Raw genomic sequence first — 143492 nt, 5'->3', positions numbered from 1 at the left:
ATAACCAGTGGAGTTTGTGACGGCTAGACTCTTCAGGCTACGTTCCAGGTCAATTGCTCAAAACACATACGAATATCCCGACAGAGCAAGGCAGCTCTGGATGGAGACATACGTGGCATTGCTGTGAGGGGCTACCAACCGCCTCAGTGGGTCGTTCCTTAGCCAACCATGGCTGAGGTGCACGTGCCTTCTGATCATGTGGGTGCTTGAGCAGGCTGTTTACAGTGCATGATGCCGTGATTTTATTACCCTCCCTCTGCCCTATCCTTCTTTTCTTCTGTCCTTCCTTCTCTTCCTCTTCTCCCCACCCTCACCCAACCCCCTAAAAGGAAATCTTACTGGCAACGACATTCACGGAACTGTCACCTCCTGTCATGACAATGTGAGACCCTGTCTCAAAGGAGGTGGATGGCATTTTGGAAGATGGTGTTACACACACACACACACACACACACACACACACACACACACACACACACGCATGCACACATGTACACACAAATACACACATGCACACACATACATAAACACTCATTAAAATAAAGAAAAAGGGGGGAGGGGAAATACACTGTTACATGTTGTGGGATAGTGCTTTTGTACACTGGTTTAATAAAACGCTGATTGACCAGTAGCCAGGCAGAAAGTATAGGCGAGATAAGCAGACAAGGAGAATTCTGGGAACAGGAAGGCTGAGTCAGGAGACACCAGCCCGCAATCCAGGGAGCAGCATGTAATAGCACACAGGTAAAGCCATGGAAAACATGGCGACATATAGATGAACAGAAATGGGCTGAGTTTAAGTGTAAGAGCTAGTCAGTGGTAGGCTTGAGCTAATGGCTGGACAGTTTTAATTAATATAAGCCTGTGGGTGTTTATTTGGGTCTGAGCGGCTGCGGACCCGGCAGGACACAGGAAAACTTCCAGATACAGTTACATGATTTCTTCTTATGTAAACACTATAGAACATCCTTACACTGACCCAGACTGTACAGCCCAGCACATGCTGATGGGTGATGCCGTTCTGTACGCTGTGAATATGCGTTGCTCTGACTGGTTGATAAATAAAGCTGTTTGGCCAATGGTGAGGCAGAATAAGGTTAGGCAGGACATTCTAACTAGAGAGGAGGTAGGAGAAAGGTAGAGCTGAGGAGATGCTGCCAGTCACTGCCATGAGAAGCAATAAGTAAAGATACCCAGTAAGCCACAAGCCATGTGGCAAAGTATACATTTATAGAAATAGGTTAATTTAAGATATAAGAGCTAGCTAGCAAGAAGCCAGCCATGGCCATAGATTAACAATAATGTAAGCCTGTGTGTGTTTATTTGGGTCTGAGAGGCTGTGGGACCAGCTACACATGCTTGCCTGTATGGTGTAGGCTGTTGCAGGCTTACAGTCCTAGAAGTTGTTAGAGGTGATTAATGGCCATGAAGGCCCAGGACATCACTACAGAACAGCTATAGACTTCGTATACACTACACACTTAGCTTGCGTGTGATTTAGATTTTTCTTCTTGCTGATTGTGGTGGCATAAATGTAGGTTTCTATGAATTTGAGGCCAGCCTGGTCTACATAGTACGTTCCAGGACAGCCAGGGCTACCTAGTGAGACCTTGACTCAAAAATTTGTTTTTTTCTTCTTTCTTCAATAATAAAATTTATATAAATTGGCTGTAAGTCTTTTACTTTATGAACTTTAAAAAGTTCATATGCTTGACTGTCTTACCATCAATACTTAGCCTAAATCCCAAACATGTTACAGAACTGCACAAAAAATATTTTATCTTTTTATATCCTTATTGTGTAATTCTTTTTCTGTTGGACTATTGTCAATATTATTTTACTTATTAAGCTTCTTAATTTATAACAGACCCAGCCAGATGTGGTGGTACACACCTGTATTTCCCAGCACTCAGAAGAAGAGGCAGGAGAGTTACAGCAAGTTCAGAGTCAGCCTGGGATGCATAGCAAGCTTCCGGCCAGCCAGGGGCACAGAAGAGTCTCTTTCTCAAACAAGGAAATAAAGATAATAACCTAAAACTGTACTCAGGTTAGCCTTGGGCTCTACAGAGCTGGGACTGTCTGCATCACTGTGTCTTATCTTCACACTTCGTGATGCTGAGAGGCCTTCAGGACAATGACAGGCACGGGTGTAGATGTAACCATCTTGTTAAATCAGAAACACAGAGTCAATTGCAGTGTTAAAAGCCCAAGAGGTCAGAGCAATAGCTAAGAGCTAAAAACCTTACCCTTCACTGCCGCTGCTGTCCTCCTCAGCAAGAGACCTACTTCCTGTGTGTTTGTCTTTTTGTAGACTTTCTATTCTGCCTCCTCATTGGTTGTAAACCCAACCACATGACCTCCTGATCACTGCCTGTCTGTACAGACCTCCAGGTCTTCTATGGTTGGTATTGAGATTAAAGGCGTGTGTCTCCATGCTGGCTGTATCCTTGAACACACAGAGATCTGCCTGTCATGTGATCCGGGATTAAGGGCGTGTGCTACCACTGCCAGACTTCTTCTATGGCTTGCTATTAGCTCTGACCCCCAGGCAACTTTATTTATTAACATACAAATAAAATCACATTTCAGTACAAATAAAATATCACCATACACGGGGCTGTCATCTTCTGTCATGATAGTGGCTTCTTGGAGAATTCCTCCTGGAGGACTTGCCTGAAGAGCTGTTTTACAGTTGATATATATATATATATATATATATATATATATATATATATATATATATATATATATATATATCCCTTAGAATAATGACAAATCCACAGGAAGTAAACACATAAGCCAAGGGCACGACGTTTATTGTCATTATCGTGTAAGAGACACTGAATGTAATGGTGTGAGCCGTACTCTCCTGGGACTGGCAGTGTGGTAGGTTGGCATCCACAGTCGCAGGGCACTCGCGGATGGCAGGTGTTAGACGTGACAGCGGCTATAACAACACCTGGTTAGCAGGAGCTGCTCCACACTATCACCAGCCTACGAGAACCATCGTTCGGTGCTGCTTACCGGCTTGCTCTCCGGCTCAGGCTCCGCTAGCTTCCTTGGCTAGGGCTAGGTGCTGCCCGCAGTGAGTTGGGCCCTTCTCCATTAACCACTAACCAATCAGGACACTCTCTTACAGACGAACCCTGGGCCAATGTGAGCCGAGCAACCCCTCGGGTGAGGTTCCCCCTTTCCTGGTGACTCTAGGCTGTGTCAAGTTGATAAGAACTTAGCAACACAGAGGGTACGCTTGAGGGTTTGCGCGGTATCAGGGTAGAGGCCGCAGTTTCAAACACAGACCGAGACAGGCTCGGTCTTATCAGTGCAGTATGAGCATTGTTGGTGGTGTTTTTCTCCAGTGCTCGGGAGCTTTTGGTAAATTTCAAAACAAAACCAATCTCAATCTCCCCTCAATTTGCGTGACAGGGGAGTCTACAAGTATCCAAATGAAGTTAAAATAGACACGTTTTGTTGTTGTTGTTGTTGTTGCTTTTTTGAGACAGGGTTTCTCTGTGTAGTTTTGGTGCCTGTCCTGGATCTCGCTCTGTAGACCAGTAGCCCAGGCTGGCCTCGAACTCACAGAGATCCGCCCAGCTCTGCCTCCCAAGTGCTGGGATTAAAGGCATGCACCACTGCCACCCAGCCTAGACATCTATTTTTAAGGAAACAAAACAGAAATAGACCTCCTTACAAGGGAGTCACAGAGATGGCCCTTAGCGTCTTGTGTGAAGACGTGGGTCCTCACTAAAAACCACTGCCTACGTCATCAGCTCCCTTCACAGGTCCCATATTTCATTTGCTGTCTGCTCAACTGTGAAGTAGCTTCAGAGTCTACGTGCTCGTGGAAAAGAAGGAAGTCGGCACTGTCTCCGGCCCACTCACTGTTGCCAGGAAAAGGGAGATACGTTTGCTATTTCCTGACCCACGTTATCACTGTACTTTATAGCAATTGAATCTATCCTTAATTTAACCTCTAAGCACACAAAAGCCGATGTAAAATGCTGGCAAAAGGCAAGACATCATGGGAAGAGACAAGTGGCTCTCTGGAGCGTGCTGAGCCTAGACAAATTGGGGAGCTGCAGGTTCAGTCAGAAATCCTGTCTCGAAAGATAAGGCGGAGAAAGGAAGTGATGGAGGAAGACACCTGACGTACTCCACCGGCCTCCCCGCACATATGCATGGGCTTGTGTAGCCACACGTACATATATGCATCACACACATGCAGAGAGAGAGAGAGAGAGAGAGAGAGAGAGAGAGAGAGAGAGAGAGAGGAAAAACATTTCTACCATCTTATCTTCACGGTCTAGCCGTTCAGTGAGTTCCCAACATGCCCTAGGCATGAAGGAGACATGAGTGAATAGACAAGAATTTCTGCCCCCATGGGCTTGCCTGTTTCTCAGAACTCATGTCAGAGAAACCAAGGGCAGCAAAGGAAATGCTCACACACACATACCTTGAATGTAAAGACAGAGGCCTGCCATGTCACACACACCCCTATTAAGAATAAAATAGGCTATGAGACTCTTGGTGTGTGGAAACCGGAAGGGAGCAAAAGCCTCTACTGGAATCTTTTGGTCAAAAATCTCTTCCTCAAAGACGTTCACTTTGAGGAAAAACAAAAACAAAGTTAAGACTAGACCAGAGTTCGGCTGGCTGCTTCAACTCCTCAGCAGGTTCAGAGAGGTTTTCAAATGACACTGTTCACCTGACTGCTTCATACTCTCCCAGGGGGAAAGGGAGGAGCCTGCCATTTTCTTTCTGGCCAGGGCATGCTTGCCTGTAGTCGCCTCAGCTTTTGAGGCGTTACTGGTCTGATCGGGCTCTCTCTTTCTTCATATTTGACAATGTGAGTTCTGTGCCAGTGCTCACTCCACAGGTCAGGGCTGATAGGCTGGCCTACCTAATTTCTCATAAGGTTGGGCAGCCCAATGCCACTTGGTTCTGTCTCCACCACCCCAGTGCCGAGGAGTGACTGTGGCATTAGGAATGACTCTGTGGAATGCATGGACCCCAAAATAAACCTTGACGTCAGGAGCCCAGGGTTCAGTGCCAAGACCCTGCCTGAGTCTATTTCATATGGGGCCTGGGGTAAACATTTTGTTTTGTTTTTCCTGAGGCTCAAGGGCCTCCAATTTGAAAGAAGGATTTTAATAACCTTGTCCATAGCTTTTCTGTAAAGATCTCTAACAAATTAAGCCTGCTGCAATCAATGTAAGCCACACAGCACCACACACACTATACATTGCAACCGTGATAAGCACTAAGGAGGGCCAGTGGCCATGTGGAAAGACTCCCAAGCCTGGGAAGGAAGTTTACAGCCAGCTGGCTTCAACATCTCAGAGCTATGTGTGGGTTTGGTTGCTTTGTCTGACCAGACGATAGAAAGCTTTTGCTTTCCCAACTATTTCCAATTTCTGTTGCCCTGTGGAAATATCGTCTTGCTTCCTGTCTGGTCCATGTAGGATTTAGTTTGGTGCACAAGAAACAGTCAAGTGGGTACAGGGTGCCCAGCTTCTCTTCATGAGCGTGGGAGTGCCAGCCTGGGGTGACTTCCTTCTCTGAGGGGGGGGAAGTCCCCTGGGTGGCTGTTTCAAACCGACTGAGCTGAAGGAGGCCTACACATACTTGTGAATTATTTACCTTGCAGTCCCCAGGGCTCAGAAGGCATGCCTGCTCCTGTGATCTATGGGCCAGTAAAAGATGATTAGGGCTCTCCTTGCTGTGTGGGTGTTGATGATGGGATGATTTCCTCCTTGACAGATGGCAGGCATGTGTGCCTGGGCTGATCATTTATTTGCTGGTTCATGAAAACGGCCCCTCCCCCATCTTTGGTCTACCTTTGGAGAACCTCATTCCTTCATTTGAGGCTTCAGACTCTGCATTACATCACCAATCTGACTTCTCTCCCCATGGGACGGTGTGAGGAAGTACTTCTCCAGGAAACCATCCAAAGCCTGCTGACTTTACCTTTCCGCTGCAACCCTTCTCGTGGCTCCCAGCAGTTTCTCACGGACACTAAGTATGCATCTTGGGATAATTGGTCTAAACTGGTTCGTCAGATCTATTTACAAGCTCCTTTCAGTTTACTTATTTACTTAGAGCTCCAACGTTGCATGGGCCGTCTTAAATATTTTCATTAAGACAAAAAGTATACAAGTCACACTGTTTCTGCCACGTGACTAGTCTGATCCTAGTCCATATGAGTCCGTCTTTATGTTTGTGATCTTGTTTAATCTTCATAAAACTTTGAAGTTGCCACCATGACCCCCTCAGACAGATGAGGTCAGGGGGTGAAGTAGTTTCTTTAAAACCAAGTATCAATCACAATAGCTAGAATAGCCAGGCAGTGGTGGTGCATGTCTTTAATCCCAGCACAGGAGGTAGAGGCAGGGGGATCTCTGAGTCTGAGGCCACTCTGGGCTATAGAATGAGTTCCAGAACAATCAGGGCCACACAGTGAAACCCTGTCTTGAAAACAACAACAACAATAAGCTGGAATGGAGCAGCCAGGGTAGACTTAGGTATACACATAGGATTTTTTCCACTCTCGCTTAATCTTCAGGGACTCCTGCGCACAGCCCTGGGAGGCAATACTGTGCAAAGCTTCAGGGTGGCTCTCTTCAGCTTTTCCCTGCAGGCTTAGAACAGATGGTACAGGTGGCTCTAATTTTTCCAAACCAACATGCTTCTAGAAAGCATGCCAGGGAGCAGATTGCCATGAAGCTCTCTGAGCAGCCAAGGCTGGGTAGGGTTATTGACAGTGAGAGGTAAAGTGTAAAGCGCTGGGTAATGTCAGAAGGCAGCAGGGAATTACACTTGGACCCTTCTCAGTTCTCCACAGAGTCCGCAGTGATGATCTGAACACACAAAGCCAAGAATGCCTGTCCACAACTTATAAATTTATTGTCATTTTATGACTCCTTTAAAATTAAACTCTGTGTGTGTGTGTGTGTGTGTGTGTGTGTGTGTGTGTGTGTGTGTTATGTGTAGTGCTGGCTAGTTTTATGTCAACTTGACAGAGGCTAGCAATGTTTTGGAAGGGGGAGCCTCACTTGGAAAAAATGCCCCCACCAGACTGGCCTTCAGGCAAGCCTGTGGTACCTTTTCTTGATTGATGAAAGATGTGAGAAGGCCCAGCTCACTTGGGCCTCTGGGATGGTGCCTATCTGGGCTAGCACATATGTGTATACATGCATATGGAGCCCAGAAAGCAATGTCAAGTGTCATTCTCTAGGCATCATAGACCTTATGTTTTGAGACAATGTTACTCCCTGGCCTGGAGTCCATAAATTAGGCAAGGCTTCCTGGCCAGTGAGCCCCAGGAATCCCCCTGGCTCTACCTCCCCAGTGCTGCGAATATAAGCACATGGCAGCATGCCTGGCCTTTCCCGTGGCTCCTGGGACTCGAACCGTGTCCTCACACTTGGGCAGGGAGCCCTTCACGACAGCTCTCTCTCCATCCAGTGTGTGCTTCCTTCTGTAAGCTAGTTGTCCTCTCTCTCAGTAGACCCCCAATCTCTACAAAGGCCAAGGGCTTTCTCTCTCATCTGCTGCTGGGTCTCTGTGCTCAGTCCAGGATCTGGCCCTGATCCTGCAGCACAGCAGGCCTCTCCCTGACTCCAGATTGTTGGGCTGACCTTTTCCTTCTGTCTAGAAAGCCACCCTGCCCCACCACATGGATGGCCCGAGTCCTGCTTTGTTGCCTCCGAAGAGAGTCTGCTTGCAGGGTTTGGTTTGGTTTGTGAGGCCCTCCCTAACTGTACTGTCTAAAACCCTACTCCTTGTACCTACCACAGACTCATCACCTTGTAAACCTTTGTTGTTGTTTTCCTTGAAACCATGTTCAACCCAGAGCAGCATCAGTATAAATATAATCTGTCTCCTTCCACTAGAATGTAAGCTTATCGAGGGCAAGGACTCTACTGTTATATTCTTAGCATTTACAATGGTGCCTGGAATTAATATAGACTCAGAAAATATCTGATGAGTTAATGACTTAATGAATAAATAAGCTAAGCTAGTAAACAATTCTTAACCTCCTCCTCCCAGGTGGTCTGGAGCAGATGCCCATGGAGGACTGAGCTGTACATTCTCAGCCCACTTCTGCTTCAGCCGTGGCTGTGTAGACAGTTTCAATGCTGTTGACGTCAGCTCGCTCACAGGCAAGGACAGCGTGCCCTGCTTTTCAGCTTTCGGCTTTCTTGGCAGTAGCCTGGGACGTTGCCTTCACTGCCTGGCATTGCTGGGGAGTTATTACCTGAGGAGAAAGGGTCAGTGGATGACGATGCCGGGTTCCCTGTGTGTGGGCTTCCTCTAGAGTTCCCACACTCTTCAGCATGATGACAGGGTGACAAGCGACTGTCGTGATCACACTTCATGGTCTTCCCTCCTTCCAGATCAATCTGTCTTCTCTGGCCTTTCCTTCCCTTCTTCCTTTACCTCCTCACCCTCCCTCCTTCTCCTGACAGGGTCTCTTGTAGCCTAGCTGTGCCTCCAATATCTAGTGTAGCCTAGGATGACCTTGAATTTCAAGTCCTTTCTGTGCCCACTTCTTGCGCACTGTAATTAAAGGCCTGGGCTCCAGCACTTGGTTTTATGTGGTGCTGAGAATCAAACCCAGAGCTTTTGATGTGCTGGGCAAGCATTCGACCCTACTGAGCTACCACATATCCTATGCTCTCGCCCCTTAAACATCTGTCTCCAAGGCCGGCCACTGAGGGAACCCAAACCAAGACACTGTGCTTTTCAGCTCCAGTATCAGTGACCCAGAGGAGGACATTGGAGGCATCCTTCCCAAGACTTTCAGGAAGATACCAGCAATAGTTTGGCCAGCTTATTTAGATCATCAGTTGCATTTGTTCATCATTTTTAATACCACACATAACAGAATCATGATTTGAATATGGTATTAAAAATATCTAGAAAAAAATCTACAAAGCCAAATTGAATGTAAGAATTAAAAACCAGGAGAAGAACTGATAAAATCCAAGGCTAAAGGTTTTCTAAAGAGAAAACCATGAATCTAGAATAGAAAGAAATGACCCACTCTTAAGGTAGTGATTTTTTCTCCAGTAGGCAGACTTGGTCATCCAACTCCAGTTCCTGGAGACTCCTCCATCCCAGGGGCCTCCCAATTCTTTGTACACCACTCTGCCAGAAAGGAACGAAGTCCCAGCCCAGATCTGGACTGTCAAACAGCCTCACGTGCCAACATGCTTACAAGGACAAAGTCTCACTACCATGAGAGATGTGAGTGTTCAGTACTCATCCGACCGGGAAAAATCAAGATCCAATGTGCAGCTTATACCTATTGCCATGATGTAAATCTTCCCACCTCGTTTCAAGCTTCCAGTAGGGTAACGCTGTGAAGCCACATACACCACTGGCCCTTGAGAGTCTGTCGGGCCCAGCACCAGCATGCCACTGCTAGAAACATGATTTTAACAGTGAAAGGGGATATTTTACTTCTGTATCAAGTATTGCTCCAATATGTTATTAGGTTTGGAGACCATATTTCATTTTTGATCAATCAGTTTACTGAAGACCTAATGACATATATAGATATTTAAAAATATAGTGATTGTTAATCCATATTTAGGAACAATTGACTTCTGTCTTTGGGAATGTGCCCCTTTTCTAGGTTTTCTTTTATCTGAAATCTGTGGCTTCTCTGAGATGTGACAGAACTTAAGAAGCAGAAGTTTAGAATTTTTTTTTCAGCCATAAAGGAGAATGAAATTATCTTCTTTACTGGAAACTGATGCAAGTAGAGATAATTATATTAAGCAAACCCAGTTAGTCCCAGAAAGACAAAAATCACGTTTCCTCTCCTTTGTGGCTCCCTGATTTTTATGAGTACATAAAATCATGTATGTGTCTATGACACGGAGCTAGAAGCCAACCTGTCTGGGGGAAGAAAGGGATCAGCAGGAAGGGTGGAGGTCCATGAAAGGGGCAGGGAAAAGGGCACAGGGAAATATGTTCAAAGTGCATTCTAGACTTGCAAGCCAAAGTCCTTATGTAACCCAGTGTGGAAAAAACGAAGACAGCGGAGGATTTCACTTGCAAATGGGCCATGGGAAGGCCAGGGCTTCATGAGTGAGACAGAAGGCATCTATTATCCTGATTCTTACACGTGTGTCCCATGAAAATGCAAGATGTTCCTGGAAAGTTAATACTCCGAGTAACCAGAACTTCCCAGAGGGCCTGAGCCCACTGTTAACAAAGGCGCTCAGTGTTAGAGTGCCTCCTAAGTGTTGACGACTCAATCCCAGCAGCAAGCTTGAACCATTCAGTGAGGGGCACTTTCTGAGGGACAGTAGGCACATTTCTACCTTGATCACACCTTTGTATGTTCTCTGCCAGTGAGCGCACGAGCGTCCACCTGGCATTTGGTTCCAGATGTCAGGTGAACGTGTGTGTGTGTGTGTGTGTGTGTGTGTGTGTGTGTGTGTGTGTGTGTGTGTGTGATTCCCTGTGCCAGTTATCTCTGCACCCAGGCATGCCATGCCGTGCAGTAAGTGGCCTCATGGTGACAAAACCCCCAAAGACAGATGTTTCCTACTGAACAGAGCGTACCACAGAAAGTGCCATGAGAAATGTAAATAAGCAGATTTTGAAACAGTGTTCAGCTGGTGAGAGATTTGTCTAGAAGAATGGTGCTTCTTTATTAAAACCAGAACACGAAGGACCAACTGGCAGAGCAGAGGTTCAAGTTGAGGAGTTTCTCCTGTTACTCCCGGATTGCAAAAGAGAGGGGTCAACGGACCGCAAAAGCAGCTCATCCCAAGGCCAGCCAGTCCCAGCCTATGTGAGTAAGCAGGGCCACAGGGGGAAACCTGTGAGTGAACTCAGTAGCTGGTCTTCAGGCCTTCATGCGCTGCTATGGAAACTGACTGAGACACACGCTCTCTTGACAAAGCTCACATTGGTTTTCCTCCCCTCGAGATGGTTCAGTGAATGACGGGGGTCTGTTGCTAAGCCTGAGGATGTGAGTTCGAGCCCCAAGCCCCCCATCGTGGAAGGTGAGAGCTGACTCCAGACAAAAACCATCATCTGATCTCCACCCCGGACACTGTGGTGTTCTTGCTACATGAAGTAAATAAATAAATGTTTTCATTTTTTACAAACAAATCAGTACAAAGGCCTCTGGAACCACAATTTTCTCCCAACACCCTATTTGTTTTTTTTTTTCCTCCCTAAGGAATGTGTGTCTACAAAAGTTATGTGTCAAATAAAAAACAATATTTTAGTGATTCTTAACACATATTGAGTACCTGTCTTATATGTTATTTGTTATCTAATATTTGCACACATCTCTAGGAGGGACCTTGTTATTTGTGAACCAATGCACAAGACATTCAGATGATAAGTGAGAGAATGTATTTGAAGGCATCAGCATTTTCAACTGCTACACAGTGTCTTCATGAGCGAGCCAAGGAAATCCCCCCTCCCGTCCCCCCAGCCCGGTTATGCTGTGAGGGATTGCCCTTGCTTCTGCCTGTCACATCTGTCTTACTTACTTTTCTATCGCTGTTATAAGACACACAACCAAGGTAACTTATATTAAAGAAAAAAACAGCATTTAATTTTGGGCTCCCAGTTTTAGAGGGTTAGGATCTATGACTATCATGGTGGGGAGCAGGGTAGCAGGCAGGCTGCTGGACCAGTAGCTGAGAACTCACACATTTTGAGACAAGAACCACAAGACACAGAGAGAGAGACAGAGATAGAGGGACAGAGAGGTGAACAGAGAGACAGAGAGACTGACCCTGGAAATGGTGTAAGCTTTTGAAACACCAAAAGCCTGGATCCAGGGACACACCTCCTCAACAAGGTCAGACCTCCTAATCTTTCCTAAACAGTTCTACTAACCAGGCCAAGTATTCAAGCATATGAGCCAGTAGGGGGCCATTTTTTATTTAAACCACCACCACATCTTACCCTGGTGAAATCTTGTTTACATCAAGCAGCAGTCATGAGGGAAGGAAGCAGGGGGGAGGTGCCGGATGAGTTGAGTTGAGATAAGAAGAGTTAGTACTCAGAGATCTCTGTTATCTATACATTGCATTCCGATTTCAATGCATTCTCTGGTCTCCTTTTGCATCACTTTGGCGGCAGGTTCTCCCAGTAGGGCATGGTTTCTTTAGCCTTCCGCTACCCCCACCCCAACACATGGTGACCTCCTTGATCATCTGTGTCCCAGGGGACAACTTGGTCACTAACCATCGGTAGCATAAACAGCTTCCACTCAGCTCCTGCCCAGATCCGGAGCATCATTTCTCTACTCTCTAGCTTTCTCAAAGCCCCAGTTACAATAACGAAATAATTCCACCACTGCCGAAGGCATCAGGGTTCAGAAGCCAAAAGACAAGTGAGAACTGAACATCACGGCTGGTGGGCTACCATCGCCACTGACAATGCAAATGGCTTCTGGGTCCCTGTAACATTTAAGATCAGTTCTGAAGAGGCTAGCCTGGTCTACATGGCCAGTTCCAGGACAGACAAGGCTCCATAGAGACTCTGTCCCGACAAACAAAAGAAATCAGTTCTCAAGTATGTATTAGTCAGACTTTTTATTGCTATGGCAAATAAGTGGGTAGAGACAGTGTAAAGGAGGAAAAGCTTGTCTTGGCTCGTGGTTTCGGAGGTCTGAGCTCCTCATGACAGAAGGGCATGTGGAGCAGAGCAGCTCACATAAGGGAGCCAGGAAGCAGAGCAAGAGATGGAGAGCATGTCTGTGGTGGTTGTCTTCCTCCTGTTCTGTCTGGTCCCCAGATCACTGGATGCCACCCCTGCCCCCCATACATGGAAGGTGGTTCTTCCATTCCCAGGTGCTGTGCCACCTGCCAATCATTCCTGGACACACCTTCACAGGACACACTCAGAAGAGTCTGCATCTAATTTCCCAGGCATCTCTCAAGCCAATCAAGTTGGCAACCGAGGCTATTGGTCGCAAGCACCCAATTTGAAATCGGGGAGCCCTGTCTCCTAGACCCATGTGTCTCTGTATTTGATGGTTCCATCTGCTGTGCGAGGCATCCCAAAACTAGATGGATAAAATGATTCTCCACTGTGTTTTCTGTACATTGACTCCATTGTGTTGTGGCTGAATTTTCTCTAAAGGGCTGCTAGCTCTCTCTCTCTCTCTCTCTCTCTCTCTCTCTCTCTCTCTCTCTCTCTCTCTCGTGTGTGAGAGAGACTACAGAGACAGAGAGAGACTGTGGGAGAGTTAATATTGATAGATCTCTCTTATGGAAACTGGGAATCAGGAGAGTTTTCCTAGGGACTGGAGAGAGAGCTTAGTCTTGTTGTGTTAGCATGGGGACCCAAGTTCAAGCCACAGAACCTGTGTAAAAATCCAGGCACTGATGCACTTGCAACCCCAGCACTAGGGAAAGAGGAAAGGTGGATCTTCAAGGCTTGCTAGTAAGCCACAGCACATTAATTTGCCAGCCTCACTTTTGAGTAGAAGACTCTTGTCAAAAAAACCAGGTGGATAGCTCGTGAGGAATGACACCGGAAGTTGACCTCTGACCTCCACACACATGCGTACACATGGGAATAGTCACGTGCATAAACATGCACAGAGACACACATGTACACAGTGAGTCTTCCTAGTATATATTGTCCGACTGTGCCTCTGACTGCGCAGTTGTTGGAGGTGGAGGTGAGAATTTCCTTTATCTGGCAGACCTCACTGTTCCTCTCCTCTGTATTCCTTTAGTTGAAAAACCGTATGCATAGATGCTCCTGCTTTGCCGTTTGCCCTCATCCTGTGAAGCAGAAGAGGCTGGTACGATTAGACCCATTTGAAAACTGACAAGGACCAAAGGCCTAAGATCTTGGGACCGGACTAAGTTCACATACACAGCTAATGTGCTCCCAGCTGGAGAACCGGTCACGTGAGTTCACCTCGGTGAGATTTCCGCTGAATGAGAAGCCATCTGGTCAGCTAATTGTGGGCTTTGAGGGTTCTTTTGCTTGTTTTTGTGTCTTGGAGGGGATGAGGTTTTGGTCTGTGGTGTAAGAGCATAGCATCATCTGATCACAAAAACACAAAGAAATAAATATTACTTCCCAGGATGGTAAGAGACAAATGTGAGCCCCCATGCAGGACAGGACGGACTGCCATTTCCAACTTCGTTTGGCCCTTAAGTGGCAACGTATTTTTAAAAAATGATGTCATCACCTTGTGACAGAAATGCTGACCAGGTCTGCAGCAGTACAGTTGGATGACTCCGGATGTTGTTTCAGTGGCTCATTTCCCCTCATTGTCGCCACAAAGTCACTGAGACAAAAGTTTCAGGTACCTGGTTGAAATTGGCCTGGATGTCCTGTACTTCCTGACAAGCTATCTAGTTGATTCAAAAATGCGAGGGAAAAATTGGTTTAGACATGTCCCCAAATTGCAAGATATTCTCCCTTTAACCCTGACAGCTGGCATGGACAGAAAGATCTGAAAATATCACTCCATAAAGCTTGTTTGCAAAAAGCCCCACCGCAAAAATGCTCCCTGGACAGCTGTTTAAGACAGGAGCAGCCAGAGTGAAGTTACTTAAGCTCCTTCATTTTCTATTTTTCTTTTGTGCGTGTGGTGTACTCGTATGTGTGCACATGTGGGTGTGGAGGCAAAGGTCAGAGGTCGACAAAGTTGTCTTCTAGGATTGTCCACTTTATTCTTGAGTTGGGGGGGTCTTTCTCACTCAACTAGGGCCTTGTGATTTCTGTTAGACTAGCTGGCTAGTCAGCTCCAGGGATCTTCCTTGTGTCCACCCTGCCCCAGCTCTGGGCTCACACACCACAGTTGGCTTTTATGTGGTTGCTGGGGGCGAGGGTTCTGGACTCAAGTCCTCTACCCACCAAGCTCTCTCCCCGGCCCTTCATTTTATGTTTTTTTTTTTTTTTTTTTTTTTAAACTGATGGATTGTATGAAATAGGTTATCTAATTAGATTTGCTGTTTATGAGTTCATACTTTCAAACCTAAATGTCTTGAATTATACCATGAAAGGATAGAAATGATTGATTATGCTTTCCTGAGAGTTAGGATGAATTTCACTAGATTTTTTTTTTTTAATTCTTGCTTTTCTTCCAGGTTCAATAATCTTCTCATTCATGATTGGTTCCTGAAACTAACTCATAAAGTGTAAGACTTTAACTTCATGCACAGTTTTAAAAAAAAATATAACCTTATTGAAGTGAAACTTATATACCATTTAATTCACCTGTATAAATATACAGTTCAGTGGCTTTTAGAATATCATTAGAGTTTTTTTTTTATATACATAAGTTGAATATATCTAAAATCCAAACTCCCTGATTTGCTGTGTGATCTAGACGCCGTAAGAATAAAGGGAGAGCAGAAGAGAAAAACGAATGGAAAAATCCTGTCTCTTCTCCAGGAAATAAATAATGATCATTTCGGGAAAATTTCCAGTTTCATCTCTAAGGACTTCTTAGATAGCTGACCGTTCTCTCGGCATTTAGAAAAATGCTGTGGCTGTATTGGCAGGCACAGGGTTGAACTGGGCTTCCCAGGGAGCTCTTGCTAGAGCTGAAGAATCTGGGAGTGTTACATATTCTCATAACCAAAGCATCAACCTGTTTCCTCTGCCCCTTCTGATGGGTCCATGCCTAAGCTCTGCAGTTCTTCCTGACTCACCTCCCCCTCGCTAATAAAGCAGAGTTCACATTTTCCGTAGTTGTTTGCTGTTCTTTGGGATTACACATTAATCCGTCCTGAATAATCGCCTTGAAGCAACTTAGTTCTCTTAATTGTGTTCAGGCATCTAAGGAATTTTACAGGGTTGACGGTAAAGTTGGCATTGAATTATACCAACAACACACGCTATTAACACACTTAAGCTTAACGCATCAGAAATGTCATAGTTCAAAAATGAAATCATATCACCAAGCATATCTTAGTCCTAGTACAAGGCTGTGATTTTTATAATGAGTGAAAAGAGTCATTCCCCTTGGGCTAGGGCATGGTGAACTTGGATATAGGGATGATATCATCCTAACCTTGCTAGGTTATTTGACCCGTGTGTAATGTATTGTTACATCCTTAATGATGGACTTACCTTGTGTCTTTTGCCACGATGGGGAAAAGATAAAGGGGTTAATTGAATAAAATTATGAAAATGCTAAAAATAATTTTGAAACCTTTAAAACTATAGCTTATAGAATTGGAATGAAGGACAGAATAGCCCACCCCAGAATAGGTAGAGCCATGATGTGAGGTTGTCCGGTTTTCCCCATTAGTTCCAACAATACTGCGTGGATCACCGGTTATGAGACTTTCATGACAGAGGAGGAGGCAGAAGCTCCACATAGACTGCCATGCTAGGCCAGTGCAGCAATGCAAGGATTCCAGGAAGCTCTTACACGTATACATGGAATGGCACAATTAAATGTGGAGCCGCCATGGGCCACAGACACACCGGCTCACTGGTTCCCAGATCATTAGACCCTAAGTAAGAGGCTGAGGCATGGAAAGAAACCGGAAGGTGAACTAGAGCCTTGGATCTAACCTTGGCTCTCTGGTCGCTAGCTCTATGACTTTGGAAATGAAATGGAACCATTGGGGGAAGCTCTAGAACACACATGGACTTGTGACTTTGGAAAATAAATGTGGAATCCTCTCTTCCCAGGGATGGGAGTATCTTCCAGAACAACTGGCCCTGGGAAACAGAGGTCAGCATCTGAACTCCCTTCTCTGACTGAATTTCAGAGTTTCCCAGGCAAGATCCTCACATCTTAGGGATTCCATTCCCTCACTTTTAGATCTTGGCAGCCGCCACCTACTTTTCTTCAAGTTAATGAGATGCTATTTGGAGTCTAACTGGATGGTTGCTTGGCACTTTAGGCTGCTTGGGCTGTGATCACAAATGCCGTAGACATGGTGGGTAAACAATATACTTATTTCTCACTGTTCTAGAGACTGGGGTTTAGATGACAGTTTTGGATCAGGGTGCAAGGAGATGCAGCTTCCTGGTTTGTAGGTGGCTGCCTTCTTTCTGTCCTCACATGACCTTTCTTTGATCTGTATATATATATATATATATATATATATATATATATATATATATAGAGAGAGAGAGAGAGAGAGAGAGAGAGAGAGTTGGTTTTGCTTACTTGTATATTCTACCTTCTTTTCTTTTCCTCTCTTCTCTCCTCTCCTCTCCCCTCCTCTTCCCTCCCCTCTCCTCCTTTCTCTTCTCTCTCTCTTCTTTTTTTTTTTTCTTTTTCTTTTTTTGAGATAGGGTCTCTCTATGTAGTCCTGGCTGTTCTGGAACTCCCCTATGTAGACCGGGCTGATCTCAAACTCAAAGAATTCTACCTGCCTCTGACTCCTAAATGCTGGTGTGCACCATCACGCTGGGATCAAAGGTGTGCATCACCATGCCTGGATTCTTGTTTCATTTTTAGTTAAGAAAACGTAAAAACCAATTTCCCTTTCAGTGCTAGGGGTCAAAGCCGGGGCCTTGTGCATGCTAGGCAGGTGCTCTTCCACTGAACTGCACCCCCCACCCTACCTTCCTATTCCTATAAGGATGCTGATCCCACCACTGGGGCCTCATACCCTTGACTTCAGCTAAAACTAATTACTTTTCACAGCTCCCGCCTCAAGATTCCATTATATGCGAAGTTAGAACCTCAACATATAAATATTTTTGGCAGGGGCGGCGGGGGCGCGGGGAAGGGCGCACAACCAGATTTTAAATTCTAACAAATGCAAAAAAGTCAGTGAAGAGAAAGGATTGACATGGCCTCTCCATTCTTTTCTTAGGAAACTCCTCTAAACAATGTCATCAGCAGCCCCTGTGCTCCCTTCTGCTCTTTCCGACTTCAAACTTTGTGGGAACATCACCCTTCCCTCCACTGCTGTGGGAGCGCCTTCACGCATCAGCGCCGCCCCTTCATCCAACTGTCCAGTCAAACCACACGTCCTGCCGTTGTTTAATGGGCATCTGCTCTGTTGCCATTCCGCTGCTGTGACAAACATCATGACCAGAGGTAATTTAGGAGCTGAAATAGCTTATTTCAGTTTACAGGGTCTAGTCCATCCTTGAGGGAAGTCAGGACAAGAACTCGGAGCAGGAGCCTAAAGGAGAAACCCCACGAAGAATGGTACTCGCGGGCTTGCTTACCGATCTGTGCGTAGCTCACTTTTGGTGGTACAGCTCAGGACCATCCGCCCAGGGAATGATGCTGCTCAAAGTAGACTTAGCTCTTCTACATCAACTAACAATGAAGACAACTCTCTACAGACATTCCCACAGGCCAATCTGAGCTGGGTAATCCCTCAACTGAGACTCCCTTCTTGGGTAACTGTCTGTGCCAAGTTGACAGTTAAAAGTAACTACGGCAGGGTCCTCCGAATCCACTCATTTCTCCCCATAGTTTTAGCTAGAAGTAGAAACTAATGTTTGGACAGTCATCACCCTTTGTATGAGTCTTTGCAATTGTGTCTCAACTAGCTTTCTGCCTTCCAGATTTCTGTTTCTTCCATCCCTGCATCATGCCATAGAATATTAGCATTTCCCATTAGTGTTGTGGATGCAGAATCTAGGAAGCATCGTGTCTAATTGACTTTTGACACTTCAGCCAATGGGATCTTTCAAAGTAACTAGAATCATGTTTGTAACAGTCAATGGCTCTTCCTGTTGCTCTAAGGCTCAACCAAAATTACTTAACCCGGTGTGTAGAGCTCACCTTATTGGTCTTAACTTATATCAAGTGCACGCAGCTGTGATGGGAAAACTTTCCCCAATTCCTCATACTGTTCTTTTAGCATGCCACCACCTTAGCTTAGAGAAGTGAGCTTATGGAATTCTACCCCATTGGAGAGGAGGCCCTTCAATACACATGGAGCAGAAAAAAGAGAAGGATAGGAAGGAGAAGAAACGTGTAGCCCGCCTCCCCCATTTTAGTGGCAGTAAAGATTGTGAGGAGGAAAAGAGAGGAAGAAGCTGTTGGTTAGAAAGGGAAGGAAAGCCAGCAGTCAGTCCCAGGCTCCTGGGAGCGCAGGGTCGTGCTCAGCAAGTGAGTGACATTGCGATGATGAGGGAGGAAGCTAATGCCACACCCTTCCCAGGGTAAAGCCCTAGAGATATGGGGTATGGAGGAAATCTGGAGTTTATCTTCAGTTCCTGGGTGGGACAGAGGTGGTGTCAACGGAGGCACAGCAGGGACACTACGACCGAGAAAACATCCAGGAGAGGCCGGTGTGAGGTGAGGAGTCAGCTGTGGAGACTTTCTGGTCTTGACCGAGAGCCCAAGGGAGCAGATCCTAAGTTCCATCGACAGCTGACATGACGAGGGACTCCAGAGCCACACTGTGGGATCAGAGAGCATGTGTCTCCCCTTGACCGCAGACGCATCAATCACAGCCCTTCCTCCCACACACCTGGACCTCTCCAGAAAACAGCAGGGGAGGGGGGGCTTCCTCAGAGGCCCAGTTATTTTTCCAAGGGAGACTTGGCATTCCTCAAATGGTCTCTTTAAACGATTAGACTGTATCATGCTTTGAACAGACTTGAACAGTCCCTTAATGTGTTTTTCCTATTAATAAGCAGCCAGAGACTTAGGAAAAAGACCAAAATAAAGAAAAAGCAGGTTTCTGCACATCTCAGTTGGAGTGTGTGAGACGGTTTTTTTTTTGCAAGCCGGCTACGTTTGCAGAACTCAGAAAGGAGCAGCAGCAGTGCGGAGCTCGTGCATAACACTCTCGGTTCCCCTTTCCCATCCCACCCCCTTCTGTTTCTGCTAATGCTTTGGAAAGCCAGTGGGGGAATGGAAGGCAAAGTGCAGACATTCGAAAACCTGGCAACAGATTAGACAACACTCTGTTGATGCATAGTAGACCAGGGTGGCTTCGAACCGGGTCAAGTGCAGCTTGCCGTAAGGACGCATCATCCACCTAAGAGGCATCTTGGAGGAGGAGGGTGGGTAGACCTATGTGGAACCTAAACAAGAGGTCAGAACGGGATTTGCAGCTCAGGGGTCCTCAGCCAACCGATGGTAAGTGAAGATACTGACTTGGACAGGCTCTCCTCTGGCGAATAGCAGGAGGACCGTACAAGGTTGGTGGTGACCAAGGACCCGCGTAGACGAGGTAGGAAGAAGATGGTTGGTAAAATGGCCGGCTGGGGGAAAGGCCAGGCTGTGTTAGGGAATGGCAAAAGAAGAGAGAGAGAGTTTCAGAAGAGAGGGAGGTGGAGTGTCGTCCTAGATTTTGCACTCAGAACTTAAAAAGACTAGAGAGTGTGATGGCTCGTGCCTCTAGATACAGCACTGTAGAGGAGCAGGCAGGAGGGTCAAGAGTTCAGGATCACCCTCAGCTACATAGTGAGTCTGAGGCCAGCCTGAGCGACATGATGTCCTGTCTCCTAAACAAAACGAAACAAAACAAAACAAAACAAAACAAAACAAAACAAAACAAAACAAAACAAAACAAAACAAAACAAAAGGTATATAACAGTCTGGTTAGCTGGGTTAGCTACTTTTAATTTATTCAAAAATATGAAGTACTCACCGTATATCCTATACGACAGCAAGCTCTGTGGAAACAGAGATGAAAAGCTTAAAGCAGCCAAACAGTTGGGTAGGAAGCCACGAGGAAGGGCCCACGGTGGCTTTGTCCACAGCCGCAGCAGTTAAAGTGGCAGTGGTTGGGGAGGGCTGGGAGGGGGGTTCTTTGAAGCAAGACTGTGGAAGTAAGAATCCATAGCGGGAAGAGAAAACGGCTTTTGAGAGATGAGTGTGAGAGGAATGAGGGTCCACAGCTCTCTCAGTAAGCACATGTGGACTAGCTCTTCCGGGTTTGACTGTCAATGGAGGGGACAGCTTTACTAGGCCAGCTCTTAGGGTACTGCCATCCTAACGAGGGAGCTGGGCGTATAGCATCCTGAGAACACATTTACAGGAGAATGCAGCTCAGCACTGGGTGATGGCAGGAAGGGACCTACTCTTCCTAGAGAGCAGGTCTTCTCTGCGCTGGACACTTGAGTTGGGCTCCAGGGAAGGGGTGGGGACAGCTGCCTACACACGTGGATGGACAGGCTGAAGGAAGGTTAGTTTGTGGACTGCAGGAGAGGAGAGGCTCCGAGGAAGACTGTAAGAGAGGAGGTGCGCGAGGTGGACAGAGGATGGGATGAGCTGGTGAGCTCTTGCCTGTGAAAAACCCTGTCTTAAAAGATGGCGTCTTCTGGCTTGCACCTGGACACAAGTGCCCATGCATCTGTTCACACACGTACACATTTTAAAATTTTCTTTCTTTCTAGGTGGCTGCCTTTGCTCATACACAGTAGCTTCACTGAAATACTACGCTTTTGTTTTCGCAATGTCCGCTCCCTTTAGATGCTTTCCTCAAACAAATTAAACTTGTTCAAACTCCTTTGTGTCTTTATGTAAGAGGTATATAAGCATTCCCATGTGCTCCTTAACAAAGGCAGCTAATTTGATCCTCAGTGATAGTGATTTCACAGTTTTTCTTTTCCATAAATTGCTGTAGCTTATTTTAGCGAAGCCACTTGTGAAGTTCACTCAAGTTCTGTTATTTTTTTTTTCCTTCCCTTCCCTTTTATCACATGTTTTCAGATTTAATTTGGAGGCTTGAGACATCCTTATTTCTGTATGTGTTAAGGTATCCTTAGAAAAGCTTCCTGCCAAAGAAATCAAAGATTGAGAATGAATTTAGGACTTCAGACTTCAGCTTAATTTAGGAAGCAATGCCTATTGTTGATGGGTATAGAAAAGAGATTGTTCACAGCGCAGGTCTTTTTGGCCTCTCCTGAAAAGTGATTTTTTTTGTTAACGGTAATGATTAGGAGGTTCCTTAGATGAGAAGGGAGAGTGCTCTGGGAGATTTGATGGTACTGTGTTCCTGCTGTAACGCACAAGAGCGCAGCTGTGTCTGGATGTCAATGTCCTGTTCACATCCTTGGCTTGAAAACGTGACCAGAGAACAATGGGATCCGAGTCCTGAGAATGCCGTTCTCTCGGACAGCTTTGCCTCGGCTCCCTTTAGCATCCCTTCCTGGTTTCCTTTGCTTTCTGAACTATTCTTGTCCTATTAAAGTGCAGTTGTATGTTATTGATGTATATGTAAAAGCACCCACGAACATAGGTGTATATGTCTATTCAAACACGTGATGTCATGAGAACAAACCAAGTCTGTCAATGGCTGGTGTGTCTTAGCCTACATTGTAACACTGTTGGAAACAACTTGAAATTTATTCTTGCTGTTTGGTGGAACATGACCAAATCTACAGTGTAAACCATGGGGATATTAATTCAGATAGAATTTCCGGACGTATTACAGTTTTCTCCTGGAAAAGTTGAAATCTACAGGAAAATTGACAGATGTGGGAAATATATTAATCCAAACGTGCATATTCTGTCTTAAATGTGTACCCTAGCTTTAAATGTGTGTGTGTGTGTGTGTGTGTGTGTGTGTGTGTGTGTGTGTGTGTGTGTTTTGGTCTAGGTCATGTAACCAGAAATGGGAGAACAAGAGGGGGATGGGGGTTGAAGGTGGGTGGGTAATAGAACACGTGACAACAAAGGACTGTAAATGGGGGAGGGGCTGTGGACGAAAAGGAGGACAGAGAACCAATGGAAACAAAATAATGTTGAAAAGGTCATGGTGGGGGTTAGGAATTCAGCTCAGTGGTAGAGTGCTTGCCTAGCAAGCACAAGGTCCTGGGTTCGGGTCCTCAGCTCTGAAAAAAAAAAAAAAAAAGGTCATGGTGAAACCAAATGCTCTGTAGGCTAATTTAAAAAAAAATTTTTTTTTTGAAGTTTGCTTTCTGATCCAAACCAAATCCTAGTTTAACACGCAAATGGCAGTCTAGTAACCACGGTAAAGGGCATAGACATGGCAAGAGAGGAAAGGGGTGAATAAAAATCCTGGGAATGTAGACTTCTGGCCAGCAGGAAATGGATTTATTCTGTCTGGCGGGGTGACAGTGAGAAAGTTTATGCAGAAGTCAGGGAATCATGAAATATCTGTGTTTTGGAGAGTCTCAAGTTCTAATGTGACCAAAGATACATCTCCCGTGGGTGATACACACAGAGAAGAGAAGGGAGATGGCGCCTGGAAGCCAGTTCGCGCCATCCGGACTCAACGTGAACGCTGCAGTGTTGGCCAGCTGGAAATACTCCTCACTACCCAGCAGCCGCGCAGGGCGAGGCCAAGGGAAGGAAAGGGACTGGGAAAGAGTTTGCAAATATCGTCTAGCTCTCTTTGCAGACCCCAGCCTTGTTTAAAGCCGGGGGACACTGAGACAGCCACAGTAAAGTCAGTCAGGACGAGGAGGAGGAGGGTGAGGAGGGTGAGGAGGAGGGTGAGGAGGAGGGTGAGGGTGAGGAGGGTGAGGAGGAGGGGGACGAGGGGGACGAAGGGGAGGAGGAGGAGAAGGAGGAAGAAGAGGAAGAAGAGGAAGAAGAGGAAGAAGAGGAAGAAGAAGAAGAAGAAGAAGAAGAAGAAGAAGAAGAAGAAGAAGAAGAAGAAGAAGAAGAAGAAGAAGAAAAAACAAAAACAAAAAAAACCCCAAAAACAAAACAAAACAACAACAAAAATGGTCGAGGTTTTCCTCGTCTGTGCTTGAAGTGGAGAGATATGGAATCTAATTCCGTTTCTGACCCTAACAATTTCGGGTAAATCATTAACCTGCCAGTGGCTCAGATGCTCGTTGTAAAATGAGATGGTTGACCCGAATCAGTGACTCCCAAATGTTAGCATCAGAATCACTCGGGGCTGGGGTGGGGGTGGGGTGGGGCGTGGGGGGGGGGTGAGTGGGGGTGGGGTGGGGTGAGTGGGTGGATGGGTAGTGGCAGTCTCTAATGCTCTCTCTGGCCTGGCTGGTCCAGGTGGGCCTGAGAATTTGCATGTCTCAGCATGCCCATTGTTTGAGAATCACATTTGAGATCGAGTGACCCGGAGATGTCTTTTCCTGTGCAAAAAAGTCCTAATCTTCTTACCTTAATCTTCTCAGCTGAGGGAAGTTTCCTTCTCCTGGCACTGGGAGAGGCTGGGCCAATGGGATGTGTGTTCATGAAACCAAGCTTCCTGAGGTCTTCAGGCCGAGGCATGGCTCAAGTATTGCTTTAATACACTAATAGGTGGACGGCTCTAAAGTTGTAAGAGGAATGTGAGAAATTTAACTCTTTTGGCCCACCAAAATGTGGGGCTGTGTTGGAGGTGTCCCGGTCATGTCTTCTGATGGAAGGCTGTGTCCATGTAGACCTTTTAGTTTAAATTAGGGTCGGCGGGAAACGACAACAACAGGAAGATAAAGCACTAGATGAGAAAACATGAAAAAAGAATTTCAGAGAGCCGTCGCCTAAAGAATCCTTGGGGCAGAGTTTTTAGGGGCATTAAATTTTTTAAAAATAATTTTTAATAAAAAAAAGTTGCAAATAACTAAAAAAAAAAAACATCACACACCAAAATTAACCAGACCCCAAATCTTTGCAACGGAATCAACTTGCATTTGAATGGCATTATTAGCACTGGGTGTACTAGTTTCTCAGTTTAGATGATATGAAGCTCTAGTTTTAATTCAACTTCTTCATTTTTGCTACAACACATTATTATATTCAAAGCAAGCCAGTAATCAAATGGGGGGAATTCCAAACAAGTTATTTCCTCCTCGTTCTGATTAGAGATCAGTTTTGCCTATGGCATTCTTTCTTTGGAAACATGTACTGGACAAGATAGGCTGCCTTGGGGGTTCTGATAGTGTAGTTACATTATGGATTATGTCACTTAATTGCTGAAAGTCTATGCCACTGTGTTTTTAATCGCTGTCTACTTTCAGCCAAGGTTTAAAAATCAGTATCCCTTAGAGATAGAATAGGCTTTTTGTTTATTTCTAAAAGAAGTGCATTTTAGTTGCAAAATATGTTCCCGATATGTAATGAATGTATTATTTTCTATTTCTTTAATTTAAAAAACAAGCTTAAATTTGATTAAGCCACTTAAAAAGAGATGACTTGATCCTGTTATAAGTGTCTAATATATTGGAAATCTGCTCCTTTCTCAGTGACCTATGACCCCTGTAAAATGCAAATTTTTCACAGAAAGAAGCAAGTGAAGGCATACATCAGGACTGGCTTTCCCTTGGCTGAAAACAAGAACAAAGTATTTTACCTTGTTTTTCACCCAATACAGGGGACAGGAGGTTGGCCTTTCCAGAAAACAAAAAAAAGCCTGCTAGATTACTTAAAGGCCATCTGGGAAACTTGTTATTGACAGATAGCTGGTGAATGTCCTGGGCCCCCAGAGGCCAGCAGGGCACACCATTGTCTGCATGGTGCCATAAAGGGACCTCCACAGCTGGTGTCCAGGTCACAGGGCTCTGAAACTAAGGCTAATTTCTTCCTTTTTTCCCCCTCGACTTTGGGTTGATTTGTGACATCATCTGGTGGTTTTGTTTTTGGAAGAAATTCTTTCACAAATAGAAATTATAAACAAACTCAACATGGCCTCCACAATAAAAATGTAGGCCACCACGAGCAGTGGTGAGGACGCCGAGAGATTGGAACCCAAAGTGGAGCAGCTGGCTTTATCAAGCCTGGCTGTTTCTTGCATGGTTAACCACAGAGTTACCAGAAAGTCAACTGAGAAGCTGTATAGTTCTCGATCTCTCCCATATGCTTTCAGACCCTTTACACTAGTATAAGTTCCACAGTCCAGGCTTGGTCTGTCTGGCATGCTCTGTGTGGAAACATCTGGAACAGAGTGTGGCCTGCAGACGTTGCTTGACACATGTTAAATAAAACCAACGAAGCACAGGTGAACAGTGGAGTCATTGCATGTGGGCTCTGGAGTTATCCTTCCCCGGTGGGAATTCTGGCTTACCAGAATTCAAACCCAACCCCCCCCCCCCCCCGCCCCAGGAACCTTGCATTAGACCCTAAGCTTCTTTGAGCCTCATTCTATCCATCTGTGAAATGGGATAGCAGTAGACCTTATAAGAATTTTGAGCAATAAGCAAAAGGCTTATTGAAAGCAAAGAAATCCCACTTAATTTTTTTTTTAAGTAAGCATGGACTGCACAATACTTAGTGCCATAGAATATGACTGTGTTAAATATAGATTTTTAAATATTTCAAGCTGGTACATTTTGGCCATCTTCTTGATTAACCTGGGGTATCTTCAAACTCAAGAGACTCCTGCCTCAGCCGCCCAAGTGACGGGATGACACACATGTAACAGCACATACATGTGCCATGCCTCTAGACTTAAATTTCTCTAACACTTAGGTTTTAGACAACACTCTAGTTAAAAATATTTAATGCCTTCTGGTAGAATGAGCTAGAGCTCGGGAGGTCGGTTACGATTCAATGTATTCTATCCTTAGACTTACTAATGCTAACTAACGTCCGTTTATTTGGGAGCTGGGTGGCAGGCCCCCCAAAGGAGCAAAATAAACAACAACACAAGACCAGCCAACTTCAGCAAGAGTTGCAAGGCCACTTCCCTTTGACTCACTCTAGCGAGAGGACTTTGCGAAGTCTCTCGGAAGGTTATGATATCGTAGAGATAGATGCTTGTGAATGTGGTACCAAATAAAATCAGCACAGACTCTGCCAGGGAGGGTGTTTCTAAATGCCCATCAAACTACAGAGGAAGTGTATGAATCACCAATAGCTCCCAGAGGAACATAAATCTTGTTCGAGGAAAGGCTAGAGGTCCAGGGGCCAGAAGACCGATGTTAATCATGAAATGGTTGGGGTTTTGTCTGCAAATTTAAAAAAATCTGTTGTAGAAAATAGCTAAAGCTAAGGGTTGCTGTTGTGAGGCAAATCATTATAACTATAGAACGTTTAGATAATTATTTACTGGTTGCTCCGTGTACATGTATGTTTCTCTCTTTTTGTAGTCTAATGCTGGGATAAGGCACCAAATGTCAATATTCTCCTTTTAACATAAAAATAGACGTGGTATTTTTATCACTTTTCTATCAAATCCCAAATTTCAACGCTTGCTGTCTGTATGTGAAGGGCTAAGAAATCTCTTGTAGGCATAAAAAAGGATTAATTCTAGGCAAGGCAGACAAAGAACCAGTTCAGTGACAGCCTCTTCATAATAAAATGTATTCAGCATTTACAGAGTCCCTTATGGGTATTTTTACATTTAGTAAAGAAAATGAGTACTTCAAATAAAAATATTTGGGGGGAGGGGATCTTATATATGTTAGGCTTAGCAACCAGTCAGTCCTTGTCATGTTGTGTAGAACGAGAAGTTCTTTCCTCTTTCTCTAAAATCATAAGAAAATTCATCTTACTTTAAAAAAACAGATGCTAGAGTTATTGTCAGCCTCCTCCCCATGTTCATTTAGTGTACCAACCTGAGCTGTAAGCGATGCTCTCCAAGTTTCTAACATCTTTTGGGGAGGTGCAGGTCAGAATGCCTGAGGTAGGAGAAGCTCAGAGAAACCTGGTCTTGCTACCCAACACGGTGAAGGCTTTCTACAACCCAATCAAGACTATTCAGCTGCAGCCTCAACTGTGCCATGGTGATACCCAGCCAATAGCTCCCTAGCTGGTCCAGGCTCCTGTCCTCCCAGGAAGGAGGAAGCTAGCTTGGAGACCAGCTTTTCACATTCTCCAGCATTCCCTCTAGGATCTGCACAGATCTTTATTACAAAACCCTCAGCTTTTTTTTTTTTTTTTTTAAACTTGACTTGTCTTCCCTACTTCCAACTCATTGTGCTTACTTTTCTAATTATTCACTAAGAATGTCTTATAACTCATGGGTGTTGTAACCCACACCCCCTTTCTTTGTTATTATATGAGGGTAAATCTACTGTTCTAGAAGTGGGTGTAGAAGAACTTGTGGTTGGAAAAGAACTTCAGTATTTAAAAAATGAAAAGCAAAGAAATGCACAGAACAGCTCTTATTTTAATTAACTTCTTAATATAGGATTTGCTACTTCAAACTGATTGTTGTTAAATCTGTTCAGCAGATGCTAATAACACACTGTAACATAAGCAGTCTGTGTTGGCTAGTTTTATGTCAACTTGACACAAACTAGAGTCATCTGAAAGGAGGGAACCTAAATAAAGAAAATGAGTCCATGAGATCCTCTGTATGGCATTTTCTTAATTAGTGATTGATGTGGAAGGGCCCAGCCCATTGTAAGTGATGCCATCTCTGGGCTGGTGGTCCTGGGTTCTATAAGAAAGCAGGCTGAGCAAACAGTGAGAAGCAACCAGTAAGCAGCACCCCTCCATGACCTCTGCATCAGCTCCTGCCTTCAGGTTCTGTTTGACTTTGAGTTTCTGTCCTGGCTTCCTTCAATGATGGGCAACAGTATGAAAGTGCAAGCCAAATAAACCCTTTCCTCCCCAACTTTCTTTTGATTATGGTGTTTCATTACAGCAAGAGTCACCCTAAGTAGGACAGAAATTGGCACCAGGAGCCAGGTACTGCTGTAATAGACCTGATCGTACTGGTTTGGGAAGGATTGTGGAAGGACTTTGGAACTTTGGGCTAGAAAAGCCATTGACTGTTCAAAAGTTGGTGATGTTCTATGGGACATTGGAAGATGAGAATATTGAGAGACATGAGATGATGGAGGCCTGAGCTGTGAACTTCCGGAGGGAGGTTTGAAAGTCACTTAAAGACTCTACCAGGGCTGTTGAATAGTTTGAGTTCAATTGAATCAATCTGTGGTTCTGGTTGGCTAGGCCTGAAGAATCACTCAAATAGAACCTTCACTTCACTGGGACACTTGATGCTGGCCGGCTGGCGCTAAGAAATTAGCGGTGATTAAGAAGAGACCAGCATCACTGTGGTGAAGTCTTCTGGGAGGTTATTTCAAGAGAGTCAGCACGCAGAACCTGTGTTTAAGAGGTGGCCAAGGTTGTACCTTGTGCTACCACCTGAACTTGGTGGTGTAAGAGTCACTCAGATGGCACTGGTTTTGAAGGCATGAAGAACAGCTGAGGCTTGGCACCGCGAGAAGCCGGGGAAGGCACAGTGGAGGAGGTGTAGCCTCAGCAGCAGCTGAAGCCTCAAAATTGAAGGAATCATGGAGAGAGGTTGAGTCTTGGCACCGTGAAGAGGGCCCAGGAGCAGCTATTGGTGAAAGTGCAGCCCTGTTGCAACATAGACCCCAGCAATGTGGAGACACCAGTACCATGGAATGACCACCAAAAACAGCAACAGTGGCGGAATGGAGCCAACTGGAGCCTAGAAGAAGAGCTGTGTGGGCTGCAGAGGGAGGAGGCAGAGAAGTGACCCAAGCCCTCTAGAGGAGCCCAAGGATCAAGAGTGGATCCCAGACATTGGACATTGAGTTATTTGCACAGTTGGAGTTTGGTTTTGCTTTGATTTGATTGTGAATGTGCCCTGGTTCTTCCCTTTTGGAGTAAGCAAGTATTTAACTTATTGTTGATTTTAGAGAAGCCCACAGCTAAGAGACTTGGAATTTTTAAAGAGATTTTGAATTTTACAAAGAGACTTTGGATTTTAATAGAGACTGACTTTTTAAGTGGTTTTTTTTTAAGTTTATGAGACTTTTAAAATTTGGAAAGTTTGTATTGTTATGTTGATATTCCTGTGTGATTTGGGGGATGAGCAAAAAGGAAAGGTTATGGCTTAACCTTTTTGTGTGTGTGTCAAGTTGACAAAAGGTAAGTTGTTCCTTGTCCCTTCTCTTCTTAACCTCAGACTTTTTAATGAAAACACAAATGTAAAACCCTTTGTTCTGTAGGCTTCGAGTGCATGGGGAACTGGGTGAAGGCCTGGCGACCCCTTATATCAGACCTATAGTGCTCATGCCACAGGCTCCTTGCACTGTGCTGTGACGCCTTTGTAATCAGGGTTGGGCTTTATTTACTTTTGAATTCCTCCTAGTTTTTAACATGCCACATGAATGATTAGGGAGAAAAATCTCTCTCATCACTGTTCTGTTTACTCATCCATTAGAGGGTAGTTTTTAAAATTTTGTTCAGATTACTGTCAGCCGACACTCATCCAGATTCCATCAACGTGAACAAGCATCGAAAACGATCGGTCTTTGTTCCTCTCTCATCCAATACAGCTTCACCAAAGATGGTGGGTACTGAGGAGAATGGACACACACACACACACACACACACACACACACATACACACACACACACACACACACACACAGATACATATAGACAGACACATATAGACACACACTCATATAGACACACGGAGACACAGGCCCACACCTACATATAGACAGACACACAGACACATAGACACAGACACGCACAGAGACACAGACTTACATACATATGCATACATATAGATGCATAGACACATATAGTACACATACACGCACATGTATACATACATACATATGCACACGTACACACACACACTCACAGCCTTGCAGACTCAGTGGATATGTCATGTGGTATTAGTATTGCTTCGGACTGGGAGCTGAAGGTCAATGGGGCAGTAGGTGACCTGAGCACCAGGTGGAGGTGTTAGCTCGTGTCAAAGAAAAGGGCAAGCGTGCGCTCACACCATCTACCAAGCGGAACGGCTGCTGCAGAGGGGGCACAGTGGTTAGGCACAGGTGGTTAGCATTTTATGTAAATGACCATAGCTATTACGTTTTTATAAGAAAGACCCGCAGGTTATCCCTTATTCCTGTGCTCAGCGTATTTCGAACCAGACCAGAATGTTCCCTCTGAAAGTTGCCATTCCCTTCGGTCACTGCCTTCAACTCCAATCCCATCACCTCCTACTGATCTCATTTCCTTAACGGAGCATTTGACATCCTTCCCATACACAAGCCAAGCCTGGACTCTGCTCGCGACGCCCACTAGCTCGCTCACTACAACCGTCTCCTCTGTCTTCCCGCATTGCTCCCCTGAACCACACGTTGCTGGACCTCGGCGTCAGCCCCAGAGCCGTGGGCTGTAGAGAGTCTCAGACTTAGACCGTGGAGCCCAACCCAGTCAGGGTAGAAGCTACCAATGCTGCAAAGGGAAGAAGGTCCGAGTTCAGGGGTGGCTGGGTGTGCTGGTGAATGAGAGCGGAGAAGGGGACGGCTGGTCACAGACACCAAACAGACCTCAGCCCGGCACTTCAACCACTGACCCAAAGCTGGGTCCCTCACCTGGCTCGCTGTGAACAAACCGAGTCAGGGGCCTCTGACCCCTACTAGTATATGCTCAGCCTCCTGCGCATACGCCACATTGGTGGAGATTGCAGACTGAATTTTTGCCCGGAGCTGTAAAAATTGCAGAGAACTAACTCCTTTGTGTGGTCAGTACATTGTCAACCCCACTTATGAAAGAGTGACTTCGGGACCAGTAAGAGGTTGTGTGTGGTACAGATCAGATCTAGGGCTAACAAGGGGTTAAGCCAGACTCACCATGCAGAAAGAAGGCCGGGGGCGTGGGAAAGCAGGAGCTCAGGACAAGAAGAGGCTGGAAGGGAGGGAAAGAACAGGGAAGAGGGGCGACCAGGCCCACAAGCTGAGTCTTTCCTCACTTCGGTACACGCGCTCCATTTACCTCTGCACAGTCCGTCACAACTTCAGCCGGCCTCTGGGCTCGTGAAGGGGGTGTAGGGCTGTTTTTCATCTCCAGAACTGCTAACTACAAGTTGGAAAACTTGAGAAAAATTCTATCCAATTTTCCGGCCTCCCTTCTAGTCATGTCTTCCAGCTCTGTCTATAAGGAATGTGGAGGGCTGCAAAACCCTTCAGCTGGGCCACATCTGGCATCCAGCGCCACTTTCTCTAAGAAAGCCTGCTTGGCTCTCCTTCACTTTGAATAGCCGGGTCCTAAATTCTGCTGATTTTATCTTCATGTTGCCTGTGAAATATTCTACTATAAATGATTAAGTATTGAACAGCTTCCATGTTAATTCTGTTCTTTAAGCCCCCAAAGCACTTTTAGGAAAATGGGATAAAAAAAATTTTTGTTGTTTTAGCTGGGTGGTGGTGACAGCAGCGGCGGTGGCGGCGCGTAAGCTTTTAATCCCAGCACTCTGGAGGCAGAGGGAGGTGGATGTCTGTGAGTTCCAGGCCAGCCTGGTCTATAGAGCGAATTCTAGCCCAGCCAAGGATACTCGGTGAGGCCCTGTCTTGAAAAAACAAAACAAAACAAAACAAACCAAAACAAAACAAAACAAAACAAAACAAAACAAAACCTGTTGTGTTTAGAGCAACAGAAGTCACAGGGCAGCTGTTATTTGGAAAACCTCCCTCCCCACGTTGCCTTTTGCTCTTGCTATGTGGTTTCCAGCTTGAGATTATTTTTCTGGGCGGGCGATGGAATCTCAGAGTCATTTTGATTTGCATTTCCCTGATGGCTAAAAATGTTGATCATTTCTTTAAGTGTTTCCTGGCCATTTGGGATTTCTCTGTTGAGAATTCTCTGTTTAGATCTGTACCTTGTTTTTATTTTTATTTTTAATTAATTAGTTAATTTTTTGAGACAGGGTTTCTCTGTATAGCTTGGGCACCTTTCCTGGAACTCACTCTGTAGCCCAGGCTGGGCTCGAACTCACAGAGATCCGCCTGGCTCTGCTTCCTGAGTGCTGGCTGGGACTGAAGGTGTGCATGCGCAACCACCGCCTGGATTGTACCCGGTTTTTAAAAGTAGATTGTTTGGTTTGTTGATGTCAAGTTTCTTGAGTTCTTTATATATTCTGGATATTGGCCTTCTGTCAGAAGTGGGGTTGGATTCAGGCTCCCTTGGCTGTGTAGTCTATTTTTGGAGTTAGCAGCCCTAAGCTCAGAATTGCCTGCCCTGTTTATCTTCATCCCTGGTGCCATGCCATGCTTGGAGGACTTTGACGGAAGCATGTAGACACTCGCTTGAACTATTTTCTGCTCCACAGCCACATTTTGAAACTCAGAGTTCTCCTTGTCTGTCGGAGGAGAAACCTGGGAAGAGCCCCATCCAGGCACTGGATACAAACCTGGGCTATTCCACAGGGAATTCTTCGGCTAAATCTGTCAAGACAAAGTAACTCAAATTGAGCGGATTTAAAAAAACAGGCAGTGGGGTTGGGGATTTAGCACAGTGGTAGATCGTTTGCCTAGCAAGTGCAAGGCTCTGGGTCCAAGCCTCAGCTCCGGGGGGAAAAAAAAAAAAAAAAAAGAGAGTAATTACTGTGTGGTGGTTCTGAAGGCTGAGTGGTCAAATTAGGATGTCTGCAAGCGCAGCTTCTTCTTGGGGTCCGAAGGATGCTCTTCTTGGCTTGTAGATGGCCATTTTCTTTCTGGCTCTTCCTACGATCTCCCTTTTCCCACTGTCTGCTTCTTTGTCCAGATTTACTTTTTTAAACATTAGGACACTGTTCGTTTTGAATCAGGGCTCACCCTGATCTCATTTTCACCCGATTGTATTTACGCTATTTCCAAATAAGGTCACCTGCTGAGGCACTGACCCCGAGGAGGTCAGGACTTCAGCCTATCTTTTAATTGAGGTGTTCTGAGGTTTCAGCTACTTGGCACAGAATCTAGAAGGCTTGCTTGGGTTCCAAGTGAGCCTTTCCTGTTAGGTCCATAGATGCCTCACCCCCCCCCCCAAACGAGGGTCAGAGCCAGAGAAGGAAGGGCCTTGAGGGCTCCACACTGGTGTGTCGGTCAGGTATCTGTGTACTCTATAACACGGCATATGTAATTAGGAACTGTGGTAAACACTGCCCTTTCTCTTTCCTCAGCCTTACTGTCTCATTGGGAGCCAGCTCCGTGACCTCCTGCCAGTAGCAACCTCTGTCCATCTGACAGCTTTCTTTGGCTGCTGTAGCCTGCTTCACGCCAAGGAATGAATTCTCCCTGGAAAGTTCAGTCACTGACCGACCAACCGAGCAGGGCTGGAGTGTAAGCACCTCTGTTCCCTCACCCTTGGAGGGCTAATTCTGAGGAAAGGAAAACATGTGGGCTGAAGTCAGATTTTCCTCCCTCATTTTAAAGTTTTTTTTTTTCTTCCCCGGAGACAGGGTTTCTTTGTATAGCCCTGGCTGTCCTGGAACTCACTCTGTAGACCAGGCTGGCCCCCAACTCACAGAGATCCACCTCCACCTGCCTCCTGACTGCTGGGATTAAAGGTGCACACCCCCCCCCCAGCATTTTAAAGTTTTAATAAAAGGTACTTGTTTAATGTGAAAATTAATATTATATATGTATATCTAGGTAATTCCTGCATAAATATCTATTATCTACATCTATCTATATCTACTTATCATCTATCTGTTTGTCTGTCTATCTTCTGTGTTTTATCATTTAACTACCAATCATCCACCTATTTTCTGTCTGTCTGTCTATCTATCATCTACCATTTATCATCTATCTATCTATCTATCTATCTATCTATCTATCTATCTATCTATCTATCTGTCTATCATCTACCTAGCCATTGTATATGTCCATGAGCAACACCTATCAAGAATATTTACTCCAGAGAGTAGAGAATGAATGTTTTCTTGGGCTAGGGGAAGGTTAGGTGTCAAAGACAACTTACAAGACTATATTTTATCAAGTTGTGTTCTTTCTCAAATGACTTTCTTCTCACCAGTGTTATGTTTTTTTTTTTTTGTTTTTTTTTTTTTAGGGTTTTTTGAGGGATTTTTCTGAACCTGGTTCATGATTTTTTTTCCTGTATTTTAATTTTTGGAAATTACTGACCAAAGGACAAATGTGCCTGTTTCTTGACAAATCCCATCACACCACATACATACCTGTGGCCTCTCCCCCGCTCCCCACCCTCGCCCCCGCTGCCACCTCTTCCAAACATAACGCTCATTCTTTATCGCCACAGGCGGCCACAGTTCCTGAGGAACTTAATTGTCATTTTCAAGATTGGAACCCACCCCTGTGATTGGTTCTTAATTTTCAAGTCACTCATGCACCCTCATATCCTCAGATCACTCTCTCTCTTTTTGTAAATTTATTTTTATATCTTTCTATCTATCTATCTATCTATCTATCTATCTATCTATCTATCTATCTATCTTATTTATTATTTTCTGGAGCTGAGGACCGAACCCAGGGCCTTGTGCTTGCTAGGCAAGCGCGCTACCACTGAGCTAAATCCCCAACCCCGGATCACTCTCTTTTGCTTGTTTACTTTCTTAGGGATATGTCAGCCAATCTGGTTGTAGCTCAACCAGCCCACAGGAGACCTGGCATTACCTCTTCTCCTCCTGAAGGACTTACCAGAGCTTGTACAGTTTGCTTCTCTCTGACACAATCCAGCCCCGAATCTGTATATTCACACATAATCTCTTCAGTCCCATATGAGACTAGGGTAAAGACCCAGTTTACTAAAGTCACATCTTTTGAGCAGGTTACATTTTATTTTAGGGAAAAACAAAACCCCCATAAAGTCTCTACATGCTATCTATATTCCATAAATGTTTTTTCATTGATACCTCTTGTACAATAGGGGAGGGTGGCAGACATTCAGCTCTTTGTTGGACGGATAATGAGATAACCACGGGCTTCTAAAAGCTACTTTGGGCCTGACTGACAAAATACACTGGACGCACTTACTGCTGAAGTGTTTAGTGTCCCGTGAACGCAAAGAAAGCAGAAGACACAATCGTGGCCACAGACAGACACAGAGGAAATTATATTACTGAATAAAGAACCAATTTAGCGGGGAAGGTATTCAGCTGGGCATGGTGGAAAATAATTAGACCCATTAAGTGGGTCCTTAGATGCAAATAAGAAGGCCTCCGAGACAAAGGAGACTCACTGCCCCGTCTCTGCAGCCTCGACAGGGTTGAAGGGTCACTGCGCGGCTTATTTTGGCCACTCGAAGATTGACCACGCTGTGCTCGTGGTGGCGCCTCTGCATCTTCCAGGTATCCGTACAGTTAATTATACGGAGAGATCCTTTGGTCCATCTTCCCATACCAGACTGTTGTTGTGGAGTTTTGCTTGCATGTGTGTGTGTGTGTGTGTGTGTGTGTGTGTGTGCGCGCATGTTTGAGATAGGATCTTGCTAGATAGCCTGGCTAGTCTAGAATTTTAGATTCTCCTCTCTCAGGATCTTGCTAGATAGCCTGGCTAGTCTAGAATTTTAGATTCTCCTCTCTCAGGATCTTGCTAGATAGCCTGGCTAGTCTAGAATTTTAGATTCTCCTCTCTCAGGATCTTGCTAGATAGCCTGGCTAGTCTAGAATTTTAGATTCTCCTCTCTCAGCCTACTGAGTGCTGGGATTTTAGAAGTACAGCAGCACACCCAACAATGAACATATTTATATATCTTAGAATTACTTTAATTACCCTGATATGCTTAAAGATAAATTAAAAGCTCTGCTTTGGCAAGCTCAGAGTGAGCTCTGTCTTCTAGTTATCTTTAGTTGTCAGCTTGACACAGCTTAGAGACAGCTGAGAGAACATCCTGGATCGAAGAATTGCCTGGATCAGATTGGCTTGTGGGCATGTCTCTGTCTCTGTCTCTGTCTCTCTGATGTCTTGATTGCTAATTGATGTAACAGGGTCTGTGTGTGTGTGTGTGTGTGTGTGTGTGTGTGTGTGTGTGTGTGATGTCTTGATTGCTAATTGATGTAGCAAGGCCCAGTCCACCATGGGTGGCACCATCCCTAGGCAGGTGGTCTTGGGCTGTATAACAAAGCTGGCAGAGCCTGGGCCTGAGCTCTTCTCTTCTTTTTACATTGGTTGCTAGTAGACAACCTATTAAGAGTTCCTTAATGAAACTACTTGAGATTTTCTTCTTCAATTCTGAGAGAGTTTTCTGAGAATATCTTTCTGTATGCTGTGAATGTGTTGCTCTGGTTGATTGATAAATAAAACGCTGATTGGCCAGTAGCCAGGCAGGGAGTATAGGATAGATGGGATAAACAGAGAGGAGAATGCTGGGAAGTGGAAGGCTGAGTCAGGAGATGCTGCCAGCCACCGCAGTGAGAAACAAGATGTAAAGTACCAGTAAGCCACGAGCCACGTGGCAAGGTATAGATTTATAAAGATGGTTTAATTTAAGATATAAGAACTAGATAGCAAGAAGCCTGAGCCATTAGGCCTTACAGCTTATAAGTAATATACATCTCTGTGTGTTTACTTGGGTTTGAGTGGCTACAGGAGCCAGATGGACACAAAAAAACTCCAGCAACAAGAGTTGGTAAATATAAGCTTACACATCATTAATTCACATTTGTATTGAACTGGATTCATTTTTCTGGAATTACATGATCTATGGCTAAAACAAAATCCTTACATACTTTCTTTGACTTAGCGATTGCACCATTCTAACATATCAAGAGAGTACGTTGAATAGGATAAACATACACAATTTTTACTAATTCATTAAAAAAAAAAAGTCTCCTGTGGTTTCCAAACCAGTGCATTTGGGTGGTGTCTCTTCTGAGGTCCTTAGAAGTGTGGCTCCTATGTGGAACTTCACTGTGCAACTTTTCCTAGAGAGACATGGACAAATTATTCACCCTTCATAGGACACCAATGACAGAACAAAGATCCCTAGTGTATTTTGGGGGACCAGTGAGGTCACCTTCATGAGAATGGAGACTCAAAGGAAGCTGTGTCATCAAAAGGTCCCCCACAGCATGGATGACAGTTTGTGAAATCCCTGCTCAGCTTGAAAGCAGTTCAACCTCACCGTCTCCACTCCTCCAGCCATCATTTACTACTTCCTTCATGTTGGGGAGGGGGCTTGTGAATATTTTCACTTTCTGAGCTCCCTTCCTGAGTTTAATGAGCCTCCTGAGACCTGCAGGTTTTCTCAGCTTCCTGAGTTCTCTCCATCCTTCTTCGCCTTTCAGGAGGCAATGTTTCAGTTAAGAGGAAATAGACACACACACACACACACACACACACACACACACACACACACACACTAAAAAAACCACTTAGGACTGTTGGCACATAAATGCTGTAAAATGTGCTAAAAATCTAAAATTGTGGTCGGCTACATTTTAGCTCAGAATGTAAGCCTGAGAGAATGCACAGTTCTTCAGAAGAAAAAGTAAGATGAAGAGATGAGGGGAAAGGAGCATTGTCAAGTGGCTGGGCTGAGACACTTGTATGCTTGAATGGAAAAGTAGAGAGGCCTTGACTCTGTGGCCCCATATGTGTCAACAGTGACAGGGCTTACCTCTTAATAAATGAAATGGTCAATTTGGAGTTAATCAAGGTCAACTTGTCTCCATGACTGGATTCCCCATTGGGCAGTCTTCCATGGAAGGCATTAGGGACCCTGTAAAAGCAGGGCAGCTTGGCTCAGGATTGACCAGGACTTCCCCTCTGGACTTTTAAAGATAATGGGCATTGGCCAACAATGAAAGGAGTTCTTTTCTCAGGAGGGAGTGCTTTTAAGTTTCTTAGTCTATTAATTAGTTTCTGAAGGTAACATCATTCTTTGAATTATTCCAATTTTTCAAAAGTAACTGTAAAACTCAGTAGTACAGAAATGTCCCAGCTAGGGTTTCCATTGCTGTGAAGAGACACCATGACTACAGCGACTCCTGTAAAGGAAAACATTCAACTGGGGTGGTTCACTTACAGTTTCAGAGGTTCAATCTGCCACCATCATGCTGGGGAGCATGGTGACCTGCAGGCAGACATGGTGCCAGAGAAGTAGCTGAGAGTCCTACATCTCGCAGGCAACAGGAAGTTGACTGAGACACTGGGTGGTATCCTGAGCATAGAAAACCTTAAAACCTGCCCCGACAGGGACGCATTTCCTCCAACAAGTCCATACCCAGTCCAACAAAGGCACATCAAATAGTGCCACTGTCCATGAGATTACGGGGGTCCAATGACATTCAAACCACTACAAGAAAGAAATGAGCAAAGTGTATACATCAGCTAAACTTCAGACTGTGCCAGCTATGTGGAGAATATATCCTTTCTCCTAAGTTCACTCTAAATAGAACAAGATTCTCTTATAACAAATAAACACACACATGAGAAGAAGGACACCTGGTGTCCTCTGATCTCCATAAGCATGCACACATATGCACACGAACACACAAGAATGTGTACACACACACACACACACACACACACACACACACACACACGTCTTCCCTTATCACTGCAGCTTTTCATTTTCAAAGCCAATGCATCCCAAATTGACTTAGCAAGTGAGTTTATATGACCCTGCTAAGCCATGTAGATGCACAGCAACAGGAAGAAATGACTGCAGACTTTTGTTTGAAAATCTGCCCTCCCCCCCGGCTGCCCTCAGCAACTGCTTTCTCACTGCTAGAACTAAGAGATTTAAGGTGAAAGGATCTCTTTCTTTTTTTGAGACAGGGTCTCTCTACATACCTCTGGCCATCCTACAACTCACTATGTCAACTAGGCTGGCCTTGAAGTCACAAAGATTTGCTTGCCTCTGCCTCCTTTCTTTTTTCCCCTTTCTCTTCCTTCCTTCCTTCCTTCCTTCCTTCCTTCCTTCCTTCCTTCCTTCCTTCCTTCCTTCCTTCCTTCCTTCCTTTCTCCCTCCCTCCTTCCCTCCCTCCCTCCCTCCCTCTGTCCCTCCCTCCCTTCCTTCTTTCCTTCTTTTTTTCTTTTTCAAGATAAGGGTTCTCTGTGTAGCTCTGGCTGTCCTGGAACTTGATTTGTAGACCAGGCTGACTCTGAATTCACAGAGATCCGCCTGCCTCTGCCTCCTGAGTGCTAGGATTTAAAGTATATGCTACCACACTTGGCTGCAAAAGGAATTCTTAGTATCCCTTAGGACCCCAATCCTAACTTTCTCGGGGTTGCACAGCTGGCTATAGATTGGCTGAGACGGTGGATGTGAAAGTCAGTTGGAATCTCAAACAGTTCCTTCCCAAAGTGAGTTTTCACAGGAAAGGGACCTTTTAGGCCTGCACCTTACAGATGATGCTAATGGAAAGACATGGACGGGAAGAGGGAGGAAGCCATCGGACCAAATGGACTTTGCAGTTGGCTTGCCTGGGTCCCCCCTGGTGAGGCCAGCCCTGCTGTTACCCTTGTTCTTACTCTGTTTTGGCTGGCAGGTCTGTGACATTTACAGGGGATGTAATTTGGAGCTGGCAGAAGTGAAGCCCTCGCTGTTTGGGTCCAATGTTTGCTTCTCTCCACCCTAGAGAGCAAGATTTCACGGCGCTCAGGACCTCTGCCTTCATCTCTAATGGACTTTCCACTGGCTTGTAAACTGACGCTCCCCCAGGTCAGCTTCCCTTCTCCCGCCTGGCCTCAGTGACTTCTTAGTGACTAAGTCCTGGAAAGGGGGAAGAAAATGGACCAAGAACGCCTATACCTCCACACCTCAGCCACTAGAAGCAGAGCTTACATGGAATCTATATGGAAAAAAGAGTGGACCCTGGGGTCCATTTTCTAGAATGAAATATCACAGCTGTTACTGTGACTGTCGGTGATTTACGGTACCATCATTTGTGAGCTGGCTGTGGAGTTCAGCCACCATTTTGCTGAGTTCGCAGGGGCAAATGCAAGACCTCCCGTTCAATGAGACCTTTGGAACAATCTCAGATGCCTGCAAAGTCAACCTGACTCCCACAGGAAAACACTGGTGCTAACCTTCACCCTTTGCCTACGAATTCTACTGACACTTGCCGGGTTTCCAATACGTCCTATTTTTTTTTTTTTTATCTCCACCTCTCCCTCACCCTAAACACTTATCATGTTCCCAGTTGGGTGGGGTTAATTTGGAAAGTTAAAGGAACATTGTCCTGTTCTGACTCATACCTCTATGGATCAATAAGGAGAAGCATGCGGGGCGGTGGTGGCACACGCCTTTACTCCCAGTGCTTGGGAGGCAGAGGCAGGCGGATCTCTGTGAGTTCAAGCCCAGCCTGGTCTACAAAGCCAGTTCCAGGACAGCCAGGGCTGTTACACAGAGAAACCCTGTCTCAACAACCCCCCACCCCAAAGAAGCATGAATGAATGTTTTAGCCAGAATCTACATGGGTTGGTCACAAATGACTATAGCATTTAAATACACTCACTTGAGACTGGCAGAAGTTGGTCTCCTTTTTTAGGTACTAATGGAAGAGCGGATAGCTTAAGACTGAACTCACTCTTCATAAAAAGCATTTCATTATAAGTCTGAGTATTTGAATACATATATTTCTATTTGATTTGTTTTTTTTTTTTTTGTTTGTTTTTCAAGACATGGTCTCTCTATATAGCCCTGGCTGTCCTGGAACTCACTTTGTAGGCCAAACTCACAGAGATCTGCCTGCTTCTGCCTCCCAAGTGCTGGAATCAAAGGCGTGTGCCACCATGCCCGGGCTTATATTTGACTTGAAATAGCCTTATAAATTACTTCTGTTAAACCAAACCAAATAAGAAACACATGAAGCCGTATAGAAACCGTTATCTTTGCCTGTCTTGTTCATACTGGAGAATTATGATAGTCAAATCTGTGTTTCATTTCTAATGCTCAGGATTTGCTTGGAAGAATTTGATTTTTCAAAAGGTCTTAGCACGGTCTCCACCCTTTCCCCACTCTATGCCTTTGTCTGTCACTGTCGACATGGAACTTGTGTTGGGAACAAGGATCCTTGAGTCTAACACTGATGCTGTCATGTTTACTCGTCCAGAGGTTCTGAGTCCCGCAGAAGTCACATGGAGCTGTAAGAACACTGGTGGGAATGACATTCTGTTCTGTTTAGACACTCCGCAACCTAATAGCGGTGACAGAAAGTACCATGCGTCCAAGGGGTGGGAAACAGGACTCATTGTTCCTTGTCTATGCAGTACACTCCCTGTTAGCTACTTTAGCACCGGAGGGTAAAAGGATTAATTATTTGTGAGCATCGCTTCATACAGCAGCTCTTCCAAAATATGCCTCTAGATCAGTGGTTCTCAACCCGTGGGGCGTGACCCCTTTGGGGGACGCATATCAGATATCTTGCATATCCAATATTTACATTACAATTCATAGCAGTACAACATCAGTTATGAAGTAGCAATGAAATAATTTTATGATTGGGGGGTCACCACAACATGATGGACTGTTTTAAAAGGTTGCAGCATTAGGGATGTTGAAAACCTTGAAATTCAATTATAGTGGTCAGTGTTTCTTATTAGAATCAGCTCTTCTGAACACGATTTAGAGTAGTGGAGGCAGGGGATGAACACTTGCCTGACATGGGCAAGGCCTCGGGCTCCTTCCTAAGCACTGGGAAATAAATCAGTGAAAGCAAGGCTGGTGGTCTACACTGGTAATAGCTGCTAGTTTGGAGTCCGAGGCCAAGGGTCACAAATTCATGGCTTAAGTCGGCTGCAAACCAAGTTCAAGGTTAGCCTGGTACAACTTAATCAGACCCAGCCTAGAAATAAAAAAAGCCAAAAGACAGTTGGAGATACAGATCAATGGTGATTTGCTAGCATGTACGAGGCCTTAAATTCAATCCCCAGTACCACAAAATAAATAAGTAAAAATAAAATAATAATAAGAACCAATAAACAACACGAGGCTTTTGAATCTCTATGCACTTGACCTTGGTCCGTGGGATAGAGAAGAGAGTCAGTGAGAGGAAGCCCAGCATCAGCTCTCATGCTGTCTGCGGGGTGACGTCATTAGGGTTCCCGAACGATCAAAAGACTTCAAGCAAGTGCGGCTGCATTTATTTCAATGAAAAAAAAAAATGTTTGAGAACTCCACCACCTGGATTATCTGATGGGACGCTTGTGTATTTAGGGAGATAATTTCATTACTGTGGTGTGAAGCATCCAAACCCATTGTAACTGAGTGGGAGACAAGCTCATCAGCGGCCAGGGTAATTGAGTTAACTGATGACTTTGTAGCCAGGTGATGTCATAGATAAGAACACTTGTCTGTCTCCCCCCCACCCCATCCCCGCCACTGTAGGATATTTCTCAGGGGGAAATTTGCAGAATTACTTGCTGTCTTTCAAGCTAAGAGATAAGCAACAGGAGACAATTTATAGGTGGGGAAAAAAATTAAGTGATTTTTAAATGCTCTGAGAATAGTATGGAAAAGAAACATGATCGAATCACCACGAAGGGAGGGAACCTCAGCTGAGAGGAAATGCGTTTGGAGCAGCTGGCATTTGAACACCCTCACCTTTCTTTCATTATGGGAAGTGTTTTGAACTGGGGAAGGGTCCGGGGTCTTTTCCTCCTGCGTTCATCCAGTAGTTATGGTAATAGCTGTATCTCCAGAATGCTTAGCTCTTCTCGAGTCAAGATAACAACACATTTTGAAGAGACCCAAATCGTTAATGTGAAATTGGTTCCCAAACTCCCTTGTCCGGGTCCCTCTGTGTCCCCCGGGCCTTGTCTTCTGATTAAAGGCGAGAGAAAGAAACCCTCCCTGGGAAAGTCCCACGGTGTCCAAGAGCGGCGGGCGAGCGGTGTGTTTTTTAATCTTCCTCGCTCTCAGTTCAGTATGTTACAAGTAGTCAGAACCTATTTTGTTGATTGAATAACTGACCTAAATATGCAAGGAGGTTCACAGAGGGGAGAGGAGAGAGAATCACGGGAGGATGGGTCCTCGTATCAGCACTGGAACACAGATTCAACCAAAAGAAGGTTTGTTCAGTTTCCTTGGCATGTGGGAGGAACCCGGAGATTATCTAGGTGGGTAGGACAGAGGGTGCTCCTGCTGGAGAGGGTGGGTACAAAGCAACAGGGCCCTGGGGACAAGCAGAAAGAAAAGTGGCAAATGTGTAAACGATCGTGGTGTTTTTTTTTTTTTTTTTGTATACACATCTGTTTCTGTGGCTGCTTATCTAAAATCCCCCCCTCTTGGATGCGCCAGACCTATGTCAAGTTTGCATTCGGGCAGGCTGTCAGCACACCCCAAAACTTTCACATGCCAACAGCTGTAATTAAGGTAGGAGGCCCGATTTACATAGTCATTAGCCTGCAGGACTGGAAGGGTGAATGGATCGCTAACTCATTTAGATAGTTAATTGGCCTTCCAGGTTGGAGATCTTTAACGTGGCTTCCTTCTTCGCATGTTCTGTTTAGGGATGCGCTGAGTGTATGTAGATTGTGTTGACCGGGGGTGGAGATTCTGCAGATCGGGCTCTGGAATTCCAGGGTCGAAATTCTGCAGACCGGACTCTGGGATTCCAGCTCTTAAAGTTCCAATGGATGCAAAGGAACCGGAGAACACCGTCAAAACATCAAGTAAAATTCTACAGCAAAATCATCAGCCCTTGATTCTCTTTGTGATTCTCTTGGTTCTAGTTACGTCGCGCCCCCTTCCTCTGGCAGCACTGTTTCGTACATGAATCACTAGCTTGGTCATCAGGATCATACAGTGATTGTCGAAACTGTCTTAACAGTTCCCACTGAGCAAAGGTTACGATAGTTCACTCTTGTGGCCATAAAGATGGTTTAGGAAAGAGACAGCTCAAAGATCATTTCTAAAAACGGGGCAACTATTCTACCAGGAATCTTTTCATGGCCTTTGCCAAGTTTCTGGGTTGCCTAACTACTTTTGGTTAAAAAAAAATTGCTATTTTTGATAGTTGCACCTTTCTATTGTATAAATGAATTGCATACTAGGAGGGCGAAGGTAGTTTACACACTATACAACTATACAACACACACACAGAGCTGGGTATTGGCCGTGATTCTCGTGTGTACTAAACAGCATCTATCCCAATACGACAAATACTGAAGGAACGCAGTGGCTGGAACAGAGGATGCATCTGCGGGTGTTTATTGAATGAATAAGCACCAACCACTCCCTCAGAACATGAGCTAGATAGTAGGAAGTGGATCCAGCTCAGCCTACCCAATACCAAGCAGCCTCTGTCCTGGATAGGGTTAATAGTCGCCAAGGGGAAGATGGAAATCAATAACTATAATTGAAAGACGACTCACTAGGGGCCAAAAGAGTGTCTGTGCATGTGTGTGGGAGGCTGAGGAGGGAGGGCCGCAGGGAGGTAAACACCGGTTATAGGGTTTTCCCCGGACCCAGGCTCTGCGTCCAAATTGAGGCTTGTAGTGTAGAAAGGGCTCTCCTCCCCTCGTCAGAGGCGGAAACTGGGTATTTTTTTCTCTCTCTCTTTTTTCTTTTTGGCTCGCTGACACATTTCGCCTCAGGGTTAATGAGTAATCCGAACCGAGCGTTAGGTCATTTTGAAAATATGAGCATTACATTATGGCAAAACACAACCCGAAGAACTGCCATTCTGCTGTTACTAAAACCAAAGAGAGAGCCGACACACACGGCCGACAGCCTTGAGAGCAAGTGGTACATCGTCACCCTCTTGTCCAAAACAACACATCCTTGGTCTACACTTCAGGAAACGTAAAATGAAGACGACTGGGTGGCTGAGCAAGACCTTGATTGGAAACTTTTAAAACGGGGAACACACGCATCTCACTTAAAAAAAAAATCTGTTCACCAAGAAGATTCGGACTGTTCGGGCTCCCACTAGGCTGGGGCACTCACTAATCGGCTCTCCGGGACTCTGGAAAGGAAAAGTAGAGCCTTGGCGTCCGGAGGAGCCGGGATGCAGGGGAGAAAGTAAGCAGAGTCCCCGTCGCGGCGGCCCCGCCCCCTCCCACGTGTTGCTTCCCCCTCTCGGCCCCGCCCCCTCCCACGTGTTGCTCCCGCTCGGCCCCGCCCTCTCTTTTATTCCCCCGGAGCTCGGCGCAGAGCTGAAACTTTGCAACTCGAGCGCGCACGCTCTTGCGTTCTTCCCCGCCCGGGCGGCCTGCGACGGTGGCGCAGGAGGTGGGACCGGCTGGCGGGAAGGCTCGGGGCGCCGGCGCACGCGGAGTGGGGGACCTCGGGGGGTGGTCGGACGCCGCTCGCTGGGAGCCGCGGAGGGCCAGCCGAGCTCGAAGTTCCTAGCCTGGAGAGTCCCATGCCTGGACGGCCCCGGCCTGGAGTCTGAGGTCGCAGCCGTGCTCCCGCAGCTGCGGTGCTCACGGAGAAGCAGCTGGATCCCTGAGCGGCGTGTGGGAACTGCAGCTGGACGGCGGTAGCCGGAGGAGCAGCCACACCGGACACAGCTGTCCCGTGCTCACGGGGCCCGGGACCGCGCTCCCCTGGCTGAGCCGCAGCGCGATGGCCCGCTTGACCGCGGCCATGCAGGCTTGAGCGGACGCCCAGGGCGCGCAGGGGACAACCGCGGGCTCAGGCTGCAGCACTCCGCCGCTGACTTCCCAGCCCAGCGGGCAGCGAAGCCGCTTGCCATGGAGCCGGTGACCAAGTGGAGCCCCAAACAAGTGGTGGACTGGACTAGAGGTGAGCGGGCCGTGGAGGACCTCCCCGCGTCCCGCAGCCCGGGAGATGGGGCGGGCCAGGAGTTGGGCACTGGGGGTGCTTGCCCCCCTCCTGCGGGCGACAAAGCAAACTTCTGCCGAGCGGCCTGTGCGCCCCTATGTGGTGCGCCTGCTCCGTGCGGTTCCTTTCGGTGGGGGTGCGCGTTCTGTGCAGCGGATCGGACACCCATATTTAAGCCAGGGAACAACAGTAGGATGGCCTTTCCGTGAAAGATGGGCTGGGCATGCGGGACTAGGGGATTTGGCGCCAGGGCACCCTCTCTGCCCTGCTCGGGTACCGTGCCGCGACTTGCTGCCTGTCGCCAAGCGCAGAGACAGAGACAAGGCGTCTTTGTGTGGGTGATTGCCGCTGGATTTAGTAAAGGCTGCGGGCCCGGAGCAGTCCGCGGGCGTGACCGGGCGGTTGGGCAGGTAGACGGAGACTCCTGCGGCCAGTCCAGCCTGTCTGTTTGGGTTGGAGAGGGCGAGCTGGCTTTCAGTGCCCGAGAGACTCCCAAGCGCCAGGACTCCCGCAGAGGCAGGGACTCCAGCTCTGGAGGCGCCAAGACCCCCCGGGGGCGCAGCATTTTGAGGCCAGTTAAGCCCCGAGAGGGAGCGGAGTGTCTGGAACTACAGTCCAGTTCTGTACAGCGTTCGCGAAGAGGACACCCAGTGGGTGCTGGGCGGTCCGGGGGGAGTGGAAGGCTTTCTGTTACTTTATCGTTTCTCTCGTGATTGCTAGGGACAGTTGCCAGAGGAGGCTCAACTCTCTTTGTCCTCTTCCAACAGAACAGAGTCCACTGAAACCAACCAGTGGGTTCTGGCGGGGGGTCGGGGGTGGGGGTGGTCCCACCTCCTTACTTCAACTTTTGCTTCAAGTTTCTTACCCCCCCCCCCGCCGCGGTCCCCCTACTTCCATTTGGTGTTGCAGGTGAGGAGTGGCACCCTGTCTCAGGAGTAATTACTGGAGTTGTGGAGTGTTTTACCCTTGGCTAAGTGCGCTGTCTTTTGCTTTTGTTCATCCCGGTAGACGTGGGAAGTAGGTGATGCTGAGGTGTTCAGGTCTTCTTTCAAATGGCTGGGGCACAGGGGAAACTCCTCCTGTGGCTTCTCAAGCGAATGTCTCATATAGGCCACTGGGAGGGGATGTCCCAGGAGTGAAGTGTCTGGTGTGTGTCTGGTCATTCCCGTCTTCTCTGGAGGAGGGCACGGCATACTTTCTTAGGATCAGCAAGCAGATGGCCTGTTCCACTGTACTGGCTGATCCGGAATTGCCATGTGCTGGGTATGCACCGCAGTGGGTGTATGAAGACTTGGTGTGAAGAAGGAATAGAGAATACTAACAACTTTCATATTTATTACGTATTGACATGGTAGTATTTTGAATAAAACTGACTACTAAAATGAACTCCAGCCGTTCACTTTTCTATTTTCTTAACTATGGGCTCTATCGTGTTTTTGCAGTGACGTGGCTCATGCTTGTGGCTCACGTTCTATCTCTGTTGTACGGTACTGTTCTAGTCTCATGAACCTGCGACAGAGGATCGCTCTGGCTTTCCTGTGCCTCTGCCAGCCTACTTGATAATGTACAACCAGAAAAATGGTAACAGGCAAACAGGAGGGTGATGACGTGAGATCTCCACACCCTCTGTATAGATAGATAGATAGACCTCTCCCCCCTTCTTTATATTTCCCTTTCATCCTTTCTTAAGATGGGGAGAAAAAAAATGTTAGTTTGCATCTTATTATTATTATTATTATTATTATTATTATTGATTTTAAAGGAAGAAAGGTTAAAACATATTTTGGGGTATCTTTGGCCTTTGGCCTTAGGGCTTGGTTGAGATTGCTTTCATCTCGAAAAGTTTTCTGCTGCCCTGTATGAGCCGCTGTGTGTGGCTCAGGACCCTTGATGATACTGCTTATCAGATTACATACCTGTGCTGGTACTTGGTGGCATCCTACCAATTCTGTGCCCTTTTTGACCTCATAGGAAGACCTAGATACTTTCTGTGTTAGAATCTTAAAAAATAAAAGGTGGAAATACTCGCCTCACTCTTGAGCGGCAAGAGGCCGTGTTCCTCCCGATTGCACGCCCTAATAAGTGAAGATTTTTTTTTTTTGCTATAATGTCTCACATGTATTGGCTTTTTAGTAAACAATGGACATATGCCATTTGTTTGCTTAGGGGCTGTTTTTAGCTGTCTTGGCCAGTCTCTCTGCCCAGCTCCCGCTTTATAAATACATCCCCGTGACAAGCGGCTTGTCACGGGGACGCCGTCACTCTTGATGTTGTGTGACCATGAATGTGGCAGCTATGAGCACTGTGAAAAGAGCACTGTCCACACTCAGCCACATCCACAGCTCGGGCTTATGTCAACACTGCAGATTCATGTTAAGAAAGAATGCAGGGTGCTGGGTAAACACGCCCATCTGGCTTGTATTACTGACTTTTGGCTACACCATTACCAGTTTCACCGTGATAGGAATAGATGCCAGGTAAATATTAACAGTCCCAGGCACAGGGTTGGGTAGGTATCGTAGAAGTATCAGCTCATTTTAATAGGCACAACCACCTTGGAGGCAGGAACTGTCATTTCCTTGGGCACCCGGTGTCGCGCCTGGTGTGGGTTGGTGTGCAGTGTTTGACCTCAGTGGTTCGATGCTGTTTCATCGCGTTGTCTCAGGGTTTTCTTCCCAGGGCAGTGCAGAGAGTACACTGAGACTCTGGACACACTGAGGAGTAGGCCACAGCCTTCTCATGATGTAATAATGTCTTACTATCGTGTGTTGGTGGCAAGAACCCTCTAGCATACACACACACACACACACACACACACACACACACACACACACGTATATATATTATTTTACATGGTCTGTGTGTGTCAGAAAGTTGTGCAGACATGGGATGAATTCTTAGTTCGTGGCATGTGACCAACCAAACAATTTGGTTAAAAGGCTTTTTTTTTTTTTTTTTTTTTTTTTGCAAATTTTACAACATGTCGAGGCAGCCACACAACAGAAGAACCATTGCGTTAAGCAAGTGTGAGTTTTAGTGTTCTCTTGTACAAGACTCTGAGGTTGGGCAGCCCAGGGGCTTCTGTCACCCTGGTCTCCTGTGATGTCTGTGTGGCACAGCCTGTGGTCTCACCCCTCAGCGTAGATGGCTGTTCTGTCTCAGGTCCTGTTCCCGTGTCAGCAGGGGGAGGGGGGAGGGGGGAAGGGGGGGGGAGAAAGACACTCGTATCCATACCCAGTGACAGCCAAGGCACCCCTTTAAAAAGCTCCCCGTGAAACCCATTCACGTCACATGGTCGCCATCTCCATTGTCAGAATGGCGATGTGACCACTTTAGGCTGGAGAGGGAGCCAGCCGGTCACTGAAGATCGCTTTTTGTGTATGTGTGGTGCTGGGGATTGAACTTAGGGACTCACATGTAGGCAAGCACTCTACCACTGTTCCACACGTTCAGCCTCTAGTTGGGTACATTGTGGCCTTAAAACAGTTGGAATATGGTCAGGAAGGAAGGAAGGAACGAAGGAACGAAGGAAGGAAGCCGAGGTATTGACAGGCAGTCTGAGTGTCTACCATATGGCACTGGACGTGGAGTGTGGGCCTGTGATCATAGCTGTACTTCACGTAGGGCACAAGCCAGTTTCTCTCTGACTGGCCACAGACCTGCTCTGCTGTAGAAACAGTGGTGTTTTCATTGCTCTTGAGTATCCCCAGGTCAGAACCTTAAAATAGATGAGGTCTTTGTCCCTGAGCCTCATTTACATACTAGTTTGGTGACAGACTTCTGCCCCCCCTCCCCCGAGCTGCATTTCTGCTTTCACACTCCTGGGCCACGGGTTCGAGAAGGCAGACTCTGCTTTGCCCGGTGTCCCTCCCCTTCTCTTGGCCATGATCAGCCGGAACGGGCGGCTCTCGGTCAGTGTGATACAGAGCGAGGACGCCTGGCAAGCTCCGCGCTCCTCCTGCCAGAAGCCTTCCGCTGGCCCGCGGACGGGCCACCCGTGTTAGCGTCAGTCACTGTCGCCGTCTCCGTCGGACATGGACGGGGACTTTTCCCTTCTGCGGTCGAGCAGGTGGCACTGGAGGCCCTTGACCGTCCTTTTCCCTGATCGTACAGCGCATCCGCAACCATGAAGGGCCTCACTGTGCGCTCGTGGAGGGGCTGGTGGGTTTCAGAGTGCAGGCCAGCTAGACGGTGCCACCTCACACTGCTGGGCACGGTCGCTCCTCCCTACAGTACATGGGGGTCAGGTTTTTGCCGTACTGGCTCCAGCTGAGGGCAGACCTTTCCTTTTTTGCCTCTGTGATCACTGGAAAGGGGAGGTCTCAGGAGATGGGGGTCATCATTTTACCGTAGGTCCAGAAACTTCTGCCCGTCGACTCCCTCTCTGGCTCCGTTCTGTTTCCTGAACTTCAGCAATTAAAAGTTTCCTTAATCACCATATCGGAAAAACATTAAGCGAAGCACTTATTATGTGGTAGATGCTGTTTCGAGAGCACGCTGTAGACACACTCCTTTGAATCCTCAGAAAACCCAAGCAGAGAGGTAGGTACCATTGTTAGCCCATATTTAAAGGAACCAGAGGCAGGAAGAAGGGTTTGCTCAGGGTCATGGATTTACAAGCAGTGTGTGCTTTGAAGCGCTTTTCCATCTCTTCTTCTCTGTGATGCCTCATGCCAGTCAGAGGAGCTGAATGGCTGGCTGGGAGCGTGGGCACCTCAGTCAGCTCGGTCGGCATCCTGGTTATGCCTCTGACTGTGATCTTATGTAAGTGCTCCATAAATTGCTATGCTGTGTATTTTTTATTGCTTCCTTCCCTTTATCCTATAGCTCCAGGTCATGAACTGTTTTTCCGAGCAGTGAGGTCTCTCTCATAAGGCAGATTATGGCCAGAGGGAAGCGCCAGTCTCTGCTGGGGGTGGGGGGCGATCTTCTCTGCCATTTGTCAACCAGCCAGAGAATGGGAGTGGCACCTGTAGCCCATCGGGAAGTTTCCCTGTGCACCTCTTGTTAATACGGGGCGAACAATCAATCCACATTTCCCATTTGCTCTGTGTGTGTATGTGAATGCGTGCGTGTGCATGTGTATGTGGAATGGGAAGTCAACCTCAGATGCCATTCCCCGGGTGCTTGTCTGTCTTGTGTTTTGAGGCAAGGTCACTTGCTAGTATCCGGGGCTCACATTATTAGCAAAGCTGGCTGGCCAGCAAGCTCCAGAGACCCTCCCGTCTCAGCCTCCCTAGTTTAGTTTTATAAGTGTACACTGCTGCGCCTGGCTTTTTCACTTGGTTTTCTGGGGAATGGAACTTAGCTCATCACATTTGATTGGCAAGCACTTTCACCTACTGAGGCACGCCTCCGGACCCCTTGGCATCCGCTCTAAGAGTCATTCCACTTCCCAGCTAGCATGTCGTTAAAATGACCCTTCCTGCCACCACCCATACCCACCTGGCGTCTGGTCCGTGAACACTGGCATTGGCCTCCTCTGACGTTTTCAGGCCTGCCACACCAGATTCTATTTTGATGTGATCCCGTGATCACCACACACCTTTTACAGATGGGGACGCCCTCTTGTAGCACACAGCTGAAAACATGTTTTCAAAGTTAGCTGGTAGGTTCCTGCCTCTCCTTTATCACTGGGCCGCTGGTCTTTCACATGTGATCAGTGCTTGAGTTCCGAAGTAACTCACCCTTAGTTTGAGGATGCTTGACCTGGCCACTCCTTAAGACGGAAAAGGCAACCTTAAGGCTTGTGCTTCTATTTATAGGCATCACCTAGCAACAACACATGCAGTGCTTAGCAGAGTAAATGAGCCTTTGCCCCTGTGAATCTTTAGCTATCCTCTGGGACTTTTCGGAGTGCTCATAACAACTTTGGATTTTATTTATTATTTGTTATTCTTTAAGATGAGCGTTGGAGAGGTGTTGTGAGGGTCAGTGCTCACCATGACTGATGCTTGTTCCCTGTGGCTCAGCTGTCCTGAGGACGACACGAGGGGCCTTTGCCCTGTCATATCTTCTGGGCTGGGACCACGTGGAGCTTACTGCTCCCAGCCGATTTTGAGATTTGTGTGTGTGTGTATATATATTGCTGCTGGTGGAAAGAGACACTAAATGCCATGTCAGGGATAAATAACCACAGCAGTTTTCAAAATTTAGAAGTTCATGTTGTGCCAAGCTTGGCTGTCCTGGGTCCCGTATCCTGGGAGATGGGGAGGGGACCTCTTCTTGTCCTGCCTCGGCCATCGGAGACTCACTTGTTAAGCTCACCTCAGTGGGTGCAGCTGTGAGCCTTCTCTGGCCGGCCTCACCGGTGGTCTGTGCTGCCTCTTTTCTCTGTGTCCGCCGAAGCTAGCCATGCTTGGGAACGTCTGTGGTCTCGTCTCCCTTTCCTTTTTCTGTTTTTCTCCCGTTTCTGCTTTCTCTGGAGTTTTATCCCTGGCTTAGCCGTTTTCTGGGCTTGACAGGAGCAAGTGCGGCTTTATTTCCATGAGCTCTCCGGAGCCCTCCCAGGTTCCCCTCCCAGGTTCCCCTTCCTTGAACCATTTTCCCAGGCTGCTCACAGCTCACATCGCTGGGGGGTGCTGAGTTGAGGCTTTCCGAGTTGGGTGAATTGTCCCAGATCAGGAGGCCAGGAGCTGAGACTCACAGGCCCTGGTTCCTTCCTCCAGTCCTGGTGGGACTGAATGTCTGGCTCCTTCTAACCCGCACCGGTGGGAAGGATTGTGTGACTCCAGGGGGCTGGAATTGCTCTTCTAGCTCCGGCTGCAGCTCCTGCAGAATCCTTGCTATTAGGAACTTCTCTTTCTAGCAGTTGGGACATTAGCTCGGCAAGAGAATAAGCCATTTCTCCTCTGGCTTTCTTAACTCTGTGTGTGTGTGTGTGTGTGTGTGTGTGTGTGTGTATACACAATAATACTACTTTATTTTCTTTCTTTCTTTTTTTTTTTTTTTGGTTTTTCGAGACAGGGTTTCTCTGTGTAGCTTTGCTCCTTCCCTGGAACTCACTCTGTAGCCCAGGCTGGCCTCGAAGTCACAGAGATCCGCCTGGCTCTGCCTCCTGAGTGCTGGGATTAAAGGCGTGGGCCACCACCGCCCGGCTTATTTTATTTTCTAGTGATGGGATCCAATCCTGAGCCTTGGGCATGCTAGATAGACCCTGAGCTACAACCCTCAACCCAGTTTTATTTTTACGTTGAGCGCCACATTTCTTGTCTGAGTGGTACAGTTAGCACATCTGGCTGGTAGACTCACCCACGTATGTCCACATGTGTCTATCTTTCTTAAACAACACTTGCAGTTGTTACAAGCCTGTTTGGTGCTCTTGTGATTCATCAAAGTGTACCCATTTAGCTGCTTTGGGCAAGAAAGCTGGGCAGGTTGAGGGACTGAAGACAACAGAGACTTTGGAGGGAGATAGAACCTGACTCAAATCCTGTGTCTGACACACAGAGGTTGGAAAACTTTGCCATGTGACTTCGCCAAGCTCGTCTTTACGTGGGTCTCATCTCGGAAAAGGGACGGATCGTAACCAACGTACAGGATTTTAGTTAGAATGAAACGATACGATATAGGGAGAACACTTGGCATTGTATATGGTGTATAAATTATTTATGATTAATTATTTATGATTAATTCATAACACTTCCAAGTGAATGAATGAACGGGATATAATTGGATGATTTTTATTTCAGTATTCAGCATCCTTGTGACTGGCTGTCACCTTTCCCATGTCACATGATCATTTGCGACAGCAGGTCCTCCTTTGTTTTTGGTGGTAGACAGGAGGCAAGTTGAGTGGGTTTATCAGCTGTTTTCTGCCCTGTGGTTTTCCTGGTCATGTTCCTTTCCTTTCCTGAGAGGACCCTCCTGTGTCCCGTGGGAAGATGGGGGGTATAAAAAGGTGGGGTGGCTTCTCTTTTGAAAACCACATAGTGGTAGCTCTGGCTGTGGTGACGTTCTGTGCTGTGGTAGAAAAGAGTGCTTCAGATTAATTTAACACGTGGGATCCCTCTCCGTCGGCGCAGGTTTGATGTTAGGACTCCTGGATATCAACTTGTCCTTAATGTAAAAAAGGCACAGTGTTTGAGTGGAACCTACATGTGTCTTCTCTCATGCTTTCAACCATTGTTAGATTATTTATAATAGACAATGTGAAGGATAAATGGGTTGTTGTGAAACTGTACTGCTTAGGCAATAATAACTAGAAGACTCCCAAATGTTTCATCTGTGATCACTTCAGTTTGCTGAAGGGCAGCCCAAGGGGGGAGCCCCGGGCTATAGTGGCTGATGGTGATTCATGGGTTCCAGGGGATGCTCTAGGGACAGACTGAGAGCCTGCTTTTAGCCTGAGAGATGTGGTGGGTGACAACAGTCAGCCGGGTGACAGTCACCCACCGTTGCAGAGATGGATGGGAAGGGTAATCTGAGCTGTTAAGTGTGAAGAAGAAAACAGTGCAGAGATGTGGAGGAGAACCAGGCCGCTGGTGCAGGGCTCCCCTTGGAGGGTGTGGTCAGGGGCGCCTTTCTGAGAAGATGGCACAGAGAATGTGGCCGGATAGGAAGGAACTGGCTGTGGGAAGAATAGGGGGAGGACCGTCATGTGCAGGAGTGATTTGTGCAGACAAGGCCCTGCAGAGTGGATGAGCTGGGAGGGGCGTCGAGGAAAGGGAGGCTGGTGGAGGTGTGAAGAACAAGGCTGATGGGGTGGTAGGTAGAGTGGGGAAGGGGCTGTGAGGGAGAAAGGAGAGGCCTTGCAGGCCGCCAGGGCTCCTGCGCATTGTGGACAGGCGCTGGAAAACTTTGTATTTGGGATGAAAAGCAGGGCATTGGCCTTGTCTGATCTGGCTGCTGTTTTTTGTTTGTTTTTCGAGACAGGGTTTCTCTGTGTAGCCCTGGCTGTCCTGGAACTCGCTCTGTAGACCAGGCTTGGCCTTGAACTCACAGAGATCCACCTGTTTCTGCCTCCTGAGTGCTCTGATCTGGCTTCTTGTAGCAGAAGTGGATTTAGGGACAGTAGCTGCGGATGTTGTTTTAGACTGTGACATTGTCCTGTTAGACTCTGAAGTCAGGTTTAGGACAAGGTTTGCCCACCTCTTTAAATCTCAGTACTTTGAACACAGCAGTTGCAGTTGGGATGTCTACTTCTTTTCCTTCTTTCCAGGGGTAGGTGAGTTCGCTGGCCTGCCCTTGCCCCGATTCCTGCCTTGCCACGTGTGCTGACCATTCAGTCCTTGTCTTGTTGCCTTCACAGGCTCTGTTCGCATCCTTGTTCTTTTCTGGAGCATTCTGCGGGAGCTACAGTGTCTGAAGTCGCTCATTCCTCTCTGAGTAAGAGTTTCTGTGAAAGGGGTCTCGGCCCGGTTTGTTTTCTTTGACTCAAATGGCTAACAGAACAGTTTTTAACCTGTGCCCAGGAGGTTCAGATGCAGATGTGTTTCCCAGAACAGAGAAAAAGCGGTCCTCTAAGGCACAGACCAGTAGGCCGGAGGCAGCAGAATGCTTTGTGTTTGAAAACTTTGAAAGCGTTTGAGTGCAGGAACTGGCAGATCTGACTGAAAATATTTTGCCTCGCCAATGGACTGTCCTAATTTTTATTTTAGAAAACAGAGCCGTTTTAGTTGAATAGATGGTATTTTGGGAAATTCTCAGCAAGCAAGAGTTGGGCACATTTTTAAAAACACTCAGTGTCTCACTCCTCAATAGGGAAGGGTAAAGAGGGAGGGAACTGAAGGCAAATAATTGGCAAGTTCTACTTTATTACAGGCCCAGTTTCTTGGCTGCCTTGAGGCAAGGAGACTGTCATTCTCCAGGAGGAAAACCCCTGCGTTATCTATCAGATCTATCAGAAAGGAGGCAGCGAGGCCATCTGAGTCATGTTTTCCTGAGGAAAAGATTGTAGTGGAAGGAAGCAATCTATTTCCTATCTCAAGAGGTTTGCAGCGTGGGGAAAGTTAGTGTTTCCAACTGGGTGTGTGTGTGTGAATGTGTTTCCAACTGAGAGCGAATGCGTGTTTCCAACTTAAATACGTACTAATCGAACAACCTTATTATGTTCTCAGAGGTGTGGGGGGGTGTGGGTTTGTGTGTTCGAGTATGTTCAGGCACAAGCATGTTCCTGAATGCACGTGCCACGTGCGTGCGTGTGTGTGTGTGTGTGTGTGTGTGTGTGTGTGTGTGTGTGTGAAGCCAGGAGAAAATGGCAGGTGCTGCTCCTCAGGTATTTTCTACCTTGTCATTGTTTGTGTTTGTTTGTTTGTTTGTTTATAAGATAGGGTGTCTTGCTGAGACCTGGGGCTCGGCGGTGAGGCCGCGCCGACTGATCAGGGAATCTGAGGACCTGCCTATCTCCCCACTGCTGGAATTGCCATCCCATGCCACCATGCCTGACTGTTTTTGTTTTTCCTGTAGGTTGTAGGTCACTATGCTTGCCAGGCAAGCCCCTTTCTGACTGAGCCGTCACCCTGTCTCCCCCCCCCCCCCCCAGGTAATTCCAAATCACGGTGTCAACAAGAGAGTCTAGTGAGATGCCTGTGGGAGCATGAGGGATGTGGCCGAGGAGCTGGAACATGGTGTGCTGGGAGGGCCTGGCTCCCCAGCACCTGTTGGAGCTGTCAGCACCATGGATTCTGACAGGAGCCGTCCCTAACTGTGAACAGATGACGCATCTGTGAGCAGCAGTTCTGAAAGTTCCTGTCTACCCCAAGCTCAGAATGCTTAATAACGAGCATCAGAAAGATACCCGCTCTTCACTGCTGGGGTGCCTAGCGACATAGGGGACGATGAGGCTTAACTGTGAGCACCCCAGCCAGCTTGAAGCGCCTTACCCAAAGCCGGCTGGTAAAGACAGACATCTCTGTGGAGGGGAAAAAAAAAGCCTCTATTCTGATTTGGATCCCGACAGCAAGGGGCTGGGAACAGGGAGACATGCCGGGTGCCTACCAATAGGTGACCGTTAACTTCGACCCCCGATGGTTTTGACTATTTGAAGAGACCCTTTCCCAGACAGGTATCTGTGCCGCCTCCTAGTATCTCAACACCCCACTGCCCTGGAACCAGCTTGCTCAGCATCAGCGCATCACCTGGGGACATGGGTGTGTGGCTCAGGCCTCTGAAACTCAGCATCGTCAGGTGATCCTGGTGCAGGCTGTAAGTCCAGAAACATTAGTCTGTCCCCTTTCGGAGGGGCCGAACAGAAATAAATGACAGCAGTCAGGACCCCCCCCCCCCCCCACACACACACATAATGCCCACTGACAAGGTGATGTGTGAGGAGTGATCAGGAAGGAGCGCTCTTCTCGCAGGGATGTTTTTTTGACAGGCTTAAGTATATGGGTCGCTGGACCCAAGTTCCTGAGTGCTCTTTCCATGGCGCGTACCGTGGGGCAGTTAAGGTGGTTGGCTCAGTGGACTCCAAGCTGGCAGCTCCACCCCATGTATAGAACATCTGTTGGTTGTGGTCTTCTGTGTTGCTATACCTGGGGACACCTAGGACAAAGACCTAGGTATTTCACGGGCCTGTTTCTCCCTTCAGCAGGCTTAAGTCACTTACTTATTTAGACTTTTTTTTTTAATGGTGTTGGGAATGGAAGCCAGGATTCTAGGCAAGTATGCTGCCACTGATCTGCAGCTCCAGCCTTGTTTGAGTAAGGTCTCAGTAGTACGTGTAGCTCAGGCTGGCACTGACCACTTGTTCCTCCTGCTCGTGTCTCTGGAGCACTGGGACTACTGGAGGGTGCTACCAGGCCTGGCCTGAGAAACTGTTTTGTCTCAGTGTACGGTCCTAGAATCAGTCAGATGCCTCGTGAGTCAAGAGGGCCACCCAGAAGTGAGCACTGAGGGCCGGGCAGGGTCACGAGCCCTGTGCACCAGGATTCTCAAACTCAGATGCTGTCGGGTCGGGCCAGGTGCAGTGTTAGAAATGGAGGCTGGGGACCTAAGACACCAGGGTGTGGTGGAGACTGTAGCAAACCCAGACACACAGCCTTCAGTTTCTGCCGACTGTGGACCTGAACTTTGCAGGTCTTTGGACTTTTGCTTTATATTGTTTCAGAAGAAGCTGGAAATCTATGTGTAGTTGATATTTACCAATTTTAAGAAACTGTTTGTAGGGCCTCTTTTTTTTTTTTTCTTGGTGTTCACCAAACAAAAACATCCCCCGTGGTCAACATTTCTAGGTTAATTGTTCTTATGAAAATACACCTATGAGATGTGAATAAGTTGGCTTCCTGTGTATTCTTCAGTTAATTAGTACCCCGTGTTCAGCCTACAATTTCATCTTAGTTTATCTATTTTCATGACTTCTAAGATCGCAACATAGAGTTGTGTGCCAGTATTGTTTAGGTGGGTTACCCTTGCCTGGGTGGACCCAGGAGACCTCTGGGTAGCTATTTTTCAGTGAAGACACAGGCTTTTGGGTCCTCCTGACTCAGTTTACCTACAGAGTACTGACTATGTAGTCTTGGCCCCCAGGTGGAGCTGTTTCTATCTGTATTATCAAATTTCATGTGCCACTTAAATTGTATTATGTTTCCAAATTTGGGGGCAACCCAGTGGGGTCCTTATTGAATTATTAAATTACCAATCATCTTGAAGTCGTTTTTATCCTCACAGTGCCCTGAACTGGCAAACAGAACTAAGAAATACTGTTCCCAGCACTTAAAAAATTGGAGTACCACCTCCCCATGATAAAAATTGTGAAACTTCTTTCTAAAACTTAGGGGTCATTTTAATCTTTCAGTTTGATCTGTAAATGTATAGGCTTAAGTATATGTGTGAAAACATGTTGTATGTACACATTTATCTATGTGCATACATGCATGGCTGGTCATAATAGATGACATTTTGTCAAGTTTTCATTAGGTCTTAGTCAACTGTTCATTCCTTCCTAAAAGCTCAAAATCAAGAAGGGTGTGTAGATGTTCACTTTCGTACCAACAGCTCTGCTTCATGCCAGGAGCAGGGTTTTCATCGAATTGAAGCCTGTCTCTAGGCAGCCTGCAGTTGCTCAGGGGTATGGTGCTTATGGAGGCACTCTGTAGCATGCTAGCCCTTTGCTAAGGGTCCTCAGGATTTCTCTCATTCAGGTCTGGAGGACTGCATGTGGGGCGCATGGCGAGGTAAGTGTTTTTCAGTCTTTTGTGAGCCACCTGTGATCCACCACTGTTGAAGAAGTTTGTTCTTAGTTCATTGGATAATGAGAAAATAACACAGAGGTCGGGAAAGGTGTGCCGACAAGGGCTGTGGAAGTGAGGAGGCCTTTGTAGGGGAGGTGTGGGTCGAGGCTGAGAGACCAGCTGTGATTAGTGCAGTCTTGGTGAAATTATTAAGGCCACTCCACGTAGTTAAAAGGGAGGTTTATTTTGTGGGGTAACTTAAAAGTGAAGGGATAGTTTGTTTACAGGGTCTGGAAAAGGTGTAGCGCAGTCCGGCGGTGTTCTCTAGAGAACTCTGCTCGGTCTACCTCCAGTGTCCAGGGTCCAGGCACTAAGAGAGCCTGCCCATCCGGATCTCGGGTCTTCAGGGTCCTCCCTCAGCCCGCCTTGTAGGTGTGACAGTTACCGAAGCCTCGATAGGGGTTGGAACTTCCAGACCAAAGCTGGAATGGCTACCCACTGCAGTGTAGAGTCCTTTCTTGAGGAGGTGTCGCACCCCAGAGAAGCACTCCATAACCTCTGTAGGGTCTAACTTTGAAGTCTGGGTTTTGTGACCCAGCGTGGTGGTAGCATTAAAAAAATGTTAGAGCAGTGGTTCTCAGCCTGTGGTTCTCGACTCCTTTGGTGGGTCGAACGACCCCTTCCCCAGGGGTTGCCTATGACCACTGGAAAACGCAGATATTTATATAACGATTCATAACAGTAGCAAAGTTCTAATTATGAAGTAGCAGCAAAAATAATTTTATGGTTGGGGGTCCCCGCAGCATTAGGAAGGTTGAGAACCACTGTGTTTGGAGGAGAAGCGGAGCTAGGTCAGTCAGTAAAGTTTGCCCCACAAAACATGAGGGCCTGAGTTCAGATCCTCAACTCGAGTAAAAAGCCGGGCATGGTGATTTTATACTTATCATCCTAGGATTGGGAGGGCAGGGCTGGAAGGATCTAAGGCTTACCGGCCAGCTAGTCTAGCCCTCGATCCCAGTGAAGAGACCTTAGCTCAGAAACAAAAATACGAACAGACAAAAACCCCAAGGGGGATTGCTCCTGAAGAATGACACCTGAGCTTGATCTCTGCCCTGCACACCCGTGTGTACTTGTGTGTACTCATATTCACATGCATGCTCCCCCTCCCCCTCCCCCCACCTTGCGCACCACATACAGAGTTTAAATTCTGGGGGGGGGGGGCGGGTTGAGCGTCTTGCTGGGCTCCACTCTTTAGGATGACAAGAGTTCCTCCTCTCTTTGCAGTGCTGATTGTCTCGTGTCTTAATGAATGCAAATCTCATGCCGCTTGGCACATGAGATGTGTTAAGGCAGAGGAGTGTTAGCCGGAATTCAGGTCCTCAAACTTGAGTGTGAAATGATGCAATATACATGAACCTGACACCCCAGATTATTCCCATAGGTGCATCCTAAATGGTTGGCCGCAGACTAAGAAGAACACAGAGCCTTCAGTCCCCGGGACGGCGTCTAAACAGGGCGCAGATGCAGCGCTGATCAATGAACAGTGCCTCTTGGAAGGATCAGGAAGTCTGGTCCACCGCTTAGTGAGATAGTGACGCTGGCCGGCACAGCTGGCTGCCGGGGCTCTGTGGACAGCAGAGCGGCGCTCTGAGTTCTACCTGCTTAGGTTGCCAGTGCAAGCCGTGAGGAGGAGAGCGGCAAGGCTGGCCAAGGGTGAGGCTCTGGGCAGTGTAGCACTCTGCAGGCCTGGCTTGTTTCTTGTTCACCACCGGCCTCTCCAACCTTTCGAAACAGGTGTGATTTTTCTCAAGGAAAGTTAACAGAATCCCTTATCACTTATTGATATCTACTATAAGATGAGAGACTTTTTTTTTTTTTTTGGCATATGGCTGGTTTAATATCTATTAAAGCCTGCTAGTTTCTCAGCTCTGATGGGCCGCAAAAGGAAGCTTTCTGTTGAGTGCTGTGTCCCCGAATCCTGCCAGGAGCTGTGTTTCTATCCTCCACTCAGGGTCTGTGAGCTGAGAGGGCCCCATTATTGCACCTATCAAGTCCGGAAATGGGCAGTGTTTGTTGTTAAAGGTAGTGAGTACTGCCTGTGTGCCAGGCACCGTCCTCCGAGCTGAGGATGCAGCAGGGGGTGCAAGGCGACAGCTTCCTTCTTTCTGGAGCTGGTGGTCTGGTGGGGGCGGATGGCTGATTGGTATAATTGACTGCATACAGATGTGATCTGTGCTGCGTGGAAGGACCACGGGTGGGTGTGAAGAGAGGAAGGGATGTAGTTTTAGCCAGGGTGACTAGGGACAGATCTCAGTGAGCACTGTGACCAACACGTGGGAGGGTGTTCTTGGCACCGATGCCCTTAGATGGGGTGTGGCTGGCATGTTGAAGAGGCTGCAGCGGAGAGAATAGGAGAAAGCCGTGATGGGAGAGGAAAGGCAAGGCCAGAAAGGGAGGCGCCTCAGAGATCATGAAGTATGCTTCGGCTTTCCTTCAGTGTTTCAGGGAGCCCTCGGAGGGTTTTGAGCCAAGGAATGATAGAGTGACGGCTAAGCAAGGTGGGATTAGAGTCAGATCAGCCACTGTCTCCGTAATCACGTTGGGATGAGGGAACCGATCATCGCTTTTGGCTCTGGCCACGATGAACTTGATAGGGTTGCCGGTGGGATGGCGGAAGCTGTTACCTCATTAGACTGAAACACAAACGGAGCTGGAGGGAACCAGATGTGGCACTGCGTGCTTGTAAGTCTAGCATTCGGAGGGCTGAGCCAGGAGGCTTGCCTTGAGCTCACTGCCTGCCAGGGCTGTGAAGAGAGATTCCGCCAAAGAAACAAAAAACAAAACAAAACACACAAACCAACAAAAAAAAAAACCCCCAAAAGCACCTCCCAAATACATAGAGCCCTGGTGGATTCTCAGCGTCTGTAATAGGTAACTGGCTGTGGGAGGGCTGATAAAGTGGGAAGGGTCTCATCCTCCCTGCACAGTGGACACCACAATCCCTGACAAAGCTATTCATCCAGTGGGTGATTCTGGCTTTTAGAGGAGACTCGTTCAGAGACATAATCCTCCACTTTCTCCAGTGGTTCCTGCCCCCCCCCCCCAACCCCCATATTGTTTTAGAACTGAGGATTTAGAATGAGAAGAACTGGCTATCTACCTAGGGTCTGTGTTATCCCGTAGCTTACTCCCTTCAGCAGGCAAGCCTCGTTAATGTCAGCCTCGAAACCTTGCAGGGATTCCTCACTGCTGTTGATGGCCCTTGATGTCTTTTGATTTATCTGGGACATCGAGAGTGCTGTGAGATCATATATAAATAATGTTTCCAGACCGTGGGTGGAAACTCTTTGTTAGGGGAAAACTGGTGCAACTCAAGAGAAACCATTAACGTTGAATATAATCTGTGCAGTCTTTATTGAGCCCCTGTCCTTGGCGATGTTCTTGTTGAGGCGCAGTGGACAAGAAAGGGCCTCGGTTTCTTTGATAGTTCCAGTCCAATAGTGTGGAGCACAGACAGGTCCACGTTCAAGCCCCCAGAGAGGAGGGGGGCGGCATCTAACTCAGGTGTGGACAAGTGCTTCAAGGGGATCTCTCCTGTAGGAAGAGACATCCAGGTCAAGACCCGTGGATGAGCAAGAGGTGGCCGGGCTTACTGGAGGGCAATGCGTGTTCTTGGCAGAAAACCAGAAGTCAAGAGACAGTGTAACATTGGGCAGGTTCTGTGGCGCAGAGGGGAAAGGGGGGGCGACTAGAGAGGTGGAGAAGGGGTGTGCTGGATCACCAAGGTCCTTTTTGTGCCTCGGAGGGGCTGGACACTGCAGTAGTCCATGTCAGGGTTCCTGGACTCCTTAGGGCACATGGTGTGCACCTCAGACTATCAGATCCCAATTACGGCTAGATAAAAAGTCTTTGTATCTTGTAGTGATCCTCCTTTGTGAATGAAGTGTGTGTGTGTGTGTGTATGTATGTGAGAGAGTGCACATGATAATGCATATATATATACACACACTATAGACTCACTTGTATACATATAAATATACACAGTTGTATTTTCAGACCCTTGTAAGTTATTCTTTGACTCCGAGTTCCATCAGGCTAGCCCTGGTTTATTGTTCATGTAGCGTATTATTACACTGACCTTTCAGACCCCTACAGAACATGGCACCCTGGATCTTGGGGAAATATCCCCCGAGGGCTCTGTGAGGAGAGACCGTGACTCTGTTGAGTGTGTATTTCCTTTGATCTGTGAAATGTAAAACTGATCCTGACTTTAAGTGTAAAGGCATAAAAAGTCTTTTTTTTAAAAAAAGAAGGACCCCAGCACAGGAACCATGTGGTTCCTGGGGGGATGGTTCTGGATGTAAGAAGGCCAGCTAAGCAGCAGCCTGCAGGAGTCAGAAAGCTGTGTTCCTCCAAAGTTTCTGTCGTGTTTCCTTCACGGGTGATGGTGAGTGGAATAGCATGCAGTTCTGCCTTCAGGGGCCCCGTCCTGAGTCTAAGATGAAATAAACCCTTTTCTGCCCCCTAGAAACAAAAACAAAAACAAAACAAACAAACAGACAAGAAAATTCCTCTGAGAAATTCTGGCCTTGGCCTTTGTTACGGCCACCCTAGACAGGTAATTTTAAAGCTGCTTTGGTGGTAGTGGGGGTTAGGGTAGGGTTGTTTCTTTGTTTTGATTAGTTGTCTGGTATGTGTGTCTGTGGTGGTTAGTGTTGGGAATGAACCCAAGGCTAGATATGTGCTCTACTGCTGAGCCACAGCCCAGCTCTGAAGCTCTGTTTTATTAACTGTATTTTGTATCATATACCTGTATCTTAAATAATTTTACATCTGAGTCAGTTTTTCAGCTCTTAAAAAAAAAAAAAAAAGAAGGACCCATGAAAGACTGACTGGAGCTGAAGAAAGAGATAGGGGTGGAGTGGGACAGGGGCTGGGGAGGAAAGGGAAGCCAGCAGAACGGAGGAAGCCCAGCTGGGGGGTAGGTAGGAGGGGAACCTTGATAAGTCTTTTGTGGGGTGTGACCCCTGGGCACACCTGGAGTCTAAGATGCCTGCACACGATCACCTGTGATCAGCTGTAGGTCTCGGATTCATGATTAATGATGGTTTGGAGCGCAGAGTGTAGGCTTTGAATGTTCGGAAACTTCACTCCAGTGGAGTTATATCAGCCAGAGCCTGGAAGTTATATGCTGCCAAAGTGAACAGGAAGATGGAGGACCCTTGTCCCCGCCCCCAAGGGCAAGGTGCTTGGCCGTGAGATAAGCAGGAATGCCGGTCATTTCCAGCTCTCCCTCCTCTGCCCTTTGCCCTTCCTGTTCTTTGTACCCCACCTTCATGCTCACGTACCTGTGCACAGCAGAGTAGTGACTTTAACCCAAACCCTGAGAACAGCTGGTGTGACGGCCTCACGCCCTGGCTCAGATGAGTCACCCGATTGCCACCAGCCATGTGGGGGTCCATGTCAGGGTTCCCGGACTCCTTAGGGCACACAGTTTTCACCTCAAACTATCAGATCCTGATTAAGGCTGGACATAAGGACAACGTGGGTGCCACTCGTGAGGGGTGCGGCTGCCTGCGCCTCACGGGGTTGTTTCCCAGCATGTCTGACATTACTGTTTCTCTCCCAGGGTTAAGCATATACTCAGCCCTGGGAAAACATCCATTCTCAACAGCCCGGAGCTATAATTCAGTGGAATGTGGTTTTGAAACAATTTCACAGAGTAGATTTTTAGTTTTTAGCAATTACTGTGTTTTTAAAAAAGTCCCCAAATTTCTGCTCCTGCCCACTCCCTCCCCAACATGATTGCTGACCACCCTTGGAGGGCATGCGTAATTGTTTTAAATGCCAGTCTTATACTTTTACACATGATTCTGTTCTGTAAGTTCTATTAGTTTACTCATGTTCACACTGAGAGCACTTTTTTTAAAAATTTCTCCTTTATGTTAAAAAAGTAAAATTATTGCAAAAATATTTTAATTGCTTATCAAGTGCAAGGCCCTGGGTTCTGTTCCTAACAACACACACACACACACACACACACACACACACACACACACACCACATGCACATACACACACATACCACATGCACACACACACACATACCATACACACACACGCACACACCCCACATGCACACGGACACATGTATGGGAGGTGACATGCATATTGATATTTAAAATATATTTAAAAAATTTTCCTAATTATGGTCTTACGAATCAAAGAGAGGAAGATTTTCTCCTAACAAAGGAAGCAGACACGGAACCACGTCTGAGCAGCCTCAGGAAGTCAGGGGGATGGTCCGGACAAGGCTGCCGTGTGAAGTGCCGCAATGGTAGATCTGTGGAAGTGGTGAGAGTGGGATCAGACCTTCCTAATGACCTAATTGCCATCAGAAGCTCTCCAGACAGTTTTGTGGCTCAGGGTGGATAATTATCATCCTTGGTGGTAACTGTGTAACTACAATGTTTTAGAGGCCCACAAGCCTATCTTAATTTTCTTGTAACAACAGATTGCTTTGTTGTTTAGGGTTCCATCCTGTTCCCTCTTCAGACTGCTGAAGTTATAAAGTGGTACAGTGTGTGTGTGTGTGTGTGTGTGTCTGTCTGTCTGTCTGAGCTAGGCAGGCCCATATTCTATGTGATGAACTTAATTTTTGTTGTTGTTGTTGTTGTTGTCCAAATGGAGATCAAGGCAAATACTGTTGCCTTTGGTTCTTGAGATGGTGAAGGGACAGTCTCTGGTTATCACGCGAAGACCTGCCAGGTCAAGGTCTTTGGCCTGCACGAGAATCCATCGTGAGGTAAACCCTCAAAATTCTCTGACCGAGTAGGAGTTGGCTTCTAAAGGTCATGCTTGTCACCAGAACGTCTCTGTGCCTGTCCTCTCCTTCTCTCTTCCCCTGGCCATCATCCCCCCCCCCCCCCCCCCCCCCCCCCCCCCCCCGCCGTTCCCTCCTCCCCACTTCTCTGTGGCCGCTGCAGTATCACACAGCGGTTATGGACCAGTATAGAGTGACTGCAGAGGTTCCTGTCCCTTACTGCTCCCACCTGTGTGCACCATGCCATCCCTGAACGTCCATGGCTTGTGTGGAGGTGAGTGCGCTGTGGTCTCATCATCCATCTAGCTTCTTTTTTAAATATTAATTTATTTTATGTGCATTGGTATTTTGCCCGAATATATGTCTGAGGGTGTGGGAACCCCTGAAACTGGAGTTACAGACAGTTTTGAGCTGCCATGTGGGTGCTGGGAATTGAACTCAGGACCTCTGGAAGAGCAGCCAATGCTCTTAACCACTAAGCCATCTCTCCAGCCCCCATCTAGCTTCTTAAAGGGACCCTCATGTGCTTATTAAGGGACTGCACATCCATTGTGGCAGAGACAGTTCATCTCTTCAACAAGAAGACAGCCCCGATTTCACAACTTGACGTTGAACAAGGATACCCCGGCCCTTCACAGAGAGTAAGTTACATCTCAGAGAGCAGCTGGAGGGCGAACATGAGATCCTGTTGACTTTGTGCATTGTGCTGAGCCACCGGGAGGCCAAGTCTACCTCTTAGCTTCCTCGAGGTGGAGGGCGATGGCGAATGGTTTCTAATATGCTTCCCTCAGCTCTTCCACCAACAGTGTCCTGAGCCTTGACCGCTGCCTCTCCTGGCGGGTGACACCCATTGGCCACAGCAGAGGGGGAGCTTCCGCTTCAGGTGCCCCGCAAGGCCGTATTTCTGGTTTTGTCAGAGTCTACCTGAGACTCAGTTCCTGCTTCACCAAGGCTCTTGATCACCAGTGGGTGTGAGAGGAGCATTTGGGTGTGTCCACGGTGTAGGGTGCACACCCCTGAGCGGTCGCCCCGGCAGAGCCAGCGCCGCACGGAAAGGTGCTCAGTCTCGCCAAGCTCCATGACGGAAGCCAGCCAAGAAGTCATTTCATCAGATTAGCGCCTGTAAGCCCTGTGGGAATAGATGTCGGAAGGGAATGGCAATGACTGCTGCACCTTCGACACCGGTCACAGCCCTCTGTGTCCCCGTCACAGGACTTTGCCAGCTCTTCAGAGGGCTTTGGCTACTTGTGCAAAAAAAGGGGAGTGCCTTGTTCTTATGAACGATCCCTGCTGGTGTCATGAGAGGCACCTGTGCTGGGCAGCCTGGTCAAGGGGAAAGTTGCTAGGCTAGGTGAGTGCTAAGAGTGACTGGGTACCGAACCGACAGGAAATAACCGGAGCTTGCAGTAAGCGAAGCTCGGCCCTGATGTTTGCTTTGGAAGGCAGGAGGTTACATGAAAAGCTGAAACACTGACCTGGTTTGCCTGACCACAGCTGAAGCAGGTGTTTTGTAAGGCATTTTGATTGACATGGCTGTTTCCGGAATAGGACTTCAGCCTTGGTTCCTGCAGCATGGGTATAATCTCAACAGGCCAAGAGAAGGCTTTCCAGTCCTTTGAGAGAGTCAGCGGGCAATCTCCTCTAGGTCCGTTTTCAACTTGAGAGATGCACCTGCTGTTTCCATGTGAAGCAGTACTTTACGAAGGTACATTTGTAAGCTATGTAGCATGATCAACCTCCCCTCCCTCTAATAGTGAATTGGCTTTAGAACTCCGGGGAGATGTGAGCCATTCAGGAGGGTCATAGACAGCATGTCTGAGATGCTCTCAAATTTCAAACTCTGCCGTTTGGCTTCACCATTTAAAAAAAAAAAAACACGCACATAAAAACATGGGACAGAGGGTTAAGATCCACGCTAGCCTTTGGTATTCAGGGGAATTGCCAGGGGTGGTGTACCTGGCTGAAGCCCTCCCCTGGATGCTGTGATACGAGGCCAGAGCTGGCTGCCTAGGTGGCTAGCATGCCGTCTGCTTTCAATGTTAAGACCTGCTTAGCTGTCAGTGTTCCCCCAGGGGTTAAATTTACAAAGAGGCCTTGCCTTGATTTCAGTTAGGGACATTTAATACTTAGGTTTGAAAGTTCTCTGTTCTGTCTGTCTGTCTCTCCGTTTGTGTGTGTGTGTGATCATACTTAGACTGGAGAGGAGGAAGAGGACAAAGAGTCCATTTACTGGAGGCATATTAGGATCAGGCAGTGCTTAGATTTGAGTCTTTTGTAAGTCTGTGAACTCTAAGTCAGCCCACCTGTCAGGAAAATGGGGGTTTTCTTGACTTTGGGGAATGTAACAGAGGGCATTTTTTTCCTATGGCTGGGAGAGTCCAGCTCTGTCACCTCCACCCCCACCCCCACACTGTAATTTTGAGAGGCGATGGAGGCCTTAGACCATCCACCCCAAATGCTGTTCTTCAGAGTTGAATACATTGTTTCATTTTACAGTTAAGGGACTGTAACCCAGGGCACGGGTTACATGGCAAGATGGAGGGGCGCAACTGAGATTAGAACTTAATGTTCTAGACTCCATGTTCAAGATATATTTTTTTTCTCACTGGGCTGTTTCCCCATCCCTCAATTGTGGTAGCGGCAGGCACCCCCTTCACTTGGCCCCTAGAAAGTCCCCGCCCCCCACCAGCAGTAGTGGAGCACATCACAGCTCCTCTCCTCTTCGGTACCGTAGCTCTGGTCAGTCACTGCTTGTGATGTGCCAGGCACAGTGTCTGGTTTTGTGGGGTTCAGTGCCAAGGGACATTCCGTCCGGTGGGGAAGAGACATGGTGCTGATTATCACAGTGTGGTCTGGTAAATCCTGTAGTGCAGTGAGCGTGTGTATAGGAACACACAGCGAAGGTGATTGAGGATGGGTTTAGAGGACGAAGAGGAGTTTGCCAGGCAGATGGAGAGGTGGGCCACAGAGCTTCCTAGGCAAAGAACCTTAAAACCTTAAGAATCAGCAGGTCTGGGGGTGTAGCTTGGTGGCTGAGTACTTGCCTAGCATGCACAAGGCTCTGTCTGGTTCTAGTTTAAGCATTGCAAAAACCACACCAGCCAACCAGCTAACTAACGAACCAATGAACCAACCAACTAACCAAGCAAGCAACCAACCAACCAAGCAGCCAACTGACCAAGTAGCCAACCAGCCAACCAGCCAACTGAACACTAGGCGGCAGAAATCATTAGTCTGTGGTCACGTTGTTCACTGCTCCAGCATGTTTAGAGTGGACACAGAGGTTGAAGTTCAGAGTAAGCCTTTGCAGCGAACTACAGAAGGCAACTGAACGTGGTGGCTGGTGTCATCTGTGTTCACAGTCATATGCCAGCGCCTCAGTGGTGTGTGGGCGTGACCAGGGAGGAGGGTCAGGATGTTTTGCTCTGGAAGCCTACCACGGTATTTATGCGGGAGGGACTTCCTGTCCTTCAGCCAAGAAGCCAAGGCGGTGTGGATGCAGCTTTGCATGCTTAGCTCCTGGAAGCAGACGGAACCACCTCGAAGTTTCCATGGCCTTGCAGGAAACAGGATGAGGCGTAGGAAACAGCTGCCCGAAGCACAGGGGCAGAAGCCCTGTCTCATGCAGTGTTCAGTGATCACAGGGTTGTCAACGGAAAAGCCTCTGATTAAACATGGGGGAGCTGTGTGGAATGCCATTTGTTTTCAGACATTGGCCCCTCCCCGCCCTTGGCCTTCAGTTGCCTGTAGATTTTATTTTTACTTATCAAATAATCAGAAGTGCTTTCTTTAAAAATGAAAAAAAAAATACGTGTGTGTGTGTGTGTGTGTGCGCGCGCGCGTGCGTGCATGCATGTGTGTGCGGGAGCGTGCGTGCACGTACGTATGCATGCACACACACACTCGTGCTCATGCATACGGTTGCATCCATGTGGAGGTCAGCTGGCAGTTTTTCAAGCATCAGTGGTCTGCTTCCACCCTGTGGGACCTGGGGATTGAACTCAGGTCCTCAGGCTTGGCAGCAAGTGCCTTTGCCCGCTGAGCCCTCTTGTATACCCGGGAGTGCTTTCTTGTAAAAAGTTAAACAGCAGAACTCCAGAGAAGTTGGAAGAGACAGCCTGGCTTCCCTCCCTGCTAATAATCCATGTCTCTGAATGGGTGCCAGCATCTTCCAGAAGCCGGCTTAGACATTCCTGTACATGTTTATACTTACTCATGTATCATTGTTTTCTTTGATAGTTTGAATCTGACTGACCCTGTGATACTTTTATGTTGAAGTCTGTCTTAAAGCTTTTCCCATCACTATATTTAGACAAACCCAAATCATTTTAGAAGTAATTTTTATGTCGCCAAACCCGATTAACGTCATTCATAATTTGGATGTCGGTGTGGAGATCTAGATGTCTCTTAGGAGCAGGTGGGTCTTGTGGCCATGCACTTTGTCTGGACAGGGGACTCTGGATGTTTTTTGACAGACGGGCTGGCACCTGGCAGAATATCTCGGGTCAGTCTGGCAAGGGGGAACTGGTCACCTGTAAAAGGTTGTGACTGACACCGGTCCTGCTCCAAACATCGAGCCATTTATTTATTTATTTTATTTTATTTTTTTATGCCAGGGTATTATTATGTGAGAGGTGGCTTGATGGTCATCTTTGAGATCTCTGGGAGGAGGGGTGAAGCACGTGGGCAATGTTTTCCCAACGCTTGCTTCATACTTTTGCAAAGCCTCCTTCAGGATGATTGCTCACGGGGCTTGGGAGACGGCTCAGCAATAAAGTGCTCCTCCAGCAGGGTTCAGCTCCGATCCCCAACAACTGCGTGCAAAGCTGGCCAGTGGGTTCTTGGAAGCCCAGCGCTAGGGAGGCCCAGACAGGAGACTCCCTGGGGCCTGGTGGCCAGTTACTCTAGCCAATGGGTTAGCTTCAGTTTTCGTGACAGACCCTGTCTCAAAAAGTAAGGGGCAGAGTGCTGAGGAAGAGCTCTGCATGTGTACACACACACACACACACACACACACACACACACACACACACACTCACACTCACACTCACACTCACACACACACACACTCTCACGCCGCGTGCATGCATGCATGCAGGTGGTAGGGCAAGGTGACTTGTTCCCGCTTTGTGGCTGAGAAGTGGGACCCGGAATTGGAAGGAGATACAGGGCCTGGCCTTATGCCGTCACTGTCATCGGTTAAAGCCGCTGTGGGGAGCATCTGATGACGAATTGTTAAGATAGTCTTGTACGCTTGAGTTTGCCAAGCTCCAGCAGACCTGGACTTGACATTTCTGGCTACGCCCTGACATGCGACAGCAATTGTTCCTAGAGTGGCAGTTGCTACTGGAATGCTGTCACGACCTCGGGTCTCTGTGGCTGAGACAGGGCGGCGGCGTGCCGCCGCCTTCTCTTCGGCTTCACGGTTTGCCAGCCACCTGCCATCGTTCTTCTCCTTCTGTGCTCCGAAGGTACCCAGAACCTGTGGCCCTGTCTCCTTTCAGAAGAGCAAAACACGGGCATGCGTACAACCACGGTGTAAAGATGATGTCGTCATGAAGGAGATGTGGCCACCTGTGCCTAGAGCCCGAACCTTCTCTGCTCTTAAAGGCACAGGCCTTTACACGGCCTGTTTCACATTACCGGTTGGTTCCATAAAGAGGGAAATTTCACAAGGAAGAAAGACTTGATTTTTTTTTTTCTTTTTCCTTAAATATTATTTTTTCACATAATATATTCTATCATGTTTTTTTTTCTCCTCCCTCAGCTCCTCCCAGGTCCTCCCTACTTCTCTACCTACCCAACTTCACATTGTTTCCTTTCAAGCAAAACAAAAAAGAAAACAAAAACAAGAAACACACACACACACACACACACACACACACACACACACACACACACACGCTCAAACAAAACAAAAGGAAACAAAAAGCCCACCCAAACAAACAAAACAAAACGTGGGTCTGTTTTGTGTTGGCCAACTACTCCTAGGCATGGGGCCTGCCCTGGCGTGTGGTTGATACACCCAGTGGCACTTTCTTGGTTTTCCCTTTTCAGCAGGTACCCATTTGGAATAGCTTCCTGGTTAAGGGTGGGACCTTTGTGTCTACTTCCTCTTCTCCGATCTGGGTCTGGTTTGAGCTCATATAGGTCTTGTTGGTGCTGCCGCGGTCTCTGTGAGTTTATATGGCCTTCTGTGTCTGGATGATGCTGTAACGCTTGGAGCCATCCATCCATCACCTCGGGCTCTTACGTCCTTTCCTTCTCGTCTTACGTGTAGATCCCTGAGCCTTGAGGGGAGGGGGTTGATGAAAACATCCTGTTTAGGGCTGAGTGCTCCCAGGTCAAGGGAGAAAGACTTGTGATGAGTTACCTGGATATTTTACGAGAGCTGTTTCTGTCAAGTAAGTTCCAAGTTCTTGTCTGTGTGGCTTTGTAAAGTGCTTCTTGTCACTAAATATGGTGGCCCCATACCTCTGGCATTCAAGGAGACTGGGACTTGTGGGCAAGAAAGAGGTTAAGAACGTGGTGTGTGATCGTAGCTCGGTAACGTTAACTCTGACAGCGTAGAGAGCATGTGCTTCTACACCGATTTCTTCAGACACAGGTTTAAATTCTACATCTACTCCTTAAGCATTGGTCAGTTTGATCCCCTGGAGAACAAGCTGGAAAGCTAACTCGTCTGTCTCTTTCATCAAGTCTGTCTTCTTTGAGATCTGAAGAGTCCAAGAGTCTTTCCTGTGGTAGTCACGCTCCAGGACGGGAGCTGTTCCTGCCGAGTTGGCCAGTTTTCTGCACTATAACAAAATGCTTGGGGTAAATACTGTTAAAAGGGGGAAGGGTTTACTCGGATTCACAGTTTTAGATGTTCCAGCCCCATACTTGGTTGGTCCTGTTGCTTTGGGGCTGGGGTTGGTAACTCACCGGGAAGCATCACCGTGGCGGCAGTGGTCAGGAGTGCAGGGTACCACGGTGGGAACCTGTCAGGGTTGAGAGACAAAAGAGAGTGAAGCCAGAGCTGCAGTCTCATAGTGTTTTCCAAGGTCATGACCCCAGTGACCCAAACAACTCCGACGAGGCTCCAGTTCTTAAAGGAGCCACCGTCTCCCAGCAGTGCCAAGCTGGAGTCTGCGCCTTTAACACGTGGTGTTTGGGATGACATTTGCTATCAAAACTGTGGCATCTGCTGCAGAGAAAAGACAGCCAGCCTGGGGCAGATGGGACAGCCCCATCTGGAATCCTCCTGACCCGTACTGGTGCCTTGGCTGGAGTCTGCTCTCACACCTGTAGGATGGGAACGGTTACTGTGCCACGCGGAACAAATGCCCAGCTTACATTTGCTGCTTCCACTTGCTCTGTTTTAGACTCGCCCTTAGCATTCTTATTTATTTTTTCGGCATGGAATGGGATGACCTAGCACTGGCTACCTGGTGCTTAATTCTCAGTTCTGCTCCCCACGGATAACTAACTCTCTTGCTGATCCACAGCAGAGGGCAAGTGTGCTTTCCTTCAGCTCACCCTTCTGGAATCGCGGACGTTCTTCGATTGCTTTCCGTTCCTCCCCCAGCACAGCCACTGCGGTTCAGTGAACGCAGAATCTGTCCAGTCACGGCATTAACCTCTCCCGCAGTGGGGTGTACCGGGAACCAGCCACACACGCTTAAGAGTAAATGGCAAGTATGAAATCTCAAGTTACCCCGGCACAAGTTTTTAATTAGGAAGTCTCTTCCAGCTGCCTCCTCTCTGACAGCAGTGAAGGAAAATGAAAATTCCACATAAAAACACATTTTATTATTGTTTACAGGATCTATTTTGAGATAGGTAAACTGAAATGCTTCCTGGCTAGACTGTCCATAGTCTCGGGTGCTTGTTGCACGGTCCTTCACTTTAGCCGGGGGCTCGGTAGTAATCATTGTCAGCCCTCGGTGACTCATGCATTCCTCGCTGCTCTGTGTTTATGTGGGATATGGAAACAATTGCCCCCTCTTTCTCCCGTGCTTGATTGAGTTAGGATGGAGCAGCTGAGCTCCTCACTTTGTTATTTTTAATGGGCCCCTACTTTTGGGGCTCCAGCTGGGGCTTGAGGAGGGACAGCTGGCAGTGTGGCTCAGGCCGTCTTGTGAGGTCAGGCTAACATTCCTGAAGTTATAACCTCGCTTGGGAACTGAACCCTGTACCTCCCACAGAAATGTGAGCCCTTCGTGTCTACAGTTCATTTGCCCAACCTGGAGAACCTGGAAACGGGGTAACAGTAGAAGAGCCTGAGAGGAGAGACAATTAACTCGTGCCCCCATTATTGGGAGCCTTGTGCTTTATGGCCTGACGTGTTTTCTTTTCTCTCTGTCTCCAGTTACCCATCTGTTTGGGGGAAGTACAGGGTTGGGGAAGGGGTAGTTGAGTTCCGAAAGACTACAGGGAAAGGAAGAAAAAGTGCCCCCTCCCCCACTTTTTATTATTTTATTCATTTATTTTTACGGGTGCGCGTGTGTTTTATGTGCACCACTTGTGCGTAAGCGTGGAAGGCAGAGGAAGTTGCAGGGAGTTGTGAGCCAGTCGGATACGGGTGTTGGGAGCCCAACTGGGTCCTCTCTCTGGAAGAGCAGTGAGCTTAGCTGCTGGGCCACCTCTCCAGGCCCCCTCCTGTTATAAAGAGCGTGCTCTCTCGAAAAAGAAAGTTCTAACCTACAGGGCTGAGGAGCTGAGTTTGGCAAGTGATCACAGGCTCTGAAGGTGAGGGGAAGCGGCTTTCCCGGCGTCCACGTGACCTTCCCGTTTGTCCGGCCTTCCTGTGTCTTGGCAGATGTGGAGTTTCTTCTTCCAGAGCAGAATGGTTTTCCAACGGCACAGTTATAGCCGCCTCATGCACCGTGATGCATGGCTAGGTGTCAAGATCATTTATTGGGGGAAGAACCCCGAAATGACTTAAAACATCCAGCTTCTAGCAGGAAAAAGAGCGAGTTATTTTTGCAGAAGTTTTTTTATAAAAGACTACTTGGAAGTTTGGGCTTTGTTCCCAGGCAGGTTTTTTTTTCTTTTTCTTTTTCTTTTTTTTGTTCTTGTTGTTTTGTTTTATATAGGCTTAAATATTTGAGTGTGTGTGAATGTGTGTGTTTTTCTTGCCTCTAATTCTGATGATTAAACCTAGGGCCTTGTGCATGTTAGGCAAGCACTCCACCGCCGAACTGTTTCCTCAGCTCTGGTGTGAACTTTCTAGAAAAGAAAGCAACTGTTTCATGCATTCGTGAGCGGAGCTGTAGCTGTCTGAAGCACCTAGTACTGTGGACACAGATGCATGCCGTGGCGCCAGCCATGAAGCCATTCACTTTATGAGGGAGTCAGGCGTGTGGGTGAATGTCCGATGCCAGGTCCAGGCTGGCAGAGGACAGGGGCTGAGGCTGCTGGAGAGGGAGGGAGCAGAGGTTGGGATGTTAAGAGAGGGCCCCCGTAGAGGAGGAGAAGCCTCGGGGAACTGTGTGTGATGAGGAAGAGTTCTCCAGGCATGTGAGAGCAGGCAGTGTGGAGGTACAGCAGCGGAGTTCATATCAATGGCAAGCAGTAAGAGAGCTGGCCAGCAGGGCTGGGGAGGAGGAGGAGGGGTTTGGCGCTCATCATGAGCCAGCTTTCTTCTTTTTAAAGCCTCTGATTTGTTCAGTGCAGTTTCATCCTGTCATTGAGAGAGCAGGGTTGATCTCTAGTTACTGGTACCAGTATCTACTGTTGACTGCTACACGAGTTTGAACCTCTTCCTTTGAGTGGGTGGCAGCCTATTGAAGTCAAGGGAGTCATACTGGCATATTTTTTTATTTATAATAATAATAATATATATATATATATATATTATATAATTTTGCAAACCCAATGATCGCCAGCCAAGATAACTCCAGTTGGAGTCATGTTGTTACAACGTTGCCCTCATTCTTGATTGGTCAGTGACGGAAAAGTTTTAAGGGTGGATTTTCTTTGAAATGCAGTGCCTATTTGGAAATAAAGTGGGTGCTTTATGTAAAATTGGGTTTTACATCCGTGTCAGGAAGTTGACCCTGTAGCCACCAGAGGCTTGTGGCTGGGCTTTTTGCAGTTTTTCAGGACTGTGGGTTATGGCAGCCCATTTCAATGGAATGGGCTGTCCTCATTATGTTTCAGACATGTGAATTTTCTGATACCCGAACCTCATAATATTAAGACTGTATACATTGCTACTTTCCCCTCTGATTTTGGGTGGAAATCTTTCTAAGGCATTTCTTTCTTATTTTGTGCTCCTGGCAGGCCTTCAGATTATTCATGGGTTAATGATTTCTCCATTCCTTGCTTACGAAAGAATGAAATATTCTCAGTGACTCTGGCAGGCATCCTGCTAAGGACAGGGCCTGTTGAGACGTGTGCATCTGTCTTGCTGAGTGACCTCAGACTGTCATGATTGTGAAGTTGTCATCCTTAGCTCTTAAGGTGACTGATGGCCTTCTTCATTTCATTCTGCTTGTTCCTTGTGCTGGCAAAAGGTAGCTTTGCTTTCTGAGAGAAAAGCCGGCCAGCCTTGCAAAGGCTTCTGGGAAGGTCTGTTTGAAGGCTTGTGGATGCACTTTCCTGTGTGCTCAGATGAAACACTAATTGAAGCACTCATATCATGGCTTTCAGGTTTATGTAACAATGGGTTATCCAGATGGGGGAAGACGATTCTAATTATATTGCTTCTGGAGAGGCAGTGAAGTTTGCCAAGGTCTACCACTGCAAGCCCAGACGTCTTCTGGCTCACGTTCTGAGTCCAGTGTGGGTGAGGTGGAGGGTGCTGGAGGTATCACTGATCATATTTTTTCCCTCTCTACTGTTAAATCATTGGTGACATTATTATATTATATGGTATATACTTCATATATGGTACATATAACATATAATATAATGTAATATAATATTACTATATTATTTGTTGGATATCCATTTTGTGTAAGGGCATAGTCAATGTCATGAAGAAATAGTTTCCTTCTAGGAGGTGAAGTTGGTGTCCGGAGGAGGGGGTGGGGGTAGGGATGACTATGGGTGGGTGCTGCCGAGTTGCTCAGCTACACTGACCCTTGGCTGCTGGACGAGTGTCCTGTACATCTGTTGGAGGCCAGGCTTCTGAGGTGACCTAGATGAAGTACAGAGGAAGGCGGATGAAGGGAGGGCACCCTGCTCAGCACTGTCTCTTGGTGGCTGGTGTCCTAATTCACTGCTCTGTGGCTGTGATGCAACCCTCACCAAAGCCAGCGTGGGGAGCAAAGGGTTTCTTTTGTCCTTCACCGAGGGAAACCAAGTCAGGAACCTGGAGGCAGGGACAGAAGCAGAGACCACGGAGGAGGAACGGTTCCTATTGGCATGCCCCTTCTGGCTTGCTCGGTCGCTTTACTTATAAAGCCCAGGCCCACCTGCCTAGGAAGGCAGCTGCCCCCAGTGGGCTGGGTCCTCCTACCTCAATAAAAATAAACAACAATAATAAAAAAAGCCCTACAGACATGCTCAAAGGCTACTCAGATAGAAGTCATTCCTCAGGTGAGGGTCCCTTTTCCCAGTTTGTGTCGTTTTGACCAAAAAAACAAAAAACAAAAAACAAATCCAAAAAACAAAACCCTAACCAGAACAGGTGACTCCTGCTTCCTTTTCTGTCTCTGCAGGTCAGGAGGGTTGGGGGAGAAGGCTTGGGAACTTTCCAGGATGGCAGAGGCTATCAATAGCTGTGATTGGTTGAGCGCCCTTGCTGGTTAGAGATGGCGGGCCCCAGTAGAGACTGATCGCCTGCAGTGAACTCTGACACATGTCCGACGTGTCCGGCTCCTCTGGTTCTGGGGTTGGATGAACCTGGCCATCAAGACCAGATCTACCACTTTCTGTGTCCTGTCAGCAGTTTTCTTAGTCCCACTGCCTGCCTCAGTTTCCCCATGAGTAAAAGGGAGACCGTGGGACTGATCCTGGGCTCCTCAGAACAATGGCTGGGCTTCTGTTTCACCCTATTTTGTAAGAGCAGTGTGTGCTCAGTTTTGTGTTAGTGATGACTTCCCAAGGCTCCCGCCCCCCTCCTCCCCGCCAGTGCCCTGTGCTGGAGCTCCCGGAGCCCATGGGCTCCACCTGCTCCCTGACTCACTGACAGCAACCTCGACCCCAGCAGGTACAGGAGGCAACACATCACCCCACCCTCTCCCCACACGTCTCAACTCTCTCCCGCATGCCACCATCGTTTTCTGTCTGGTGTTGACCTTGAACCTGGTCCAGACTCGGGGTATCGCCTTCGATCCATTTCGCCTGCTGTGAGTGGCTCTAGTCTGTCATTTCATTCTCCCTCTCTGTGTGGTGAGGTCGCCATCCCCGATGAGCTCATGTGCCTTCACGGACGGGTTGCTGAGCAGCTTTCTGTCTGAGGCCACCTCTGATGGTCCCAGCTCCCATCATCACGTACATCCCTCATGAACCCCATGAACTCTGCCCTTCGTCTTTATGGACACATCTTTCCTGTTTAACTCCCCGCCCCATGAGCTTCAAACACATGGCTTTTTATTTATTTGTGTGTGGTTTTATGCTAGGAATGTTTTAAGTCGTTACCGTAAGCCATTTCATTTACAGTAGCACCAGGAGATGAGATGTAGCATTTCCACCACCATGGTTTGAGGGGGAAACCGAGGCACACACAAAACAAAAACAAAAACAAAAACAAAAAACGTCGAGTTACCGCTTAGTGTTGCAGAGTTTGTCGGCGCCTGAGTCCAGGTGACCTGGCACCTCAGAGCCACTCTGGGGACCTGTTCTGTGTCACTGTTGTCTCCTCTGCTGCATACGTGCAGGGGAGCAGGGGCAGTGCCGTGGGTCTCTGTTCACACGGTCTGTGCCGTCCTGCCGTCCGTCCGGTCGATGCTACCTGCATCTCCCTCCTCCGCACCTTGGTAATGCCGTTCTCTCTCAGGTGGGAGGTGGAGGGAAGGAGTGGTTGGCTGCTCTGGATGTGAGCATGTGTGGTTCGCTTTCTGATCTCTGTCACCAAATGCCTGATGAGAAGAATCACGGTTGGGGAGGCTTGGTGGCAGGTAGCTTCCTCTTGGCAGGACCTTGGGACGGAGAGCCCCACCTGCTCACGCCTCTGGAACAGAAATGAGGGCAGAGGAGGGAGACCGGGAGGGTGCTTGAGAACAAGAGCTGGGTTATCATCCTCAGAGCTTGCTTCTAGTGGTCCACGTCCTCTGGCCAGGCTCCACACCCTAAGGTTCTATAACCTCCCCAAACAGCATCACCAGCGGGGGGACCAAGTGTTCAAACATACAGACGCATGGGAGGCATTTCAGAGTCAAACCACGGCCAGCACTCACAAGCTATCACTTACCCATCCGGGCCACTGCTCTACCTTATGAAACGGTCATTTGATAGTGCCTGCCTCATGGAGTTCATGGAAGCTCATGGCATGAGTCGGCTCCTTCTTTCCTAGGCTTCGTGTGCGGGACCTGGTTACCGAATGCCAGCCCTTCCGAGTGGCTTCAGTTCTCCCGCCCACTCTTCCCAGCCTGCTTGTCTAGTGCATGCACTTGACTAACTTTTCCAGCCCATAGGGAACTGCTGGAGACCTGTGGACATGTGCTCCGTGTCTTGGAGCAGTGGACTAAATTTTGCAGGTCTTGTCTGTACCCTGGTGATAACACAGGGGTCTTGGTGGTCTACATAAGGAATATGGGGGTCATGGTCAGCTGTCAGTCAAGCTTGATTTCTCTGCCTCCTTCTGTCCTGCATCGTGGTCTTCTCTGGCTAGCAGCCCCTCCCCCACCAAAGCTACTGAGAAACGCAGCCTCTAATGTGTTATTTGGAAGTTATACTGAGAAAAAAAGGGGGGACTGGACCAGGCCACAATCAGTTATAAGGAAGCTCTAGAACAGCCGTTCTCAACCTGGGGGTTGTGACCCCTTTGGGGTTAGAATGACCCTTTCACAGGGGTCACCTAAGACCACCAGAAAACACAGATATTCACACTATGATTCGTAACAGTAGCAAAATTACAGTTATGAAGTAGCAATGAAATGATTTCATGGTTGGGGTCACCACAGCATGAGGAACTAACTGTGTTACGGGGTGGCAGCGTTAGGAAGGTCGAGAACCACTGGTGTAGACGGTTGTAGCATCACGTACTGTCTGTCCATCTTGCTGTTGGGAAGTAACTCTTGGTTGTAGTTCCAAACGTGGCCATGCTCCGTATTGTACTGCCTCTTCTCTTCTGTTGCTATGGAAGAGTGGTCCAGAGTGTGTAATTTCTTTTCTTCTATGTGTGTGTGTGTGTGTGTGTGTGTGTGTGTGTGTGTGTGTGTGTGTATGTGCCCACGTGCTCTAACAGAGGCCAGAGAAAGAAGTCAGGGGTCCTGGTATGTCAGTCTCCATCTTGAGATGGTGACCCAGGAGGTAGACTGGCAGCCCCAGGAATCCTTTTCTCATCTCCCTCTGCAGCAGTGGGGTCACAGGTGTGTGTGGCCTTGGGCGGCTTCTTACATGGGTGCCGGGGATTTATACCCAGGTTCTCGTCCTTGCTCAGCAAACTGGCTTAACCACTGAGCCATCCCTCCAGCTCCAAGACTTGGCAGTCCATAAAGCAAAGACGTGTGTTTAGCGCATAGCTCTGTAGGCTGGAAAGCTACAGTTGGGTGATCTCGTCTCCCAAAGTCCTCAGCCCGCATCGTACGGGGGCGGAAACACAAAAGATCCACTGGGTGTGTGGAAAAGAGACAAAACCAGGGTGCTCTCGATGGCTGATGTCTAACGATATGCTCTCTTGGTAATTAATCCAGTCCCATGAGAACTGCATTCTCCCTTTCCAAGGCCTAATCCCCTCCTGGAAGGCTCCGCCTCCCAGCAGCACCAGGATGGTGGCTACATTGTAACCTGAGTTTGAGACAAAGCATCTTCAGGTCACAGGGCCCGCCAAATCTTACACAACACCAGGCAAAACCCAGGGCACTGGAACTCGGTTACTCCCCAAACCAAATCCTACCCTGTGTTCGACTGTCCTCACTGCTGGGAGAGTGTTGGTGAGCCCAACACCCCTGGTTTTGTCCTCATGAGCTTGTGGTGGCGTGGAGCCATGGCTTCAGGGCCACTGGAACCTTCACGTCCATAATGAGATGAGCTCTGAAGATCCGCAGGAGGGGGCGTGTGGTGTGGAGGGCCAGGCAGCCAGCCCAGGGGGAGGGGATTGAACTGAGGTCTGAAGGCTGAGCGCGAATGCCCAGGCACGGAGGCAGCAGGCCTTCCCATTTAGTAGTTACTGGTTTTCTTTTCATGGAGGATGCTCTTCAGTGCTCTGCTGAGCTTGGCTGGTGGCAAATGATAATAATTAGCCTTGGAATCTCGATGTAACCAGATGTGCTATTACAGGTTGTGGTGTGCGTGTGTGTGTGTGTGTGTGTGTGTGTGTGTGTGTGTGTGTTAGTTTAAATCTAACTTATGTGTAAATAGTGTGTGTGTGTGGGGGGGTTGAGTGAGAGCTACTGTGCTTTATTGGAAGCACAGCCAGTCCTGTGTGTGTGTTTTAAAATCGCACTCGGGGCCAGTTCTGTCAGTAAAGCCCATCATCCAGTCCGTTGTCACTGCACAGACAGCGCTGTCCGGACTTGCCTTCCCGGGGCAGGTGCTCGTCGCTTTAATTCGCGTGACGTGTGTTTGCTCTTCAGGTTGTTTTTGTTGAAACCGGAAGAGCCAGGTGTGCTTCCAGCTAGAGCATGGAGTGTTAGAAAAATCTCGGAGTCTTGGAGTGGGTTAATACAGAGAGGGGAACACTCCTCAGCCAAGGGCTCCTCACCGTGAGAGCAGTGTAGAGAAGTGTTCGTTAATACACGCCAGCGTGGCGGCTGCCGCTCGCTCTGCAGCTCATCCGCTGGCTCCGTTCAGGAGCGATGAGGGCTGAGGCAGGGATCTCTGAAGTGTGGGAGACAGGTGACAGGAAGCGGAGACCTGCGGGCCGTGCACTGCCTCAATCAATCACGGTGTTACCACCTGCCTGTCTGGCCTGACTAGGTCAAAGGAAGAACAGCCACGCTGTAGCTGTCTTCACTTGTAAGTTCTACACAAGGAAGCCCAGGAGACACTTCTGCCTCTCTCTGCTTGGTTTCACAGTGTTTACAGGTCATGGCAAATTACATCATGACTTAAGGAAGTTTCTAACATGGCACCAAAATGAATCAGTTTTAAAAGAGGTTCATTTTCATTATTTTTGATTGCGCACGTGTGTGTCTGTGTGTGGACAGTACGTGCGTGTGTGTGAGCGCAGGTGCCTGCAGAGAGCAAGCATTAGGTCCCCTGGAGCTGGGATTGCAGGCAGCTGTGAGCCATGGGTGCTGGGAACTGAAATCTGGTCCTTTACAAAAGCGCAGTACATGCTCTTCATGGCTGAGCCAACTCTCCAGCCGCCAAATCAATCAATTTTTAATTATTCAATAGATTATGGAGTGACAAAGATTTGGCAGAATCATAAAGGGGGTCCGTAAATGATCAAAGCTTGGAAATACTAGTTTGGCCAGTGTGTATTTTTCTCCCCCTCTCCTTTAATATTTGGTTTTGTCTGGGTGCTAAACTCTGGTAGCATAGTTACAGTACTACTACATGTAGCTATCATAAAACAGTGGGTGATGAGTGTCGGTGAAGAAGTGGAGAGTTGGGAACCTGTCTGTATAAATCTCTGAAAGGGGAGTAAACTGAGACCGTTCTTTTGAAACAGCCTGGCAGTTTCTTAAAAAGTTAAATGTATTGTTACCAGAGTTACCATATGCCTCAATAAAGTACCCATGCGTATTTGCAGCATGGATAAACCTTGAAAGCATGCTTTGTGAAATAAAGCCAGGTAGAAAAGTATGGCTCATGCTGTTTATTCTCTTCCGTTATGTTTATTTAAAGTTTCGCTTCGGTGGTGCTTCGGATCGTCCACAGACAGTTCAGAATGGAAGTTCAGAAGGAGCAAATCCATGGAGGCAGGAAGGAGATCAGTGATGGCAGAGACTGGGGAGGAGGGGAGGGGCCGAGGAGTGGCCGCTAATGCTGACCGTATTTCTTTTGTGGGGTGTGACGGAAATGTTCTCAGCTCCAACAGTGGGGATGAATATACGAACAGCCACTGGATTAAATGCAATAAAAGGTTAAATCATAAGGGATACGAATTGTATTTTACTGGGAAGTATCTGGCCACAAGAAAGCTTGTGGCTGTTCATGGGAGGCTGTCTCTGAAGCTGCACCTTTGGCTGAAGATATCAGTGTAGGCTGACTCAGACAGAGTCTCCCATGTGTGGAGGGAGATGTCTTCTGTTCTGTGGGAAAAGCCTTGCCTCTCTCAAGCAGGAAGGGATGGGGGTGAGTAAAGTCACATATCTGAATTCTCCAAGCAGAGGGTGGAAAGGACAGGAGGTTGCCAAGGAGGCCTTCAGTGGCTGTTTGTTTTGCCTAGACTGTTTTTTGAGGATGATGGTCAAGGTCTTCTGGGGCTCTCCGTGGAAACAAGATAGCCATTGTCTCCAAATTTTCCCTTCGCTACCTCCCATGTCTCTGCTTGTTCCTAGCCCCCACCCCACCCCGAGCTCTTTCTGGAGAGTATCTCTGCTTATCCTCCTTTCTCATCCTCTCTTGACTCCGCCATCCCAGATGGTTTAGAGCCTCCTTGAGCCGGAACTGGGTCCCAGAGCATGGTCTCAAGGACCCCAGGTCATTAATATTCCGGACTCCCCCGTACCGGGGCCTGGGCTGCTCTTTCTGTGGGGCAGATGTTTCTTTTGTGTAGACACAAGTCAGTACATGAGCTGGGAGCTGGAGCCTCCGGAGAGCTGCACAGTCCAAGGTCTGTCCAGTGCTGCCCTAGGCTATGCGCACACAGAGCCCCTGAGCTGTGTTGACAGCCGCTTATCATACCTCTTGCTGGTAGCCACACCTCCCCGCCTTTGTTTTGACCTGAGATGGTAATGGCACACAGAGAATGTCTAGTGCATGCACAGCCCGACCTGTCATATATTTGATCCTAGAAAAGGCTAACCTCCCCCCTCTTTTTTTTTTCTTTTTTCTTTTTCTTTTTTTTTTTTGGTATACAAGTTTGGAAGCCATTGGGAGAGAGTTGAGAATTCCTCCCGTGGTTTTAAACCTTTGGAAGCAGGCCACTTTATGTGGGCGTTTCTTCCCTTCTTCCCTCAGGTCTCCCCTGCTCTGAAGGGCCTAGAAAGGCTTCTTCTGCCCCTAGTTCCTGGGAACAGTATGGAGTCTGTCTTTCCTCCTTTTAGAGCGGTGGTTCCCAACCTTCCTAATGCTGCGACCCTTTAACACAGTTCCTCATGTTGTGGTGACCCCCCCAACCATAAATTTGTTACTTCGTAACTAATTTTGCTACTGTTATGAATTGTAAAGTAAATATTTCAGGAGATAAGAGTTTTGTCAAAGGGGTCACGTCACGACCCCCACGGGTGGAGAACCACTGTTTTTGGCGAGTCTTAGAGAAACTTCAGGCATCTACTTGGTGGCAGACAGGTTCTGAATAATATCTTTCAGCTGCAGGTGTGTTCTCCGACCCACGTGGCTGTTAAGACTCCCCATGGCCCACAAGGACAGCAAGCAGAGTCTGCTTAAATGATGTGTGCCATTTCCTGCTACATAAACCTGTCTCTCGCACAGCAGCGATGGGGATACCTGTGAGCATTGTGTGTTGGTCAGAGGGTGACATCTGGCCTGGAAGGCGGCAGCCCCTGGCTGTGAGACCCGGCTCTGCAGGGGCCTTCAGTGCCTATCTTGCCTGTCCTCTGGTGCCTCGGCTTTTCATCTCCAAAGGGGAGCAGTCACGGTCCGCAGCCCTGTTGGGCTTTAGGATTCGAGGTGTTATGTATCTGAAGTCTCAGAGAAGCCCGTCAGATGTGGGGTGACATTGAGCGGCAACGCTGTGAATGTGGTTTTGTGTGTTGACGATTCTCAAATTGGCTTAATTCTTTTGAGTTTCCTTTCTTTGTTTTGCTGTTTTTCTTTCTCTTTTTCTATCTTGGTTTTTTTGAGACAGTGTTTCTCTGCATGGCCCTGCCTGTCCTGGAACTCACTCTGTAGACGAGGCTAGCCTCAAACTCACAGAGATGACTTTGCCTCTGCCTCCCGAATGCTGGGGTCCAAGTCGTGCACTGCCATGCCCGGCTTTCTTTTGAATTTTCCATCAGAGGTAAAATAGAGTCTTGTTAACCACAGTCTTTGGTAAGACTGCATTTTACATCACAGAGGTAAGGATTTGACTTAGCACACACCGACCAATGGAGACGGTAGCTGTTGACCAACTCAGAGCACTCTGAGGGCTGCACCTGTATGCTGACTCCTGCAGGGTTTTGTTTCCTTTCTGGTAGGGGATGCAGGCTGTGTGCACTCCTGGGATGCAGGCTGTGTGCACTGCTGGGATGCAGGCTGTGTGCACTCCTGGGATGCAGGCTGTGTGCACTCCTGGGATGCAGGCTGTGTGCACTCCTGGGATGCAGGCTGTGTGCACTCCTGGGATGCAGGCTGTGTGCACTCCTGGGATGCAGGCTGTGTGCACTCCTGGGATGCAGGCTGTGTGCACTCCTGGGATGCAGGCTGTGTGTACTCCTGGGATGCAGGCTGTGTGCCCTGCTGGGATGCAGGCTGTGTGCCCTGCTGGGATGCAGGCTGTGTGCCCTGGGCCAGATGCTGTTCTGTTCTGTGAAGCTCAGAAAGCCCCTTAGGTGTGGTCTCTGTCACTCTGTCCCACTGTAGCTCTGGAGGAAGGACACCAGAGGGACGCGGCCTCAGAGGCCCTGTCCCTGGGAGGCTTATGGCTCTGCATCCACCACCGGGTTCAGTCCCGGCTGAGCAACACCCAACCTGGCTGTCTGTAATCAAATACTTTATGCACGGACGGTATTTTACGTTGAATGCAGGACCCTGGAGTGTCTAACACTGTAAGTACTTGCTCTCTCTGAGCTTGTAGCAGGCCTCGCAGATTAACTGTATACAGATGGCGCCACTTCCTTGCCCAAGTGTGGTGGTTTGAATGAATATTCTTGCACATCTGAATACTTGCCCCCCCTTCCCCCAATTGGTGACACTGTTTGGGTAGGGTTAGGAGGTGTGCAATTGTGGGTGGGCTTTGAGGTTTGAAAAGCCACGCGCTGTTTCCAGTGAGCTCTCTGTGCTTCCTGTTGGTGGTTCCAGATGTGAGCTCCTCTCAGCTCTCAGCTTCCAGATCCAGCCTGCCTGCTGGTGGGCTTCCCCCGAAGTGATGATGATGGACTCTGGAATCGTAAACCCAAATAAACCCTTTGAGAAGTTGCCTTGGCCACGGTGTTTTATCACAGTGATAGGAAAGTAACTAAGACACCTAGTGATGAGGTTGGGCGTTGATAGACGGCTAGAACTGTCCGTTCACAGGGCTCGGGATAAAGGTGGGAAGAAGGTGCCGGGCGGTGGTGGCGCACGCCTTTAATCCCAGCACTCGGGAGGCAGAGCCAGGCGGATCTCTGTGAGCTCGAGGCCAGCCTGGTCTCCAAGGCGAGATCCAGGAAAGGCGCAAAGCTACACAGAGAAACCCTGTCTCGAAAACAAACAAACAAACAAAAAAAACAAAAGGTAGGAAGAAGGCGAGCAGTGTTGAGCAGCACAAAGTCAGAAGTACAGACCGGGTAGAGAAGCTGGGATTGGTGAAGTGACCATGTGATCTACCCAGGTCCCTTAGCTAGTGAGAGCCACAGGCTGGGTCCTTTCCCTGCCAGGGTAGTAGTGGGAGAAGAGGCCATGTGAGATGGTCATCCCGAAGTAGCAGAGGACAGCGGGAACCATTCGTGTTGGTTCCCCGCAGTGTGGGACACACAGGATATCCTGGAGAATGAATAGAAAGCTTTAGTAACCATGGTCAGAACTGGGGAGATGACTCAGCCCACCCATAAAATGCCTGCCAATGTAAGCATGGAGACCCATGGCGGGGCGGGGAGGATGAACGGAGGCAGGTGGATGCCTGCCGTGTGCTGGCCAGCAAGTCTAGCCAATGGGTGAGCGCCAGGTTCAGTTAAGAGACCTCAGAAGATAGGGCGATCAAAGGGACTACCTGGCATTGACCACTGGCCTCCGACACACCCATGTACCTCCTCCTAGCCCCTTCTCAGAATCCCTGGTCACGAGAGCTGGCATTCTCCAAGCCACAGTGCCAGCAAGCAGGGGGGAGTTTTGGGTTGGCCAGCCAGGGGGAGGGGCAGTGCATGGCTGACGGAAGGGGAAAGGGAGGTGAAGGGAGCGAGTCAGACCAGTGGATCTTGAAGGATCCTGCCGGGTGGGTGGGGCCTGCTGCCTTACCCACCGCTACCCTCTCCAACCAGCTCTTCAGCCTCCCCTAGGTTTTTCCTTTTTCTTTGTTCTTCCTTGATCTCCTGTGAAAGTCTGTCCCTTAGTGCCGGGAAGTCACGAGATAATCACAGTGCGGAGGGGAGCAAGAGTGGACCCGGCCGGCTGGCCGTGTGTCTCAGGGAGGGAGGCTGGTGTGGGCTAATGAGTGCAGCGCAGCCCACACAGGTCCCAGGAAGGGGAGCATCCAGACTTATCCTGATCAGCTGACCGCTCCTTGCTGCCGTGAAATCGGAATTGCAGCTGAAGGATGGGCATTGTAGGTGGCTAAGTATGGTGGGAGAGTCAAGCTGGTGGAGAGAATCAGGTGCCGTGCGGTTGACGCAGTGGTCAGGGCACAAGGGGACAGGAAGTGATGTCAGGGAGGCAGGCAGCAACAGATGGGCCCCCATAGGATTTGTTAGCTGTAGATTTCATCCCAAGGGCGGGGGGGGGGGGGGGGCGTCAGCAGGGCCGGGGACAAGGGAGTGGCATTCAGGCCGTGTTCAGAAATCAGTAAGGAACTCGGTGTATCCCACAGTCTTTTTTTTAAAAAAAATTATTTTAAATTTCTATTTTTGGGTTTCTGTATATGGACACATCAGTGCAGTGCCTGTGGAGGCCAGAAGAGGGCGTCAGACCCCCTGGAGCTGGAGTTACAGATGGTTGTGAGTCTCCTGACTTGAGTGCTGGGAACCAAACTTGGTCCTCTGCAAGAGCAATCTCTCCAGGCCCCTCCTCTGTGGTCTTGTATGTAAAGTGTGTAGAAACTACGTATGTGTGAAAGATGTGGGCGAATCCAGAGATGAAAGGTGGACACCCAGAGGTAGCATGGAGGGCCGAGGGGAGTGACAGGGGCAGGTTCAGTGTTTTCGTACTAGGAGGTTGTTTAGGGTTTACATTTGTGGCATAACGCTGAGCACGCTAAAATTCGACGAACGGTGCCCTTCGCATGGTGAGTTGTACGGCCCATGAGTTATCTCAGTAAAATTGCTATTAAAAACTCGCCCCCGAGGTCAGCACTGCCCGCTGTCCTCGGCAGCTGTCTCCGGCGCCGGCGCAGCTGTTTTGGGCTTCCTCTACCCTCTGTGCACCTGAGCACCCTCTTCCCGGGCTCCTGTCACCTCATCGCACAGGCCGCAGCTGCGGAGGGTGTCACTTTCTTGTCACCAGACCCCCAGAGGTCCCTGAGGGCACACCGGCTTCCAACAGTTCAGCAGCTTTGGGTAGCGGCTGGACATGACCCTTGCGTGGTCGCGTGACTTCAGCCTAGTTACTTACCAAGTCCCTGAACCCCTGCTTCTCTTCTCTCCCCTCCCCTCTCCCCCTGCCCTCCTCCAAACTCTTCTCTTTCCTCCCTCCCTTCCCTTTCTCTTCTCATCTGTTTTTATTTCCCAAACATTTAAATGATGCATCGCTATGCAACTATTACTAAGTGCTTTGAGAATAGTAGCCTCTTTATACATTTTAATACATTTAATCATCCAGCTAACTCCACAAGGAACAGCCTGTCCACCGTTCTTGTTTTCATACAAGAGAAGGCACAGAGAGAGAGCAAGAGAGAGGTTCAGTAAGTTGCAGAAAGTCACAGAACTGGGAAAAGTGGAGCCCACTGCCTCTCCCAGGCTGATAAGACGGACGCTGCACTTCTATTTGCAGTGGTGACTTAGAGCTTTAACCATTTACACTGCCTCTGCAGGGCTCAGCAGGGACCCTGAAGAAGTAAGCACTCAGCACCCAAGGCCTCTGCATTTCTGCATTTGCCTACCCCTCCAAACCGCCCCCCCCCCCCCATATTCATTTCTTCTCTGAGTACCACAGGCAAGGACCTGGTGCCTAGAGGAGGTCAGTGTCCTGCTTTGGCTTTGCCTCTGAGCGGGTGCTCCGAGTATTGGCTTCACTGTCAGTGAGCTGGTGTAGTAGTAACCTGGCCAGCTTCCCCTGGGGCCACCGCAAGGATCCGTGGGGGAGCCTGTAGGCAGGTGCCTTGGGAACACTGCGGCCCCTATTCAGCAGGTCAGTTGAGCCCCCAGCCTGGGTCTTTGGGTGGGAAGAGGCTTCTCCGGTGGCAGTTTTTCCATGGAATTCTGGTGGCAGGCAGTAGGTCTGTCATGTGTGGAACTTTCCACTGGACAGGATGGACAGCAAGCAAGAAGTGAGGCTGAGGGCCCAGGTTGCAGGCCTGATGCCGGGGCCACTGGGCCAGTGTGCTGGGCTGCTTGTCCCCGATTCTGTGAGCTTGAACTTGCTGTGTGTGGGGACTGGGGAATGAATGCTTCTTTTAATTCAGCCTAGGATGGCCAGTGACTACAGCTGTAGTCGCTGTTGAGGCTTTCATTTGTTATTGTTACTACTTTTGAAACTTGTGTGTGCATGCCTGTGTGTGTGTGTGTGCGCACGCGTGCGTGCACATACACACACGTGTGTGTACTCCATAGCTCACATGCAGGCCAGAGGACAGTTCTGTAGAGTTGGTTCTTTCTCTCCTCCACCTTGATGTGGGTTCCAGGGATTGAACTTGGGTCACCCACCCACTGAACTAATTCACCGGCCTTGTTCTTTAGGTGGAAATATAACCTGCAATTTGGGCACAATAAGCTACACCACAGGTACAGGGAGCACAGCTGGATGCTTGAAGTAGTTATTCTGTTTGTCTCTGCTGCTGCTCCTTCCCTTCTCCTGCCCCCTCACTGTGGTCCAAGCACTGCCCGGTGTGGTGTGTGTGTTCTGACTGACGGCCATTAACCTCGAGTACACCATGATATTTCTTCTGCCTGAGCATCCGGCTGTGCTTCATGCCTCTCCACAGTTCTGTTTTTTTTTTTGTTGTTGTTGTTGTTGTTTCTGAAATCAAAAACTCATTTGCCTTTTTCTGGCTAGACGTGAACCGTGAGATACATGTTTGCAGAGGCATGCACGCACATGTCCGTGCACCGGCCTGCAGATGTGCTGGTCAGTGCTGTGCACCCCGCCCCTCCTGCACTCAGTATTATCTGTGGAGTTCATTGCACACGTGGTGGTTAGGGGCGGAAGGAAGAGGACTCACGGCTGCACACTGAGCGTTGCTTATGGAGTCTGAATTCTCATTCACTCTTTAGACCTCTGGCACTTTAGTTGGCTGATTTGCGTGTTGGTTCTCTCTAGTCGCTTAGATAAGCATAGTTTTTTAGCTAAACTCACAAATGATTTTAGAAGATGTCTGCTTCTGTCCTTGCTCCCATCTCCACTTTGGGCTGGCTCTCTTTCCTCCATGACCAGCACAGAGGATGCTGGGACAGAGTAGGATGCTGGGCGAGGGGAGGATGTTGCAGGATGGGGGATGCTGAGAGGTGGAGGGTCCCAGGAGGTGGAGGACAGGCCCTTCCATAGTGTGGTAGGTTGTGCTGAGTCTACATGGGTGGGGCAGGCTGGGTGTGAGAGGCCACACCTTTGCAGCCAGTTTCTCCGTGAAAATGTTCAGGAGGGTCATCATCCAGCAGGTTCGAATCCTCGGTGCAGGCAGATCCTTGAGTATCTGTGTTTGGGATGATGGAAATCTTGAGATAAAGTTTTTGTCCTTTAAATTGTCTTGCGTGGATGGATGGAGATCCTTGCTAGTGTTGTATTTTCTTCAAGTCTATATTGTCTTACATAGTGAATCCCAAAGGGTGGTTATCTCTAGAGTAAAATTAGCCTTGGAGGATGTGGGTTACCAGTGTGAAACCGAGGTTGCCTTGGGGACAGTGTCTTGGTACTTATTCTCCCTGCACATGACCTCTTTCTTATAAGTTCAAGCAGTCGACTGTATGCTGTGTTTTTAGTAACTCTTCCATGATGGACAAACCAGCTTCTCCTAAATGGCTGTGGCTTCAATCTTTGATCTCATTGTTAGCATTACCTTTTCTCCCCCGTCCCAACTTGGTATCCTGAAAATGACTCGCCATTCCTCTGCCTCAGCTATCAGTTGCTCATTCTGTAGAAAACAAAAACAAAAACAAAAACAAAAAAACTTTGGTGGCTCTTCCCTGTGCTTCCTGGGCTAGATCTCCAGCCTGTGTCTGGTCACCTCTGCTTGGGGAGGGAGGGACCAATGGATGCAGTCTCCACTTCAGTGGGGAGGGCATGGCAGCCTGGTCGCCAGCCTTCAGTTCACACAGGTGTGACTCAGTAGAAAGCCGGGCTTTTCTAAAAAGCTTTTAGGTGGTTTTCCTGAAGACTAAGCTCTGGGGATGTTTGGAATTTAGGTTTCGGGTGATTTCTTTCCTCTTCCGGTAGAAGTAAAGGTAATCTATCTGTACAGTTCACCTGTCCCTCAGAAGCATTCATCCTTAGACTTGAATGAATCCTCAGAGGTTCCAACCCATTGTTCGCCTGATGTCTGGTCCCGGTGCCTTTCTTCAGCGTAGCGTCAATCAGCACCCTCTCAGGGGGACTGGTCAGACCAGAGCTGCAACTGGTAGCGTGTGAGGATGTTGGCTTAATGCATGCTTGCAGATCTTTGGGTGAGGTGCCAGGAGCCAGGGCGCACCCTGCCACTTAGGTAATGTGGCGTTCAGCCTGGATGGCGAGTCAGGTTAATTTTGTGAGCTAGCCAAGGGCACAGGGGCACTGTCATTAGGGAGGTAGCAAGTGCATAGAACACGAAGGCCATGTGGATCCCATGACCGTACACATCAGTCAAATCCCACCAGACTATATATTGAATGTTGGCAAATTTTATTGTATTCAAGTGATGCTTCAGTAGATAATTTTAGGCAAATAATAAGTTAAAGGGAATCTTCTGGAACATATTCAGATCTTTAAAAGTTGATTGCGATGATAGAAAAGCGATTTTTCTCAGACATATTAAAAGGAATGAAATTAATTAGCCTCACTTAATTTCAGATAGACTGGCTGGGCCTGTTTTTCTGCCCGGTGGGTGTGTCACCCTGTGAATGCGTCACCGCTGGCAGCCGCAGCCAAGTGGACTTTCTCTGCAAAGGGCCAGTCAATGAGGAGCTCGGGCTCCCAGGCTCAGCCTGGCCTTGACACACCCACTCAGCGTGGCTGCTGTGCAGAAGCAGCCCGAGTCAACACGTCAAGGGAAGCATGGCCATGCTCCACTGATGGAGCACTTAAGAGACAAGCTCTCACTGGACTTGGCCTTGGGGGTGTGTTTGCTGAGCTGTGAGGGATGGACGCCATTGGTACTTTTGGGGGAAACTCACCAGAATGAGTATCCTTGAGGGAACACTTGTCGGGTGAGTGGATAGAAGGCGGGGTTGCAGAGAAGTTTGTAGGAGGGTGTGGGGCAGGCATCATGTTCAGCTGAGGGCCTTGGCTCTATGAAAGGATGGGAAAGGCTTGCTCAGAGGGACCTACAGGGGATCAGTGAAGAGGAAGGAGGGATTGAGTACAGCACTTGGTTTCTAGATTCCGGTAGAAACCCAGGCAAGGGATGAAAGTTCAATGGAAAGGAGGGGGCAAGGCTGTGTTGCCTTTCTGCTCCTGTAACAGAATACCTGAGACAACCAGATTCCAAAGAGGAAAGGGGTATTTTGGCTCACAGTTCTGAAGGGTTTGCTCCTTTGCTGGTTGGTTTCTTGCTTTTGGGCCCTCGGTGCCGCAGCCCATCATGTTGTCGTTGAGGAGGCTGTACATCTCTTGTCAACTGGAAAGAGAACCAAATATTCCCTTCATGGGCATGTCCTGAGCGGCTGGCTCACTTTCCTCCCCTTGGGTCCCATCTCCCAAAGGTTCCACCACCCCTCAACAGTGTAGGGTAGGCACCAAGACTTTTAGCGTAGAGACCTTTGGGGAACACTTACCCAAGCCATGCAAATGATGAGGGGTGCCTGGTAGATACAGGCGACGGAATGCAGAGATGGACCCTTGAGAGTGAGGAATGGAGAAGCAGGAAGATGGTTTCAAGATTTTAGCCTCGAGTTCTTTGTCAATTTCAAGGTCGTTAACCTAACTAGGGAAGGTAGAGAGGTACTCTGGATGAGGAGAGAGAGTTCAAGTGTATGTGTGTTTGAGCTTTAGCGTGAGAGGCAGAAGGCTATCTACACATGTGGGTCACGCTTGCTTTGATTGTGTGCACACAGCCACTGTAAGAAGTAGACATTTAGGGGCTGGAGAGATGTCAGCATCTGAGAGTCCTTAGTGCTTCCAGTGGACCCAGGTTCGATCCCCAGCATCCACATGGTGGCTAACAACCATCTGTAACTCTAGTCTCAGGGAACCTGACACTCTCTTCTAATTCTGCAGGTACCAGGCACGCATGTGGTGCCTATACATACATGCAGGCAAAACACCCATACATACAAAATAAAAAATAATATAAATATAAAAAATAGAGGTCATCTATGTCTATAAGTAATACACATGAATGCTGGACTACCAAGCACATTATGCTATTTAAGAAATAAGCATTTCCAAAAGACAATATAGTTTTTAAAAAATATTTTTAAAACCAGAAAGCATGTCTGTTAGTTACTTTCCTTTATTTTAGATTTATTTTAATTATGTGTATATGTTGGGGGTTATATGCCCATGACACATGTATGCAAATACCCACAGATGTCTGAGGTGTCAGATACCCCTGGAGCCGGGGTTACAGGCAGTTGTGAGCCACCTGATGTGGATGCTGGGAATCAAACTCAGAGCCCCAGGAAGAGCAGTACATGCTCTTAACCACTGAGCCATCTCTCCAGCCCCATTAGTTCCTTCTCTATTGCTGTACTAAAACACTGTGGCAAGGAAGGGTTTGTTTGGCATCTGGGTCCAGAGGGTTAGAGTCCACCGTGGCAGAGAGGCAGCAGGCATGACCGCTGGAGCAGGAAGCTGGGAGCTCACATTTTGAATTACAAGCAGAGATCAGAGATCAGAGAAGGTGAACTAGAAATGGCATGTGTCCTTTACACTCTGAAAACCTTCCTCTGACAAGGCCACCCCCCAAAACCTTCCAAACAGTACCACCAACTGTGAACCAAGCATTCAGATGCCCAAAACTCTGGGGGGATGTTTATCATTCAAACCATCACAGAAATGTATATATATATAAGATTGGGTTTCTTAATTGAGACTAGAGAATCTTAGTTCAGTTAATTCTTGATAGCTTTGATCATCATTGATTAACAATACTAATTTTGGTTTATGTGTTTATATTTTATTTACATGTGTATACATGTATGTGTTTGTATGTGGGTGGGTATGTGCATACCATGGAAATCAGAAGTTAACTTGTTATATGATCAGTTCTCCCCTGTCACTATTTGGGTCCCGGGGATTGAACTCATGTCATAAGGCTTGATGACAAATGTCTTTATCCACTGAGCAGCCTTGCTGGCCCAATTTTGATATTTTTTAATAGCTTGCTTTATATCAACTTTGATATGTAGCCACAACTATAAGAATCTCTTTAGGACTTAGTGTGACAAAAACTAGTTGCATTATAAGTAAGTAATAAACACTATAATGGGCCGGAAGGAAGCCAGGGAGTTTGGAGTTTAAGCCTCTTCTTTCTCAGTGTGGGAAAGCTCTTTGGGCCCCACGATCCCAAGCCCATGAGAACCTTACGCACACAGTGATGGCACCAGAGCTGGGTCACATTAGTAAAGCTGAGATTCTTCTTGATGTTTTTGGGTCATGAAATAAAAGTAATATTCTTGTGTTCTCTTAATCTGCTATGTGGAAAACCCGGTTCCTCCCCTACAGAGCAGGAACTAGAGTTTAAGGTCGCTGGTTGATAAGGGCCTGTGTCCCTCTCCCCACGCCACCCCATCCCATGTCACCCCCTATTCTGCACACCACCCCCAAGAAGAGGCTACGTGAACTGAGGTTGAAACATGCTGTAAAGTTTAGTACCTGGTGGGGAGGCCTGTATGGGCACAGATCAGCAGGTGGACCAGCCAGAGGAGGGAGGGGTTGCCATAGAGACAGAGACCGTGAAAACATGGGGACAGACAGCAGAGAAGATGAGTTGTTTTGATGATGAAGGGTATAGATTATCCATGGCATTTGGAGTTTATTAAGGTACACAGTATTTTGGGGAACACAATACCACATTTCCTCTCTTTTTGTCTAAAATTAAAGAAAGCTTATAACTAATACAAGAAAAACTATCCAATAAGTATATACAATATATACAGCCAAAAATTGCATTAATGATGTCTAGTCCATTAACATTTGACAGATTCAGATAAAAACTCCATTGTGTATATTAACAATGTCTTTGGAAATGGTCTTTTTTTTTTTTTTTTTTTGGTGATTATCTTTAAGGTGTGACTTTAGCCAGCACAAGGCTGGGGACGGGACCTAAACGGGAGCTGCCGGCTGGTTATTCTTGAGAATGTAGTGTTCACAGAGGACTGCTGTGTTCGCTTGTTCTGAGGTTGCTCGTTTTTGAAGGGGACACTGCAGGAGCCTTTGAAGAGGAAAGATGGAAATGCTGGGATGGGTGCGGTGCCCGTCCCCGCAGGCTCTGGAGGAAGGGGAAGGGGGTGGCGTTGACCCTTAGGAGTCCAGAGGGAGAAGATGAAAAGTACACACGCTTTTGGATGAGACTAAGACATGAAATTAAAACATTCCTTTAAGAGAAGCTTCTAAATCACACGGGGCATGGGAGCGTCACACCACTATATCACTGAAGGGACGCTCATGGATAAGTGGGGGGTGTATCTTCCGAATGGGTTGGCGTTCAGCCGTAGGGTGGGTGGAATCCTTGCCCCTCCAGACCACACCCAGTGCTCGGTGTGCCTCTGCAGCAAGCTGTGGACACAGCGAAGCCTCTTTTTGTGGTGTCTGTGTGCTCGTAGGAATTGCAAAGTGTTTTTTTTTTATACGATGCCAATCACAAGCTTCCGAATTGGGGGATACCTTCTGGGCATGGTCTTCATACAGGCTGTTAAGGTTTTCACGCAGCCTCCCACCCCCAATTAACTTTATTCTAGAGGGGACCACCTAAGCGTTGGACGCTGTCTGTATCTTGGCAGCAACTTCGTTCACACACTTAGAAAGTTGAAAATAAATCATGTCTTTTTTTTTTCCCTCTCCAGTTTAACGAGATGTACAGAGTATCTGTCGTGTGTTCTGTGATGTATTAAGCTCTTTATAAATGTTGGCGTCTAGTTTTCATTATAGTTATGTGGTAGGGAGTGTTAGTTCCTTACAAATGAGGTATTGGAGTCGCTCGCCTCTCCGGGGACACGTCAGTAAGAAGGGAGGTGGGATCAGACCCCTGGCCTGCCCTCCCTCTCCGCTCTTCACATTTCATTGTGTGTTTAACTGGATTTGGGTAAATGGCATGTGTTTAACTTAATTTCACTTAATTATACATCTCTCATAAGTTCCTCCAAGACAGGATCGGTCAGTGGGATCACACTTGAGGGACGCAGAAGAGCGGCTTGCGGCCAGCTCCAAAGCGGTTGGAGCGGCTCACTCGCGTCTGAGCCCCCTCCTCTGTGGGGCTTCGTCATAGTTTAAATTAGCCGTTCGTGAATGTCTAATTGTGTTCTAGACAATAGGATAAATGAACAATAGGCCGTGGTGTGCTGGGGTAATACAGCCCTGTGGCTCGGCTATTTCGGACACAGCTATTCAGCACACCACCGCCTTACAGGAAGGTGTGTGTCAGCCGTGATAGGTCCTGTCCTCGGCGATGCCTGCACCTGATAATCCTGCCTCTCGGCACTTCTGATGGCTGGAGCTCAGACTGCTCACGCTCTTTGAGAAGCCTCCAGGCCAAGTTCGCTGTTCTGTATCTTTCAGTTGTCGACTTCTGGTCGTCGCAGCCTGTGCTCTAGAATGTCCACGACGGACAGCCCAACCCTCTCTGTGCCCCCAGCACTTCCTGAGGTTGCAGTTCTGCTTCCGGGGGTCCTGTTTCCTCCCTGGTGTTTGGAAATTCAAGTAGGCCCCACTTCTGACCTTCCAGGGGTTGCTGTCTACCCAGGAGCCACGGTCCATGGTTTCTTGCTGTAAACCTTCATTAGAGAGGATCTCACGTATTCCATCTGGCTTCAGACTTATTCCATAGCCAAGGCTGGCATTGAACGTCTACCTTCCTGCTTCCCACCTGTTGAGTGCTGGGCTTGACAGGTGGGCTTCACCTTTCTGGTTTTATGTGGGGCTAGAGATTGAGGCCAGGCCTCTGAGTGTGTTAGACAAACACTCGGGTGTCTGAGCCACGCTCCCAGCCCTTCGGGGCGAGTTGGATGGTCAGACTCTTTCTGTTCATACAAACTAATGTGAGCCAGTCTGTCAGCGTCGTGCTTGAGTTTTGAGTGGCAGTCTTTCCCGGCAGTCCCACTGGCCTATGGACCATCTTATTTTGCTCAGAGATGACGAGTGTGAAGTCAGACAGCTGGCTTTGTCTTCGCTGCTTGGGCTCTCATGTCGGAGACTCAGTGACTGCGAGGCTGAGGAGACATTTGCTTCTTCACAGTTCCCAAGGCTGGAAGCCTGGGAGGAAGGCTTCGCTCCTTGGCTCGTTGACGGTCATCTTCTCCCTTCGTTCTTGGCTCATCTCTGTGTAGCTGGGTCTTGATCTTTTCTCCTTGCAAGGACACCAATCACAGGCTGAAAGCATGCCAGCAACATCATTCCACTTCCTTGGAGACTCTGAAATATATTCTGAGGTCCTGGGAGTCAAGTTGTCAATATAGAGTTTTGGTTAGACACCATTCAGTCTCAACAAGGCTTAGAGGTAACATAACAGTCCTGAACCTTTATGACTTCTGAAGTGAAGCGAAGGCAGGCTGGCTCCCCGTGGCCTCTCCCCCATGTGTGACTGTCGGGAGTCTTAATTTCTTCACCTGTAAAGCCAAGGCAGGGTAGCTAGGAGACCGTCTTCCAGTCTTATCCGTTGTCACTGTTTCCTGCATACACATAGATTGATTGCTAGACACCAGACACTTGGTGCCCCAGTGCTGGGGTGGCCTTTGACCCCCAGGTGGGGCATGTGTCTCAGTACCTGCTGGTGTTTTTAACCTCCACTGCCTGCCTAACGTACATGCCAGACACCACCCAAGGATGTCGGAGTGAGTGGGGTTTGCACCAGTGTCCCAGCGTTCCTGCCGAGACACAGCCTCTCTGATACAGACGTCTGCGCAGGAACGCAGATGGCTTCAGCGTCTTCCCTGTCTGTATTCCGTGGCTCCTCCTAAGTTTCAGAGCCCCTGTCTCTTTCTGGGTGTCTTGTCAGGAGGAGAGCGGTGTGAGTTTGTGGGGCTGAGAGTAGAGTTCAGTGTCAGATGTTAAGACTTGAGTGTTGCCAAATGAGGGACTTCGTGTGTTCTTTTTCCCACTTAAGAGAAATACCGACCCATGTGACACAGTTTTCAAAAAGGCTGACTGAGATGAACGCATGTCTGTCTGCACACGTGTGTCCATCCACATGTGTCTGTGTTGGGCTCAGGGATGCCTTCCACCTGCTTTGATCAGTTAAATTGAATGTATGTCCTTCATGTAGGGATGGAAATTGTATAAATATTGTCTCTTTTCATCTTCTATAAATAATTGTCTTTTGAAATACTAAGGTGACTTCTTTTTTTTTTTTTTTTTTTTTTTGGTTTTTTTCGAGACAGGGTTTCTCTGTGTAGCTTTGCGCCTTTCCTGGAGCTCACTTGGTAGCCCAGGCTGGCCTCGAACTCACAGAGATCCGCCTGCCTCTGCCTCCCAAGTGCTGGGATTAAAGGCGTGCGCCACCACACCCGGCTAAGGTGACTTCTTATTAAGCTCAAAAAGGTTGGTTGCTTTGGAGTAAGGTTTTTTTTTTTTTTTTTTTTTTTTTTTTTTTTTTTTTTTTTTTTTTTTTTCTCCATAAAATCATGATAAGAAGTTGACCTGGGAGTTCTGTGTGTAGGAATAAAGATTCCCAAGGCTGTTTGGCCTACTCATTTTAGCTGCTTTGTAAAAACTTTAAGATGAGACGCTACTTGCAGTGGTATTTGGACCTGGAAAAACTCCCTGGTCCTGGGGCTGGTACCCTGTTCCTATTCTGTATTCCATATGCATCAGAATATTCTCTACTCCCCACAAAATTCTCAGGTACAAAGGGCAGAAACTCAACACAGACCAGCTTAAGCTAGACAGGGAACCTGTTTCAGTTCTAGTGGAGGAGTCTTGGGATGGAAACGTCTCTGGTAGAGTCAGATCCGGGCAATGCAGGCCACCGTCAGCATTTTCTCTTGCTCTTCTCAAATGGATTTATTCTCAGAAAACAGACCAAAGACGTGTCTGCCCCGCTGCCAGGGTCGTGTCCTGTGACTTATCACTGGTCTTTGTTTTCCTGTATCTGCATATCACATATCAAGGGAGATAATGATTGGCTCCGCTTAAGTCACTTGCATGTCCCCGACTCTATCACTGGGGCATTGTTGCCGAACTGGCCATGTCTCAACCACAATGGCAGGCATCTTGATTGGCAAGCCAACCGGGAGAGGGATGTGGTCCCTGGAGAGAGAGAGCGTTGCTTAGCAGACAGGTAGCAGCAGCACACGGCTGGCACAGACACTAACATGTCCCATCAGCAGGGCTCGGTGTTTATTCCCCTTAGTATACAGGGAATGGGAAGCACCTGTCAGAAAGTCACGCTGTCCCCCCGCATCCCATGTCTAACCTGTTTGAGATGAGAAGAGGTCACTGGAAAGGTGCCTGTCCCGTGGAACACACAGAGAATCGATCCCATACTGAGAGCGCAGTGGCGGCCTATTTGATGGCTGTTAAGGGGGATTGAAATGTGGGCAGTGTTTGGGCTCCCGCAGCACCGTGACCGTAACAGGCTCTCCACGTCTTATTCTTACAGGGCTGGATGACTGCCTGCAGCCGTACGTTCACAAGTTTGAGCGGGAGAAGATAGACGGGGAACAGCTGCTGAAGATCTCCCACCAGGACCTGGAGGAACTGGGGGTCACCCGGATTGGACACCAGGAGCTTGTGCTGGAGGCTGTGGACCTCCTCTGTGCACTGGTTAGTCTGGGAGAGAAGGTGCCCTGTTCTGTGGTTCAGCCCGTCCTCACGCTCTGAACAGGTCGAAAGGAAGCCTCAGCAGAAAATAAGAGGAAACAACGAGGTGTCTTCTAGAGGGAAGGCTGGCAGATAAAAAGCGATGAGCTCAGTCCGGCTCACCTTTTTATACGTGTGTGTGTGTGTGTGTGTGTGTGTGTGTGTACAGATAGGTTAAGTGCATGTGTGTGTGTGCGCGCGCGCGCGCTCGTGTATGTATGTGTGTGTGTGTGTGTGTGCACGCGCGCCTCTGCCTGTGTGCAGAGGCTGAAGGACATCTCTGAGTGTCATCCATGGAAACGCTGTCCACTTGGGAGACTTTCACTGACCTGGAGCTCACCACTTAGATTATCTGGCCAGTGAGCCCCAGGGATCCTCTGTCTCCCCCTCCCCATCCCTGGAACTGCAGTGTGTGACATGATGCCTGTGTACATTTACCTGTATACTCAGGCCCTCATGCTTATGAGGCAAGTATTTCACTAACTGACGAAGTGGGCTTCCCAGGCTCATTCTTTTCTCCCCTAATGAATGAATGAATGAATGAATGAATGAATGAAAAAATTAGCATACAAGGTATTCGATAACATGATGTTTTTAAACAAAGTGTATTTTAGTAAATTCTCCTCCCCTCTCTTTTACCCACCTCTTATCTCTCGTCCCCTTTGAATCTCCTCGCATCTTTTCCTCTTTGGTGGCCCATATATCCTTGCGTTCATCCGCATCCTTTCCTCACACCCACACATCGCACCCGTCTGTTAAAGTTTTATTAGAACTCAGTTATTGATGTATTTATTATCGGAGGCTGCTTTTGTGCCTCAAGGACAGGATGGAGTCTCTGTAACAGAGACCACATGTCCCTCCAAAGCCAGAAATGTTTACTGTCTCATCATGTACAGAAAAGAGTTTTCTATTACAAAAAAAAAAGGGTCTGTATTAGCCTTATGTTCAAATCGTTTATAAAGCACAGAATGATGGAGACAGCTGTGAATGAAGATGCCATGTTCTAAGTCGAAATGAGAAATGCTAAATGTTCATGTCTGTTTTTGTTACTATAAAAAGCACCAGGTTTCACAAATACTCACTCTGTTTAAAAAGCTGATGTTTGTGTTTGGAATAATCAACCAAAAAAATGGCAGCTAGATGGACAGGCATGTGAACTTTGTTCTAGATGGCAGGTGTTTGAACTTTGCCCAAGTCCCGGTAATTTCATTATACCTGGGTCTCCTAAGTGATTTATTCAGATGTGGTCTAAAACACCTGTAAGAGCATCTGTTTACAGATGGGCAGGTGTGGGTGGGACTCAGGTCTCTCTCATGCTTAGGAAGGTGTTCACTTATCGGTCAGGGTTGGATACCCTTCCCAGCATTCAGGCTGGGTTAATAATACTCTGAGCCTGAGCCAAGGGGATATACAATTACATCACCCAGGATGGTGGGAACGACTGTGTGTGGTGACGTTGCCATCACTGGTCTGCATTCCGTCGATTATATAACGCTCGCCACACTGTGCGTATTCTTTTTCTTTAAATGGACAGAACCTTGTCTTCTCTGCGATGCACCGCTCTTGTTTAGGAAAGTAATGGGGAAATTATTTGTGGTTGATAAATGAGCTGCCACAAGGGAGACGCTGTGGCCAAGTGGTCTGAGTGCTGGCCTGGGAGGCAGGATTTTTGTATCCTAATCCTGGCTCTGCTCCAGGCTACTCCTTCTGTGACCCCTGGGGGAATGTGGTGTCTGTTCCTCCCATCTGTACAGTAACTGTCACCTTAGATGTGGCTGCGGACTCATCTGGGTTCATCATGTGGGTGTTCTGCATTGCTGAGGATGTGCCCAGGCATCCTGTTTATTATTAAAACTGTCTGCTCTTGAGCGCCAAACAGGCTTGAGTTTACTTCTGTTACACTTTCTGGGAAGCACAGCGCTGCGCTCTTTTCTGTCAGGATGTCCTGCGCTCTTGTGCTGGCTCTTTGACTTCGCCGTGTTATCTTTGAGGACGAGCAAATCGCCGTGAAACCCAGGGTATGAAGGCGAGGAGGACAGGTCCGTGGCAGGCATTCGCATTGTGAATGGCAGGGAGAGGAGAAGTAGCCGTTGCCCCGGGATGGACTCAGCTCTTACCCCTTCACTGCCTCTTAAAACACTGCACCAAAATGAACAAAGCTGGACCAGTGCCAGAACCTGAAGCTGTGTTTTATCTCCTACAATTTCCTGCTGATTTCCTCTGTAGACCGGGCTCTGACCTCAGTCTCACTGGGGACCTCTACTCTCTTAGAGCAAGCACTGTACCCTGACTGCGTTGCAGGGGCGCTGAGGGGTGACCGCCACCGGTGTCTGCAAGTGAAAGTGTTTTGTTTTTGTTTTTCCCTAGGTAGGAGAGAGTCTAATATAGTTTTATTGAATATCTCTACATATAATCTTCTATAAAATACTATTATAACACAGCATAATTATAGTTTATTTAATCTGATGCCTTGATGGTCTTTGGATGGCTACATGAGTGAGAATGTTTTGCTTTGAATAATTCATTTGCTGGGCAATTAACGTGGAGCTGTGGTTGGCCCTGGTGCTGTAAAGAGGTTTCTAGGCAAACTTGCTGTAGTGGATGTTGATTTTTTTTTTTTTTTAAATGGGCAGGAAGTGAACAGAAGTTGGGTTAAGAAAGGACGGCCAGGGTGTGTGTGTGTGTGTGTGTGTGTGTGTGTGTGTGTGTGTGTGTGTGTGTTCCACTGGGCTCACTGGAAGGTTTTGGAGCTATGATAAGGACAGATAGAATGGGGAGGGACCTAACTCAGAGAGAAGAATTCTCCAAACTGGTGTATCGTAGCTAGATGGTGAGGAGGGGATACCATCCCCAGTTCAAGGCCCGCCCCCTTGCTGTGGTAGGGGATGCCTGCACACTCTCTACCTATCCTGTTCTCCTGAGGGAGCTACTGCCACAGTTGGCTGCTTTACGCGAGGACTGACGAAAATAAGTCAACGTGGACTCTCCGTTGTGCTTTCTCTGTCCAAAGTCCTCAGGAGTTGCTAGTCGCAGTGGCTACCAGATGGGACCACAGAACTGCAGACAGTTTGGTCGGACAGCATTGACCGGAAACATGCAATAAGAAACATCAGGGAGACCCACACTCCCTGCAAAATCGGTGAAGCTCTGGTTTCCTGAGGATGGAGATGGAAGGAATGTGTTTTTAAGGTTAAAGGAGGATGAGGTGTGAACAGGGTTGGAGTCAGTACCAGGGTTCAGTGATGCCACCCCAAGCTTGTGGTTCAGGGACATCGCTGTATGAATCAGCATGGCATGCCTGCATGAGGTCCCCCTCAGGCCGTTCATTGGTGACCGTTTACCCACGTGGCACATCCTTCAAAACAGTTTTCTCTCTCTGTTGGAGAGATGCTATGCAGCAGGGGAGTCTTGGCTGGTAGTTTTTATTCAACTTGATCTTGCCGAGGGCTGATAAGGTACAGAAAGCTATCCGTGACGTATTTCTGGGGTTGCCATTTAATGGATGTAGGCAGTAAGATTGCTTTGATCCGGCGTCACTTGGTTAGACATGTTAGAGCATGACCAGTCTGAAGAACTGGGGAGAAGAGGAGGCAAAGCGGTGTGTGGTACCTTTAAAGTATGTGTAAGTGTAAGGCCTTAGAAGTGTAAGAATCTGACCTCTTTGCTTTCTAGAAGGTCAGAAACCTCCCAGCTTCTCACCGAAACCAGGCAACAGTTGCTGATGGCCGGCTCCTAAGAAGGTCACTTAAAGCAGAAGGAGCTGTAGAGGGTTTTTTTTTCTTCAGAGATGTGTTTCATTTATGACTTAGTTTATTCACTGCACCTCCTCACTCTGACACCAGGCTGCACCCTAGGTCCGATATGGATCTTCTTGATGTCTGTGTAAGAACAGTTCTGAAGGAGACAGAAGACTCATGAAAATAATCAGACCTAGACTGAGAAAGTCAGCCGGGCAGTGGTGGCGCACGCCTTTAATCCCAGCACTCGGGAGGCAGAGCCAGGCGGATCTCTGAGTTCGAGGCCAGCCTGGTCTACAGAGTGAGTTCCAGGACAGGCACCCAAAGTACATAGAGAAACCCTGTCTCGAAACAAACAAACAAACAAACAAACACACAAACAAACAAAAAGGTAGACTGAGAAAGTCTTCATTTTCCCTTTGGTTTTGGGGCCCTGAAGTTGGCCATCCTTTCCCGATTATGTCTCTACAGTAGGGTTCTTTCTAGCTAATAGAATTCATGTCTTGCTCTCTCTTGGCTGTGGAATATGATAAAGGAGAGGGCTTCTCCCCATCTCTGCCTCTTTTTGAAACGATGCTCAAGTGTCCATGCATCTCTGCGTCTTTCTGGTTTTATGATTTTTTTGTGGGGCGGGGAGGGGGTGGGAGAGGGGGGTGGGAGAAACCAATTAGAACCAGCCCAGCGGAAAATGGAGAGCTGCAGTCATAAGATGCACCCGTCTCCCTTTCATTTTTTATTTTTATATTTTATTTTACCTTTATTTTTCAAGTTTGTCAAGAGAAGAGAGTTTAAAGTCTTTTGCAACAGTGAGATGTATTTTAATCTTCCTTGGGTTCCAGAAGTAAGTGTCATACAGGAGCGAACATTCCAAGTCATTTGTGGTGAGGTTGGCTGTGGAACACCGGCCTCCTCTGCTTTTAGTGAACGCTCTTGATGGAAGTTGGCAGGCCGGGCAGTTGACAGAATGAGGGAGCCTTCCCTGGCATCCCAGACACAAGCCTTCCCTTCAAAACAAGCTGTGTCTTGTAGGCTCTTTACCCGTCCATTTGTGAGGCTTTGAAATAAAAAGCCATGATGGAAACCTATCCTTATTTCCTTTTCTCCACTGGATGAGGATATTCTATTTTAGACTTTAAGAAAAAAGCCAGTGATAGGTTAAAAAAAAAAAAAGTAAATGAATGTAAGATTCAGATAAAATATTGATGTTAATACAGGAAACATTTTGAAATTTGTATTCTTTCAAAGATTGGATAAAAGCTTTTAAAACTTGGCTTAATTCCTTCTAAAATTTCCAAGACACAAAAAGGTTTCATTAAAAAAAAATTACTTGTGTGTCTCTGTGGGGGTAAGTGCACATGTGTCCAGAGGTGTCCGATCTCCTGGAGCTGGAGTTACAGATGGTTGTGAGCCACTTGGCATGGGGGCCAGGAACCAAACACAGGTCCTCCCTAAGAGCACTGAATATTCTTAACTGCTGAGCCAGCTCTCTGCTCCCCTCTAAGTTTTTAAAATTAATTCTTTTAAAAGAATTATTTTCATTCTGTGTATATGGGGGTATTGTCTGCCTGTGTGCCCAGTTTCCACAGAGGACAGAAGAGGGCCTTTGATCCCCTGGAAATGGAGTCACAGGTGGTTGTGAGCTGCCACGTGGGTGTGGGGACTGTAACATGGGTCCTCTGAAGAGCAGCCACTGACCTTCACCACCAAGTCGCTTCTCCAGCTCCTAAAACTATTTTTTAAAAAAAAGGTAGGAGCAGTGCAGATTTAAACTGCCAGAAAAGTCTATCTAAGGTAATTTTCACAAAAGCCAAACCCTTTTGTGGTTATCAACTCATTTCTTACTGAAAAAGGAAGTTATTGGAAACCTCTAAATATGTGTGTGCTTAGATTTATAGATTGTCCATAATTATCCTCTTTGTCCCCAAGAACAAGGTGGCTCAAGCCAGTTCAGAGATGTTTTGACACTTTAGAGGTGATAGATCATGTGAACGTAAACCGTTCATGAATTAAGCATCTTAGTTTGTATTAGGTCTGGGGTTACCAGCTGGGTTTTCCTCTTTTTTTTGAGACGTGTCATATAGTCCAGCTTGGCTTCAAACTGTCCATACTCCCACCTCAGCTTCCTGATTTCTGGATTAAATGTGTGCACTAGCACACCCAGTCTTGTTTATCTTACTCTTGTCTATTGTTCGAATCTTAGACGGTCTTGTAATAAAAAAAACCAGAGCCAGATGTCAGGGCGAAAGCTGAAAGATCAGAGAAGCAGAGCAGCCAGCCACTAGTTCTTACCTCTATGAAATCCTCAGCCTCAAGAGAGTGAGTTCCTGTTTCCTCACGCCTTATCTACCTTTCTCTGCCCTGCCATGTTACTTCCTGGGATTAAAGGCGTGTGTGCTTCCCAAGCAAAGGCATGAGATCTCAAGTGCTGGGATTAAAGGTGTGTGCCAGCACTGCCTGTCTAATCTAGTGGCTGGCTCTGTCCTCTGATCCTCAGGCAAGTTTATTAGGGTACACACTTTATCACCACACTTGTCTGTTGTCCATCCTGTGCTGATCGCACCTCTTGGCTCTCTGTGGGGCAGGGTGTAGGGAAGTGGAAGCACTCAGCACTCTGAGCCGCAGGTTGGGCCTGTGTGCTGCCTCTTGATTGGAACCTCAGCCTTGTCTTTGGTCACCTGTGTAGTCTGGTGATGCACCGTTCTTGGGCCTCATTTTCTTCAGCTTTAAAGTAGTAATAATGCAGGTCGAGTGTCTGTAATCTGACCGATGGAGATCTGCGAGATGTTTAGAGTTGTCGACGTGAGCTCTAAAGGTCATAGTCAAGACATGAACACTGAAAATACCATGTGCGATTGCCTTCAGGCTGTGGTATAGGAATTAAAAATTAATTATTTTATGTTTATAATCGAGTCCCATCCACAAGATACGTCACGTACATGCAGATATTCCAAAATTTCAAACCACCCAAAATCTAAACCATGGCTGGTCCCAAGCATATAAGATAAGGGACGCTCAATGTGCTGGTTAGTTTTGTGTCAACCTGACACCAGCTAGAGTCATCTGGGAAAAGGGAGCCTCAGCTGGGAAAATATCCCTACCAGATTGACCTGTGGGCCGTTTCCTTGGTTGATGATTGACGTGGGCGGACCTAGCGTACTGTGGGCAGTACCACCCCTGGACTTGTCGTCCTGGGTTCTATAAGAAAGCAGGCTGAGTGAGCCATCAGGAGCAATCCAGTAAGCAGCACTCCTCCATGGCCTCTGGATCGGTTCCTGCCTCCAGAATCCTACCTGAAATTCCTGTCTTGACCTCCCTGGATGATGGACTGTAAGCTTAAGATGAAATAAATGCTTTCTCCCTAACTTGCTTTTGGTCATGGTGTTTCATCACAGCATAGAAACCCTCATGGAGTCACTGAACTTGCAGGCATGTATCTGCTTTCACCAGCCACTTCCCTCGGGACACAGGTCAAGCCTTCAGCCCAGTTCTTGGCATACACCAAGTGTCCAATATATTGTGCCCAGATCCCAAATGGTACCAGGTCCCTTCTTTGAAATTCTACTGGGACAGCATCATATACCTCTAGGAACATCTCCTCTCTTTGCTAAAGTGGTCAGACATGGACATGTATTTACAACAAAATACAATATTCTTCCCCGTCCCCCAAATCACCTCAGGTTTGGTTATTTGTTTGCTTGTTTGTTTGTTTATCTGAAGGGGCCTAAGACAATATTGTTACACAAAATATCTGTCTGCCTGTCTGTTTATTGCCTGCCTATCTACCTACCTACCTACCTACCTACCTACCTACCTACCTACCTACCTACCTACCTACCTACCTATTGCGGTGCTTGAAATGGTACTTTGGGCTCCGAGCCTGTTACACAAGTGTTCTATCACTGAGCTGCACCTCTAGCTTGAAATTGATGTTTCTGAAGCAGGCAGATAAGTTAACATAGTTCAAAAAGCACAGATTAAATTGCAGGTGAATGATAGTGCTGCCTTTTTTTTTCAGTTCCTTCTATTGGAAAGCCATATCTTCGTCACCTGTGATGCTATGGTGAGGGCCATGCAGAGTCCTGGCCTGGCCCATGGTCCAGATGGGGTAGAAGTAGGTGATGAGCTGGAAGGCACTATTTTACTCCCAGGGAACACATGCAATGACATGTTTAGGAGACTTTTTTTTTTTTTGGTTTTTTGAGACAGGGTTTCTCTGTGTAGTTTTGGTGCCTGTCCTGGATCTTGCTCTGTAGACCAGGCTGGCCTCAAACTCACAAAGATCCACCTGCCTCTGCCTCCCAAGTGCTGGGATTAAAGGCGTGTGCCACCACCGCCTGGCTTGGGAGACATTCTTGGTTATCACATCTGGGGAGTAAGTATCTGATATCTGGGGTGTGTGTGTGTGTGTGTGTGTGTGTGTGTGTGTGTGTGTGTAGTGTATGTTTGCTAGCGTCCTATGTATGAGAGCTCATCCTCACTATAGTTACCCTACCACACATCAGTTAGCTGAAAACTGCTCTGACCTAAGTGGTCAAGAGTCCTGGTCCAGGAGGGGACATCTGTCCAGGCCTGAGAGATAGGCGTGACCTCTCCTTGCTTCTGTCCATACGAAGAGCATTTTGAGATGAGGATCTAGGGAGAGTAAAGCCCCTTGAGGCGGAGGGGACCAAGGGAAGAGCAGAGTAAAGGCTAGCTTGTGGGCAGGCGGATGGAGTGGACAGGATTCTGTGGGGGTTGGATAAGTTACTCCAGCAACTCAGCCCTTTGAGAGTTTAGACATTGTTGATAGTTCTAAATCCTTTCCTTTGATTTTGTTTCCCACAGAATTATGGCCTTGAAACCGATAATATGAAGAACTTGGTTCTGAAACTTCGAGCGTCTTCCCACAATTTGCAGAATTACATAAGCAGCCGGCGGAAGAGCCCGGCTTACGATGGGGGCACGTCCCGCAAGCCCCCTAACGAGTTCCTGACTTCCGTGGTGGAGCTCATAGGCTCCGCCAAGGCCTTGCTGGCTTGGCTGGACCGGTAAGCTGGGATGCGAGGCTTCCTGGGGCACAAGGCGGGCCTGAGAGGCTCAGAAGCCTCAAGGCTGCCTCCGGAAGGGAAACCATTGTTCCCTAGGTCCCCTCTCCCCGGAATTCAGGGGTCAGAGGTAGATCTTAGGGTTCCTTTGGAAGTGACTCTGAAGGTCAGCAGCAGGAATGAAGGAACCCAAGTTCAGAGGGAGTGAAACTGTGCTAAAGGTTGTTTTACTGAGATTAAACATTAGCCCCGGAGTATGGTTGGCATGAAGCAGTTAGTGGACTTGGGTTGGCTCATTTGGGTTGTATTTTTTGTCTTTTTTTTTTTTCCTATCCAGATTCTTGATTTTTTTTTTAAAGCAATACAGTATTTTTATTAATTCTTTGAAGCTTTCAGACAGTGTATCTTGTTTGTATTCAGCCCCCATCCTTTCCTCCAGCTTCTCCTGGATCTGCCCTCTCCTCCATACCCCTCACTTTATATCCACTTTATATATTTAGCTATAGGTGCTGTGTTGGGGGCAGGTGCCCCTGGTCAGTTGATGTCTGCATTTTGACCAGTCATGGTTTTCTGTGATGATCTCTGTCTACTGTGAAAGAAGCTTATGTGATGAGGGTCGAGAGATACACATATCTGGGGGTTTAAGGATGAGTATTTCGAATGCAGTTGGACATTTTATTGGCTTAGGAACTGCAGTAGTGGGTTCTCCTTTGGATTCCATGGCTTCACCAGCCACAGGTAGTTGGCTACATTTACAGTGCCAGGCATGAAATCATCCTTACACACAATTAGACAGCTGTTAGTTACCTCCAGGATCCTTCAGAATATTTTACCATGGTGGTGATTATTGTGGTTCATAGGTGATATAACCGGATAGTACTGTTGATTGCTTTTCTCTCTTGGAGATGTGTATGGCCCCTTCTGATACATGAGCTGGTTCTCAGGGTCAGTTTCTATACAAAGTGTTCAGAAGAAATAGCACAGTGAAAGGTAACTTAAGCCAGCCTGCAGTGTAGCCACGTGTGCCGGCGTCTAAGGTGGGACTCTCAGGGGTTTCCTTCTCCTTTCCCTCATTAAAGAGAGGTCTTGTTCCTTCCCAGGGCTCCGTTCACAGGGATCACGGATTTCTCCGTGACGAAGAAGAAAATCATCCAGCTGTGCTTGGACCTGACCACAACAGTCCAGAAGGTCGGTACTACATCATCATTGATTTCTAGAACTTTCTCCTGCCTTTTTTCTTTTTTTTTCCCCAAGGGTTCATGTATGGGTACAAAGTGTCTGTCGTCCCCTTCCATCGGGATTTGGTGGAGATGAAAGGCTTCAAATTTTAAGAGATTTGAACAGATGGCTTCTGTGGAAAATGACCATCAGCCCCAGTCTCAGAAATGACCTCTTTTGTCTTATCATCACGAATGCCTCTGTATTTCTTCGAATATGTGAGGGTACTTTTCACTGTCATCTTTATTCTGGTTGCTTTGCTATGCCTGATGATTCTGACTTTTCGTTTGACCTCTGTTGTTGGGATTAAGGGTCAGGATGGGGCAGGTTGTGAGGCTGTAACAAATAACCCGAAACCTCAGCAATTTATTCCTTCGATATTTCTAGTGAACGAATCACACTGGGAGATGTGCTTTGGTTCTTCTTACTGCAAACACTCAATAGTCCACTTTGATTGTCCCATTGCAGAGACAAAGAGCTTTGGTGGTTCCCATGTTCTGGTTTGGACCTGACATGTCAGTTTCCCCCATGGCTCTTCAGTCAGACCTAGATATTTTAGTAAGAACCAGCAGAGTTTTAGATCAGTTTTAGATAATTTGTCTAGCTTCTATAATATTACTAAGAGAGAGAGACAGAGAGACAGAGAGAGACAGAGAGAGAGACAGAGAGAGAGACAGACAGAGACAGAGAGAGAGACAGAGAGACAGTGCTGTCATGTTACTTGGCATATAGTAGATTCTTATAAATTATTTTTAATTGAATTTGTTATAGATACAAGGAAGGGATTTCCTTCTTCCTATCTATTTGGTTTTAAAGATTTTATTTTTTATTTTAATAGGGGTTTCTCTCTCTCCCCTGTGTATATGTGTATTTCTGTGTATGTGTGTGTCTGTGCACATGTGTGCAGATGCCCAGAGTCTAGAAGAGGGCATTGGACCCCTTGAAGTGGAGTTCCAGGTGGTTGTGAACCTCCCAGTTTGATACTGGGAATAGAACTTGGGTCCTCTGTAATATTGGCAAGTGCTCCTAACCAGTGAGCCATCCCTCAGTCTCTCCACTTGGTTTTTAAACTTTGTGGTTTGATGTGTGTTTCTTTGGATGATCTGATAAAAACAAAGATATCCTTCCCTTATTTCTGATCATGCAGTAACAGATGCAGGTGTGTGTGTGTGTGTGTGTGTGTGTGTGTGTGTGTGTGTGTGTGTGTGTGTGCGCGTGCGCGCGCGCATGTATTTTCCTCTGTAACACAGAGTGAAATGTGGCTTCGTTCCTGTCGTTTACTGGAGATCTAGTCCTCAGCAGCCTCTGAGTTTGAGGCATATGTGCTTTGGAACCTGGCATCTGACAGGTGCGCAGAGACACTCTATGGATCTGTGTTTTTTGCTCATTTTTATGATGCATAAGGTAATTTTGATGGAAAGAGTCTGATATCAGCTGTGATACAAGAGTGCCCTGGTATCTGAGACCAGTCATTAATGATGGACCGTGTTTCCCCTCAAGGGTTCTTTTCCTTCCCTGCTTCCCTCCCTCCCCTTACTATTCTGATTCCTTGTTTGATTTATGACAGAGTTTACTTACAATCCATCATATCAAAGTGTAAGAGCCAAACAATGAAATTAGCTGGCGGGCCACTCACAGGCACACCTGCGTTATCCTGTGACGGGTCCTAGTTGGTGAGCCTGACTTGGGCTGCCGCTGTGGAGCATCGGGGAGTGGAGGGGAAGGGAGGAGGCAGGGGGCAGATGCGATGGTGTTTGTTTTTACAGGATGAGTAGGCTTTGTCTGAGCAGGTTAATGTTGGCTTTGCAGGCACTGGGACAAGTTCCTTCAATAAATATTTCCTTGGCATCTGTGGTGGCCACTGTTCTAGGCACCGGGTGCCAGAGTGGATAAACAGATGGGATGTCTGTGACTCAATGAACTTAGTGTCTGGGGCAAAGAGAAGCAAGAAACGGGGTCAGTAAGCAAAGTTACATTTGTATGAAGTTACATAAAGTCAGCAAGCTGAAGTGTCAGGGGTGCGGGATGGAGAGGCAAGATGGCTGGCATCTGCGGCTGCAGTAAGCCTTGCTGAGAGGATGACATCGGCATAACTGATCTGTGAAGTTGTGCTTTGTAGCTAGAGTTTTCCTGCCTTGCCCACAGTCAGGACAAATCTCTGTCACCCGCCAGTCCCTTAGCCGCTCAGACCCAACCAAGTAAACACAGAGACTTATTATTGCTTACAAACTGTATGGCCGTGACAGGCTTCTTGCTAACTGTTCTTATAGCTTAAATTAACCCATTTCCATATATCTATACCTTGTCACATGGCTCGTGGCTTACCGGCATCTTCACATGCTGCTTGTCCTGGCAGTGACTCCTTTTGCCTTCCTGTTCTTTCTTTTCTCCTCTCTGTTAGTCCCGCCTATACTTCCTGCCTAGCCACTGGCCAATCAGTGTTTTATTTATTGACCAGTCAGAGCAATTTGACATACAGACCATCCCACAATAGTGCTTACCTGCCAGGGTGGGCCTTTTGCAGGACCCCCGTTTGGAGCTTTTTTTTTTGTAGGTAGAGAGCTATTGATCACTATGCACTGATGATTGGGAAAATGTAGTCCCCTTCCAGCTGGGAGGTCCAGGTCCAGCGTGGCTGTGCCTTCTACGGAGTGCCTCTCTGTACCTGTTCCTGCCCGCTGGGGCCTCATGGCACGTGGCACGTGATGAAGGGTGCTTCTTCAAAGTGCATTTCACTGGGGAGATAGGCAGCTGTCACTCAAGAGGCTGATGGATTTCATCTTTTGTCAGGAGAGATTGAACCTCGCACTCGAGGGTCAGGAGAGGCACGTGCTTGTTAGTGTGAGCGTGGACCATTTGCTTCTGTTTCCCTGTGGCACTCACTGGGGGAGTTAGTCTGATGTCTACGAGTGTAGTCTTCATAGGTTCAAATTCCATCTCTACCACAGATTAGCCCTGGGCCCTGGACAAGTCATTTCAGAGTCATGAGGTTTTACTGTGTTATCTGTGAAATGAGGACACTGATGTTTGCCTTATCAGATGGCCTCATGGGATTCCTGTAAGTTCCCTCCTCCGTCCCACTTTTGAGTAAGAAGAAAGGCATTATAAAAATGAGATGTGGAATGGCAGAAGTGAGGATTCATGCCTTTCATTCCAGCACTTGGGAGGCAGAGGCAGGCAGATTTTTGTGAATTAGAGCCAGCTTGATCTACAGTGTGAGTTTCAGTGCAGCCAGGACTACTTTTTTTTTGATGTGAGGAAAAATGATGCTTAAAAAATTTTAAATGAGCATATGTACATATGTATATACACATGTATACAGATATAGTCAGATATCCATAAACCTGTATGTGAATATAGCGGGTAATTTGAGAGCGAAGTTGTTTTGCTGGTAGGGGAAGAGGTGGACAGAGGGGGTAGTGGAGTAAGCGAAGGAAGGGAGAGAAAGAGAGATGTTTCACTTACAAAAGTCATCTGTATGACCACACACATGTAAAAATTAGATATAATAAATAATATGAACGAATGTGGGTTTCTTGTATATTTGTGTGTGGTGCTGGGACTAGAGCGCAGGGCGTCTTCATGTACACGAGGCAAGTGCTCCCTCACATAGCCAAGTCCAAGCACTGACCAGAATATGAGGCTCTGTTTTAGAAATGGCGTCGGCCTCCAGGGCTGTCTTGAAGGTGATGTGTGCTACAACGTAGGAAGCGAGGCGCTGCCTCAGAGACTACGCTCAAGCGGGATGTGAAGACCTCGCTTTGGGGTATTTTTGGGAAATATTGTTTCCCAGAATCAGACTTGATAATTTAAGGAGAACTAGGGAAATATATAGGCTGCCCTCATTTTCTGGAACTTAAATTTTTAATTTGAATATGTTTTCATAACTTTGATTGAGTCTGGTCTTTGACAGTTCATTCATGTGTATGTGTAAGTGAATGAATATGTATATATACCTAAGAATATGTTTATATACATGAATGTATGTGTATATATGCACAAGAATATGTATATATACATGAATATGAATATATACATGTGAATGAATATACATACCCACATACACACACACACTTTTTAAGGAAGAAGACTAAAGACATAAATATACATGGGATGTTACTTTCTGAACTTTCGGAAAGATAGGTCCTTGGTTCTTGACCATAATTTGTTTTTTATAGTAATTGAAAACACCATTTCTTTTTGGTGAGTGTCATTAGTATATCTGTGCACTCCCAGGGCGTGTCTGCTGCAGCCTACACCGAGCCCAAGGACCAGTCCTCTTGCCTGGTGTTGAGAGTGTAAAATGAGATGAAGGACACAGGCAGAAGGGGATTGGGAGCCGCATAGCCAATTGGACAAACACGTCTAATGACTTGGAGACTTGGCCGGGCGGTGGTGGCGCATGCCTTTAATCCCAGCACTCGGGAGGCAGGGGCAGGCGGATCTCTGTGAGTTCAAGGCCAGCCTAGACTACAGAGTGAGTTCCAGGGAAGGCGCAAAGCTGCACACAGAAACCCTGTCTCGAAAAACAAAAACAAAACAAAACAAAAAAAAGACTTGGAGACTTGAAAGTGTAACGGTACAAGAAGGAAGAGGCAGTGGTAGGAACCAGAGCAATGCAGCAGTATTTGAGCCCCGGGGAGCAGGACTGAGCAAAGGGAGACACTGTTACTGAGTGGGAATTGCGGGTCAGGTGTGTCCTCATGGTTGATCCCTGTGGTCACGTGGAGTTCCCAGCAGTTTCCTGAGATCCCAGCAGTTTCCTGAGATGCCTCCTGGCCGGTTTATTTTACTGAGCAGCGGGAAAGAGAGACAGAGAGGTTTAGCAGGCTGCACAGGGCAGCTCCGTTCCCGAGGAGGAGGTAGAATGAGGACAGAAGGCAGAGGGACCCATCCGGGAACAAGCTGCTGGCTGCCCTGGGAGGCCCTGACCGCTGATCCAGGTGACCAGGGGCTGTCATGAAGCTGAGCTTCAGAGTGTGACTCATGAGGGGGGTGACTTATTCAGGAAGGGTCTCTTCCTTCCCCTCGCTACCTCGTCAGATGATGTGAAGTCATGCCTGCAGCTGTTTCCTTTCGGGGCGGGGAGGAATGGGTGTGGGAAGCCACCATGCCCTAGGTGGAGGGTAATGAGGGAGTGTTCACACACTGGCTTGAACAGTACCCGTTGGTCAGTCTTCGTGACAGGAAGCCCCATTTAGATGGGTGGATTCTGAAGAACCAAGTATCAGGAACCAATGGGCCACACCTCAGCCTTGACTCGCGTGCCCTGGTGTGGGAGGAGTGGCATTTATAACTAGCAGTCTGAGAAAGGTGGTCTCCAGCCTTCCTTGCAGACAGTCACCCACCACGCCACAGGCGGGAAGACATGGCAGAGAGACCCTGGCTGTGGCAGTGGGAGTATGAGATGGTGGACTAGGATAGGTCAGTCAGTATCTCAGGAACCAAGAGTAGGTTCAGTCTCCCAGGAAGCCTGGAGACCGCCTTTCTTAGATGGGTAGTTATCTTGCCAGCCCAAGGCCATGCGAACGAACAGTTTTCAGAGTTGCTCTTTATGTAGCAACTCTCCGTGGTAACAGTCCATGACCTGTTAGGGAAATCGATGGCTTAGTTTCTATGCATGAAGTACAGGCACACAAATACACCTCCAAGCGGCAGTTACTCATGGTTTACAAAGTTGCTCATGTAGCTTAGGTTTGTATCAGAGTCACGCTTGTGGAAAAATGTATTTCTAAGTTTCTTAAAATTTTTCCCCCAGGTTGCTTTTTTTCATGAGAGTCAGCATCAATTTTGGGAGCAGTAACATAGCTTTTATTGATTCTCTTATTTTTATCTGGTAGAGAAAAATTTTAAAGTTTTAAGACGATAAGGAAATCTTGATTCTGAAATCATACAGGATGAAAACTAGTTGAGAAAAATGACCTAAACATGACATTTCAACCTAAATGAAAATCGTTACCTGGTAAATTCAGCTCTGATTGTTATTTTTTTCTGCACACCTGAAACTTTTTTTTTTTTAACTAAAGAATATTCATTTATTTATAATTATTGCTAAGTAAACTTCTCTTTTGAACAGGAACATAAAACCACAGTAGGGCTCTGCACAAGTGGACTCGCTAAACAGTTGGTTTGTATACACGTCAAAATAAGTTAGGGTGGAATCCGGCCAGGGTTTCTGAGTCACTCTTTGCAGAAGGCTGGGAGGGTGAGGCCGGAGCCTTGCCAGGACCGCCCCCAGCTCCAACTGCGCACTGTGGTGTACCTTCCTCTCTGCTTTGCCCAGGCACAGGCGTGGGGAGGGGGCTTTTTGAGCATGGTACCCCTCGGAGGGTTGTGCCAATGGCGGACTGGGAGGCAATGAGAGACTCCACCCAGGCCAGACTTCTCCCTTCTGTTTCCAAGACCAAGGCCACTGCGTTGGCAGGAGAGGAGGAGGTACAGGGTGCTTTTTGGTACCAGGGGAGAAAGTCATTGTGGGAAGAGGTAGTTTGCAGGGGTGACGCCTTCTGCTCAGCAGGAGAAATGTCTTGTACAGTGACACCTATTCACTGCCACCTGGGGGTCATCATGATGGGCACCTGGGAGGCCGGGAGCCTTGGGAAACCACACTTGGGCCATTGTGTTCACCCCCCCCCCCCCCCCCCCCCGTTCTGAACAATCACCCTGAGGCCTGGCTTGGTGTCTCGCTTGGGGACACAGACTTGGGGGCAGCTGCACTTCAAATCAGCACCTCCCGCCCCAGCTGGTCCCCCTCTCGGTTTCTCAGCCAAAGCTGGTGGCTTCATTCGTGCTTTGTAGGGTTGCTCTGCCTGCTCCTACCCTAGGGAGCCTTGGGGTTTCCGGGCAGGGGGTTGGGTGCTCTGGAGTTTCTGAATGTGCTAGTCACTGCCTGGAGGATACAGGGAACAGGTGAGGAGGGCAGCTGGCCCCATGGAGTCAGAGCCTTGACGGCCTGGATGGCAGAGCCACTGGCTGGAGAGGGCCAGGTCGGCTCTCTGCCTCCTCTTCCCTCCCGCCTTAGCCTTCTGAGGCTCCCAGCTAATGGAGCCCACAATGCCTGGCTGCTGTAGGGAAGCAGGAGTGCAGAGCACACAAGAAAGCTTCGGCTTGCCTCTCTATCGCTCCAGTGAAGATGATAGACGAGAGAGTTGGAAAGGAAAACATAAATTACCTTCAAAACATCCTCACTTACTCAAAACACATTCCCCCCGCCCCGCCTATGGTCTTCAATTTCCTTTTAAATATGTTGCTCTTCCCTGGGAGCCTGCTGAGTCTCAGCTCACCCACTCCTCACAACACCTGCCTGCTCATAAAAACAAAAAACAAAAACAAATAAAACCCCAAACATTCTTAGTCCCCCTCTTTACACCTGAAACTTTTATCAGCATTAATTTCAAGATTGGCTCAGGGCGGACTTGTGCTCAGTGGTACAAAATAAATTAAAGAAATGAGGTTGGTCTCTGAGCTGAGAGACGACTCAGCTGTGAAGAGCACCTGTTGGATCCCAGCACCCTCTTGGTTCACAAGCATCCACCACTCCAGTTCCAGGGGATTTAGCGCCCTCTTCTGGTCTTCAAGGGCACAAAACACGCGCATGGTGCACAGACATAGATGTGGGCAAAACACTCCCATGTGTGATAAAATGAATAAATCTATGAACAAAGAAGAAACTGCCCCCTCTGATTTCTTCTCACTCACCTTGTGGTCTGGGTTGCGGATGGTTCTAGAAGGCAACCTGTGGAGGTCTCAGGCGGTCAGCTTCACTTCGGTGGCTTCTGGAGAAGGAGGACAATGGTGATGCCTGTAATCGGCTAACCCCGCTGGCACAGTGCTCCAGCCTTTTGTTCTTTAGCTGAGAAAATAATGCTTTGCATTCCAGCCCTTTATTTAATGTCATCAATAGCATACCTCAAGACCACTTTTTTGGCAGTGTGTTAATGAATGTTTTGTTAAACTTTCTTCATCTTCTGAGGGCTGAAGTATGTGATTTAATCTCACTGGCGCTTAAAATAAACTTTTGTGGCTGAGTTTACCCAAGGCCTTATTTTAAGAAAGCTACTCTTATAGACAGGACTTGAGCTAAGGGCTGCTGGCTTGTTGGCCCACAGCTCACTGTGCCACTGTGCCTGGGGTCACACCGGGAACCGTAGACAGGATTCTTGACTTTGTCATTATAGACTGGCCTGTAAATAGAGTTCAATTCTGTCATTTGTTTGGTAACAGGGACTAGAACTCAGGGCCTTGCTGTGTGCATGCTAGGCAAGGACTCCTCCCCTGAGCTCTAGGCTCCCAGTTCGTAGGTTTTTGTTTTTTTTTTTTTAAATAGGCTTTCAAAACCTATGAAAATGAGTCACATGGGTTAGAAGAGACCAGAGCCATAGGAGAAATGTCAGCTCCATTTCCACTCTGTCCCCACATCCGTATCCATATCTGCCAGGACAGGCTGATGGCAGTGGTGGTGGGATGATATGTCAGGGACCTTGTGATTTCTAGAAAGATCTAAGCCGATTTTTTTTTCTTTTAAAAAGGGTTTGTTTATTTTTAATTTGATGTTTAAATTTCTCTCACGATTTCATACTCAAATCTGTTTTTACATGCATTTTCATCCCTCCCTCTGCCCCCTCCAGTCCCTCCCATGTCTTGCCTACTTTGTCTCAAATTAATGAGGTGGTTGTCATTACACACACACACACACACACACACACACACACACACACACATCCATACATCCATCCCACTGATCCCCTTTAGTATTGCACGTATGTACATGTTTTTAGGGGCGGCCACTGGGCTTGGCTCATCCCCGGAGGAAACAGGTCCTCCCTCCACCGCCCACCACCTGTGGCTCTTCTCCTAGGGCAGTGTGCCTACCGTCTCTTCCATCGGTGCTGTCTTGTCAGTTGGTGTGGTCATACCGTGGGTCTTGTGTAGACAACCCTACTGTTAAGATTCATGGGTGCCGCTTCCCCGTCCCATCTAGAAGACAGTATTGGGCAGCAGGCATCCTGATCCGGTGGCTCTTAGAGTCTCTCTGCCCCCTCTTGGATCCCCCCCCCCCCCATCGCTAGGTGAAGGAGGCTGTGTTGCAGATACACGAGTTGGGGTTGAGTACCCCAGCTCCCTTATCGGCAATGTTATCACCAGCTGTGTTAAATCCTTTTTTAAAAAAGTTTTTCAGGGGGCTGAAGAGATGGCTCAGCGGTTAAGAGCACTAGCTGCTCTTCCAGAGGTCCTGAGTTCAATTCCCAGCAACCACATGGTGGCTCACAACCATCTGTAATGAGATCTGGTGCCCTCTTCTGGCCTGCAGACATACATGCAGACAGAACACTGTATACATAATAAATAAATAAATCTTTAAAAAAAAAAGTTTTTCATTCTTACGCTTGTTCTTCTTCTTCTCTTCTTTAGGATTGCGTCGTGGCAGAGATGGAGGATAAAGTTTTAAATGTGGTGAGTGTGTTTTCTAAAAGTTGCCCTGTAGTTAGTTCACTCTTCCAAAGGCAGTTGGAATCATATTAATTGCATGCCCTGGCTAATCGTGTCAGGAGGAACTTTGAAGTACCGGCTGTGGGGGGTTTGAGTCCGCTAATGCGCATGGAAGAGCAAAGGCTGTCTGAGGAGAGCACTGCTCATGAAAATTCCCGCACTTACTGGCTGGGCTGGGGTCTCCGCTTCCGGTTGAGCGTTACTGTTGTTCCTTCTGGACAGTTCAGCAGCAGGGCACAAATTATGCAGCGGCTGCTTAGCATTAGCGTTCAAATCCGGGTGAGAATGATGTCCGTACTTCATTGAAGAACTATCTCAGTTTAGAAAAATACCTTGGCAGACACTTCACGACGGGGGAGGGGCATGCACTGTGGCTATGTAAAGAGCATTCTGGAAGGATTCATCATCGCTTCCTCCTTTTGACACAAGCAGCCTGTGCCCTTTTGATAAAAAGCCCTCCCCCCTGTTGGGTTGAGGAATTTGGCAATGAAAATGCTATAAATATATTTTCCATAAATAGGGAAGCTTAGACAAAACTGGAGGAACGTGTAAAAGTTCCACCTCATGGATTCTCCACCTTGGAAAGAAAAGTCACCCTTTGGAATTTCCGGATGCCTTTGCTCATTGGATTTTGGGCGGGTAGATGAATGCTCTGATTGTGAGAAAACGCGCAAAGTCCCGATGGCCTCTGTAGGAAGGCTGCTCCCCGTGGGTACTCTCCTGGCTCTGAAGAGTGACAGGGAGAGGTCATTGAGGCCATGGGGCTAAAGATGCAGAATATGACACTATAGAACTGAGATGTTATGGGGGAGATCTAGTGATCTGGGGTTCAGAGGAGTTCTTAGCTAGAAAACCAGAAGAAGAGTCTAGGAAAGAAGAAGTAATAGTGGACTCCATTAAAATCAAGAGACTTCCCTCTGGTGAGATTCACTTTGAAGACAGTGAGGTGTCAAGCCACAAGGTGCAGGGAGAAGATACTAAAAACATTTTAAAGGACAGAATCAAAACATTCAAACGCATCTTAAAACTCGGTAATAAGAAAACGGTCCAGCTAAAAACAGACTTGAAGAGACACTTTACCCAAAGGAGAGATGGAGAGGGCAGATAACACACGAAACATGGTCATTTGTGATTGGGGAATTATACCTGAAAACAGGACACCTGCACCACTTCATGCTTACTAGAACTGGCTGAAATTTAGAACTGACCACAGCAAATGTGGGTGACTATGGAGTATGGTCACTTGTTGCTCGGAGGGATGGGGAATTGGAGCAATTTAGAGGACGGTTTGGCAGGTAGTCACCACACTAAGCGTATTCTAACTGTGTGATCTATCAGTTGCACTGTTGGGTGTTTACCCAAGGGAGTTGTAAACTTCATGTCAACCAAAATCTGCCCTGAATTGCACGTAATGTTTATGGTAGCTATATTCCTAATTGCCCCCAAATGGAAGGAGACAAGCTGTCTTTTTATAGCTGAATGGAGAGACAAATATGGAATATTAATTACATAGAATATTGCTTAGCAGTAAGAAGAAATGTGCTATCAAATTGTGAAAAGATATAGAGAAAATTTAAATGTATATTGTTAACTGAAGTAAGCCAGAAAGAAGAGGCTGCATGCTGTGTGATTCCAGTCGGTTGATCTAGAGAAAGCAAAGGCGTAGAGACAGTGAAAAGATCAATGCTGGCCAGGAGGCCAGGGCAAGGAAGGATGAAATGGATGATGTTGAGCCTGGGGACACCAGTGGTGATGAAATTACCCCATCGGATGCTTTAATAATGGATATAAAACATTAAATATTTGCCAAACTTCTAGGAAATACACCACAAAAGTGAATACTACTTAAAATTATGGATTTAAATATTGGTTCATCAGCTGTAAAAGTGGACAATACTGTATAGATGTTAATCACGGGGAAGGCTGGCATGGAGAGAGAAGTCTGTCGAAATCCAATGCATTTGTGGCTTGATCCCCTCCCCGAACCTTGCAAACCTGAAGTATATTAAAAACAAAACAATAACAGCATTTAGAGTGAAATATCTTTCTCTCTTGTCAGTATTTAGTATTTAAGAGAGTGTGTGTGACCCTATACTAATAAGCTGTTAGGTGGCTGAGGACTTCTCCTTCTCTGTCAAAGGGGTTTCTTCCTGTCTTGTGCTTTCCAGTGGTCGGCCATAAAGGATTGATTATAAAAGCCATGCTGTTTTAGAAAGTGGATTGTGGGGTGGTGTACACACATGCCACCTCCTGTGAGTCGAGGACAACTTGTTCTTTTACCATGTGAGTTTGAGCCCTGGCGATCGACCTCCTGTCACAAGGCTTGGGAGCCGGTACTTCTAACTGTTGAGTCATTTTGCCAGCCCAGAAAAGTTGTTATTACCACTAGAATCCTTGTGTATTTTATTACTTTGTAATTTTCTAAGGTGCTTCATACTACTATTTTGTCATAAAACTTGGCCAAATTAAAAAAAAAAAAAAAGAAAGAAAGCAGAAACAGTAGCAACATTCCCATAGATTGTAAGACATGGAGTCCAAATGCCAGGCGTTCACTGAGCAGGATTATCATAGTGAGGGCCGGCCAGAGCTAGAGATGATGTGTGAGGTGCGTTTCTCCAAAGATCATTTTGAGATAAACCTGGTTAATGATTGAACTCCCTCAATTCCAGGTCAAGGTTTTAAATGGCATCTGTGATAAGACAGTGCGCTCTACCACAGACCCTGTTATGAGCCAGTGTGCATGCCTGGAGGAAGTTCACTTACCGAATGTTAGACCCGGGGAAGGCCTGGTAAGGATTCTCTTGTTTTTTAAGTGCTCAATAAACTACGTCTCACTGTTCTCACTGTAACTCTGAGTAACAGAGATATTATTACATTACTTTATATTATATTACATTTATTATATAGTTAGAGACCTGCCATCTTAAACTGTTAATTATCTTTCAAGCATAAAAACAAACACAATTTAAAAACTTTACCCTCCCATCTTAGGATTGATTCTTAGTGCTTAGCAATGAAAGGAAATAGAAAACGTTTCCACAAAGGAGAGATGGTCGGTCTGTGGGAACAAAACAGCATCCATTCTGGAAGTGTCTATTAGCACTTAAGATGGCTGTGAGGAGGCTGATGGAAGGAAAAGATCCCTAAGAAAATCTCAGAAATGTTTCTTTCGTCCTGTGTCAGGTTTATAATGGCAGGCTTTCAGGATGCATGCGGGTGACTTCTCACGGGGGATTAATTTGCAGAGCTACAGAAACCCATGAAGCTCATTGGCTAGCGTAGAGTCTTTACATCAGGGAGCTTTTGCATGTGGGCTTTCTCATAGGCCTGCTGAACGGCTGGCCCTGGGCGATGATGCCAAGTGCCCAGTGCTAAGAGCACAGAACTTGTGCAGTGGAGGGCTGTCACTACTGATGCTGGTGACGGTGATGGACATGAAGGAGGAGGTTGGAGTCATTGATGTATACGTTGTCAGTCTCTTAAATAGGAAAGCAAAAAAAAAAAAAATCACTGTCAACAAGCCCATATTCTCAGTGGGTAGAAGTATACTCTTACTTGGCTCTAAAGTAGAGGGTGGATTAGCATAGCTTTAAGAATTCCTGGGTATGAGTTTGTAGTCAAGGGTTGAATCAGATCCATGCCCTGAGTGGGCCGAGATGGAGTTGTCCTTTCCTACCATAGAGTTATCCTAGGAATGGTTGGGGGAAGGATGTACAGTTCTGTAGGGCAGACACATATTGACTTGACATTGTAGCCCTGGAGAGGAATGGTTGGGAACCTTGAGGGTTTTACGGTTTCGTGAGATTGTTTTTGCAGAGTGGTGTCAATTACAGAGCAGGACAAGTTCAGTGTAGATAATCAGGGGAAACTACTATTTGGGCCCTGTCTGCCCCCTTTTTTTCTGTCTCCCCTCATCTTATAATAGTTCAATAAGAATGTTGATATTTGGGCTGTCAAATTGTAGATACTTATCTAGTAACGTGGCATTTTGCCCAAGTTTGCCTAAAGGTGTCTCTTTGAAGACACATTTATTCATCCATCCTTTGGCTTTCCCTAAAATAGAGCAATGTCCATTACTGATTATCTATCCATGTTTAATTAGTTCACATGCTTCACCTGCAAGCCCGGGCTGCATCACAATAGGCTCTCACAAGTCGTCCCATGTGTACCACTGATAGCAGATGGAGCCAACCACATTGTTTCTCTGGGAGAAAGCGGTGGACAGAGAAGAAGAGCCCTTGTTTGAAATGCCTGGCTCGCTGAGCAGGCCTGAGAAAATTCCTCCGTCCTAGGGTTGTGGCAGGATGCTGTGTGCCCAGCACACACATTATAATATCAAAGAGATTGCCCATCTGATCGCTTCTACTGGTGTCCAGTTGTTTAGTTATCTTTCTCGATGCCCTTTGGATTGAGTTTCCTGGTGTTTTGGAAAGCTAAAAAAGCACCTGATGTTCCAAAGGGACTGTTGAGTGTTTTGAAAGTTTATGTGTCACTGCAGCTCTCTGTGAATGCTGGAATAATGAGTTAATATGTTGGCGACTCCCTCTAGGGCATGTACATCAAATCAACCTATGATGGATTGCATGTGATCACCGGAACCACAGAAAATGTAAGTGTGCCTCTGTAGGGTGTGTGTGTGTGTGTGTGTGTGTGTGTGTGTGTGTGTGTGTGTGTATGCTCTTGTGTGCTTTGACACATTCGCCACATCTCTGAGCTTTGGGGTTAAGAGCACGCACGGGCGCGCACACGTACGTGATGTTATCTGTGTGAAATGTGTGAGAGCTGGTGTGACGGCCTGCTATGTGTGTTCTGTTGGCGGATTGGCTGCCGCCTGTTACCAGCTGTTGTCAATGTATTATTTAAATTGTCCTTTATTGCTCTGGGTCATGTGCCATGTCTTTTTTTTTTTTCTGCCTCCACCCTTGTGCTAATTATTCCTTTTGCACCTTGGAGGTATGAACCCAAAAGTACAAAAATAACGATCTCTTTGTTGTTATGAGTCACTCACTCACAGTACAACTGGGGTTGGTGACCATGTGTATAGTGTGTGTGTGTGTGTGTGTGTGTACATGTGTGTGTACATGTTTGTGTGTGTGCTCACGTATATGAGTGTGCATCTGTTCGGAGGGCAGAAGTCAGTGTTGGATGTTTTCCTCAGTTGCCCTCTACTTTATGTTTTGAGATAGGATGTCACTGACTGGCAGACCAGCTGGCCGGCAAGTCTCAGGATTTCTCCTATTTCTGCGTCCCTTGGCTCTAGGGTTATAGGAGCATACCACTGTGCCTAGCTTTTTACCCGGATGCTGGAGATCTGAACTCAGGTCCCAGGTGTGCACAGCAAACACTTCCCTCACGGAGCCATCTCCCCAGCTCTGGGATTACTCGTTATCTTCTTTAACATGATGAATTTGAAAAAAGTAGAGCTACGCAAATGTATTTCTCTTGCAACCTAAACTGTGGCTAGCTTTTGAGTGACATTGGCATGAAGTAGTAGGAACATTTCAACAGCTACCCTCTGCCTCAGTGAAAGAAGCAAATGTTTGAGGCGTGAGTCTGTTTAATCAATCAATGAGGGAGGAGATAATTCCAAATATAGGGGGAAATTCAGCAGTCCCTCCCCCCTTCCGGTGTGGTGAAAATGTGTGTCTGATTTAAGTTTCATAGTAGGCCTTTTGATAAAATGTGACATGAGCTTTAATGAATGCTTGCTATACAGCTCTTGAGTGTTACAGTGGGAAAATGCCAATGCTTGAGGTAGTGAGTAAATTCTCCATCAGTCTTGTATCTCTGATAGAGAGATGAGTGGAAGATGGGGTGTCTTTAAGTATTGCCTGTCAGAAAAAAAAATCCTGAGAATCAAGAGGACTTTTAAAGTTAGTTAAACTCTGTGTGTGTGTGTATGTGCGCGTGTGCACCTGCATGAGTTTATATGCACCACAAGAGTGCAGGTACCTACAGAGGCCAGAGGGAGTCAAATCCCCTGGAACTGGAGTTATAGGTGGCTGTGAGCTGTCTGATGTGGGTGCTGGGAACCAAGCCTGAGTCCACTGTAGTAATAGTAAGTGTTCTTAACTGCTGAGCCATCTCCCTGGCCCCTACAAAGAATTTCTGGGCCTTCTCACCTGATAGGTAATAATGGCGCAGGAAGCTTTCATTTTCATCAGAACATACTTTCAAAGGGACAAACATAACTCTTTATGTAATTTACCTCCACTTATCCCTGTTGGAGAATTGCTGTCCCCCAAAACCACAAGAACAGACTCGAGTACCCCTCCATACATTGTTTTTGGTTGGAGGGACTCAGAAGGATGATGACCATGACAGCCTTTAAAGACTGAAGTTGTAAGGTCTTGTAATTTGGTGATCATGCTGTTTGGTTTGACCAGACTTGGGCATTTCCAGACTCACCCTGGTCTTCTCGGAGCCACATCACTCTATGATACATGTGTGGTGTGTCTGTGTGGTGCCACCAGAAGGCACAGGTTGCCACTTTCCTCTTCTACCCCCCTTTTGTTAGAGACGAGAGTTGAACGGGAGGCTAAACAATATTGCCTTAGAATCAAATGAAATGTCAGTAAGAATAACAATATATCTTTCCGAAATTCCTACCGGAATCATAAACCAGGGCCACGGACCTAGGATTTACCTGCCTATAGTTTGTTCCAGAACTGAATGGAAGCTGCCCTAGATGGGGGTGGGGTGTTACTTACCATCATTTTAACGGTTAAGAAAAACCAAGAACTCATTTGATTCCGTGTGGTGATCTGTTAAAAATATTGTCCATTACTTTAGTCATTCACCATGCATTTATTGAGGGCCTGGCCTGCACAAGCCCCTGGGCTAAGTCTTGTAGCTGTGGCTGGGAAGTAGTCACGACCTCACTTCTCAAGGGTGTGCTCTGGGCGCTTTGTACAGACTCGTGGATATTTTATACTTGGCAGTAGGAAATGGCAGCTCCAGATCAGCTCTCCAACTCTCAACAGAGATGACTGTAATTTCACTTAGAAAGTTTGGACGAAGGGGAGCAGTGGTGGGCAGAGATCTCCCACGACTTTTCTAGTTCTGTGTGCCTCCATCCTGGGCTCCAGGATAATACAAAGCCAGCAGGCCATTCTGAGCAATGCAGTGTGTGTTGTTGGAGTGACCTCAGCAGTCAGGGTCAGACAGATCGTTCCAAGGTGTTCTCTCTCGGACTTCTTTTTTGGATGTTGTGATCTTATTCAGGAACCTGAACAACCCTCTCTTGTGGGAGCGGGATGCGCTTCAGAAGAATGGGGCATTGTTCTGCCCTTTCTGAGGGCACACTGCAAGAGGCATCGTTTTTTTCTGTAGTCTGACTCATGGTGAAGATAGGCAAGAGCTCCTGACTTGGGGAAAACGTTGCTATCAGGCTCTCTGTTTATCAGTGTTCTGCCAAACGCAGCCCCGAATCTCTTGATGGGACATTTGAGAAACGAAGACACGAGGATCCTTGGGAAGGGAGTCAGTTGAGGACAGTAGTTCATGTGTTTTATGATCTATAAACAGGGACTTCCTGGCCTTGGGGCCATGTCTTATAAAAATGAAGCTTGCCTCAAATGAATCCTCCGCTCTCGGAGGCTAAGACGATGGTGCCTTCCGAGGGGTCAGACTTAACTCCAGCCGTTGACCCACGGGTGCAGAAGGGAGCATTCATCTTTACAAAGCAACCGAAGAGGAAGAGGCTCTAGGTTGGTGTCTCCTCCCAGTGTCGAGCTGGTTGCTAGTCTCCGCTGAGGCACTGCTGTTGTTATGGCAACGGATGAGCTATTTTGAAAATAACCAGCGTAGTTACCTGTGCCTTCAGCTGAGCCTTGACAGAGCCGAGGCAGTGTTTCCACAGCTTAATGCTGCCGGCTAATTTCTTGTTAAGCCTATCACAGCGGCTGAGTGAGAAAAATCCAGCAAGTGTGTTTGGAGTTTTGTTGCCCGCCCCCATGTTCAAAGGTGCTATTTTGTCTTCCGATAGCTGTAAATTGAAGTTTCACCCACTCATATATGTTACAAAATTAAATACTCTGACCTAGATAGTGTTTAATTAGAAATCCAAGGTTTATCTTTTCCTCTTCATCATGTGATAATGTCTTAAACAGAAAGAGTTTTTGTTCACTTAGGGAACAGGAATATGCTAGGCACCACATCGACAAGTGGCTTATATCCCTTTATAAATGTCTTTGTTGTTTTAAAGTAATAACAGTGCATAATAAAGGAGGAACAACACATGCATTTTTTTCTTTCCTTTTTTAAAAAAGATTTATTTATTTTTATTTTGTGGGCATTGGTGTTTTGTCTGCATATATGTCTGTATGAGGGTGCCAGATTCCCTGGAACTGGAGTTACAGGCAGTTATGAGCTGCCATTTGGGTGCTGGGAATTGAACTCAGGACCTCTGGAAGAGCAGCCAGTGCTCTTAACCACTGGGTCCTCTCTCCATCCCCTCATTTTGTTTCTTTTTAAAAAGTCTTTCTGTGTGTATGATGTGTGTATGTGGTATATACATGTGTGTATGTATATACCACATATATATATGTATATATATATACATATATATGTGTGTGTGTGTGTGTGTGTGTGTGTGTGTGTGTGTATGTATGATATGTGTGTATGTGTATGCTCTTTTGTGTATATATACCAGTGTGCTTGTGGATATGTGTGTGTCTGTATATTCCTGTGGGTGTGAGTGTGGGTGTGCACATGCCACACTGTGTGTGTGTGTGTGCGCGTGTGCATGTGCGTCTGTGTGTGTGTATGTGTGTGTGTGGTGGTCAGAGGACAACCTTGAGTGTCAGTCCATGCCTTTGACCTTGAGATAGTGTCTCCTGTTTGCCACTGAGTACCCCTGTCAGGCTGGCCTGGGAGCTTCCAGGTTCTTGTCTCTGCCATTTGTCTTACTATGGGAACACAGAACACACACACACACTTACCATGTCCAGATTACCGGGCCCCCGGGCACCTGACTTTATGCCCCATTCTTGCGTAGCTGGTGCCTTATCTGCTGAGCCATCTCTCAGTCTTAGATTCTTTTTCTTACTAAAGCCATACTCATATTTTCTTGTTAAAGCCACACTTATAACCTAATGGTGAAAAAACTTTTTTCTTTAAAGAGGTAAAATTTTTGTTTCCATTAACTTTTTATTTTAATGGCATTGTGGTAACTTGGAAAACCAGAAAGAAAAGAGATTAATGTTTATTAATAATGACAGTGATCCTTACACATTAAATGGTTCTTCTGCTTTCGCAGGGTGAGTGGTGATGGGGAGCTATGAAACTTTTCCGTTTATTTATTTACTATTTATTTATTTATAGTTGAACTTCTGGCTTTTTATCAGCTGACCATTTCAACAATACCACCCACATATTTCATTTTTTAGATGAACTCAGGTGTTAATGGAGAGGTCATCCGCTGCAGCCAACCTCATGTAGATTACACGAGACTCCTATGCCAAGACCCGTGGCCCACTTTCATAGATGGTCTTCATTTTTCTGAGAAAGTGTTATTTCTGTTGCTATTGTCTACAGAAGCAGAAAGAGAGAGGCAAACACTTAAGCCAGGTCTCTCTGTTTCCCTGTAGTCTCCTGCAGACAGGTCTCAGAAGATTCACGCTGGTGATGAAGTCATTCAAGTTAACCGGCAGACTGTGGTGAGTTCATTCATTGGGGTGTAATTTTTCCCTCCACAACTGTCCATTTAAAACTCTGTGTGTGTGTGTGTGTGTGTGTGTGTGTGTGCGCGCGCGCGCGCGCGCATGTGCACATGTACATACGCACACACACATGTGCAGGTGTTCATGGAGGCTAGAATACAGCATCAGATCTCCTAAGAGCTGTATATGCAGGGAATTGTGAGCCACCCAGCATGGGTGCTGGGAATCAAACTCCAGTCCTCTACAAGAGCAGCTGGTGCTCTTCATGGCTGAGCCATCTCTATAGCCTCTACATTTAAAAAAAAAAATTACACTTTGTACCCATTTTTTTTTTTTCAGTATCTGACGTAGTGCTAAGATGAACATATGTACATTGACCCAATTTGCCCATAACTTGAATTTCCTTGAGATAAGTTTCCGGGTTGGATTTCCATGGCTCACAAGCAATTCTCCCTGCCTCCTTTTCCCTCATTCAAGGTCGGGTGGCAGCTGAAAAATCTGGTGAGAAAGTTGAGAGAGAATCCCACAGGTGTGGTACTGCTGCTGAAGAAGAGGCCCGTAGGCTCGTTCAACTTTACTCCGGCCCCCCTGAAGAACCTCCGGTGGAAGCCGCCCCTCGTGCAGGTATCTGGGACCGTGGTAGACCTTCATCTAAAGGGGACTTTGTCAAAAAAAAAAAAGGATTCAAATGGAGGGTGACCGCTTTTAGGAGCTGGTTTGCCTGTCAGTATTCTCTAGTCCTGCTTGCATGAGAATGTAAACTCCGGGTCTTTGCTGAACAGTGTGGGAGCCACTTGCCATAGGTGACTGTTTAAATAGTTGGAAGGTCAGTTCCTCCATCTCCCTGGCCGTGTTCCAGGTGCCGAATCGCCACCGATGGCTGGTGCTGCCGCAGTGGACCACACAGGTGGAAAGGTCGCTTTAGATGGTCTTACTTGTTTTCAGCATGGTCCTGTGGCCTTTCCTGGGGAGACACAAGCAAATGTCCACTTGCCCCAGGTAGGGCACCCACGGGTGGCTGACCGGAGAAGTCATCCCACCCGTGTCCAGCTGAGTGAGACAGTGTATTGGGGTTACCTGCAGGAGCATGGTGACCCCCGTGCCAGCAGGAGTGACAGCTTACCAAAGACTCATCCTTAGAATTCCCTGTGTGGCTGGCAGACAGGTGTGCCAGCCCATAGAGCGTCTCTTCTCCCTGGCAACTGATATACTACTTGTGTAATGTTAGGGAACATTCTTGTGAGTTTTGTAACTTTCAGGAATATCCTGAACCTTGGATGTTTACTTTCTGACTTTTTTGTTGTTGTTGTTTTGTTTGTTTGTTTTTTTTGAGACAGGGTTTCTCTGTGTAGCCCTGGCTGTCCTGGAACTCCCTCTGTAGACCAGGCTGGCCTCAAACTCACAGAGATCCACCTGCCTCTGTCTCCCCGGTGCTGGGATTAAAGGTGTTCGGCACCACCACCCTTGGCTTGCTTTCCCTTTTTCTTCTAGGAGGAATGTTGCAATTGTGGGGGAAATAACAGTCAGCACTCGATACACTACACAGGACTTGAACCCTGATTTTAGGGCTCCCACGTGCTGCTGAATCCTTAGCAGGACTTTGCCAAAGAGCAGGTGGGGGTGGAGAATTTAGCTCGGGCAGCGGGAGGTGGCACCACACCATTGCTTAGGCATGGTTCAGAATCCCCAGCCCATGCCGGTGTATAACAAACAAGCCAACTTTAGGTGAGCTCTATGATTTAAAGCTTCTGTAAGCATTAAGGACCTTTATTGTCTCGGCTGAGCTTAAGGGGCTCAGTGATCCCTCTACAGCCTCAACGGACCCCCTTTTGCCACTGATTCTTAGTTTCCACTTCCCAATAATATTTTAAACGTTTGCTTTTGCTTTCAGAAAAGTCCTTAAGCCAAATGTGCGCCCCTAACACCAGCAGATGTCCCTCCTCGGCTCGAAAAGGTCCTTAAATCTTAGATGGCATTTTGTTTGCAGGGCTGCCTGTGATTTTATTTTGCACCTTCATGTGAAAGGCGGAGTGCCTTTAGGCTGTATATCTGAGCGCTTTATGATAACATAAGGCTGCAAATGTATCCACAGGCATAGTGAGCAGAGTGGAAATCAGCAGCGCTAAGTAGAGGGTGGAGCAGATGGGACACAGGACTTATGTTTTAAAATTAAGGAGAGGGGACCGGAGAGGTGTCTCGCAGTTAAGAGCACTTCCATGGGACTTGGGTTCCATTCCCAGCACCCACACGGCCGGCAGCTCACACTGTCTGTAACTCTAGTCTAGGGCATCTAACCCCTTCCTCTGGCCTCCGTGGTGGTCACTGCATGCCTTCGGTGTACTGACATGCCCCGGACCACCCATGTATATAAAGTATTCAAAATATAAATATAAACAAATGTATTCAAAAATGAGAAAAACGTATTGACACACCTGAACTACGTACACATTCGCTCTACAGTGCAGCATTTCAAAATTGGTTTGTGTTGTTGTTAATGCACATAGGACCTCACCGCTGTTTGTGGTGAAAATGTTTTAGTCTCTTCTCTCAGCGGTTCTCAGGAATCACTTCGTGTTGACTGTTGTCATCCTCTAGAAAGTTTTGACAGAGAGAGCAGTAGGGATTGTGTAGGTGAGGTGCCTCTTGCTGATGAGAAGGAAGGGCGTGGGGTCTGCACTGGCAGATGAGGGTGCATCTTGTTCTTTAAACCCATGCAACCACCACCCCCTCCCCACAACAACGCGGACACGTGGCCATCAGGCAGAGGTCATCTTAGGTTGGGCTCTTAGAGGCAGAGTTGTGATTCCTGTCAAAGGGATTTTTAAGGGCAGAGGAAGACAAGTCCGGGCGTGGCCCCCTCTATGGGACGGAGGGTCAGGACGGAGGGTTGTGTGTCATCGGGCGGCTGCAGGCCTGCTGGCCCTTCCTAGGAGAGGTAGCTCTGTCTGCTGGGGGCCATTCTCTAGAGAAGGGATGGCTGTGAGCTTTCGGCAGTTGCTATGCCCAGAAGCTGGGGACTGAGATCTCAGTATGGGGACTCTGGGTGTCCTTCCTAGCCCCTGCTCCAAAGAATACCTCAAACTCTCTAAGTTGGCTTGGTCAGTCGGGCTAGTGCAATAGCAGAGATAGGATACCAGGCTAGAGGGCGTGGACTTTACCCCCAGGGGTCAGGTTGACGCCTAGTTTTATGTTCTTATCTGTGTTACTTTGCTAGGGTTGCCACAACAATGTTCTATGGGCTGAGTGATTGGGGTTCAAGGTCAAGGCGTTCAGGGTTGGTCTCTTCTGAGGCCTTCCTCTCCGGCTTGAAAATAGCTGCCTTTTCCCTGTCCTCGCTCTGTCTGTGTCTTCGTCTTGTCTGGACACAGTTGGATTGAGTGCATTCTGATGTCCTCATTTTAACTTGCTCCCCTCTTTTTAAAGATGTGATATCCAAATACAATTACATTCCGAAGTACCGGGGCAGGGGTCCCCAACATAGGAATCTTGAGGGGGCATAGTTCAGCTCGAGACATTGTCTAGACACAAGAAAATATCATGTAGGAGGATGTCCAGATGTGAAGTGATGAAGTTCTGAGCAAGGCTAGTGCTGAGGTGGTTCGGATGAATGACTGATGACCTGAGAGGCCTTGGAGATGAGGCCCTGCTTGAGTCCCCAGGCAGCGCTGTGCAGGTTGACATTCCAGCTCTGCCATGCATCGCCTCTGAGCTTTGGGTGAGCTATTCAGTCCCCTGAGCCTCACTTTCCTAGTTAGTGCTGTTGAGTATTAGAGAAGGCTTTGGGGTCAGCATGAGGGGAGGGCTGGGTAGGGGAGAAGCAGGTGTCATGTGGTGAGCCAAGACGGAACCATTATGAAGGAAGAGATGCCAGGCGCAGTAAGCATGACCGAGTGTGAGGTGGCAAAGGAAGATCCCCTTGGGTGTGTTCAGATCAGAGGGAAAGTTAAGTATAAATCGAGGCTAGTTCATCCCTTGAGTTCCGGACATGAACTTTGGGAGGGGGCGCACTTCATTCTCTCTCTCTTCATGGCAAGCTTCCTTAACCGTGCGGTTTGAGGATGAGGAGCTGGGGAGAGATGGGGACACACTTAATTTTGTTTCTGACCCAGGGAAGTAATCACTAGGAAGACGTGGAAGCTGCTGTGTGGCTCAGCTACCAAATGCTGTTTGCAGAATATAAACGCTGGTAGACAAGACTGTAGGCTTGCTCAGCTCCTGACCTGGGTGTTTCTCCAGCTTCGCCTTCGGTGGTCATTATGCCTGGGTGCCCAGCACTCCTGGGAGGGATGTCATCTGATTCTTCTCAGTACCTCAGGTGGCCTTGCATAGGAAAGATGGTCACCATTCTGTTTTTAGGCTGCATCCTGACAAATGAGGGTCTTCCTAAACAGAAGTCATCATTCATGTTGGAATTTTGGGGAGAAAATGTCTTATGGGAGTGTTCCAGAATACTTGTAGCTTACAGGGTTTTAAGGATATGGATTTTAGCCCTGTGTTTTCAGATATGGGCATTCATTGATTCATTGGATGTCAACAGATTCCATATTGAATTGAATTAAGGGCTCGGGTTGGGAGATTATGCTGGAAGACTAGACAGAGCCCATGCCTGTGGGCCTTTGTATCCCTTCTGAATGTAGCTGTCACTTTGAATCTCTCGGTGGCCACAGTCCCTGTGGAATTAGTCCACACTAGTTCTCGTCGCTGGAATCCATTGCATTCATCACAACCTGAGGTCAAAAGGGAGTGCTTCCTTCCCTCAAAGGGTCTAGCATGGACTTGCGGGCCTTCGCCAGTGGTTCCCATAGTAACTGTGAGGACCTGGCTGGTCTTTCCCCAACTGGAGCTGGTTGGTCGGTGTCATTGTTAGATTGTAGAAGAAATAAGATAGAAAGTCTCATAGGAGATTTTAGAATGTCGGTCCTTTCTGCGTATGCAAAACTTACACAAGATCAAGGCAGCTAAAATCCCAGCGTGGATCTCCCAGCACATGAAGTCTTACCACTGTCAGAGGAGCCACTGGCACTTGGTGGCTGCTGGGAGGAGAGTCAGTTTTCTTCAGGGATGTTGTAGCTGGAGTTTTCTCCAGTCCTGCCTGGCCCACGGTCAGGACAAATCTCTCTCACCAGCCAGTCCCGCAGCTGCTCAGACCCAACCAAGTAAACACAGAGACTTATGTTGCTTACAAACTGTGTACGGCCGTGGCAGGCTTCTTGTTATCTGTTCTTATAGCTTAAATTAACCCATTTCTATAAATCTATACCTTGCCACATGGCTCGTGGTTTACCGGTATCTTACATGTTGGTACTCATGGTGGCGGTGGCTGGCAGCATCTCCTGCCTCAGCCTTCCACTTTCCAGAATTCTCTTCTCTCCTTGTCCCACCTATACTTCCTGCCTGGCTACTGGCCAATCAGTGTTTTATTTATTAACCAATCAGAGCAACATATTTATCATACAGAACATCCCACAGCAGGATGTGGTCCTGCATAGAGTGCCCATGCTCCAGTACAAGTCCTGCACCTGAACACATGCAGACAACACTGACTGGCCATGAAGTTAGAGGTGGGATGACAGGGAGGGGGAGAGAATGGGAGAGAACAGGAAGTTGCTGAGAGAGGAAAGAGAGGAAGGGATAAAGGAGAGAAGGGGAGTGGATTGGATCGAGACATGCACATGTAGGAATATTAAATATTTAATAAAAATGTAAGTCCTTTGAGATCAGTAATGTAATTAAAGTTAAAGATTTATTTATTTTTTTTAATTTAAAAATGTGTTTGCACCATGGGCGTGCATTGCTAAATTCAACGGAATGAGTTGTGTATTTACGGTGTGGCAAGCATGTCCTGTGCCCTTCATGTGTGTTCTCTTGGTTTCCAACTGGATGCTGTTCTTGTTCCCTTCAAGTCCCATCTTATAGATGAGACACAGAGACGTTGAGTGACCGTCTCTTAGCAGTACACAGCTAGTCAGCAGGGTAGCCAGGACCACCACACCCAGAGCCCCTAAATTGAGGGGCAGTGCTGTGTGCTTTTCTCAGCCAGCAGGAAACTGAGGCATGGATTTGTAAGTGGTTTCCCTAAAGCCAGTGTTAAAACCCCGCAGCTTCTCCAAGTCCTCTGTGAGCCGGTGGCCTCCTGGAAGCGTGGATGTTGAGCTCTGTTAGTAGCCGTGAGTGTGTGGGTGAGCTCTGCCTCTGCTTGTCCTCAGGCCTGGCTTGGTTTGGGGTGGGGAAAAATTAGACAAGAATAATCTCCAAGTGGACCTCTGCGTTTCACTCCTCGTGTGTCTCTCGTTGCAGACCTCACCCCCACCCACCACGACCCAGTCCCCAGAGAGCACCATGGATGCCTCCCTGAAGAAGGAGAAGCCAGCCATCCTGGATCTGTACATCCCTCCCCCACCTGCTGTGCCCTACTCCCCCCGGTACGTGAGCCCCCATGTCATAGGGGCGCTGGCTGTCCCTGCATGGCCAATGCTGAGCCAGGAGGTCACTTTAAATGACAAGATCTGACTCGCTGTGTGGGACTGCGGGGCCGGGTCTCACTTCGTGGGGCTTGAAATTCACACAGCTGGGTAAGGGCCCTTTAAGAAAGGAATCCCAATATACTTGACTTGTGAAAAATTTACAGAAGTCTGTGCTTTGGGGGCCTCAGAAGCAGCTGTTTGGGGGTGGGTGGGGTCCCTGTAGCTTAAGTTATGTCAGCTCCATGATAAATTCATTTGTAGGGAGGAACCTAAAAGTTATTTGTGTGAGAATCGTTAGAGTTGTTGCCTGATTTTACCAAGAAAGATGTGTGCATGCACTCGCGCGTGTGTGTGTGCGCGCACACACACATACATATATACACACATAAACACAGGTACACACACAGGCACACATATATAAATACACAAACACATACATGGACCTACACAGACGCACATACACACGGGTGCGCACACACATATGTATGTAATATTCACATATGTATACAGACATACACACAAACACATAATACACGTACATATACACTTATACTTGTGCATACACATACAGACATGCACACATAATACATACAGACATGTATACACATGTACATACACAGTACATATACACACAAACGTACACACACACACAAACTCACAAACACCTATATACAAACACCTACACACACACACACACAAACATATCTACATACACAGACACATATACAAACACACACACACACACACACACACACACACACACCATGGCACTCTGAAAAATGGTGAGGTGGTATGTGTTGAACTGTCTGTGAGCAAAATGAGTGTGTGCTTGTGATATTAATCCTTGCTTGGTGTCCTAACTGGTGGTGGTGAAGCACAGTGGTTACAGGAGGGACAGTGGCAGTCGAGCGGTGTGCTCCAGGCTTCCTCACGGGGGCTCACACACCGACCCATGCCAGTGACACCAGAGGATGTCGCTTTTATTCAGAGTACACCGAGTGAGGGGCCGGTGACCCCTTGGCACCAAGCAGACTTGGTTTTGCCTCTGATACCGCCAGCGTCTCACTCACCTGGTCAGACACACACTGGGACCGACGTCTTCTGCGTCACCAGGCAGGGCTGGAGCAGCGTCTGTGCAGTGGGTGTGCCCGGCTTGTTTGTCTTTTTGTGTTTGTTTGTTTATTTGTTTTTGTTTTTTTAAGACAGGGTTTCTCTGTGTATCCCTAGTTGTCCTGGAACTCACTCCGTAGACCAGGCTGGCCTTGAGCTCACAGAGATCCGCCTGCCTCTGCCTCCCGAGTGCTGGGATTAAAGGCGTGTGCCACCAACGCCCAGATCATTTGTCTTTGTTTATCAGGGTTTTTGCTACTTTTGTGTCTCTTGCCTGGGGACCGAGCGAAGTCGCCCTGTGGTCTCCCTTGACTTACCCAGAAGGAATGGCAGCATGTAATGATTTACCTCAAGTGTGGTGATCAGAGATGTCTGGTAGCTGGTGGCCCTCTTCTCCGATTACAGTGTCCTTGGAGTGGGTTAAAGCTGTAGGGGGTGTTGTCTCTGCACATGGGGACCCCAGAACCTCACAGGCCACAGAGTAGGTCACTGTGTCAGGAACTGTAGGGAGACAGATTCTCCAGCCCCCGACCCTGAGTGTTCTCTGGGCCTCAGTGAGAGTGTCACAGGAGTTCTGGCAAGAAGGATGGGAAGGGAGCTAGGATGTCCAAACCCCTTTATGGGAGACACATGGTTGTGCGTACACACACACACACACACAGGCCACCAGTGAGCGCCTTCTCTGGGGTGTGAGACATGCCAATGGATACAGAGACACAAGTTAGGAATCATGAAAGCTTGTGAGTGAGGAGGTTATAGGGTGGGTTCAGACGGTGGAAGAAGATTCTGAGAACGTGAGGGGACGTGGGTAGCAGGCTCACCTGGGGGTGCCACTCACCGGCTTCATGACCCTCTTTATCTGTACTTTGTCCAGTGGGCTTCTACTGACTGCCTTACAAAATTCACCAAATGCAAGGAAAGAAAGCTGTTCGTCTGGTAACTTAGGCTCAGGTACAAACTGAGTTCTGCTATAAGCATAATGAAATTTAAGGAGGATTAAGATAGAGTTGCTGATCCAACTTAGTTTTTTTTTTTTTTTTTTTTTTTTTTACTGAGTTCAGAAATAGTCCCCCTCCTCTGGTTTCTGAGAAGCACTCTTCAAAGCGTTGGAAGAATTTTCAAATCTAACAACTTCAGTACACGCCAAGAGTCTTGCTGGATCCGGGCAATGACCCTACTCTTGGCGTGAGAAAAATGGTGTGATAGCCCACACTTGAGGTGCTGACCCCTGTTGCGAACAGGACATTCACCCAGAGAACAGGATGTGGGGAAGGCAGGAGCTGTGTTTTCAGGGAGCACTGGTCCTGTGTAGACATGCGTGGCCAGGAGGCCGTGTTTGCCCGGACTTGACAGGTCATGGCTTCTGTTCTTCAGGGGTGTGTGTGTGTGTGTGTGTGTGTGTGTGTGTGTGTGTGTGTGTGCTTTCTCAGTCCTTTCCAGTGGGAAGGAGCTGAAAGTCACACGTGCCCATGGTACCTGGGTTCCTGTTGTTCGCTCTTCGTCAAGAGAGCTGGTCTGTGAGCTCCTAGTCACCACCCACTGTCTTCCAGGGACGAGAATGGGAGCTTTGCCTATGGAGGACCCAGTAAGAGTAAACAGCCGTTGCCTGGGCGGAAGGGTGCCGAGTCCCCTAACTCCTTCCTGGACCAGGAGAGCCAAAGATGCAGATTTACCATCGCTGATTCCGACCAGCTGCCGGCTTACTCGGTGGGAACCAACATCCTCCCCGCAAAAATGAGAGGGAAGACGCCATCCTATGGTAAGTTCTCCAGGGTGCCCTGCTGTTCCATTTTCACCTCCCCACCCCTTCCTTACTTGGGGCTCTGGCACGAACTTGGCAGCCTCAGAAGGTGATCCGAGGAAAACAAACCTCAGTGACATTCTAGGTATGAGCCCTTTATTCATGTGGCCAGAGCAAAGCCCTCTTGAGTCATTGCTCAGCCTGGCATCAGAGCCCAGCTGGGTGAGCTCACATTACAGTTTTAACTGGAGCGCTGGAGACCCAAAGGCTCAGCGGTGGCTGGCACGCCTCTCTGCCCTAAGCGCTTTCGATGTCGACGTGGGGCTTTAAAAATAGTTTGATTTTAGAATTTGTCGCCGCTTCTATTTAAGTGGGCACGGTTGGGAGCTCAGTTATAAGTGAAGGGAGGGAGTGTCTTCAAGTTGGTAATTGTCTCTAACCTTGCCTCTCACCATCTGGTCTCTGAAGGCAAACCCCGGCCTCTGTCCATGCCTGCAGATGGGAACTGGATGGGGATAGTGGACCCGTTTGCTAGACCTCGAGGTCACGGGAGGAAAGGTATGTCTCATCTAAGCAAACCAAAAGCGCGGAATGGTGTCAGAAGACCCAGGCCATCCCATCCCTGATTCCTCAAGAAATGAGGCCCAGCTTGTCATCAGTAAATCAGGCCTGCTGAAGGTTGCTACAATACGGCTTGTTTCCAGAGTGGAAATGCTGTATCTTCCTAGAATCTAGTCAGCTCTGTGGCTTTTTAAAAGTCCCTAGACATAAATGGTCCACTTTTTAAACAAGTCATTCAGTAAACATCCTTAATTGCATGATTTTTTAAGCTTGATTTTTGATGAACATGCAAATCATCTTTAAATTATTATGGCATAATTACTGTCTGAAAAATTGTTTTTAATTCATCCTGTAATTGGTTACTAGTTATTACACCAATCTTTAGGAAACATCTAAAAATATTTTTATATGCTAGGCACCGTTGTGTGTGCCATTAATCCCAGCACTTGGGAGGCAAGGACAGGCAGATCTCTACAGAGTGAGTTTCAGGCTGGCCAGGGCTACAGAGTGAGGCCCTGTCTCAAAAACAAAACAAAATTTTTACCTATTTTTGCTAGACAGGCTCTGATTACCAACACTGGATGGGAATTAGAGCATCACCTCAGAAATGTTGAAACAAAGAGCCGTGAGGCAGTGTAATGTGGGCTGTGGGCCGGAAGGAAGAATAAACTCCGAAGGCCTAGCCTTCCAAGTGGGTGACACCCAACATCTCCTGGGGAAACCATGTCACCTGCATACTTGGATCACCTGGATTATGCTAACACGACAGAGGGACAAGATGCCAGCCTCTGGGTGTCAGATGTTCCTGGTGTGCAGACGGAAGTCTCTGCAGCCGTCAGCAGGTGGCAGGCTGGCCTTTGTTTAGACTTAAAATGTTAACATCTTCATCGCCGTTCCCTGAGCGTGGATCTGGCCTGCTCTCCTTCATATCAGGAGAGGTCTAGTGTAAGGATTGGGGCTTATGAGAACTTCCTGACCACTGCTTCAGAAGTGATGATGTCTCTCTACACATGGCCACTTAAGAAATAAAATAGCAGTGTTCCCAGGATGGAGCCCTCCCCTCTGGGGGGTGAGCATTGTTCCCGGGATGGAGCCCTCCCCGCTGGGCAGAGAGACCCTGGCTGTGGCAGTGGGAGTATGAGATGGTGGACTAGGATGGGTCAGTCAGTGGCATCAGGAACCAAGAGTAGGTGTAGCCTCCAGAGGACCATGTAGCAAGAATCTTAAATAAACCTGGAGCCAGGTATTGGGGTGAACGCTGAAAGATCAGAGAAGCAGAACAAGCCACAGCCACCTCACCTTGCCAGTTCCTCACCTGATCTTGTTTCCTCTGACTGGAAGCCTCTGAGTCCTCATCCAGAATGAATCTCAGCTGAACTGCTTCTCGAAAGCCTGAAAGCTTAATCAGCTAAAAGCTAGTTTCTGGTTTTCACGCCTTATATACCTTTTTGCTTTCTGCCATCACTTCCTGAGATTAAAGGCTCACTTCCTGAGATTAAAGGCGTGCTTCACCATGCCTGCTATTTCCAGTGTGGCCTTGAACTCACAGAGATCCATGCCTCTAGAAGGCTAGGACTAAAGGCATGTGTGCCACCATTTTCTGGCCTCTGTATCTGGTGGCTGTTCTGTTCTCCTTCCCCAGATAAGTTTATTAGGATGCACAATATTTTGGGGAACACAATATCACCACAGGACCACTCATTGTGAGGTGTATCTGCCAGCCAGGCCCTACCTCCCAAAGGCTCCACAGCCCCCCCCAACACAGTGCCAGCCACTGAAGAGCGCACCGTCAGGACACGAGCTGGTGGTGTGGAGGTGGAGAAGTTTTGACATTTTTTATTTAACCGTAAGGCTCATGGTGAACCTCCAGTGGTTCCTTTTGCAAGCACTCCTGAGGCAGGTCAAGCCCTTCACGGGGCCTTGCAGGGAAGAGAGCTGGGTATGTGTTTACTTATCGGGTGCTGTTAGATCTGGGGGTTCTCATACTCACAGGCTTGTGGGCTTTGTTTGGAAACAGGGGAAGAGGTCCTCTGCCGCTACTTCAGTAATGAGCGGATCACACCCATCACTGAAGAAAGCGCCTCCCCTGCGTACCGGTTCTCCAGACCCACAACGGAGCGTCACCTGGTGCGAGGTGCGGACTACATTCGAGGGAGCAGGTGCTATATCAACTCGGATCTGCACAGCAGCGCCACCATTCCCTTCCAGGAGGAAGGGCCCAAGAAGAAATCAGCCTCCTCATCTGCCAAGGCATCTTCTGGGGAGCCTTCCCTGCTGGTCAGCTGGCTCACTCGCCTCAAGCTGTTGACTCACTGAGGCTGCCCCACCGGCCTCCCTGCGGCCCGTCTCCTGCTAAGCAAGTGCCTTCTTCCTCAGGGGACAGCTGCTTCAGACTCCATCCGCAGTGCTCCCGGCGACCTTACTTCATTCCATGGTGTTTTGTTTTTTAAGGTTGCAGGCGGCCGGCCGTTCCTGGAATTTTGAAGTCCTCGGTGGGGCATCTGATCCAGAGGATCTCAGGTGCTGTTTGTGGAGGCAGAAGGACGGACGGACGGACATGGCGCAGCCTGCTCATTTTTGCCGCCTCATTGTGGGAACGTGGAGACATGCTCTGTAAATTGTGCATTGGCCAGACAACTTAATGTCAGGAATTGGCAACATTGTTCACTTTTGTTTTCTTGGGCAGCAGGGGACTAAGGTTGATGGCTTTTGTCACATTGATGTGTTGGTCTGTGGTCCAACTTCTGTGTCTGAAGAAGCCGAAGGAGAAAACTGTTTTGATATTTTTTTTTTTTAAAGCTATAGACCATATTTATAAGTGTGGCCGCGTCCACGGCAGAGTGGCGTGGTAAGTGTGTGAGGCTGTTTGGAGCAGGGCTTTACCTGTAGGTCAGCTGTTACACACGGTTAGCCCCCCTTTTCTGTAACAATATCCATCCATTTAGGTGAGCCGGTACGGACTCTTGAGCACCCTTTGATGGGGGGTGTGGTGAACACAAGAAAGTGTGTGCTTTTTGTGAGGGGTGTTGCAGTTGTTCTGTGAGTTCTTCTGTGAGGGAAAGAAGCTATAAGGTTTGCTGAGAGCCAAAGTACCATTCAGGAAAAGGAAGCAACAAGATTTAGAGTGATGAGACATCGGTCAGTTTACATTATTGACCTGTTTGATGTCTGTCTTCTGGAAAGAAAAAAAAAAAAAGCCTGCAGCCCTTCCCGGTTGTACACATTTTGCTGATTAGAAATATCTTGGGAAGCCTCATGGTCACTGATTTTCAACTAGCATCAGGTATTTTGAAAACGTGTGTCTGGATATCAACTCTTGTCTAAACCGAATGTACCGTATTTTGCTAGAATGGGAAAGTCCCCGCCTTGTTAATTTAAGTGTTTTAAATAGAGTTGTATATTTTTCTTACTCTTAATCACATGTAATTGAAATATTTCTGTTTTGCGTCGTACGTGAAACCGAAGAAAAAAAGAGCATTCAAAGTGTTTTCAGATCTGCAAGTGACCACTCTGGCCATCGCCAGCATGGGCACTAATATTAAAAACCGAAATAAATCCTCCCAAGCATTTTTTTTGGGATTTTATGAATTTGTGGTAGTGGCACTAAAGGAGCAAATGCAAACGGAACTACGGAAAAGGAATTTTCCAACGCGTTCTTAGGCAGAGCTCTTGCCAGGCCTCCGCATACTCTTTCACAACACTGGGATTGTCCACTGACCTGCCTGAAAGGCAGCTCATGAGTGGATCACTGGGGATAGTGGGCCCCTCCCCCATCTTAAATGCCTCTGGCGGGATCGAGAGACCCAGCATCCACTTCTCTCAGTGTGATTGGGTTCATACCAGCATTTTCCCATAGGTGTCTGGGGGGAGCTTTGAGAAGCTAGTGTGTTGGGTGGGGGGTCACAAATGACGCCACAAACGGGATGTAAGGATAGTGTGTGTGATTCATCTTGGTACTTAACCCCCAGCATATGGGCAGGGTATAGGAAAGGGCCTCCAGAGGCAAGGAAGGAGCTGTGTGTGTGGGGGGGGGGGCGGGG

The 143492-nt window shown here is 47.5% G+C and overlaps 1 protein-coding gene across 2 annotated transcripts; it reads left to right on the top strand.

Moving 5' to 3' along the window:
* The first annotated feature begins 45589 nt into the window (after positions 1-45589).
* Cnksr3 (CNKSR family member 3) lies at positions 45590-143019 on the top strand. 2 transcript variants are annotated; one of them, XM_076552836.1, is made up of 13 exons: positions 45590-46177; positions 100247-100410; positions 109008-109210; positions 110308-110395; positions 119837-119878; positions 122584-122703; positions 124464-124523; positions 129505-129573; positions 130054-130200; positions 135874-135998; positions 138701-138909; positions 139360-139449; positions 141558-143019. In XM_076552836.1, the coding sequence occupies exons 1-13, from the start codon at positions 46126-46128 to the stop codon at positions 141758-141760; spliced, it is 1572 nt and encodes a 523-aa protein (XP_076408951.1). In that variant the 5' UTR covers positions 45590-46125; the 3' UTR covers positions 141761-143019. The 2 variants fall into 2 exon arrangements, with proteins under 2 accessions (XP_076408951.1, XP_006978140.1); XM_006978078.4 differs by having other exon boundaries at positions 45591-46177; positions 141470-143019.
* The last annotated feature ends 473 nt before the right edge of the window (positions 143020-143492 follow it).

The sequence above is a fragment of the Peromyscus maniculatus genome, chromosome 16 (genome assembly GCF_049852395.1).
Source record: "Peromyscus maniculatus bairdii isolate BWxNUB_F1_BW_parent chromosome 16, HU_Pman_BW_mat_3.1, whole genome shotgun sequence".
Taxonomy (NCBI): Eukaryota; Metazoa; Chordata; class Mammalia; order Rodentia; family Cricetidae; genus Peromyscus; species Peromyscus maniculatus.
The sequence above is the reverse complement of the archived record's forward strand: the minus strand, read 5'-3'. Positions and strand labels throughout refer to the sequence as shown.

Bases quoted from the DNA above. Each gene is read 5' to 3' on its own strand.
- Cnksr3 (XM_006978078.4), top strand. From the start codon at position 46,126: ATGGAGCCGGTGACCAAGTGGAGCCCCAAACAAGTGGTGGACTGGACT. The intron at 124,524-129,504 runs GTAAGTGTGCCT...GTTTCCCTGTAG, and splicing joins TCACCGGAACCACAGAAAAT to TCTCCTGCAGACAGGTCTCA. The intron at 139,450-141,469 runs GTATGTCTCATC...GTTTGGAAACAG, and splicing joins TCGAGGTCACGGGAGGAAAG to GGGAAGAGGTCCTCTGCCGC.